This window comes from Momordica charantia (assembly GCF_013281855.1).
Source record: "Momordica charantia cultivar OHB3-1 chromosome 8 unlocalized genomic scaffold, Mcharantia_2.0 BLBB01000008.1, whole genome shotgun sequence".
Lineage (NCBI taxonomy): Eukaryota > Viridiplantae > Streptophyta > Magnoliopsida > Cucurbitales > Cucurbitaceae > Momordica > Momordica charantia.
In genome coordinates, this window is record NW_028275166.1 from 8,787,277 (window position 1) to 8,910,207 (window position 122,931).

At 32.7% G+C, this 122,931-nt stretch overlaps 14 protein-coding genes, 1 long non-coding RNA gene and 1 pseudogene across 23 annotated transcripts; 9 read left to right on the forward strand and 7 right to left on the reverse strand.

Moving 5' to 3' along the window:
* Nucleotides 1-12,746: 12,746 nt before the first annotated feature.
* LOC111016906 (GDSL esterase/lipase APG) lies at nt 12,747-15,091 on the reverse strand. The gene is made up of 5 exons (XM_022292475.2): nt 14,824-15,091; nt 14,003-14,133; nt 13,673-13,906; nt 13,314-13,569; nt 12,747-13,194 (listed from the first exon to the last, which is right to left on the reverse strand). The coding sequence occupies exons 1-5, from the start codon at nt 15,065-15,067 to the stop codon at nt 12,998-13,000; spliced, it is 1,062 nt and encodes a 353-aa protein (XP_022148167.2). The 5' UTR covers nt 15,068-15,091; the 3' UTR covers nt 12,747-12,997.
* Nucleotides 15,092-16,226: 1,135 nt separating this feature from the next.
* Nucleotides 16,227-20,891, reverse strand: LOC111016907 (inositol oxygenase 4). Its single transcript, XM_022292478.2, has 11 exons — nt 20,550-20,891; nt 20,312-20,426; nt 19,018-19,099; nt 18,665-18,869; nt 17,478-17,537; nt 17,307-17,359; nt 17,102-17,224; nt 16,941-17,010; nt 16,763-16,841; nt 16,587-16,668; nt 16,227-16,496 (listed from the first exon to the last, which is right to left on the reverse strand). The coding sequence occupies exons 1-11, from the start codon at nt 20,578-20,580 to the stop codon at nt 16,470-16,472; spliced, it is 927 nt and encodes a 308-aa protein (XP_022148170.1). The 5' UTR covers nt 20,581-20,891; the 3' UTR covers nt 16,227-16,469.
* A 9,157-nt stretch (nt 20,892-30,048) lies between these two features.
* Nucleotides 30,049-32,963, reverse strand: MED6 (RNA polymerase transcriptional regulation mediator-like protein). Its single transcript, XM_022292605.2, has 5 exons — nt 32,523-32,963; nt 32,110-32,284; nt 31,740-31,809; nt 31,137-31,240; nt 30,049-30,512 (listed from the first exon to the last, which is right to left on the reverse strand). Exons 1-5 carry the CDS (start codon nt 32,777-32,779, stop codon nt 30,354-30,356), a joined length of 765 nt encoding a protein of 254 aa, XP_022148297.1. The 5' UTR covers nt 32,780-32,963; the 3' UTR covers nt 30,049-30,353.
* A 1,518-nt stretch (nt 32,964-34,481) lies between these two features.
* On the forward strand, nt 34,482-38,748 carry LOC111016877 (putative LRR receptor-like serine/threonine-protein kinase At1g51880). The gene is made up of 4 exons (XM_022292432.2): nt 34,482-35,052; nt 35,344-35,470; nt 36,812-37,077; nt 38,240-38,748. Exons 1-3 carry the CDS (start codon nt 34,741-34,743, stop codon nt 36,958-36,960), a joined length of 588 nt encoding a protein of 195 aa, XP_022148124.2. The 5' UTR covers nt 34,482-34,740; the 3' UTR covers nt 36,961-37,077; nt 38,240-38,748.
* Nucleotides 37,014-38,580, forward strand: LOC148209474 (serine/threonine-protein kinase CDG1-like). The gene is made up of 2 exons (XM_088128020.1): nt 37,014-37,077; nt 38,240-38,580. The coding sequence occupies exons 1-2, from the start codon at nt 37,014-37,016 to the stop codon at nt 38,578-38,580; spliced, it is 405 nt and encodes a 134-aa protein (XP_087984146.1).
* A 2,492-nt stretch (nt 38,749-41,240) lies between the features above and the next one.
* LOC111016879 (putative leucine-rich repeat receptor-like protein kinase At2g19210) lies at nt 41,241-51,025 on the forward strand. Of its 2 annotated transcripts, XM_022292433.2 has the most exons (13): nt 41,241-41,331; nt 41,942-42,482; nt 42,621-43,102; nt 43,177-43,315; nt 48,192-48,263; nt 48,364-48,435; nt 48,518-48,598; nt 48,823-48,983; nt 49,060-49,268; nt 49,360-49,486; nt 49,632-49,694; nt 49,861-50,056; nt 50,485-51,025. In XM_022292433.2, the coding sequence occupies exons 1-13, from the start codon at nt 41,262-41,264 to the stop codon at nt 50,876-50,878; spliced, it is 2,607 nt and encodes an 868-aa protein (XP_022148125.2). In that variant the 5' UTR covers nt 41,241-41,261; the 3' UTR covers nt 50,879-51,025. The 2 variants fall into 2 exon arrangements, with proteins under 2 accessions (XP_022148125.2, XP_087984443.1); XM_088128317.1 differs by lacking the exons at nt 48,192-48,263; nt 48,364-48,435.
* Nucleotides 51,026-57,301: 6,276 nt separating this feature from the next.
* LOC111016893 (putative leucine-rich repeat receptor-like protein kinase At2g19210) lies at nt 57,302-62,740 on the forward strand. The gene is made up of 13 exons (XM_022292448.2): nt 57,302-57,767; nt 57,868-58,405; nt 58,788-59,269; nt 59,712-59,850; nt 60,005-60,076; nt 60,179-60,250; nt 60,348-60,428; nt 60,566-60,720; nt 60,815-61,044; nt 61,119-61,245; nt 61,378-61,440; nt 61,786-61,978; nt 62,070-62,740. Exons 1-13 carry the CDS (start codon nt 57,686-57,688, stop codon nt 62,464-62,466), a joined length of 2,631 nt encoding a protein of 876 aa, XP_022148140.2. The 5' UTR covers nt 57,302-57,685; the 3' UTR covers nt 62,467-62,740.
* LOC148209475 (uncharacterized) lies at nt 60,056-86,883 on the reverse strand. 6 transcript variants are annotated; one of them, XR_015792815.1, is made up of 3 exons: nt 86,610-86,883; nt 86,391-86,465; nt 60,056-60,248 (listed from the first exon to the last, which is right to left on the reverse strand). It is a non-coding gene; the product is annotated as an uncharacterized LOC148209475 (long non-coding RNA). The 6 variants fall into 6 exon arrangements; XR_015792816.1 differs by lacking the exon at nt 60,056-60,248 and adding an exon at nt 68,566-68,853; XR_015792813.1 differs by lacking the exon at nt 60,056-60,248 and adding an exon at nt 68,566-68,875.
* On the forward strand, nt 65,415-69,587 carry LOC111016892 (putative LRR receptor-like serine/threonine-protein kinase At1g51810). The gene is made up of 13 exons (XM_022292447.2): nt 65,415-65,546; nt 65,641-66,181; nt 66,284-66,765; nt 66,866-67,004; nt 67,088-67,159; nt 67,354-67,425; nt 67,512-67,592; nt 67,681-67,838; nt 67,922-68,187; nt 68,293-68,422; nt 68,502-68,564; nt 68,665-68,857; nt 68,951-69,587. Exons 1-13 carry the CDS (start codon nt 65,465-65,467, stop codon nt 69,345-69,347), a joined length of 2,676 nt encoding a protein of 891 aa, XP_022148139.2. The 5' UTR covers nt 65,415-65,464; the 3' UTR covers nt 69,348-69,587.
* Nucleotides 71,151-75,051, forward strand: LOC111016895 (putative LRR receptor-like serine/threonine-protein kinase At1g51810). Its single transcript, XM_022292449.2, has 13 exons — nt 71,151-71,272; nt 71,351-71,885; nt 71,990-72,471; nt 72,571-72,709; nt 72,796-72,867; nt 73,057-73,128; nt 73,218-73,298; nt 73,387-73,544; nt 73,628-73,893; nt 73,998-74,127; nt 74,208-74,270; nt 74,371-74,563; nt 74,655-75,051. The coding sequence occupies exons 1-13, from the start codon at nt 71,191-71,193 to the stop codon at nt 75,049-75,051; spliced, it is 2,670 nt and encodes an 889-aa protein (XP_022148141.2). The 5' UTR covers nt 71,151-71,190.
* LOC111016880 (putative LRR receptor-like serine/threonine-protein kinase At1g51810) lies at nt 77,350-84,618 on the forward strand. The gene is given in 15 exon segments (XM_088127679.1): nt 77,350-77,422; nt 77,501-77,557; nt 77,560-78,034; nt 78,105-78,340; nt 78,343-78,841; nt 78,939-79,010; nt 79,106-79,177; nt 79,281-79,361; nt 80,155-80,315; nt 80,817-81,019; nt 81,114-81,240; nt 82,245-82,304; nt 82,385-82,577; nt 83,306-83,553; nt 83,556-84,618. Coding segments are annotated over 15 exon segments (2,703 nt in total). The 3' UTR covers nt 83,702-84,618.
* A 3,300-nt stretch (nt 86,884-90,183) lies between the features above and the next one.
* Nucleotides 90,184-91,988, reverse strand: LOC111016961 (uncharacterized). Its single transcript, XM_022292565.2, has 2 exons — nt 91,600-91,988; nt 90,184-90,841 (listed from the first exon to the last, which is right to left on the reverse strand). Exons 1-2 carry the CDS (start codon nt 91,898-91,900, stop codon nt 90,276-90,278), a joined length of 867 nt encoding a protein of 288 aa, XP_022148257.2. The 5' UTR covers nt 91,901-91,988; the 3' UTR covers nt 90,184-90,275.
* Nucleotides 91,989-103,766: 11,778 nt separating this feature from the next.
* LOC111016942 (glycosyltransferase BC10-like) lies at nt 103,767-106,650 on the forward strand (annotated as a pseudogene). Its single transcript, XR_015792808.1, has 3 exons — nt 103,767-104,062; nt 104,361-104,891; nt 105,940-106,650. The product of XR_015792808.1 is annotated as a glycosyltransferase BC10-like (transcript).
* A 1,371-nt stretch (nt 106,651-108,021) lies between these two features.
* On the reverse strand, nt 108,022-111,536 carry LOC111016941 (IAA-amino acid hydrolase ILR1-like 4). Its single transcript, XM_022292538.2, has 5 exons — nt 110,968-111,536; nt 110,654-110,779; nt 109,245-109,559; nt 108,816-108,944; nt 108,022-108,604 (listed from the first exon to the last, which is right to left on the reverse strand). The coding sequence occupies exons 1-5, from the start codon at nt 111,325-111,327 to the stop codon at nt 108,197-108,199; spliced, it is 1,338 nt and encodes a 445-aa protein (XP_022148230.1). The 5' UTR covers nt 111,328-111,536; the 3' UTR covers nt 108,022-108,196.
* A 3,935-nt stretch (nt 111,537-115,471) lies between these two features.
* LOC111016940 (putative F-box/LRR-repeat protein At3g58880) lies at nt 115,472-118,440 on the forward strand. 2 transcript variants are annotated; one of them, XM_022292537.2, is made up of 5 exons: nt 115,472-115,627; nt 116,272-117,006; nt 117,154-117,680; nt 117,779-117,952; nt 118,077-118,440. In XM_022292537.2, the coding sequence occupies exons 2-5, from the start codon at nt 116,343-116,345 to the stop codon at nt 118,302-118,304; spliced, it is 1,593 nt and encodes a 530-aa protein (XP_022148229.1). In that variant the 5' UTR covers nt 115,472-115,627; nt 116,272-116,342; the 3' UTR covers nt 118,305-118,440. The 2 variants fall into 2 exon arrangements, with proteins under 2 accessions (XP_022148229.1, XP_022148228.1); XM_022292536.2 differs by having other exon boundaries at nt 116,272-117,680.
* Nucleotides 118,441-120,317: 1,877 nt separating this feature from the next.
* On the reverse strand, nt 120,318-121,283 carry LOC111016858 (ESCRT-related protein CHMP1B). Its single transcript, XM_022292404.2, has one exon. It carries the CDS (start codon nt 121,116-121,118, stop codon nt 120,507-120,509), a length of 612 nt encoding a protein of 203 aa, XP_022148096.1. The 5' UTR covers nt 121,119-121,283; the 3' UTR covers nt 120,318-120,506.
* Nucleotides 121,284-122,931: the final 1,648 nt, after the last annotated feature.

The window sequence follows — 122,931 nt, forward strand, 5'->3', positions numbered from 1 at the left end:
CAACTACCTCCTCTGCCACACTCTAGTAATTCCCTATCTTCTTGATCTATTTAACATTCTGCTTAAAATTATGTAAGTGTATGAGTTATAATTTCAATTTCTATTTCTAATATAAGGACGTGTTATATTTCTGTAGCTGTGAAGGCTAAACATTTCATGGCCCAATTTTCTAACGTTTCAAAACACTGCCGGTCCAGAAAATGGGCAAGCGGTGGCAGTTCTAAGTCAAGCTAATTATACAGCCTATTATAAGTGTGTCCTTATGGCTTATCAAGACACACTTTATGTGAGGGGATCCTTCCAATTATTCAAGGAGTGTGATACATATGGAAGTGTCGGTTTTATTTTTGGAGATGGCCTCGCCATATTCCAAGACTGTAATGTATACGCACGAATATTGGACACTACTATCACTGCACAGTTCAAAATCGAAAAGCAACAACGGAGTGGCTTCACCTTCCAAAACTGCAACGTAACGGTGTCACCGGAGATACAATCAAGCAAGGATCAAGGGACGATGTCTCTTGGACGACCGTGGAGGAGCTACTCCACCGTTATTTTTATGGAGACTTTCCTAGATGATGTAGTTGAACCAAGTGGATGGTCAGAATGGTCAAGAATACCGATGAACCTATTGTTTTATGCTGAATACAGTAACAGAAGTTCAGAGCTAACACTTCTCAGTGGGTGAAATGGTCAGGCTATCACGTGTTGCACATAAAGATGAAGCCTCAAGATTCACCATTGAAAATTTCATTGATGGACTTGCACGGTTACTAGAAACTGGTATACCTTTTAGAAAAGATCTGCGAGCATGAATGATGCTTAATTATGTTTATATAGTTATGTAAATGACACATCATGTTCAAAGCAGGGTTCTAGCATTTGATATTCTAATTTTAATGTACTTTGTTATATTTAAGTATCAATTAATATAGCGACGGAAAAAGTAAAAAATGAACACATGGGAAGAAGCTACTTTCAATATGTACTTTAAATGCAACTTACTGTGTCAGAGACAATAGACATGGACGAGAGAAACCAATCAATTTTAAAAAATAAGTTAAAAGGAAATTGACTAAAAAGAAGATAAAATAGGAAACGAAATTACAAAGGAATGAGACCACAAAACTTTAATATACCAAATGAATTAAATCAATTAAGAACTTTGTAACAATTTAGTTGGATCACTCGATACTAAACAATTTCATAATAATTTTTAATCAGGAGGTTGTGAGTTCGAATCCCTCTCCAACATATTGGATTAAAAAAAAACTTTATATCATTCTTTAGGCATTTATTATTTTTATTTATCGATACATAATTATAAAAATTGTGTTATGCAAAAACTTTAACTTCATTGAGAGTTAATCATTTAGAAACATTTATACCTATATTATTGTATATAACTATAAAGTATACATTGAAGTGTATATACTTATACAATATACATTACAGTATGTATCTAATAGAAAACTTTACCAAGACTTTATTCTCTTTTATAATATAAGAGAGTAAAAATGATTTTTTTAATAATGCTTTATTTTAAATTTATTTCAAACATGTATCAACCTCCGAACTATTTTCAAGAATAATGTTTGAAAATTTATAAGTCTGTCGTCTCTTCACTTCAACATTCTTTTTGAAATGATTTGAGATTATATATATTTGGAATAAATTTAAAATAAAGTATTATAAAAAAATCGAGAGAAAAAAAAGCATGAAACTATAATTTACTATAATTATGGTAAGGATATTTCTGTCTTTTCAATTTAAAGGAAAAGGGAAGAAGAGCAAATCAGATTTTAGAGTAAGAATACAAAAGAAAACTTAACCTATCAAACTTTATCCCTTTCATTTTTCGATGATTCTTTTTTTTTTTATAACTTGTTTCAATAAAAGATTTTTCATATCCTAAGCTTAAAAGACCTAAATAATTTAAATTTAAGTTTTAAAAGTTATTCGATTTTTTTACACAGTATTGATTTCTGTAATGTTTAAACATTACAGTTTGTAATGGAATCATCTTTCTTTTATTTTTATTTTTATTTTTATTTTTTTTATTTTTTATTTTTTATAAATGAGAATCTGAAATTCTAAATCCTTTTGCGAAAATGCATGTCTAAACCTATGACGCTAATAATCGATGTAAAAATGACAATCGAGCATCTTCTAATTCATGTTGCCCCTGTTGATATTGCCACATAAAAAATATGGGGAAAAATCAATTTCATTTTTCATAAATGTTATTTATTAATATATAAAATATTTGGTGGAAGAGTCCAGTTTAATTCATAGTTCAACAACAATGAAGAATATGCCACGGAAAAGAACCAAAAAAAAAAAGAAATTTAAGAAAAAAAAGTTAGAAAAGTGGTGCTACTCAGGTGGCGAGTAACAATATTAAATACTTTACTTTAGTATATTATTAACCTCTCATTTTAATCGCTATATTCGTTGATGACATATACATTACTAAATTACTACCCATCAGCTATTTTCTCATTGCATACCATTTAGTGAATCTCCCTTCTATTTCTTCACTTTCCAATATTTGGTTTTTGCTGCTACTATTTTCATAAAAATAATAATTAAAACTATACAAAAACTAAATAACATAATGGTTTTCTAACCTTCTCGCTAGTGCAAGAAACCATGGTGGAAAATTAGCAGTTCTCATTTCTCTCGTCTCTGTCTTAGCACAAGAGAATTCTGTCTCTCTAATATTTATATATATTTTTTCATTGGAATTTGAATAGATAACTGTTTCTTTTTTTTTAAAAAAAAAAAAAGATAGCTGTTTTATTTTATTGATGATGATTATAGAAGCTAAATTTGTAACAGCGTTTGCTAATAATTATCAAGACTGAAATAACCGTGCACCGGAAAAATTCAATTGGCCGTATTCAGTTGCAAATTAATTGAATTTTCTTTTATTTATTTAACTAATACAGTAGAATACCTTTTCTCAAAAAAAAAAAAATACAGTAGAATACCTACCATCTTTTGTAGTTTTAATTAAATTTTATAATCATTGCCGTGAAGAGGAAAAAACAGAAACGTATAAAACTCCAACATAAAAAATTAAATGCAATTTTAAATTTCAAGTGTTTGTGAAATTGGAGTAAATAATATGTTTGTAATTTATTAAAAATGATAAGTTTTTCAAGGATGCTTGCTTTTTAATATATATATATATATATATATATATTCCATCGAAAAAATACCAAGCGAAGGGGAATATAAACTATATAGAACATGAAATAGGACTATGTTAAAGTTAAAAAGAAATTTTTAATACAAAACAAAGGTTGAAAGGTTGACACAACTGAAACACAAAACGTTTATTAAAATGGATTAGAAAGGGCAACAACAAAAAAATGTAAAGTATTGGATAACAACATGCCAATCTAAAGTTGGGTAACCTAACAAACAGGTTGATTAATATGACCACATGTGATAGAGATTTGTCATGTCCAATGCAAGTGTCACACATGATCAAAGCGGGACTTTCAAACTGAGGGCTCTAGTGTAAACCCCACAAAATCATCCTCACAAGTAGTTAAATAGCTAACAATTCCTGACAAATCCGAATTTAGATTTGAATTATGTTCCTTCAACAGTTTTTTCGTCAATATAGCCTAAAGAATTCTTGCTCATTTGATAGTCGTCCAAGCACCTAACGAAGACCTGACGTGTTTGGTCCCCTAAATGTCGACTTTTTATTTGATTATGAAGGTAAGAATGATTACCAACGACGGCATAGAAAGTGTGGTTGACGAATATAGTGAGAAGACCAGTCATATTTGATTTCAAATCTTCACGAACATCTAAATTGACCACTGAAATGCAAAGCTCTTTTAAGTTCTTCAATTTTGTTGCATGCATCTCGGATAAAATCATTCGCCACCTTTGTCTTCGGATCTACGACATTAGCTGCTGCTAAACAAATAAATAAAATTATAAAAACAAGAACAAGTAATTGATTCATTTTTTTTCTTTGAAAACTTGTACTTCTGCATTGTGTAAATGTTGTATATTTATATTGAAGATAATGAGTCATTTTGTCTGGAAATAAGGTTTTTAATATCGTACTTTCATGCATTAAAGAGAGTTATTGTGAATATCACTTAATAAAAGGAAATTTGTATAACCTAGGCATATATACATAGACAAAATTTTCTTAATTACCACATATATATATATATATATGTGGCAATTGGAGGTCCAAAATCAATCTTTTAAATGAGCATTATTAGTTTTCCAAAAAATAAAAATAAAAAATAAATGAGCAATATTATATTTTAATATTTGAAATGAAAGTAACTTTTATTTTCCAAACATACAAATAATTGTCATTCATTTTGAATACTAGGAAAATGTTTATTTCTAAAGAAAACACCTTCCTTTTATTTATTGATTAAGGTTGACATTTAACTATACTCTAAAATTTAGAGCTTGATTGATATCGAAGGTGTAGACCATGTTAGAAGAGAGTATATATAATCGAGTGATCATGATCTTCACCAATAGATCACACGTCATATAATTGTGGTCTAAAATCAAATGTTGTAGTAGTGTATTTTTAAAATAATTATACCAAATCATATATACAAATTACAACCAAAATTGACGAAATAGACAAAAATATATATATATATCAAACTGAACCCAATCCAAAATCGATTTTGGAGTTCGGTTTTTGGTTCATAATAATAATCAAACTGAGTAATTTAGTTCATTTCGTTTTAGTTAATAAAGCTATATAGGTTCCAGTTTTTTATTATTTTTATTCTCAAATTTTGGTTTGGCCCTAAAATCAAATCGAACCTGAACATTCCTTGACTTATTAGATACTTTTTAAAGTTCAGAAAATTACACAAATTTTTTTTTAATTCGGAATTTATACAACTCCAGAGTTTAAGGACTAAGGGAATATATATGAAATATGAAATAGGATTATATATGTAATGCCTAATATCATGAACTCGAACCACAATAATCCTTGAACAGTTAGTGACTGTACCAAATGAAGAAACTAGATTTAGAATTTCTAAAATTTGGATCATAAAAGAATGAAAAGAAGAAGAAGAAGGGACATTATATTTATTGAAAAAGCATGAGGGAATTTCTCATAAGTTTTGTACTAAAAAAGAAAAAAAAATCTCATAAATTTTATCTGTTACTATTAAAAAAAATAAAATCTTACGTAAACTAAAGTTTTCATGAAAATCTGTGTTTTTGATTAATTAATATAAAGGAAAAAACTCCCCCTTGACGGCAACTCTCCTCTTGTCCCATAATAATAAGATAGGTGCTTACTGTTGTTCTTTTAATTATTTTATTAAAATTTATAATCTCATCAAAATTTCTTTTAGTTTTTTTTAATTTTTTTTCTCTTTCTTCGTCTCCATTTTTTTTATCAACTTGATGGAGTATTGATATTTGGTTATCTAAAACTAAAGTTGAGGAAAAAAATTAACAACTTTAATCGAATGTCCTAAAACTTCTTCAATTACATCCTTGACTACAAACAAAAAGCTGGAAGCATCCATCTAAAATTAGAACGCAAACAAAATAATAGAAGAAAAAAACAATATCATGTTACAAAACTATGAAAAATAAAAAGCTAACATACATATATAAATTGTGTATAAATATTCGTGGAAATTTATTTTTTATCCTGTAAAATTGAGCTGCATCGTTGATAAAAAATAAAGATGAAGAAGAGAGAAAAAGAAGGAAAACATCAGTTGTAGGAAGAGAGAAGGAAAGGAGAAGAATCGTCCAACCATTTAAAAAAATATATATTAAAAAGAGATTTTTGTGGAATTTTGATGAGATCATGAGTTTTAATAAAATAAAAAGTCAACGTTTGTCTTTTTATCATGGGGTCATGCAAGGAGAAGCAGCACGATGATTCTCACGGTTAAAGAGCCAAGATGGAATTTTGTATAAGTTCGGGTACAAAGGTGTAGGAGAACTATATAATGTTATAATTTTTATTTTATATAGGTATATGTATAATTCAAAAGATAGTTATATTTCATAATTAACTACAAATGCTCTAGAAAATTTATAGAAAAATATTAACCATATGTAACAATAATAATTAAAATAAAGAGATGACAAATAATATATAAATCGAAAAAAATTCTTTGTAGGCTCAAAAGAATAGGTGACAACCACACAATTTAAAGTTATAATTTAAATATCTCATTTCATTTTTCCTTTTTTTTTCTTTGATAAAACTGACATATTTGTATAAAAAAAAAATTTGCCAAAAATAAAATGGAATAAAATCACAAATCACCATAAATGATGAAAAAATATATATGAAATCCTTTAATATATATATATATATATGATCACGAAATTTTACGATTTTTTTCCATTAATTATTTTTATTTTAGAATTCCTTTTTTAAAAAATGATAAATATATATGATTCTGATTTTTTTTTCCTTTATTAAACATTGATATATTGGCAAATTATGTTATAAAAATACAGGGGTATTGAACAATTGATAAACTATATAAAAAATAAAATTAAAAGCACAGGTTCGGGAATATAAACTATATAAAACGTGAAATAGGATTATGTAATATGTCTAATATCATTAATTAACTTGAACAACAATAGTCACTGAAGCTAACCAAACCGAACATAGTTCAAGAGGGTAAGACATCTATCTTTGACTAATTGGTCATGAGTTCAAACCTCAACTCCTACATATTGTACTAAAAAAAATAGTGGCTGAAGCTAGATTGAAAATTTCTATAATTTGGATTATAAAGAATAAAAAAAAGAAAAAAGGGACATTAGATTTTTGAAGAAGCATGAGGTAATTTCTCATAAGTTTTGTACTAAAATAAATCTCATAAGTTTTATATGAAAATTTGTGTTTTGACTAATTAATATAAATATGGAATTGTGTACCAAAGTTGGGGTGAAAAGGTAAGATAAGTATACCATATTATAATTCAAATTTTCTAGATAGTAAAAATATATTGTCATATTTCAAATTGGAAATTCCCTCATCATAATTTTTCTAATTATATCTTCTCAATCAAACTTTAAATAGGCAATTTGGAGTCAAACCGAGCATAACTCAAGTGGTAATGACACCTATCTCTAACTAAGAGGTCATGAGTTTTTGCCACTTTCGTCTTCGGATTTACAACACTGGCTGCAGAACAAATAAATAAAATTATAAAAGCAAGAACAGCTAATTGATTCAATTTTTTTTTTCTTTGGAAACTGGTTCTTCTTCTAAATTGTGTAAATGTTGTATATTTATACTGAAGATAATGAGTTTTTAATTTCGTATTTTCATGCATTAAAGAGAGTTTGTGTGAATATCACTGAATAAAAGGAAATTGTTATAACCTAGCATATATACATTGACAACATTTCTTTAATTACCAATATATATCCTTAATTACCATATATATATATATATGTGTGTGACAACTAGAGGTCCAAAATCAATCTTTTAAATGAGCAATATTATTTTTCCCAAAAAAAAAAGGAGTAATATTAAGTAACTTTTTTTTTCCAACTTTCAACGAAGAACTTTTTTCAGAGAAACAAATAATTGTTCCTTTCGAATACAAGTAAAAGGACGTTTAGTTCAAAAGAAAACATTTCCATAGTACTGATTAAGGTTGGCATTAACCATGCTCTAAAATTTAGAGCTTGATTAATATGGATGGTGGTCTTGAATTAATATAGACCATGTTAGAACAGAGTATACGTAATCGAGCGATCATGATCTTTATCAATAGATCATGTCATATAACCATGGTCTAAAATCAAATGTTGTAGTAGTGCATCTTTAAAATAATTATTTCAAAACATATATACAAATTACAAGAAAATCGACGAAATAGACAAAACTAAAAAAATCAAATTGAACCAAATCGGAAATCGATTTGTTTCATCGATTTTGCAGTTCGGTTTTCGGTTCATAATAATGATCAAATCGATTAATTTAAGTTCATTTGGATTTGGTCGATGAAGTTATATATGTTCTACCTGAGTTTTTTTATTATTTTTATTTTCAAATTTTGGTTTGGCCCTAAAATAAGGACAAAATTGTGGATATTCCCTCACTTATTAGACACTTTTTAAAATTTAGAAACTTACACCATTTTTTTTAGTTCAGAATTTATACAGCCCTAAAGTTTAAGAACTAAATTTGTATGTCAATTAACCTGAGGATTAGCTCAACTAGTCTAGATATCTATTTTCGACTAAATACAAAACGCTAAGGGAATATAAACTATATGAAATTACATGAAATAAGATTATGTAATGCCTAATATCTTGAACTCGAACAACAATCCTTGAACAGTTAGTCACTGTGCCAAATGGAAGCGTGTTTTGATGAATTAATATTAATATGGAATTGGAAGTCGGGGTAAAAAGGTAGGAGAACAACACAATATTATAATTCAAAATTTTTTTTTTGATAGGTACAATTATAATTCAGATTTTTTAGATAGCAGAAAGATAGTCTTATTCCACGCTTAACTACAAATGCTCTAGAAGATTTATTGGAGTTGGGAAAAATTACGTTACAAGATTCACTTTTTCATTTTTTTAAACACAAATATAAGGTTAAAATTTGAATTGCCGATAACAAGGGACACAATAAATATAATGTAATGGTCAGAATTACAAAATTAATAGACTATGTTAAAGAGACATTTTTAATATAAAACACAGGTTGAAATGTTGAAAGTATTGCATAACAACAAATCGTTTATTAAAATGGATTAGAAAGAGCAACAACATAATATTTCATAACAACAAACCAATTTGAAGTCGGTAGCCTAACAAACAGGTTGATCAATGTGACCACATTTGTTGAGATTTGTCATGTCCAATGCAAGTATCACCAACGTAGACGCATAATCAAAGCGGGACTTCCAAACTGAAGGCTCAGGTGTAAACTCCACAAAATCATCCTCACAAGTAGTTAAGTAGCTTGCAATTCCTGACAAATCCAAATTCAAATCCGAATTATGTTCCTTCAACAGTTTTTCCGTCAACATACATTCGATAGTCATCCAGCACCCAACAAAGACCTGACGTGTTCGATCCCCTAAATGTCCACTTTTCATTTGGTTATCAAGGTAAGAATGATTATCAATAACGGCATATAAAGAATGGTTGACGAATAGGGTGAGAAGACCAGTCAAGTTTGATTTCAAATCTTCATCGACATCTGAATTGATCACAGAAATGCAAACCTCTTTAAAATCAATTTTGTTGCATGTATCTCAGACAAAATCATTCGCCACCTTCGTCTTCTCATCTACAACAACATTGGCTGCTGTAGAATAAATAAATAAAATTATAAAAACAAGAACAGGTAATTGATTCATTTTTTTTCTTTGGAAACTTGTTCTTCTACCTTGTGTAAATGTTGTATATTTATACTGAAGATAATGAATTTTTAATTTCGTATTTTCATGCATTAAAGAGAGTTATTGAGAGTTACTGTGAATATCACTAAATAAGGAAATGATTATAACCAAGGCATATATAGACAAAATTTCCTTAATTACTGTGTATATATATATATATGACAATGGATGTCCAAAACCAATCTTTTAAATGAGCAATATTAATTTTCCCAAAAAAAAAAAAAGGAGCAATATTAAGTAACTTTCTTTTCCCAACTTTCTAAAATAATAATAATAATAATAATAAAACTTTTTATTTCCAAACAAACAAATAATTGTCATTCATTTTGAATACAAGTAAAGGACGTTTATTTCTAAAGAAAACATCTTTATATGACTGATTATCTATAATTAATACAGTACTGTATTTCTACCAAATAGATCATGTCATATCATCTTGATCTAAAATTAAATGTTGCAGTTGTACTCTACAAAAAAAAAATGTTGTAATAGTGTATCTTTAAAATAATTATACCAAATCTGTTTCAACAAAATAAAAATAAAAACAAATAATTATACCAAATCACATATACAAGTTACAACCAAAATCGTACTAAAAAAAAGTTACAACCAAAATCGACAGAATAAAAAAAAAAAAAGAAAAAAACAATTGGACTGAACAAAATTGAAAATAGATTTCATCGATCTTGCAGTTCGGTTTTTTATTCATAATATAATAGTGAATTCGAATAATTTAGTTCATTTCGTTTAAGTTAATGAAGCTTTATAGGTTCTGCACGGGCCTTTTATTATTTTTATTTTCAAATTTTGGTTTGGTCCTAAAATCAAACCAAATCAAATTGTGAACATTCCCCGACTATTAGACACTTTTTAAAGTTTAAAAAATTACACAATTTTTTTTAATTTGAAATTTATTCAACCTTAAAATTTCTAAATTTATATGTCCACATGAGTATATAGCTCAACTGGTTTAGGTAGATATCTCCAACTTAAAATACCAAGCAAAGGAATATATATTATATAAAACATGAATTAGGATTATGTGTAATGCTTAATATCATCAACTCGAACAACAATCCTTGAACAGTTAGTGACAACGTCAAATGAGGAAACTAGATTTGGAATTTCGAAAATTTGGATTATAAAGAATGCTAAAAAAAAGGACGTTAGATTTTTTGAGGAAGCATGTGAGGGAATTTCTCCTACGTTTTGTATTAAATATATAGGATAAAACTTGTCTCATCGATGGTAAATGAGCAACCTTGTCCTTACCACCATTAAATATTTGATAAATAAGATAGAGAGATGAAAAACAAAAATTTCTTTTAAAAATTAATAAATTGTCAAATATTTAATTGTAGTAAAGACAAAGCTGCTTCTTTTACGGATGAGGAGTCAAGTTTTATTTTATATATATATATATATATATATATATATATATATATATGTTAACTAAAGTTTTCGGGAAAATTTGTGTTTTAACGAATTAATAGAAATATGGAATTCTGTACAAATTCGGGGATCTTTTTTAATAATGCTTTAATTCAAACTTATTCCAATATATATCAACCCTCAAACTAGTTCCAAGAATAATGCTTGTAAATTATAGAGAGAAACGACTTATACCACTTCACAATTATTTACGAGTTGTATGACGCCAGCATGTGTCTTCAAGAGACGACATATGCCTAAATGATTTGAGGGTTGATATATATTTGGAATAAGTTTGAAATAAAGCATTATTAAAAAAAAATCTCAAATCCAGGGTACAAGGGTAGGAGAACTGTAGAATATTGTAATTCAATTCTTTTATAGGTATAATTATGATTCAAATTTTCTAGATAGCAAAAGGATAGTTATATTTTATAATTAACTACAAATGCTACAGAAATTTTTTTGAAGTGAATTAGGAAAAATTACAATACAAGATTGACTTTTTCATTCTTTCAGTGTAATAAATATGAGGTTGAAATTTGAATTGTGGATGTCAAGAGACACAAATATAATGTAATGGTCACTACTAAGATTAAAATTTAAAAACTATGTTAAAAGAGACATTTTTAATATAAAACACTTGTTGACATGTAAAGTGTTGTATAGTAGCAAATCATTTATTAAAATGGATTAGAAAGGGTAACATAAAAATGTAAAGTATTGCGTAACACAAAAGTAGCTAGCAATTCTGGATAAATCCAAATTCATATCTAAATTATGTTCCTTCGATATATAGCTTAAAGAATCATTACTCTCTCACGAGGTAACCGCCTAACTCTATCTATAACATTTGGCGTCGGGAAACACAAAGAAATTACTAATTCCTAAGGTAGGTAGCCATAGCTTAAAGAATCATTACTCTCTCACGAGGTAACCGCCTAACTCTATCTATAACATTTGGTGCCGGAAAACACAAAGAAATTACTAATTCCTAAGGTAAGTAGCCATGATAAGATTTAAACTCATTTTCTCTTAATTAAGTCTAGTCCCTTTAGATCAATGAGCCATCCATGATGGTTTTATTATATATATTTTTTAAAGAACCTTCTAACTACAATAATTCTTAAAATCAAATTCATATTATTATAATTTAACCAAAAGTTTTTTTTTTCTTTTTTTTGGCAAGTACAATATATGGGAGAGGAAATTCGAACTCACAACTCATTTTTTTTTTGTTTTTTACTCCTTAACATCATGTTTCGTTTTACTCTTTGGAAGTATGTTTGAACAGCCAGGAATTACTCTCATATGTTAAAATACATTCTGTCATTGAGAATATTTCAAAATAAAAAAATAAAAAACTTGACTACTTAACTTCATTTTTCCTTTGTTGAGAGGCTCCAACTCTTGTGATATTATTTATTTTCTTCTCATTTCTTTACATGTCAACTCTTTTTGTTTTGAACTCGAGCTTCCAATTCTTTTTGTGATATTATTTATTTTAACTCTAAGGTTTTTTTTTTTTAATTCTAATACCATTTGAAAACTATAATATTAATCATCGAAGATTTTAATTTTCAACTCGAGTTGATATATCGATTAAGAAAATAAAATGTTTGATTGCAACAATTTGGTAAATATAGGGATTGATTGATCAACTTGATACTTTGAGGGTTTGATTGTTACAACCTCAAACATGGTTTTTGCAATTTTACTTTTCTTTTAAATATATAATTTGTTTTATAAAATAATTTTAAATATGTTTCTTCTTCCAAAATCTAAAAGTAGAAAATTCAAAACAAAAAAAGTTGACATGTCAAGAAACGAGAAGAAAATAAATAATATCACCGGAGTTGGAACCTCCCAACAAACAAAACATGAAGTTAAGTAGTCAAGTTTTTTATTTTTTTTTTCGAAATATTCTCAATGACGAATGTATATTAACATATCAAAGAGTAATTTCTGGCTGTTCCAAAACAGAATCGTCACATATAACTTGTAATATCAGTACACACAACAAATTTCTTCAGACACGTAAATAAAAACACAGTACAAACTTTAGGATTGCAGTTTAATTTGTATGGATTTTAGAAGAACAAGAAGAACAAGAACAGCCCATGAGTTCTTATCTAGAGGAGAGCGAAGCCCTGAAGAATCAAAGCATCAGCAAGAACTTGATTTGCAGCCTCAGATGGATGAACACTGTCCCAAAAGACATATTGAGTTGCATTTGAACAAGTTCCCCCCAAGGACTTTGGATTGCACAGAAGTGATGTTGTCTCCACTGTCCCTGTTCCACAGCACCCTTTTCTGGCCTCCACAAAGCCTAACAAAGCAAGAAAATTTTAAATTTGTGATCCATTTTACATAGTTTCATATGCTTGATTGAATATCAGACAGTCTACAAAACTTTCCCTCAAGGAACAAAAAAAGCTTGATCCTTACCATTTTTCGATGGAGAGCTGATGACATCGTAGAGCGGCTTGTAAATATCGAAGATGACGATCCTAAAGCCTGGGAGTTGCTTTTTCAGACTTTCTGCAGCAGAGTTCAGCTTCTTATTGAAGGCCTGCGCGTCAGTGTTGATCCTTGAGACACACCCATTTTGATGGTTGCCAAACAAGGTGAGAGCAGCAGGGAAGCAACCCAATGGAGGAAGTGAAGTCACTCCAAGTCTCCTGGCTCCTAAACCGTATATATCCTGTTTTTCGATACCAATCCATCAATTTTATGCAACTTTTCATTCAAAATTGGTTATGAAGGCCCTGGAAAGCCAAATGGTTTTTGCAACAATAAGAAAATACCTTGACAAATGTTGTAAATGCTCCGATGAGCATCGAGCCGTACTGATCGGGGGTGTAGACCTTGTTAACATAAGGATTGATGTAATAATTCTGTAGAAAGTCGCCACTTCCCGCACTCAGTAAGTAGAGTGCGTCCTTGATAATGGATGCTGCTTTCTCATTACCCGCTACCTTAGCCAGTTTGGCTTGGTACTCCTTGAACAACCCAACTTGTTGGGGCAGTGAAAGTGCATGCTGTTTCACCAAGTTCAAAGTAAAATGTAAATCCAGAAGAAGGGCTGATCTGCTCAGGATGATATTGCTTCCACAAACAAAATTTTACATTCTTACATTTAAGAGGGCAGCGTTCTGATCATAACCTGATGCGGCTGAGGCAAAGTTGACTCCAATTAGAAGATTCTTACCGGTTGCCTCTGGGCTGAGGTACGGCAATGGAAAGGTCTTAAATCCTAAAGTTTGAGCTGCAGAGAAAAAAAAAACAATAATAATAGTTACAGAAGAGAACTTAAATATAACTGCAGTTCTCGAAAGACAAAACACATAATTCAACAGTCAATAACAGCTTGATAGCCAGGCTTCGTTTTATATTGTTTCCATATCTTGTTTTCTTCAAAACTTCTGAGAATATTTGTTTTAAGTTTCCAATTTCTTGTTTTCAAATGAAAATTCCTAAAAGCATGTTTAGATCTTAGAAAAAGTATGTAAAATCATATTTCGTTCTTCTTCTTTATAGTTTTGTGGGAAAACAAGAGAGAGGGAGAGAACCAATATAACTATCATATTACTACATTTAAAACTTGAACTGGAAATGGCAGATTCGACTAAGAAACTACGAAATCAAACATTTCTATTTGTTTTTCATGTTTTCAAAACTCATAAAAATACATATATCAAATATGGGGACAGAGAAAGGAAGGAACAAGAGGGCAGATATAATAGAATGTAAAATTCTCCCAAATCCCTGATCACGTAGCTATTTTTTTCTCCAAGAAACATGAAGAACCAGAAGAATGATGAGGGCATGGCACCGACAAAGTGTGCCCTTTCTCTGAAAGAAAAATATGACTTTAAATTGATGCAGGAAGTTTATCCAACCATCATGCAAGCCAATGTGTTTAGTTTTCAATGGAGATAAAAGATTTTGCACGTACCAGTGAAATCAGTAGCAAGTTTTCCATTGCAAAACCTGCCAGTGGGCTGATGATTAACAAAGTCCTTTCCGTATGGAGGGTAATTGGCCTTGAAAATAGTATAAAGATAGTTATTATTTCCCACATCCACAGCAGAATCACCAAAAGTTATGATAGCAGGAACCAAAGTGGTAGACTCTTGAGCATTTCCACCCCCAAGCAAAAATGCAAAGAACATGACCAACACTTTGCTAATAATATCCATCTTCTTTAGCTCTGTGATTTGCAACTGAACCATGAATTAGAACTTATAAGGAAAGTCAGAATGACCCACATTAGATTTTTTTTAATTGAAGGAAGCTGGAGGTTGAGTCCACCCAATCAATAAGGACCAATGAAGAAACATTTTCATAGAAGGTAATGAGCTTTAAATACCTTACCAAATCCCCAAGGAAGCAAATTTTTTCCCTTGGCTTCCGTTTGTTTTTCTTTCCTTTCCTGCAAGAAACCATTATGAATAAAATTATTTAGCTGGAAAACTATGAATTCATGCAACATTTAATGAAAAGCTTCGGTGAGGTAGTTGGGTGATAAATGGTGGTTGTGCTATGAGTTAAAGCTGCTTGAGTTTGCATGTGCAGGAGTTAATATGATTGTAGCAGAGATAAAACCACTGTACTACCACTGAGTAACATCCATAATGTGAGAAATGTGAGTGGTTATAAAGCCTATAGCCTATGTACTACTTTTGGCTCTTCAAAAACATAGTGTTAGTGTCTGTCTGTAATAAGAGACAGGAAAAGTCAACCAAGCAGAACTCTGAAGGGTAGGTGGGAAGAAGCTGACATTATCAGCAATAAGTAGGATAAAAAAGCTTCTTGCATTTGCCCAAAAAATGGTTGAAGCAGATCTATGTCAACTCAGAAGGTTTTGCATGTGGTTAAGCATTGACTTAACAAGTTCTTTGCTCAGGCTTTGCCAAATCTACCTTCATTTGGACCATTAAATTCTGAGATGAAACCATATCAAAAAAATAAAATTTGTTAAAAGTGTCCATAGAATTACCAAGTTTATTTACACAGAAACTGGATACAAGGTAGATGAACATCATGATCTAATTATAGATAATGTGTACCAGAAATTTTAAGCTGCTGTATTTTTAACTGGCAGGCAGCTTGTTAAGTAAAAATATGTGCCATCTCTATCTGGTTCTCTGAACCTTGGAATCCATTTATTTTTATGGGTTTTCTACTTCAATCTCATTAAGGGTTCTTGTGTTGATCATCAACCATATGCATTTTGGTTTTCACCCACAAATTTAAAGCCCTTAATATTGCTTTGACTTAATATTGATTGGAACTTCTTCCTTCCTGTCAAGAAGGAGGTAGTTTTGTAGTCCTTTCATTTTAGGTGGACAAGTCACGGGAATCAACCAATTTTTTTATTGAGTGAAAATATAGTACAATATTTGCAGAGAAGCTAGAAAACACAACCCTTATTCTTTTTTTTCCCTTTTTTTTTTTTTTTGAAATACACAACTCTTACTCCCACAATACAAAGGAAGTTACCCAGCTTCAAATCTCTAGCCTACTGCATCCTGTCGCTGGTCTCATTTCACCTTTTTGTATAAACAATTCACAGGACTCTCAAATCTCAAAGTTCTTGTTTTACCATTTCAGCTTGGCAGGGAAGTACTGCAACGAAATATGTAATTCCTGTTCAGTAACTGATAATGTACTGGAAAAGAAGGAATATATGGATTATATTATTATAAGTGAGGTTACCTTCTCAATGAGAGAGAGATAGTATGGCTTCACTTTGTCGACATCGACGTGAACTTTACTCTTACTGTAAAGATCATATTTGCTTCATGGGGGGAAAGAGGAAAGCAGATTGACTTCAGTTAGCTGACAAACTTGAAATTCGCTAAATATGGCAGTGAAGAAAAATGTTGTCTTACTTGAATATGTGTAGCCACTTCAGGTTTTCGCCATCCTCCTCATTCATCAAGTGCTTATATGCACCTGATCTATGTAATGCTGCACAATCAAATATTTTTAGTAAGCTTACTGGTTTTTTCATAGGTAAGAGTTTCACTAAAACCAACTTGTTTTTTACCCTTTTTAAATTTAACTTACAGTAAAATGAGTGGTATCTGATAACAAAAAGAGCTGCAGAAGGTAGAGTAGTATTATTCGCCTTTGCCACCTGAAAGTTCCATGCAATTATAGACTTCATCATCTTAATTTATGAAAGACATTACTCAATACTCTGAAGTCTGTAGAGGTTGGAGGGATACCATATACATATAGTCATCATGCCCCCAAGACATTATTACATTGTCGAGTCCACAATTCGCCGAGTAAACTCCATATCTAGTGTTGTAAGCCGGATTATGGCAATCAGGATTTTGCGTGAAATACTGTAATTAGAGGGTAGTAGAGTTAACGGTTGTAAGAAAAGTGAACAGTTTGTCGGCACTTTAATTATGAAGAAAATACCACCTTGTGGTGGACAATGGATTCATCAAAAGCACAACCCAAAGGGTAGGTGTCTCCTGCAAGTTGGTCCAATGTTTGATAATAATTAATAAAAAGAAGAAACTTCATAAAACAAAAAATCAGTATACAAAATCATGTGATTCCTCTCTATGTTAGATTGAAGCTCATGCTTACCTACAACTGCCCATTGAGGAAGACCCCCGAAGCTTGGAAGAAGAAGCACCTTTCCAAGGTCTAAAAAGTAAAAGACAGATAAATAATGGAAATAAATAAGGAAATAAAACTAGACAAATGAATATTGCAGTCTCAAATGGTTGAAATGCACACAATTCAATGTGATGCCTTAATAAATCTATTAATGAAATACAAAAATTAATTTTATCAAGTGTTGAAGACCAAAATGAAAATTTTTAAAATGGAAGAAGAAACCATAATATGAAATAACCTATTACGGATTATGAACTCCACAAATCTCCACAATAGTGTGTGGTAAAATTTTACAAATAGTGTCAAATAATAAAACTTTTAGGATTACGAACTCCCCAAATCTCACAAATCTCCATATTGGAGAGTGTTTGGTAAGATTATAAGAACGGTGTTTTAACTTCTAAATAAGACACTTATTGTTATGTAGCAAAAACAATTTCAAAATATGTAGTAAACAACCTAAAATTACTTTTATAATATGAAAGAGGGCAAAATTCTCAAATACATTTTTTTTAGTGAGAAACCTAGACTTCATTGAGAAAAAAAAAATGAAAGAAAACAAGAGACAAAGAACAAGCCAAGGGATACAAAAAAACCAGCCCAAAACAGCCCGCAACCAGGGGAGTCTCCCACTCTCCCAACTATGGCTCCAATCCAAAATTATAAGACCTAATAGAGAATTACAAATGTCCTTGGAAATTGATGCCAAAGTAGAGACATTAAACCTAGCCAACGACCGTACCTCCTCCCAAGATCTCTCCCCATTCCTAAAAACTCTGTTATTACTCTCTACCCACAAGTCCCATAGAACCGCAAAAAATAAAGCAGCCCATAAAATCCGACCCTTATTCTTGAAGGGAGGAAACAAGAGGGCCCCTCTAACCACGAGCCCCATTACAAAATTTTAGACCCTACAAAAAAAGAAAGCAAAAAAGAAAATCAAACATAAATGGAAATATTGTCCATAATTGCCAATGTTGACTCTGGTAGCACTTCAAACCAAGGCTCGTTTATCTATCACCCACCGGTGAACAGATTTCATGGGGTAGGTCATTCTTATCACAAGCAAAGCAGATACACAAACTTGGGAAATTCTCAACCTAAATAAGCACATTTCAGATAGAATAATCAGAAAAAAAGGATGAATAGAATACCGTGTATAAGAGCAGCCAAATGCAGCCAATCTTCATTGGGATAATCCTTTCTGATGGCCTCAGCGGACTGCAACAAGTGCTGGATTTGAGGCTCATCCAAGTCTGGATCGCTCTCATCGACTACATCATTGAGAAGCTCGCAGCACTCCCATATGCTCATCTCCACACGGTTCACCTGGCCGTACTCTTTTCTCATCTTCTTCACCTGCAAAATATTCCGCCATTTTCATTTTCCAATTCTCGCTTGGAGAACAGAACAGTTCTGCAGCGCGGGGAAGTGGAAGGAGAAGGGGAAGGATCGAAACGACGCCGTAATGAAAATAGCAGAATTAAAATAATTAAAAACTGCTTACGTAGTCGTAAGTTTGATTTATGTGGTTGAGTTTGTAGAAATTCTCCACCCCTTGTTGCCTTTCGCTTTCCACGTCATAGTCCCTGTTTCCGCAAACTGGGGTTAAAAATGTAATTTCCTTGTAGAATTGGAATATAATTATATAACAATCCCAATTTAAATTTTTTTTTTTTTTTTTACTTATTTTGTCTATTTCGACTGGTTAAGATATGTTAAGTTGATATCAATATAAGTCAATTAATTGTTTATCCTTTTATTATATTAAAATTATAAGCTGAATTTATGAATATTGATACCAGAAATTGATTAATTTATATCTTAAACTTAGCTTAATTAGTTAAATTATTAGTAGCTGTTGTAAGTTTAAATTTTTATCATATTAATTATTTAAAATATATACTCTTAAAAAAGTCTTCACCAATGTATTTAATCTTAATAAAATTTAACTAATTTAGATATTAGTAAAAAAAAATTAATAAATTTATCCTCTGTTTGGAATTAAAAATTACAAGAAACGATTTCAAACCATGTGATTTATACAAAAGAGGAAAAGTTTTTTTTAATCCCTATCATTTTTTTTAAAACAGAAAAAAGAATTTATGTCGTACCTTTAATAATTTGTTGTAGTTGAAGAAATTTCATAGATCGATGTTTTTAATATAAAAATTAATGATATTTATTGCTAGGTTCTTTTAATTGTTTTAAATATACTTTCTGAAAATAATGTAAAATTAACCATAGAAATATGATAATTTTTCAATTCAAAATAAAATAAAAAAATTATTCTCATAAGCATTACCAGAAAACAAAAAGGTTGTAAAATTCTCCATACCTCGTATATAAAGTACACAAAAAAAATTAATTAAAATGATCTTATCAACAAATCACTTTTCTTAATTTTGAAATTATTTTGAAATCAATTATTTTATTAAAACACCCTACGAGTATAAAAGATGTTTTCTTTTATTAATATCTTTAGGTTAGAAGTCGATCCCACTCTGAAAGGTTAATTTTTATTAATTTCTCCAACAAAAAATAGATATAATAGGCTAACTTAAAAGACAATACCAATTGTTCCCACCAACCAAACTAGCCAGAAAATAAAAGAATTATTAAAACTTTCAATTTTATATTTAATAAATCTGACCCACTTGAAAAAATTAAAAAGAAAAAAGAAAAAAAAAACTTATTCAGACATCAAATCCAAATTTTCTGAAATGGAAAATTTCTGATATAGACAAAAATTCGTAAACAATATTCGTGTAAAAGAGGTTAAAAGAGAAAAAGGAGCAGACCTAAAGCCGTGGCCAAATGCATTGGCATCCGGCACCAAAAACCCTCCGTCCAGCGACAAGTCCGCCTCTCCATTCACCCCCTTCCCCTCCTCCGCCGCCACCACCGCCGCATCTCCTGCAAAATCAACCGCCGCCGCCCACAATTTTAAATCTAATTTTATTAAGAAATCTAACTATGAACGAGAACATTACTAAAGGGATCCTGCAAAAAATAACCCGAGGGAGAGGGGATGAATACCAAACTTCGGCTTCTCAACGAGGACCGTCATCGTGGAAGCGGCGAGAAAATGAAGGGAAACGAGAAATAAAACGAGAAGGAGAAGATATGGTTTGGTGATGGCATTAATATATAATGGAAGGGGCGAAGGTATTTATAATTGGCCGGAAAGCCCTTCCCTGAGAATTTTCAGGCTCCGAGTCCTTCCTCCGAAATAGAAACTAATTTTTGCTTTTATTTCGGGCGTGTTATTTTCCCATTCATCGACTCCTCGCATGCAAATTTTTTTTAATTTTTTATCCTCAATAATAAATTTATGGAACACTGTCTCAGATCGAGATGAAGACAAAACAGAATTCTCTAATCATTACACGCACATCGGGTCTCACCATTTTATTTTCTTCCCACTATTTATAGCTTTATTATTTTTCTTCCTCCCATTTTCCACTCCTTTTTTTCTTTCTTGTTTTAATTTTTCTTCCATTTTCTAAGCTTTGTACTTATCTCAGATTCAAATCTACACCAATATTGTAAGAAGGTAACGGTCCACTCGGTGATCTCAAATTTGAAAACCTGAGATTTAATAAAAATATCATAAATATATTCTCTCTTTTTAATATTCTTAGATATGAATTTAGTGGCATATTTAAAAATTTCTCAATTCATTACAAGAATCATAAGCTTTGTCAACAGTTTCTCAAAAGAGTTGAGAAAGATTTAATTCTCTCGATGGTATTAATAAACTGTCGAGAGATAGAGATGTTCTCCCGACCCTTTTAAGAAACTGTCTAGAAATAATGTTTTTAAATTTTTTTTTTAAATAATATAACTCCCGACTCTTTTAAAATATGGTCGGAAAAAATTGTTATTTCCTATGGTTTTAAATTATAGTTGGGTGTGCATAGTGTTTTTCAATTTTTTTAAATATTACAACTCCGACCGACTATTCTAAAAAAGTCGGGAATTGTTAATATGCCCGACAAATTTTAATAATAATCGGTAGAAGTTGACTTTATGCGACTATTTTAATATACCATCGAGCATAAAGCTTTACCCAACCGTTTTGAAAAATAGTTGGGTATTGTTTACAATTTTTAAAAATAATAGTTATCCCGATTATTTTTTAAAGTAGTCGGGAAATATTGTTTTTACCGATGGTTAGGTAAAAGGTGTTTAGTAATATATTTTTAAGCCAGTGGTAGTTATTAACTAAATATTTGATTCAATTTAAAATAATCCTAATTAATTTAAACTGGTATAATTATCATTTCACAATATTAGTGGTATAATTTATAATATTATATTTTACCTGCTTTAATTTTAATAAAAAATGAAACGAGTTTATACCATATGAAATAACATATTTATCCCACTTTTTTATCATTTTTAATGTAATGTGTGACAAATGTTTTTAAAGTACTATTTTATTTTATATATATATATATATATTTTATGTTGTCACAAATATTCTGTTTCTTCAAGGAATGATGAAGTTTTTATTTCTTCTATAGTGACAAATTTATTTATTCGTATGTTAAATCTAAAAAAAAGAAAAAAAAAATTAGAAGTAAAATAAAAGATATATTTCAACATATTTTAAACTGCCTATTATTTTTCGTCCTCTTTTGTTGCAAATTAAATGGATAAATAAAGGGTTGTTTGAAAGTAGTCTCAAATGCAATTTTATACTCTTTAGTTTTTATAATAGAAATTTAGTAAATCTATGTTTACATAAATGTTTATTTAGTGTTTTTCTCCTGTTTTTATGGATTGACTGTCTTATGGAATAATTGGACTTGTTTTTTTGTTTCAAAATCTTATTATTTTTGTAGCCACCTAATAATTTTCACTTTTGCAAAACCATAATAAAAATTAAAAAAATAAAAATAAAACTCTTAGAAAAAAATTTAAAATAAAAATGAACTGTTTTTTTTTAGAACAATCCTAAAACAACCTCTTATCTGGTCTCCATTCACACGTGTTGTAAATCATTGATCTAATTTAAAGTTGAATATATTAAAAAAAAAAGAGTAAAGTACCAACTTCTTAAAACTCTTTTTTCTTTTTAATTTTTATTTCACTTTATCAAATTGTCGAGAAATTAAATATCACATTGGTGCTTTATTTGATAGATGGAAATAACAATGTTAAGAGTGGTTACTGAGATTTAATGAAATTTAATGTTTCATCTGTCATGTAAACCGTAAATAGCCCTCAAATATTTGTTTCTTTTGTTTTTTCATTTTTGTTATGAAAAAACAAAACCTTCCAACTGACTAATAACAAACAGGTAAAATATCAAATCATCAGTTTCATTTTTAATATTTTAAAATTTTAAAATTTATCTTTAATGTATTAAAAAATTATCAACTGGATCATTCGGTAAACAAGAAATTAATTTAAACATTGCTCAATTGGTTAATATATATATTCTCGATCAAAAAGTTAGAGATTCAAATCCTCCACTCACATGTTGCTGAACTAAAAATATATATATTTAGATGTATTGACATGCTACTTGAATGTTCCAATTTGAAGAAATGAATTTATTAATTAAGAGGTCGAATTTTGCTAGTGAATGAATTCAGTTTCATGTGTCATGTAGCACTCGAGTGACATTGTTCATTATTATAAATATGTTAGTAAAACATTAAGGATGTGTTTGGGAGTGATTTTAACATGGTGGAAATCATTTTTGTCATTGTCAAAATCACTTCACTTTTCATTAGTCATGTTTGACAAATCAAAAAAATGGATTTTATGAAAGTTTAAAATCACTTTAAATTTATTTTTAAGGTATCACTATGGTAATTTTGAAAAATCAATTATACTTCAATATCTTTTGTTCAAAATCATTCATTTCTACTATCACTCTCAGACACCTTCTAATTTAATGACGTGTTAATAATTTTTTTTAGGAAAGGATCCCATCGAGATTTTTTAATCTATTAAAGATAAAAGTAATAAATACAAAAGGTTATTGGTCAAATTGAAAACTATCTCATACTAATGATCTTAAATGCATTTAACCTATCTAATAAGTAATAGCAAATCTGATGATAGCTCAACGATTTAAAACACCATAAGATTGGTCAAAAGTAGGTATAGTTCAACGATAATTATCATATATCTTTAATTAAAAGATTGTGAGTTTGATTTCTACCTCATATATGGTATTAAAAAATTATATCAGAAGGCTATGAGTCTGAATCTTTCTAATTCATATATTTTTAAACGATAAAAATAATAAGAATAAGTAATAAAACAAAATATATAGTAAAGAGAGACTAAAAGATAACCACAATTGGTTGACCCCACCGCAAGCAGATAGAATCATAGAATATCTCACCAAAAACTCAGTCAAGCTTTGTTTTGGGATTCACAAAAAAAAAAAAAAAAAAAAAAACTTACCAAGCGTGGGACCCAGATGACGTGGCATCTAGTCAAATTCGTACACGACTCTGTCACCTTCGGCAACGAGTACGTGAACGCCACGCTCCCCGCGAAACTCTTTTTTTTTTTTTTGCAAAGGCCACGAAACTGTTTTCCGTCACGACTCACGTGTCAACGGTTAAAATTCCACGTAGGGAAGTCCACGTGTCAAGCAGGCGACGATTATTAAAAATATATGAAAATCCACGTTGCTACAGTTCTGCAACGTGTCGTAGTGGACACACGCGTGTTTAGCTGGCTACGTCGTTTCGATATCTGTAAGGAAACAGTGCGTTCCGTTTTTTTGTCGGCCTTGTGGTTAGAAATAAAAGGAGAAATTGTTCGCTGTTTTTCTTTTTTTTTTTTAAATAAAATATCTAGAGAGGGAGATTTCAAATTAGATTGAAAATAAGTGTCTAATTAAGTTAGATTTCTACTGGCTAACTAGAAGTTTATAATTGTTAAATTGCAATGTAGCTTATTATTTTACAATCATTAATCAAAGAATTAATATAAATATAGTTCAATTAATTCAGAAACGGTAAACTTCAGGAGGCTCCATCCTTTACTTAAAAACAAATATTCAAATATATATATATATATATATATATATATATATATATATATATAATGGTTAACTCGTGCATTTAAAATGTGTTTGAGAATACCTTTGAAATAAGTTTTACATTTTGTACTGAAATGTTTATAGTTATTTTTATGTTCTCTTTTTTGACAAGTGTTTCTTGATGAATCTGGGCTAAAAACAATTTATACATGTTAAGTGTTTTTGGGAAGGATAATATTTCTCTTGAACTTTGTAAAAAAAATATTTCTCTTGATTACAACTATTTTTTTTTTCTGAAAAAAAAAAAAATCTTCTCTTTCATCCATCTCAGTCATATTCTCCCCTGCTATCTACAAATACTTAATGGAGGTAGTATAAATCTTCCACGCTCAAGTCAGTAGGAAAGTATATATTTTCTTTTACCTATCATTTCAAATACTTTTTTTTCTTTAAGATTTAAATACTATTTTACTTTCTTTTACAAACACTTCCAGGTTTAAGGATTTTGGAGAATATAAAAATTATTATCAAACATGCTCTTAAGGCTTATCAAAATAGGCATGAATCCAAATAAAAATCAATCAGAATCAAATCAATGGAAACGAGAACGTTATTTCTTCACGTTCTTTATAGATTCTTTCGAGAATTATAATCATAATTCCTTTAGTGTTGTTTATTAAAATTGTCAAACGAGCATAATTCTTTCTTTTATTGAGCTAATTCCAAATAAATTATTGTGCTTGTTTGGGGTGAAAATCGCATTGCTATTGGAAGGATAAAGAGAGGCCCATCTGGACACGTCCTGAAAATCAGGCCATCTCGAATGGTCCCGTGGTGCTATACTTTGCCGCAAATGCATGATGGGAGCCTACCTAGCATCCAAGTCTGACCCACAATTTGAGACATGTTCAACCTACCGTCCGACACCCATAACTGCCTATTAGGAGACTTGTCGAATCCCCAACCTATAAATAAAAACATCACTTCTGTAGATAGGTAAAGAATTCTATCTCGAACGTCTTATTGAGTTCGAGCTGAAACTAACTTAAGCGTCGAAGTGTTTGCCTATCTAGTACAGGTCATTTTCAAACAAGATAGAAAGTAAATATTAGTAATATAAATGAAAAAAATAATTAATTTTAAAAATTATAATATATGTAAGGAGATGTCTTAGACTTGCACCAAACTTCTTTCGCAAACTTAATAAAATGTTTTTCAATACAAAGTTTCTTTCCACCTCAAAATCTATCTATCTACGTGGGACACCTAAAAAGTCATTTTGGTCGTAAAACTAATTTTTTCCTTTTGTCATTTTCAACAAATATTACGTGTAAGGTTTAGAAAATATATGAACCTCAAAGACTAACTTTTGGGAAAAGATTAAATTAAAACGAAAAAACAAAATAGGTAAGTTATCCATATTGCAATGGTCAAAAGATCTCTATAGATTATCATCTTTAGAATTCTATTTTGTTGCTAAGATAGACAGCTCGCGTCAATTATTGTTGAACTCTTACCTTTCAATAAGCATAGATAAAAGATAGTCTCTAAATCAAACTAAAAATCTATTCATCTCATTTTAAGAGGTCGAGTTCATTATATTATGAAATTGTAAATTTCTTTTTTTTTGTTGAATATAACATGTAGAGGTGGGAAATTCGAACTCACGACCTTTTGGTCGGACATAAGTGTCATAAATCGTTGAGCTAGTTATGTTCAAATTAACTTTGAAATTGCAAATTAAATGAAGTTATACCATCCAGTTCTCCTAAATAAATCTTGAACTTAAAAAAAAAAATATTTTGTCCATAAAAGTTTTAAGTATTATAGTTTAGACATTGAAAATCAGCATAAAAAACCATTATTGAATTTTCTGTTAATTTTTTAAGAAAAATTAGTTAAATAAAACTTCACATAAACACATATTTTACTCATTTACCTCATCTATAGAGATTGGTGTTTCAAGTCATGTGTATAGTAAGTTAGATGTTGGGTTTCTAATATTGAAAAAAAGGTAATTATAAAAGTTAAAATAGCTTCCTTTAATGTAAAGTCCAAAAATTTTAAATTGGACGTTAAAAAGTTTAGTAAATTCCCAAACGAAATAAATGTTAAAAACCACCTGTTTAGCATTTTGTTTTATGTTTTTTTCCGAAAAAAAAACTGATTTATTTGATAATCAATTCAACTTTTCCTAAAAATATTTTTTAAATTCTTAATAAATTTCAAAAACAAACAAAAAAATTTAAAATAGATTTCGTTTTTTTTTTCGAGGTATGTGTAAGCTGATTCAGACACTCATACTTCTAGAGATTTTTCTATTTTTTCAAAAATATTTCATTTTTCTATTCTAATGCTCAACTTTTTGTTACAAATTTCTTTCTCACTCTAATTTTTTTTATTGGAATTTCTATTTAAAAAATTTATCTTTCTGTCTCTACCGTTTTCATTTCTAGAATATTTATTATTATTATCTCTCCGTAATGTTTATCTCTATATATTTTTATTTTTATTTATTTATTTTTGTTATAGTACATCATTTTCATTTTTCTCTCTCTAAAAATTTAATATCTTCCGACTTTTCTCTCCCTCAAATTTCCGTCATTTATAACTTTTTTTTTTCTCTTTATAATTTATTTTTTCTCTAGTAAATATATTTTCAACTTTCTCTATCTAATCTTTTTGTTTCAATTTTCTTTTGCTACGACTTTTTTTATTCTTTTCTCTAATAAATATATCTAGAACTTTTTTATCACTGTAATTTTTCTTTCTTTGTCTTCTGCTCTCAAAATTTATTTTCTTTCTCTAAAACTTTTTCCTTTTGTTTTAATTTTTCTCTCACTAAAATTTTCTTTTCTCTAAATCTATTTCTTTTTCTAGCTAAAATTTATCTTTTAAAAGCTCTGAGTTACGTCTCCAAAAGGGATACATTTTCCTCCATATCCCGACCCCAAACCACAATTCTAATTTTTAAATAATTAATATACATTTATTAATTATTGAATATTTTTTTAAAAAATTATATATATTAGTAAATAATAATTTTTTTTCGATAAAATAAATATAATATGTATATACTTATTACTCTTTTTTATTTTTTAAAATCTAAAAATAACTAAAATTAATTACTAAATCGATAATTTTCCTTGCGAAATCCTCGTCCCAAACGAGAATTGCTCGACCTAGACCTCAATTTTTATAATGAAAGAATGAGGTGGAGATGAGGATTAAAAATTTCTACGAGGAGTAGAGGATCACCCCATCCTATTGTCATCTCTCTACGTTCTCTAACTTTTTAAAAAAAAACTAAAAATCAAAATGGTTATAAACATGGTTTTCTATTTTTACAAACAACAAATAAAAACGAATCGTCAAACACGTATAATTTTTGTTTTCTAAAAATAGAAAACTGAAAACCAAACTAAAAACTGGTTATTAGACGGGCGCTATTAAATTAAAGAATTAAAATGGTATTTTTTATTTTAAAAGGACAAAAAACTATTTTGGAAGTTAGCTAGCTTTCAAATATCTGTGAGACAAAAGTGTATCATTTTTCTGCTTCAGTTTAGACTTTAGAGGATGCAAGCTGTGAACCATACCATCCACCAACACAAAACCAAAAGACCAAATATCTTTCTAATTAAAAAAATAAATAATAAAAGAAATCTTTTTTTTTTTCCGTTTTCTGACTTTTTAGTTTTTCCCAAATCTCGAAATCTTCGGTGTAATAGAAACCATAACAAAATTTAAAAATAAATAAATAAATTATACCAAATGTTGGGTGGTGCAAAGTTACGCATGCACGTAAACAAATCATACCTTAAATTTGATGAATCCTACTTTAGAATCTCACCCAGATTATCGGCATTTCTTGCCTAAAATCTCGTTTGTGCTTAGTGACTATTGAGTGGATCCCACACGTCAAAACCAATAAATACATGAACACTCTATATGCAGGTAGGTACATGCTTGCCTTGAAAATTTACCGCAGATTCTACTTACTTGAGCGACACATTTTTTTCTCTTTGTGCATATCTTCTTTGTACTTGACCAATCCACATCTTTTGCTTAAGCGGTTAAAAATTTAGCTTAAACGTAAAATATCCTTGAACTTTGACATTTGTTTAAAAAAGAACCATATCATTTTTTAAGTTTCAATAATACCTTTCGTGTTTCAAAAATTTCAAAAATTCCCTCAAAAAAAAAAATGACTGTTAATAATAAATGATAGTTAACATAGAAGAATTTAGGAATTAAGGATTTTCTTTTAACAAAAATAGTAATTAAGGAAGGATTATAAATTTGGAGAGTTTGCTTCGATACGGAAATGAAGACTTTCGAAAGCAAATACTACTTTGAAATCGAAAACACCTTACCTTTCGCCCTTATCGATCTAAAATTACGGGACTATTTTGCCGAGTTCCAGTTTCGACGGTCTTCTTGGATAGTTATAGTGCATCTTTATTTCTCCCATACTTTCCATTGGTCGACAACCAACCACAGCTCTCTATAGTTCTTCAACCAGATAAGAGTAAACAAGAATGTCAATTATGCCGTGGCGATTTGAAAAGGGATATAGTGAACTGCCAAGATTCGGATTTATGACTTCACGGGAGAGAACACAAGGGATGAGCAATGTTCGAACCACGAAAGGAGGAACATACCGGAAGAAGGAAATGATGTCAAGCGATTTTTTTTTTTCTTTTTTAAATGATGGTGTTTCATTCTTAATTAGAAATCTCACATAATCATTTCCTCGTTAACCAATCACATTCACGTCCACTCTTCATCAAGCCGAATGTTTTAACAATGGCGTACTTTAAACTTTATGAAGCCCAAGGGTATGATTGAAATTTTTAAAAGAACAGAAGTATTTTACAAACAAGGCAAAATTCAGGAATGTTTTTTTTCTTTTTTTATTAATCTAGCAAAAAAAAGAAAAAAACGCAAATTTCTGTAATTTGTGATTACGACATGACACAAGAAAAAACAACAGATGAGCTCACCACTGTTCCTCTCCTTCCGCCAGCTGCTTTGGTACAGCAGTGCTTTCTTCTGAAGCTGTCAAATTCTGTAACGTGTTTTCTCAGTGGATGACCCGTTTTTCTCATCATTCTTTCAATCAAACACCTTGGTTGCTTAAAATATAATAATTAAATCCATCCAACAACGAGACAAACATGAGTTCGACATCTGAAGCCAAACTCATACAAACTCTAAAACTTCGAACCACATGAATATAACTCTCTGTAATTCATTCTTTCACACAATCTAAACGTAGGCTACACAAGCTAGGCTTTGGACTTCATTTTTTTGGTTTCTACCCCCAGTAGTGATGCTTCCATGTTTTTCTCTCAGAATCAAAGCATTTGCCGAAACATATTCCCATGTTCAATTAAAAAACACCATGTCCATCTTCCCAAGTTATCAAAATATTGCCAAAGACAGCCACAGGACATGGTTCGACCGAGTTCAATATCAATGATAAAGACTCGCAATAAAGAAATGGTGTACGTGTATCAGTTGTAGCTATCAAAACCAGAAAATCATGCGTATATTGACAGTCATGTAGCACAAGTTAATGCAAAAACAATAAATTCATCAGCTAACCAGCTAAGTATTGTATATAAAGTTGCTAAAATACAAGGTATCTTATCTACTAACCTTGAGGGGAGGACTCATGTTTGAAATGATTCTCCTTCCTCAGACTTTGGTTTCTGTCTCCTGGTTTCAATAATCCAGAAACTTGCTCGGCTCTGGGTTAAAGTTCGATTCCAGGCTTAAATATATTTCTCAACTCGGATAAACAACAACGTAGCGTAAACTCTTCAAAATTTCATCCTTTTAGCTGGGCCCTGATCAATAATGGGATCTGCTGAAGGCTGTTGCAATTCTGCTGGCTGGTTTTCAGGGCCTTTTTCTACCTCTGCTGTGGGAGCAGGAACATATCCTTCAGGAAATGGTGGGGGTGGTGGAGCAGGTGGCAGCTGCAGTTTTTAACAAGAAGATTTGCCTCTAAATGACGTTCTTTAGCCAATGAATTAAAGATGTAAAATATACAAGAACATGATCAGCTAAGTCTTGATACAAAATATAAATCATAAATATGCATGTAAAACAAGTCATTTGCGATACACTTTAGACAACTTATCTCCTAAGGTAATTTAATTTTTTTAGAAGTTTAATTGTATTAATTTCAATTAATAACAGATTCAATTTATGTGATTTTGTTGGCTCGGGTCTTCTCAGGATGCATATGAAGCCTAAATTATTTGTTCTCCATCTAGAGTGAGTCACTTAAGTAGGATTATGAGTAGTTAGATTAGATATGGAATGATATTAAGAATAAAGACTTGAGGCTTCCAAACATGAATTTTTTTTTTTCAAAACAGTTATCAAAAAAACCTCAGAATTTTCTTCAGGTGATTATGGCTAAAAGAAAGACTGCATTCAAATTCTCACCAATTTTTCTTCATGCTGAACATTTGATAAATTAACCGTTTGCATACACAAACACAATATGGTTATCTTTTATAAGAAGGGTGAATCTCATGCAGTACTAATGTGTCAATTGAGGACATATACTTCGTGAATCGAGATATTTTAGTTACCTTGCGCTGTAATGATGCAAGAATATGATCAACTCGCTTTACTTCCTTAAAGTTTATGGTCTCTTTTCCAGGTTTGACTTCTTCACTCTCATTTTCAGAATCAACTGAACCAGAAATTAGAAAACAGTTAATAAAAATGTAGCTGCCAGCTGAAAGAACAAAGTTCAAAGATCATCAGACAATTAAGCAATTGGGCAATGACATGCACTGTATTTATCTAGAGTTTTATCGGAATGAATTATTGCATATAAGACCCAAAAATTGGTTTCTGAACCTGAAGCTTAAATTCAAAAGAACTTTCATAAAGCCTATTGGGCAACATAAGCATCAACTATCCTGAAAAGCCATAATAGAGTTCATCTTTCATGTTTTTTGGGAGTAAAATTGTTGTCAACCACCATGGCAAGGAGTCTCCAATTCTTCGTTGGCAACAATAAAAAAGACAAATAGCGGATAAGATTAGTATGATTTAACAAAAATTGAAAACATGATCCAAGTTAAGATTGCAAAACCGTGAGCACATTAAATCATTGGCGAATGATCATCTCTTACTAATAGCATAAAACAATAATAGCAGAAAACATATCATCAATAACTGGATACCATATCCGATCTTCTCCAACTTTGAGGAAGCAGTGGTAAAGGCCTTCGATATGTAATATAGCGCCCGGCTCTGTGGTTTAACGAAAACTCAACATAAGTTTCAGCAAAGAAAGAAACAGAATAGCCCAACAATTTAAAACAAATTCCACGTAAATTTCAAAGGGTCAAAAAGAAAACTAACATTTAAGATGATAAATGTAAGATAATCTACAATATCACAAATTAGAACAACAATTAAGTTTCCAGTTCAAGAGATATTTCCCATACTACGAACCTGATCCATATGCATCAATTATCAAGAAACAAGCTAAGATTGCTCCACAAAGAAAAAAAATGGCATTGACAAGAAAGATAAGTATGACAATCTCACAACTCGGGCAGCAAAAACATTGCAAAGCTGAGGCGCCTGGTAAATTGAACCATCCAAGATATAGTAAGTCAGCATTGGTGTGACTTTCTCAGGGCCATCCCTCTTTTGCTTTCGGAAAACGAAAAGGTGAGGCTCCATAACTTCATTCAGCATGTACTCTGTACCTGTCATTTTTCTGTAGAACAGAACATCACCATCATGATAATGACTAAATGAAAATTAACCTAGGGTTACAATTAACAACACTTGTAATAAGCAATTAACAATGTCTCAAGAATCCCAGTTCCAATTTTTTTGGCAATCTCACTTGATCAAGAATAAATCAAGAACGTGGTTGGATTATCCTATAGAATTACACGGAAAATGCATCCTACTTCTCACAGAAACAGAAATTAGAAGATCAGAAATCATACGAAAGTTGAGAGAGATCAAGGGGGTGAATGGAGCGCATTCTGAGTTGTTCGTTGTTACAAGTCCAGTCGTAGAAAGGGGACAAGGCGAAGTAATCAAAAACCAAATTGCGATCAAGAGGGTAAGTATTGAGCCAGAGCTGGTCTCTGAAGCAAATTCCGGTCATGTCCGTGCCTGGAGGCTGAGGCGCTGCCGGCGGCGGTCCCCCCTCAAAATTCGCGATCCCCGGCGGGGCCGCCGGTGGCGGTGGAGTTGCCATAAAGTAAAATTTTCACTACTCCGGCCAGAAAGTGTGGGATTAACACATCAGGAAGCACCGATTCCCTCCGCCCTGAGTGAGGAGCGGTTCGCCCTTTTTCTTGGTTTCCCGACGAGTCGACGACAGATGAGGGAGAGCGAGGAAGCAAAGCACTACATACAGTACGACATGTCGGTTGAGAGAACCAATTACCCACTCCATCCTATTATAATTATTCTAATTTTGATCAATTAACTTAACTATTGGATAAAAAACTACAAATTGCTTTAAAACCAATTATCCCTTTGTTTTGCATTTTATTTTCAGAAAGTTTTAAATTTTATTAAATTTTTAAAGTGAAAACATTTTCTCATGAATCTGTGTTATTTGTTTTTTACCTTTGATAAAAAAAAAAAACTGAATTTTTAAAATAGAAATGCGAAGTTAAAAATCTATTGAAATCGACCACTAAATTAGATGAGTGAAACTGATCCAAGTAATCAAAATTAAATTAATAATCAACCAACACTTGTGAAATCATCCAAACTAATTTTATTTGTTTTTTAAAGTATTTTTCTATGTTTGTTTAATTATTTTATTTCATAAGTTCATATATTAACCCAACTCTCAAGTCCTCATTATTGGTGAAAGGAAAGAAAAAAAAATAAAGAAATAACTCCCAAATGTTAAGTCTAAAATATATAACTTTTGCAACAAAGTAAAGTAAGAGAAGATAATAGAGACATTTTTTTGAAAAATTTAACCAACCCATAAAAACTAAAATGAGTTTTCTCTTTCTTCTTCTTTTTTCCTTTTTCCTTTTTTTTTTTTGAAACAAACTAAAATGAGTCTCTTAAAAATATGAAAAAGGAAATTGAATTAAGCTCAAATCATATAATTAGATCCAACTCTTTTAACTTTTTTTTTTAATTAAACTAAAATTGAAATTTGAGTTATTTAATCTATGCTATTTTTTTCTGTAAAATTTCAAACTTTTACCATGTTTAAAAATACTCAATTATTATATGGTTTGAGTAGACGAATTGATGGCACGCAAATAAAATCTTGCACCGATGGTGCTTGGCCACATGTACACTCTAAAGCTTAAGTTAAAGTTAGTACTTAACTTGAGCTCGTGTCGAGAGCTGGTACCTATGTGAGGAATGAATCTTGTCTTTTGCATTGTGGGATATTGGGAAGTATTGTCCTATCACTTTGGTGCCTCATACCTGACAGTCGACAAAATTTACCTCAATGTCATGATCTGCCCATCAAAGTCAATATTGACTTGATTTTTTCGCTAGGTAGTCTAGAAGTGAGTTTAATTCGCTCGATGTACCCAATTTGGTCTACCTAAGGTGAGAGTGATCACATGGTGACATATTCTTTTCTCACTCATACATAACCAAATTTTGAAATGTGGATATCAATGAGAAATTCTCATTGAAGTCCCAAAAATTATTTCAAATAAGAAGAGAACCAAACAAATCTAGACTAGAAATCAAAATTTGAAAGAAAAAAATTGCAATTCACATGTGACTATAAGACAACATATGTGTATATGTTCCACAAAGTAGAAAAATGAATATGTCGATGGAGTCAACACGTCGATATGTCGATATGTCGGTCAATATTTTACCCCATGGGGCCGTAACATCTACAGTCCAAGTACATTATTAATTAAACAAGAATTCCAAGATAGTTTGAGCATTTTTATTTTTATTTTTCCTTTACATTTTGGGTTAAATGCATCGCAGGTTTTCCAAGTCTTCGGGTCGGTCGGCTCGTGGTTGGTCCTCTCCGTTTATTTGACCACACCGTCGCCTACGGAATTTCAGAGAAAACCCAAAGCAAATCTTCCTTATAACTTAGATCCAAATCAAACCCCTTTCACTGACTATTTCTCCGGTAAACTTGCCGGAAAAAAGAACCCAAAGATCAGTGATTTAGTCACCGGCGGCGATTACTTTTTACAAGCAGAGATGAGGAAGGAGGAGGTTGTGATTCCAGTGTTAGCATCCTTGGTGGGTTTGTTTCTGTTAATTGCAGTGGCTCTGTTCTGGATTATTAAATCTCGCCGGAAACTTGCCCAAAATTCTCGGCTGGTTCCGGTGGAGGTCAAACGGCGCCGTTTTTCACATCCCCAGATCGTGAAGATGACCCATGACTTCCGGCGAGTCATCGGCAGAGGAGGATTTGGAACCGTCTTCCACGGCCACCTGGACGACGCTCCGGTCGCCGTGAAGATGTATTGCAATCGCAATCGTAATGTTCATCCAGGATTCCAAACCGAGGCATGTAAATTAATTTTACTCTACTCGTTTAATTTTTTTTTCATCATAATCTATGTGGTTTAAATTTTTAAATTTAAAATTATAATAGTTTTTAGATTGATGTTAAATGTGATTATGATATAAATTTAGAAGATATTAAGAAGGGAGGAAAATTGAAATTTCTGCTATAACTTATTAAAATTTTATTCCCTAATAATCCCAATTGTATCTAAAAAAATAATGATAAATCTTATTCTCAAAACTTTGAGCGGTAAAAACTGATTGAAATTCGAAATTTGGGAGTTGTTTCAGGTGAATTATCTCAGCAGAGTTCATCACAAGAACTTGATAAATGTGGTTGGATATTGCAACGAATCCACGAAACTAGCACTTGTTTTTGAGTACATGGCCAATGGAGACTTGAAGAAGAATCTTACAGGTTCGAAAAAGTTAAGAGCACATTTTCAAATTTTTTATCATTTTTTTTTCTGTCTCAATTAACTTTTTCATATTTCTAGAAATTTTCTCCATCTTAAATTTTTATCACATCCCTCTTTTCTAACATTTTTTTTCTTTAATTTTTAATTCTTACGCTATTAACATTGCGCTTTTCATTAATTTGTGAATAATCTAAAATCGCTTTTGGTAAATAATAGTAATTGTTCAAAATAATTATTAATTATTTTAAACAGTGGTTATAATTAAATCACTTTGACTAAATACGTTTTAATTACCATTGATTTTGTAAAAATGATTTTTTATATAATTATTTTAATGTAATTAAAAGTGATTTTGAATGATTAATATTTGATTTTAAAAGTGATTCTATGATCCTAAATTACTAAAAAGATGTTATATTGAAAAAAAAATTATTTAACACTGTTTATTAAACAATCATGATTAAAAAAATATGATACGTATAAATAGAAATAAAAAATTCACCCCACAACAAAAGGTTTTGATTTTGAAATTTTGAAAGGTTATACAACTAAAGAGAAAAACAATAAATAACTACACGATAAACTAATATAAATATCATGGTTGAATAGTAAATCATAAAAAATACAACGAATTTAAAAAATAATAATGTATATATAACCAAATAATTACTTTATATATTAGGGCAAAATACATATAATTTACCTATCATAATTCCTGTAAAAAAAAATTACCTATCCTTACCTTTAATTTTTTATTAAGATATATTATTTTGGAGAATACTATTCTTTTATCACCGTTAAATATTTGACAGTTCATCATTTTTAAAAGAAATTTATGTTTTTTATATTTATCTCTTTTAATTGTCAAATATTTAATTGTGACGAGGACAAAGTTGTTATTTATTAATGATTATTATCTTGTTTTGTTTTAACATAGTTAGCTTCCCAAAATTTTTTTATATTTCTTTTCCCTCACTATTTGTCTCAGTGGGCCACCGGAGAAATTGAAGAAACAGATATGTTTTATTTAAAAAACATTCAACATATCGATAATTCTAATATTATTTTAATTAGTATTAGTTTCAATTTAGAAGTTTTTTTTTTTCAACCTGTAAGCTCACGTCAGTAATATTTTATCCGGAAATATAATTTTATAATAGTAATTTTGACCCTGCTAAAATAACTTCAGAACTCTTTTTAGAGTGTTTGGTATAATAAACAAATATTAGTCTTATAATAATCAAATTGATTCATGATCATTTTTCAAAAGAATCACTTTACATTCTAAGAATCACCCTTAATCCAAAATGACTCTCCTTACGCATGTGTATATATGGTAGGAAATGTTTCAAGCAATTTGACATGGGAACGTAGACTTGGAATCGCCATTGATATGGCCAAAGCTTTGGATTATCTGCACGACGGTTGCGAGCCGCCGGCCGCCGATCATTCACAGAGATTTCAACGGTTTAAACATTCTGTTAAATGAAAATTTTGAGGCCAAGCTTTCTGGGTTTGGTTTGGCCGTCGCTCTTCCGGTCGATGACGGCGACTCTCATGTCTCCGTTGGTATTATTGCAGGCACCGTTGGATATGCCGACCCTCAGTAAGACTTAAAAACACAGCAATTTTATTATTTGTTTACAACTTTTAAATCGTTGCATTATTAACCTAATTAATTCGTATCCAATGATTTTTTAAATTAATTTTTATCAATTTTATGTGTAATGGAACTCAAAGTGTATATAATATAGTTGAAACTTTTGAAAAATGTTGAGGATCTATTAGACACAAAATTAGACACTTTTAAGGTTCGCGCATGAGTCTATTAAACACAACTTTGAAAGTTTAAAGGTTAAACTTGTAATTTAGCATTTAAAAAAAAGTTTGTCTTTAATTGACGTTAACCAATTTTGTTACTAGACATGTTTTAAATAGTTTTTTTATGGGTGAGATTTAAATTCACAAACTTTTGATTGGAGATATAGGTACAACTAGTTGAGTTATGTTAAGATTAGTCATTCATAACATCTTGTAAAATGTTAAGACGTGAAATTTTTAGACGTGAAATTTTTAGAACTATTATTGAAACTAGCTCGATTGAAGCTCGTAATGTTAATTAAAAATTTAATCGTTAGTAAAGTTTCAACAAAAGTTAATAGAGTTTGATAGATTCAGGACAAACTTGAATATGTACAAATTTTGTTTTTAAATTCCGTAAAATCATAGATTATAGAACTCTAGCTGATTGGTTTGTTCGAAAGTGGTGTTATTGATGTGGGTTTCTTGCTAGTAGAGAGGTGACACGTTACGAGGCAATTCGAGGAAGACTTTGGCGTAACCTTGCATTTGATGTTCGATCACGTACCCTCTATAGTTTAAGTTAGTATTTAATTTGAGTTAGTGTCGAGACGAGCTAAAATTGAATGCAAAAAGATTGTACCTTTAAATAAAGATGATATTATACTATAAAAGGAACATTGGAATAATGCAATCCTTCTACTAGAGAGAAACTAAAGTTCCACTAAATTTTCTGTCGGTCATAGTTGAGTCCAAGCTCTACTCCTAAACAAACATTGGTCACTGCATCTTCGTCTTGGTAGGATCGAGTTGGGGCTCGAACATACATGTCACCATGAGAGTGGGACACGTATTTACACTTGTTTTTACTTCTAACATAGCTTACTCTTAAATTTATACGTTTCCATTACGTAGTAAAGTAGAGTGACCAAAGTTGTAATTTAACTTTTTTCCACCTCATGTTACAGGTCGGGTGACAATAAAGAGTGACGTGTATGGCTTTGGAGTCGTTCTGATGGAAATAATTACAGGAAGACTAGTATATCAAATAGGTGAGAGTGAATCCGATGATGGTCTTTTAACCCATTGGGTCAACTCCATGTTTTATAACGGTGAAGTTAGAAGCATCGTTGATCCAAAGTTAGAAGGAGAGTTTGAGATCTCTTCGGTCGAGGAGGCACTAAAAATTGCGGTGGCTTGCGTCGCTGAAAACTCCGATGATCGGCCGGCGATGGCCCAAGTGGTGGAACAATTGAAGCACTGTTTGAAAATGGAAAGAACACGGTTGAACGACGGCGTTTCTTTTTAAGTACTCCATTACCAAAAAAATAATAATAATTAAAAGAAATAAAGAATCCCCCGGCCCTTTTGGTTTTTGAAAAGTGTTAAAATTATGATTGCATGTAATAATGGTAGTTTGGAATTTGGTCTCGTAGATGAATTTATAAATTTTATTGGTCGGGTTTGATTGATGTAAGTTTAGTAAAGTAATTAAAATATGACTAGATTTTAATTAAAACAAATTATGAGGTTTGAACTTGAGGTATGTTCTACTTCGTCATTGAACTAGGTTTGGATTTGGTGTATATCTGTGGCTTTAAAGTTTCAGAATCAACATTTTAATTTGAAAAGTGATTTTAAATGATCATTGAGCTGCTTTCTATTAAAATCTGTGCAAAATATATTAATTTAATAATATTTTTTAATGTTTGAATTATTATTATTTTTTTGAAAAATCCTTAGCTCCTCGTCACGATTAAAAAATTGACAACTCAATATTTTTTGAAAAAAATTTAAGTTTATAAAATACATCCCCATAATTTAAAGGTACACACATATATAATTTCTTTTTTCTTCTCCCTTTTTTCTCATTTGTTCCAAATTAACTAAAGGTACACAAATATGTGGTATGTTTAATGGTCCCAAAGTTTCTGCAATTACATCATTTTGTAAAAATGGCTACAAATAAAAAACTGTAGAAGATAAGAAAAAACGATATAATGTTAAATGTCTTCTGGACAATCATTTGAAACTATGAAAATTAAAAAGCTATATATATGTATACTTTTAAATTGTGGAGATGCCTATAAGTTTAAGTTGCATTGATTTAGAAAAAAAAAGACGAAGAAGAGAGAAAAGAATGACGTTACACTGTTTGCATAAATTGAGAAAAATAAATGGAGACAAATAAAAGAGAAAAAAAGAGGTGAGAAGATGTAGGGAGAGAGTAAAAAAATGGGAACAATAGTCAAACACTTAAAAAAAATAAACTAGAAGAGATTTTGATAAGATTATAGATTTTAATAAATTAAAAAAATAGCCAACACTTGTCTTTTTATTACAGGAACATGTAAGCTCAGTTTTTTCCTTAATTTTCATAAAAATCTCTATTTTCCATAATTTTAATGGTGGTTAAGACAAAATTACATTCTACGTTCGTCTAAATATATATATATATATATTTTAATAATTAAGAAGAAAAGATAATAAGAGTGGACTTTGACTTTAGTAGAGGACTTGATAGGTCTCTATTATGAGGTTGTATGGATGCGCCAATGTCATGTATTGCGTCTATGCTGCTTGCCAACTTGGCTTTTTGTCATATACATCAATCATAAGAAAAAATTTCTCATTCATATTGCTCCAATAATTATACCACAAAAATATATTTCAAAAAATAATAATATTAATTATTATTATTATACCACAAAATTAATTCTACAAATATTCCAGCAGGCAATCCCCGACGTCGGCAAAGCAGAGTCAATTATAGAACGTCGCCGTTTTCTGCGTGTTTGGCTCCATATCTCAACTTCTAGGCGCAGTGACTTTAGGGCTATTTTTCTAAAAGATATAATTTGCCACTAATTTTAGGATTATAATATTACATACTAAATTTCTACTTTACCTTATAATTTATCTTCATTAGAAGGTAATTTTCCTTTTAACAGATACCCACCTTTGCTTAGCTCCCAGCGAGTTAAGGTATTTGTATTTGACTAAAAGATCGTGAGTTCGAATTCTCATTTCCATATATTGTATTAAAAATTTTTTTTAAAAAATATAAGAGTAAGTTTGGAGTTACACCCCATAAAGATATAAATGCACTAAAATTACTTGTGATTAAATTACAAATTTTGTCTATAAACTTTTGTGATTGCATTTAATAAGTATTTGACTTAAAAAATATATTTAATAGACCTCTTGTCTAATAAGTTTCTAATTAATTTTAATTTAAGTGATATATTGGACACAAAAAATGAAAGGTCAAGTCTTATATTAGACGAAACATTCAATTTTATGTTTAATAAAAGATCTGTAATTTTTTTTTCTTAAAAGTATCTAATAGATCAGGAATCCATTATGCACAAGGCTTGAAAAGTTGAGAGACTAAACTTGTAATTTAATCTAAATTTATTAATGTTACATATATGCATGATTTCATACTTTTAAGATTTATTTTTTTAGTTAAACTAGTAACTATCACGTGCAATATGCACATGGAATTAAAGGTTTGAAAATTGGAGGGCAAAAATGGAAGGCAAAGATTCTCCTCCATAGCCTCATTTATATATAGTATAGATAATTATAGGGATGAAAATTGAATTACCATCGAACTTTGTGATAGCAATATGTTCATCGTAGAATAAATAATTAAATGCACCTCATCATGTATCTTCGTTCCAAACATAAATAAACCCTATAATTTGATCCTCCCCATCTTATAATATAGTATACCCACACATATATATATATATAGTACAACAACCAGACTCCTGATATCTCACCGAGAAACAGGCACCAAGCAAAACTCTAAGTATAAAAATATATTTATCTTCTCACCATTTTGCAAGAAATTGTTATATTTTTAGAAAATGGCGACCAAATTTCTCAAAGTCAGAGTCAACTAATCACTTAATTTAAATTATAAATAAAGCGTAAGAGTAAGAGACGTAATTTTGTTAGAGCTTCATTTTGCGCCCGTCGACCATGGCCCTCAAATTCCTCCTCGCTCTTCTCTCTGCTCTCCTCCATTTGATCTCTGCGCAGAATCCTTCAGGTAATTAATTAAACCTAATCATATTTTCTTTTTCTTTTCTCCAATTTTTGTGGTTGCTTGAATTGCTTTAGGCCAGATTTACTATATCATACTATTGTAAATCTTCCTCATCTAAAATATTTGTTTCTAGTAATTAAGAACTTTATCAAGGTATTTTTTAAAAGATATATTGAATTAATTTTACCTAATATATTATAAAAATTACTTTTCATGTATCAATGACAAATTTTTACTTCTTTCTTGTACACACCCATGTATATTGTTTGAGGTTTCAGACGTGAGTTTAAAATTTTGGTTTATGATAATGTTCATGTTTATCCAATGTATTTGTAGAGTTTGTATTTATTGGATTAATTTAGCTCACCTTGCTTAAAGACGTTTGAAATGAGATCGATGTTTGGATTTTGGTAGATTTAGTCTAACATGTCGAACTCATGTTTGTAGGATGGGTTTGTGTGCTACACTTAAACTTAGACTATAGTTTCTTAACATTCTCAAGCTTAAACTTTACTTGCATGAACGCTTTAATTTTAAAAAAATATACATACTAATAACAAATGTGTTATTTACTGAGTAATGTCATTTTTAATTTTGGTTTTGGAGTTCACAGGTTTCATCAGTTTGGACTGCGGCATTCCGGCGAACAAAACGTACATAGAGCCGCACACCGGCATAAACTACGACTCCGACGCGGCGTTCATAGACACCGGTGAAACCCACAACATATCCTCCTTCTACATAAGCACCACTCTAAAACATCAGCTACGGAATCTAAGAAGTTTTCCCCACGGGACTAGAAATTGCTACAAAGTGAGAGTCAAATCCGGCACCAAGTACCTAATCCGAGCCAGCTTTCTGTACGGCGACTACGATGGCCAGATGCGGCTCCCCAGCTTCGACCTACACTTTGGACCCAACTTCTGGACTTCCGTTAATTTTGACGCGGTGAATACAACAGAGCATCTGGAGATCATTCACGTCGTTTCGTCGAGTAGTGTGCAAGTTTGCCTTGTCGACACCGGCGCCGGAACGCCGTTCATCTCCGCTCTGGAGCTGCGCCCGTTGCCCAACTCCATCTACGAGACTAGATCGGGGTCGCTCGCCACTTTCTTACGCCTCGACGTGGGCTCCGCCACCAACTTATCTTATAGGTCAGTCGCGTTAAATTTACTAAATCTATTAATTTAAGTTTTGGATTGGGTCGTGATTTATTCATCTATGATTTAATATAAGAGTGCGAGGATCCAGCGATAAGTATATTTGGTTGGTTTCGTTTCTTGTTTGTGAAGGTACAAAGACGACGCTTACGATCGAATATGGTACGCGATGATCCAACTCCCAGCATGGACTACAATAGCCACAACCGAGGCCGTATACGCCAACGATCCGCTCTCCTTTCTTCCCGCGCCGCCGGTGATGACCTCGGCGGCGACGCCCATAAACGCCTCCGCTCCGATGGAGTTCAACTTCTCTCCGCCGGACGACACCACGCAGTTCTTCGTCTTCTTGTACTTCGCCGAGATCCAGAAGCTGCAACCCAACCAGTCCAGAGCGTTCCAGGTATTGCTCAATGGTAAACCCTGGACCAACGGATTGATTTCTCCACCTTACTTAGAAGGAATCGTCTCTTACAGCACCGCGCCATTGACCGGCGGAACTTACGATTTTTCCCTCGTTAAAACCCCCGATTCCACTCTCCCGCCGTTCCTCAACGCCGTTGAAATTTACAGAGTCATTGATTTCTCCCAATCGCCCACGGACGAGCGAGATGGTAAGCGGCGATTTTAATTTGAAATGTTATGCGCAGGATCTGAAGAAGTTGTAACAATTTTGAAATTGTTTTAGTTGAGGGCATTTCGAGTGTCAAGGCAGCGTATGGAGTTGGGAGAAATTGGCAGGGGGATCCGTGTGCGCCTAGAGAGTTCATTTGGCGAGGAGTCAATTGTAGCTTTGTGGATTCTGTACCTCCCAGAATCACTTCCTTGTAAGTTTCTCAGGTGTCTTTGGTTGAAAAAAGAGATCGGATAATTGATTTTACAATGCCAAAAGTGATTTTACAATTATATGTTGATGCGTGGATTTCGATCCTCCGGTTCTCCTCCTCGCACCTACCAAACTTGTTGATCCGGGACTAGTACCTGCAAAACCAGATGAGCTAAACCGGTGCGACACTAGTCACACGGGCTCCGATGCTTAAGTTAGCAGGAGGATAATGTGAAATGTAGCTAGTTTTAGATGCCCTTACCTCTAAGGCTGCATCGCTACTTATAGTCGTCAGGTTGTTCCAGAACATTCCATAGGTAGCTAACCCTAATTTCGTTGGCGGGCCTGGGCGAAACCGTGGATCGAAGATGAAGGGCCGCTGGAGGGCCGTGGGCCGTGCCACGGGTCGGGGCCGAGCCACGGGTCGGGACCGAGCCCCGGGTCGGGATCGAGCCCCGGGTCGGGACCAAGCCCATCGCAGCCCAGTGGCTTCCTTCCGATCTTCACCTGTACCTCGACTTTCGGTTTCCATTGCATAACAGTTGCCCCCTGCTCTCAATGTGATGCTTTCGATCTCATTGGGAGTACAGCTTTTGTAGTGATCTATCTTGTCATATGGGCCCGAGTCGAATGAATTGTCGAATCATTGCGGGGCTCATGACACCCTTGTCGCAGTGAGTGATCTTATCTTCACGGGACACGAGAAAGTGAAAGTGTATGTCAATTTTCCTTTTCCTTGCAAGACCCGATGCAGCCTGTCATGCAACTGTCACATCTACAGTAGACCCATGCTTTGAGATCTCGAGGTGTTGGGCGCCGAGCTGAGATGTCACAAGTGTGTTGGGTACCGTGCCAAGTAGTCACAAGGGTGTTGGGTACCGAGCCGAGTAGTCACAAGAGTGTTGGGCCTTGTGCCGAGCACCCTTTGGCCCGCTGGGTAAAGACCTCTGGACCGAGAACTGTGCTATGAGTTGAGGGCTATTTAAACCCCTCCATCCTCATCAATCCTTGCCAACCTCCCAACAAGGTATTCATTTCTCTGTCCTGTTCTTTGTCGTATTTTCTTTTTATATGGCCGGCCTTGATTTCGAGTGGACTTCCTCGGATGATCGGTCATCATCGCATCCTTCGTCAGAGTCCCAGTCTTATCGTCCATTTTGGATGGATAACTCCACTCTTACGGCGAAGGACCTGCGCCGCTTACGTTCGAAATACCGTATCCCGGATTCGGTTAGCCTTCGTCTTCTGAACCCGGGAGAGAGTATTGACGGTTCTTATCCCGGTGAAGTAGTATTTTATGCTGCGATGTTCCAATTTGGAGTTCGCCTACCATTGCCTCTTTTCCTTCCTCCCGGAGCGTTTTAGGGCCGAGCGTGACGCTCCTGACGACATGGATGACGACGACGACGAGTAATAGGGTAGCTTGAGCGAGTAGTTCTTACGGTTGACTTTTATGTGCTTTGTCACTATGTTGCTTGTATTCTTTTCTTTGGAATCATCAATTAACCCTCTTACCAGTCACTTACTGGCTTACGGCTCTAACCCTGATGGAGTTTTGTTACTTTCTTTTCGTAGGTTTCTAACTCGTTGGTCATAGCCAATGGTTTTACACTCGCTGTTGCTTTTTGTATTTTTACTCCATCTCATGTTTTAACCGTGCTAGGCCAATTGACCCGCTTCTGGTTTGGCAGTGTTGAGATTGTTTAATTGTTCTTTCCAAACATGTCGATTAAAGTAGATTCATGCTTCGTCGCACATGATCGGCGTCGAGTGATGGTCGGACTCGAGCAGTGGTCGGTCCACGAGCCGTGTTTAGTCGAAAATAAGACCTATTAACAAACATAGGCTATCTCGTAAAACCGCCGACTAATGTAGATCTGTGCCTGTTCGCACTTGGTCGACGCCAACAGTGGTCGGACCCGAGCAGTGGTCGGCCCCGAACCCTGCTCGGTCTGCTCTGTATAGCTGGTTTTACCGTCACCGTGTAGGATTGGATTTACCAAGCTTACGTCGTTGAGTAGCCGTAGTCGGTACCTGTTGTCCCTACTCTCAATTGTATTGTCGATATCCTTTAAGAGTACGCTTGTAGACGAGACAAATTATTTTATCAAAAAGTCTCTTGGTATCTCGTTTTGGATTTAAGAGATACAGTTGACAGAGAATCAAATAAATGAGTACTTTATTGAACACAAGGAATTATAATTAGAAATCTTGTTAAAAGTAGAAAACAACCATATTTGAAGGAAGAAATAAAAGGTCAACAGCCCCCCTTAGTAGAAGTTCTGTCGTTGTCCCTCATTGAGGTATAGTAGCATTCCCGTGACACTCGTTGTTCTCCTTTAATTTCTCCTACTCCACCCGGTGTTGGGAACTTCATGGATTGGTGATATGTGGATGGTATTGCTCTGAGCATATGTATCGTCGGTCTTCCCAGTATTGCGTTGTAGGAGGATGTGTAGTTAACGACCAGAAAGTCCACCATCTTGGTGACACTCTTCGGCCCACTTCCGAATGTTACTGGCAACTCTATCCTCCCTTCGGAGATGACCCGTTCTCCCCCAAATCCTACCATTGGTGCCGAACTACTCTTGAGCACCTTTTCTCCTAGATCTATAGTTTTATAGGCTGTCCAGGAGAGGATATCCGCCGAGCTGACCCCATCCACCAAGACTCGATGTACTTTAACATTTGCTATCTTCAACGTGATAACAAGTGCATCGTTATGAGGGTGAAGGAGGTGAGTTGCTTCGTCTTCCGAAAATTCAATTGTCACCGGCCGGTTTGTAGTATACGCGTGGTAGACCTCATTTTGCTCGCGACTCGTCCTAGCTTCACGCACATCTGCTTTCCTTTTTCTCCCGGATTCTCTTTCTATGGGGCCCCAATTATAGTTCGAATCTCTCTTGCGGGAGACTTGTCGCTTTCGCCGTTCTGGGTCGCTTTAGATTCCTCTACATACTCCTTGAGGTAGCCCCTTCGGATTAGTCTTTCCACCTCTTCCTTGAGATCAAAACAATCCTAAGTTGCATGGCCGTGATCCCTGTGGAAAAGACAATACCTGCCTTTGCTGCGCTTAGCTGACGAAACCTTCATCCTCTCCGGCCATTTAAGCAACCTTTGGTCTTTGATCTCCATCAGCACTTGCTCGATTGGAACGGTGGTCGGGGTATACTTTTCAAATTTTCGGGGTGGATCTTTCTGGCTACTCCGATCCCTCTTCTCCCATCTCGACCCCTGCAGTTTATCTCCCGACCTCTCCCTCTTTGGGTCGGTTCGCTTTCCGTCAGGTTCCCTTTTTGAGTAAAAGAACTCACCAACGCTTATGTACCTCTGAGCTCGGCTCAGCGCCTCCGAGAAGGTGTTCGGTGTTCTCTTTCCGAACGAGAATGACAAATGTTCATCCCATGAAGGCCAGCAGAGATACAACGTCTGTAAGGCCTTCTACCTGCAGCTTCTCCTCGTTGAACCGGGCTACATAGTCGCGTAGATTCTCTGTCATCCTCTGCTTAATGGTTAAGAGATAAGCCACGGGTCGGCTCCGACACCGCCCCCCTACAAACTGGGTCACGAATGCTCTGGCCAAGCTCTTGAAACTCAAGATCGACCCTCGTTTTAATTGTCGAAACCATATTCTGGCCGACCCGTTTAAAGTAGTCGAGAATACCCGGCACCTGACCGCTTCCGACACTCCGTAGATATCCATCCATTCCCGATAAGCATCTAGATGGTCCACTGGGTCGGTCGTCCCGTCGAATTGCTTCACCGTGGGTAGCTTGAATTTTGGAGGGACCTTTTCTCTCATGATTTCCTCCGTGAACGGTGAGTCGGCTTGACCCAGTAGTTCTTCGAGGTCGAATCCCTTCTCCTTGTGGCTATGTCGCTTCTCCGAGGACTCTGGCCGATCTGCCGGTTTGCCTTTGTCGAGACTTATCGGTTCAGAGTTTCTGTCATCATGGTCGCTCTTGCCCCCATTTGGTGCCGGGGATTTATGTTGCTTTTTCGTCTTTCGAGGGTCGAAAATTCGGGTTCGTCGCCTGGTATTTCCACATATCCGCAACTTGCCCCCTACACTGTTCGTTGACTTCTCGGTATCGCTTTCTGCTGGGCCCTTCCCCTTTTTCGGGTCTCTGACAAGGGGCACTTCGTCGGACTCCTGTCGCTCGAATTGTCGAAGGACTTGGGTCGTGCGTTGAAGCATGCCCTCTACCTTGTCTTCCAAGACCGCGAACTGCTTTTGGAATGGCTCAGGGGTCGTTAATGTCTGCACCTCGGGCAACCCGTCCCATCCTCGGGTCCTCCAACCTGGGGGTCGCCCAAGTTCAGCCTCCTCTTGGCAGAGCAGTCATCATCAGAGCGTCGTGGACTCCTCTCTGGTGTCATGTTGCTCAACTGGATGCTTTAAGTCGTTCCCACAGACGGCGCCAATTGTTGATGTGTGGATTTCGGTCCTCCGGTTCTCCTCCTCGCACCTACCAAACTTGTTGATCCGGGACTAGTACCTGCAAAACCAGATGAGCTAAACCGGTGCGACACTAGTCACACGGGCTCCGATGCTTAAGTTAGCAGGAGGATAATGTGAAATGTAGCTAGTTTTAGATGCCCTTACCTCTAAGGCTGGATCGCTACTTATAGTCGCCAGGTTGTTCCAGAACATTCCATAGGTAGCTAACCCTAATTTCTTTGGCGGGCCTGGGCGAAACCGTGGATCGAAGACGAAGGGCCGCTGGAGGGCCGTGGGCCGTGCCACGGGTCGGGGCCGAGCCCCGGGTCGGGGCCGAGCCCATCGCAACCCAGTGGCTTCCTTCCGATCTTCACCTGTACCTCGACTTTCGGTTTCCATTGCATAACACTCTCTGAATTGACTGAACTTGCAACAGGGATTTATCCTCCAGTGGACTCACAGGGGAAATAGTTGAAGATTTAGCAAAGCTCGAATTGCTAGAGACTTTGTAAGCATCTGATTATCATTTATCAGTTTCTCATAACCAATAAAGTCATAAGACAATTGATCAAAACATTCACATGATTTTCTCTCTCTATCGGTTTAAGGGATTTATCAAATAATAGCTTAAGTGGAACAGTGCCTGAATTTCTCACTCAATTGCCATCATTGAGAGTCTTGTAAGTGACTTGCATATAGTTTGAAATCATTTTTAAACCTCATTTTTTATAGTTGTTCTAAGTTTGGATCTTTTTATTGCAGAAATTTAGAGAGAAACAACCTTTCAGGACTTATTCCTTCCCAACTTATTGAGATGTTCATTGATGGCTCTTTATCATTAAGGTATGATATCTATTATAATCCACAAATTAAAATAATAATAATAATAATAATAATAAAGAAACATAAAGTACCAATGTAGGGTCATTTAGGTTCCTTTTTTCTTTACTGGACATGTGTTTGGTAATTTCTCTAATTATAATGTAAATCCAACTGAAAACTCAATGTTTAAGGTTTCATATGAGGCTAATATTCCCATTCTTGTTTTTCAAATTTTCTTTTGATAGCTATGGTGAAAATCCAAACCTGTTCATCTCAGCTACAACTGAAAAGAAGAAAAAAAGCAACATAGTTATTCCTGTAGCAGCATCAGTTGGTGGATTTCTTCTGCTGTCACTCTTAATTTCAGGTGCTATCTTCTGGATCAAGACTAAACAGAGAAAACAAGGTAAAACCAAAATGCATAATCATTTTAGTTCAAAATGAATCCAAATCAGGATAAACTGAATCTTTGATTTTCTTAGGAGTTCTGTTTGGAGAAGCAAAACAATGGGGCTCAACCAGAAGATCTTATTCATATTCCGATATCTTGAGAATTACAAACAATTTCGAGCGGCTGCTTGGAGTCGGTGGCTTCGGAAAAGTTTACTATGGCCAGATCGATGGCACCGAAGTAGCCGTTAAGATGCTTTCGCCTCAATCAGCTCAAGGTTATGATCAGTTTCAGGCAGAGGTATGGAACTTCTAAAAGAGCCATTATCAAACATGGAGGAAGTTCATTTCGAGATATTTGAATTTACTTCCTGTAAAACTCATATTTTCAGGTTGACCTTCTCATAAGGGTTCATCACAGAAATTTGACTGCCCTGGTTGGATATTGTGATGAATCAACAAATAAAGGACTCATCTACGAATACATGGGAAGAGGGAACTTGGGATCTCTCATTTCAAGTATGGTATCATTCTAATAAAGTTGTTAGAATTTGATATTTGAAATGAAAATAACGAGCATCTCGATTGATAATGATTTCGTTTTTGTTCTGTCTTCGACTTTTGGAAAATTCTTCTTAAACCTTTAGTTTTGATATGGATGTAGGTGACAGATCAAAGGTTTTGAAATGGGAAGATAGACTCCATATAGCCTTGGATTCAGCACATGGTTTGTAGTACTATCTATTCTTTTAGAAATTTTACACAATCATATCACTAGGCATGACAACAGGTCGGGACAGGATCAGGATGCACTCTATGACATAATGTCATCGCACTCTATTTTTAATTCCTTTATTTCAATTTGACTGAAGTTAGACATCTTAAACATGTAGGATTTGAGTACCTTCACCACGGTATCAAACCAGCAATTATACATAGAGATGTAAAATCTTCAAACATCTTATTGGACAACGATTTTCGAGCAAAAGTGTCCGATTTTGGGCTGTCAAGAACTTTTCCTGCTGAAAATGGCGCCACTCATGTGACAGCCACCAATGTAGTTGGCACCCATGGTTACATTGACCCAGAGTAAGTATATTGTTAAATTATAAATTTTATCGTCGTATCTATTTAATCTCCGAACTTTAGAAAATTTTGATTATATCTCAATGCTTTTGATTTTGATCTAACAAGTTTTTGTCGAATGTTGATGTGAACTAACAAGTCATGATTTGACATTTTGTGATCTAAGAGTAAACTTGTTAGATAAAATAACGTTGAGCGGGCTAAACAATTTGGTTTAAAACGTATTCCACCCTTTTGCCCAATCAAATTTTTTGGTTCGTTTAGCTTTATTTTATCCAACATTCAGCTAGCTTACTTTTTGTGCCAAATCATCACTCGGTTCGATCAACATATCTCACCAATATTAAAATAATAGTGTTAGTGAGGACTCACTCAATTGAGACCTCTACATTGCACTACTTTGAGAATGAAACTCATTTTCTTGCTGGCAGATACTACACCACATACAGATTAAACGGGAAGAGTGACGTTTATGGATTTGGAGTGATTCTTTTGGAGATCATAACAGGAAAACCAGCTTTAACAAGGATTGGAGACCAGGTAACTCACGTCTATCAATGGGTTGAGCCGTTGCTTTCGCAGGGTGATATCGGATCAATAATCGACCCGAAAATGAAAGAAGATTTGAACGTAAACTCTGTTTGGAAAGCAGTTGATGTAGCAATCTCTTGTATGTCTTCAAAATCAATAGATAGGCCAAACATGAGCCAAGTTGTGGTGGACTTGAAGGAATGCTTGGCCATGGAATTAGCTGGTGATAAGAATCGCCAACCTGAAACAGCTGCTGCAGAATCCACGGCTCTAACTGGCCCCTTCGCGAGGTAGATGATTTGATATATTTGTGTTGGAAAAATATTGGGGTAATTAAATACATGTGATTTATTTGACTATTTTTTATTAAAAACTTCTCTAAGGTAAATATTTGCATATAATGTTATGGAAACAATGTAGTTGTGGGATTTTGTTGTTCTCTGCATTTTCATAGATGACTTTTTTTTTGCGATGGATCCTTTTAATACCTGAGATCTTTGAAAAAATCATTAGCAAGCACAAATTTTGGAGAGAAAACAAGTTATTTTTACACATATATGATTATGAGGTTAAATTTTTTGATTTTGTTGTATTGAACTCTAATTTTGAATCAAGTTAAAAAAAATTATTGATGAACCAATCAATAAATTACCAAAAAAAAAGGCACAAAATATTGAACATCATACCACATAATCATAAAGGCCCGCAATGAATACTCATAAAAAATAATTCCTTTTAATTAAAGAAATGTCCTAACCAACTCTAATATTTTTTTAGTACAATAGGTGGGAGGGAGAATTGATAATTACTACTAAGTTATGCTTGCTTTAGATAGAGAATATTAATTTCAATTACTTAAGTTTAGATTTAATTAAACTTCATATATATATATATATATATATAACTAAGTCTTAATTGCAAAATAAATTTAGCATTTTTTTCCAAGGATCCAAACTTCTGCCTTTATGCGGTTCAAGTTTATAACTTTTTAATAAGTTAATTACTCTAGGTATAAATTATAGTTATTATAATTTATATTAATTTTATCAATATATATTAAATGTAAGTGTAAATTTGTAATTTCTCCTTCACTCCATGTTTGTTTCAGGAGTCGGACACTGATTGCCTCTTCCGCTTTCGGTATTAGATGATTTCGTTGAATTGCTTTCAATTTCAAATTTCAAATACGCGTTGCTTTCGGAAAACGACGTCGCTTCATTTTTGTTTTCAAAGCGCGTTGATTCCGTTCCGAGGCAACAACGACGTCGTCCTGCTGGAGTGGTCCTGGGGTCTTTTAGCGGGATCTTTTATAATATTTTTTATACATATTTTTCTTACCACGAATTTCCAAACTGTTTTCTAAAATTGTTTTGATTTAGAATAAAATCAATGCTGAGTTAAGCTATACGGAGTCGATCGCCTCTATTTTTTTATATAATACATATACTTATCTATTTATTTTAGTCTATTTCTTATAATATTGAAAAAAAATACAAATTAATAACATATATAATAATCTTGGAAATAAAAAATTCATAATCAATAAGTTGATAAATTTCTATCATTTTAATTGGCTGCCATTTAAAACTTGTTAATTTTTTTCTTCCTTTAAATTTTCTTTAAAAAATCTCAAACCATTAATATAATATCCTTAAAATCCTATTAAGTTTAGGTTGGGAGACATTCTATATTCCTTATCTTTTTATTTATTTATTTTTTTCCATAATTAAAATCTTTTGACTTCTCTTAAAAAAAACTCCATAAATATTTATATTAGGTAGGTTAAACTAATTAGCTCTCTAAGTCTCAACTTTTTATCTTTGATGTTCTGCGTGTCTCAAGTGTGATTATCAATTGTTATAATAGAAATTTAATCTTGCTCAAATTAATCTAATGACTTTAAAGTTCTATGTTTTTTCATTCAAATTCTTTTATTTTAAAAACAAATTTTATATTATTGGTTGTTCAATATCTTAATATATTTGTTTAGATTTGCTTACTTAGAATATTAGTATGTCTACAAAAAAATATGAATATGGATATCAAAGTTTGAGACGAAAAGAAGAAATGGAAAAATTGATTGTAATATATATATAATTTTTACTTTGAATATCATGTATGATGTATTCTAATTATAATATATATAATACAGAAAGATGAGAAAATATTGATTCTATATTAATTGATTTTATTGGTAGAAAAATTTCTCATTAGAGATGGTTATTTAATTTTTCCAAATTGATAAAAATTTTGGACATTTTTATAATATTCATGGTATTAAAAAATTATCTAACTACAAAAAAAAGATACAAATTTGCTATTTTACTCAAAGAATTTTGATAAATTTTATTGTTTTTGTGGTAAGTTATTTGGTACTAAGTTGAATTAGAAAATGAAAGAGTTAAAAGATGTTAGTAGTCGACTGAGAAGCCACGAATCCAGTAATGATCACATATTTAACATGAACGTTTGGGTTGATTTACAAATTAAGAAAGCTATTCAATAATTAATTACTAATAAAAAAATATCATTGGAATAAAGTATTAACAAGAATTATGACTGTGGTTAAAAATCTAGATTATATATTAAGGTCTCCTATTAAAGTTTTGCCTAAGACCCCATATCATCTCGGGCCGTCCTGCATAAAATATCGGGTTAACGTATATTTAAAGTAATGACAAAATAAATTTAATTTAAATAAAAAGTTACAAAACTAAGTTAGGCATCCAAACTATTGAGAAAAATAGGTTAGGTGTTAGTCAAAAATTGCATACAATAAATAAGATTTATGTATCAATATGTCACAAATGTGATTGATGTTGGGAGATGAGTCGACAGGGCAAATCGCGTACACTGTATGTAATTTCCGTTTAAAATATTTATATATTTATCTAGTAATTTGTTTATTTATTTTACATATAAAATATTATTTATTTTATTAATATTTTAGCTATTTCATATATATCTAAAATTATAGATCACATGCAACATATTTTTTCAATAAATCAAGTACAAATATATCAGTACAATAATTTACAAAAAAAATCACAATGACAACATACAAATTGAAAATAAAAATACTTAAAACTTCTAGCAACAATTAGGTATTTTTACTTCAAAACAATAGGGTGACAGGTGTATAGAGAAGAAAAAATTAATTTAAATAATACTAAGATATTTTTATAATAAAAAAATTCAAAATATTGGAGAATAAAAGTATTTTAAAGAAAAGTTGAAATTGAGATATTTTTATAATAAATAAAAAAAAAGATTGCTACGAATTCATAAAGAAATTGAAATAAAAAAAATTAAGAATGTTGCTACACAAAATAAAACTCAGTAAGGATAGTTAATGACTAACCAGCTAACTAGTACTGAACATTTGAGTTTTATGAATTAAGTTAAAAGAAAAAAAATATTGAATAGAAATCGCATCCAATGCATGTCATTCGTCTAGAATCGCAGATATTACACGCGACTTACTTATTTGATCACTACCCTACTTTTGAAAATACTTTCAAACCTATATTATTTGTGTCATTTTCTCTTTTAAAAAAACATTATTAGAAAAAAAAAACATAAAATGTCAACTAAAATGTGAAATTGTCTCTAAAAAACATGGTGTCAATATGTTGATTTTAACAAGGTCTGCGAAGTTCGGTTTAGGCCATAATTGACTCAAAGGACGAGCTGATGTGCTGGCAAGTACTCAATAGAGAATATAGTTTCGTGTAGTTGAAAAATGAGATGGAAATCCCTATTTGTAGGTAGGGCTTCTGACAAGCTTCCAACGGCTCTCTGACAGTCCGAGAATCGCAACGTGTTGTCGTGAGTGGTGCTAGAGTTCAGTTCCTGAAGGAGTGTCCATTGATCGACACAACTACTAGCTCAGGCGTCTGATATGGAAATTATGAGCTCAACTCAACTTAGATCCCAAGCGACCGATGTAGGAGATATAGGTCAGCTCGTCTTCTAAATGATTCCCGACCAGCTAATTCCTTAGATTGGTTTGACTTCTTTGGCGAGATTCGAAATACAGTTACTTCAACGCATAGATTTTTTCGTTGATTCATTGTTCTCGTCTTATTAGATATTGACATGTGACTGATGAGAAATGACCTCCAACGCAACATTTATATAGAAATCTAATTTTCACCCGACGATTTAATAAATAAAAGAATAATACGCAAGTGGCCCACCCAGTTATTATAAATGTTGATAAGATTAATCGAAATTACAAAAGGAATTATAAATGTATTTCTTCTACATAATCACTACGTGTAATAAAAATTAGGTTAAAAAACACATTTCAACGAATAGCTGTCTCCCAATCCCTCGTGATTCTCATCTCCAAGTCTGCACCCTTACGATTAGACGACCAGCTTCACCGTCCGGTTGCCGGAGATCTGGAGATGAGTGTCTGGCAAGACGTGCGACCAAACCGAGGTCGTCCTCAGCTGAAGCCGAAAGACAAACGGAACAAATTCCCTCGTCTCGGAACAAATTTGACTTTCATGTCATCCGTCTAAATTAATTTCTCAAGCCAAAATTAATTCATCGAGCAAGCAACCCAGATAATAATTCTAATACCCTAACTTCTAAACAAGTCTGTTGCAGTACGAAGCTTAAAGGATTCTCAACTAAAATTGGGGAAAAACAAACAACAGACAAAAAAATCTATACGAGTTTCAGAGAAAACCTGTAAAATTGAGAAATTTGAGGACGAGATATACAAGGGGAGCGAAAATCACCGAAAATCTCGCAGATGAAGAACAACCCAAGAACCAACAAAAAAAAATTAGAGAGAGAGAGAGAGAGACTGATAAGGGTGACGATGATGCTAGTGGTCGATAGTAAGGGTGAGGACTGGGAGATCGATGAGAGTCGGAGACTAGAGGCATGTTCGTTTCTCTTTTTTTTTCTTGTTTAATTCTGTCCGGTTGGCATCCACGGGGCAATGACTAAATTATTATTAAACCATTACTTTAATGTAAGTTTAGGAACCAAACATGTTTTTTAACCTAAAAATTATTACTATTTAAATATCGATTTACTTTTTTTCTTAATCTTAAGAGAAGAAAAAATAAAAAGAAAAATTTTCTCGAGCTCATTACTTTAAGATACCAAAAATACTACACAACTGCTATATTAAACAAATTACTCATTCCGTCAAAAAATAACAAATTATTAAAAAATATTGTGAATGAATTGTCTTGGAGACGATTTCAAAACTATAGTGCTGCCTCAAAAAAAAAAAAAAAAAAAAAACTATAGTATTCAAAAATTATTTTCGTAAATATTTATTAAATCAACCATTATTTTAAACTTACCCGTTTTTAGCCTCAAATGTTGACGGTCAATGCAGCCGTCGCGACCACATCTACTTTACCTAATAATAATTATTTTAAATTTTAAAATTTAAATTTTCATCTCATTCATGATCCATCTAAACCTTTGTCTTAAATTTAAGTGACTTCATTTTTCCCAAAAGTACTTGAAACTTTAATTTCATATCTATATTTAATTATTGTATTTGATTCAATATCCTGTATTAAAATTATTAAATAGAATTCAGTAATTATTATTGGAACCTAACAATAAAACCTTACCAGAGATTATATATAATATGTTATATTACCAACCAGAGCATAATTTAACGAGGTAAGATATCTAACTACTTGCAACTAGTAAAATTGTTAAATGACTTAACTATCAATTAACATTGACATAGTGCCTCGTTGAAATTGTTGAAACTTGAAACGACTTGCAAAAGATTGATAACAAAATGATCGAGAGGAGGAGCAAAATTTGTTCATCACGTAAACATGCATTATTAAAAAAAACTCTTAAAAAGGATAATTTTCTTAAGCCAAAGAGAAGTCTAACAAGAAGAAAATGCTTCATGTAATCTGACAAAATCACTTTTGAGAGAAACGTTTGAATTGAAATACTCAACTCAAATAAATATCAAGAAGAAAAGCCATGTTTTGAAGATTTTTTTTTTTTTAAGTATTACAATTCAATCAGACAATATTGGTTTGAACTTATAGATAAACAAGATTTTACTGACCAATTGTATTTAGATCGGTGAGATTTGACCCTTCAATTACTGATAAATTGTGACTTGAACCACAATTATGTAATTTTCACCAATTTATTTGTTAGAAAAATGTCATATTTTAGATTAATGATGACTTTTAAAGGTAAAAATTCAAACCCATAGTTTCAAAAGACTAAAAACTGTCACGTTTTTTGAGTGGTGACCGCTAAACACTTAAATATTATTCTTATTTTACTACCATTCAAAACAAATAACAACTAATATCCAAAAAGTTAAAAATAAAAAAATAGCTTCATCCTAACTAGAGAAACACATAATTAAACATCTCTCAAAATAATTCAATTAATTAAAAGAGGTTAGCTGTATCAAACCTTTCAAAAAGATTATTCTAGTAATGCCAATTAGAATGTTGATTGATTTGATAGAACATGGCAATTAGTAAAAGTGGAAAAACCAGACATATTAATTTAACTCGTTCCTTGTTTCACTAGTTTGTTCAGTTGTATCTATTTGATTTGTCATCTATCTTCCAAAACACACCAAATTAACTGACATTTATTAAACATATATTAAACAATATCATTAATTCAACCGTGCAATTAAAACATCTTCAAGTTTAGGGGTACTTAACAGTTGGTTAAAGTACATGTAAACCATAAGGTCAAGAGTTCGAATCCTAACTCCTGTACTAAAAATAATTATAGACTAAGTAATAAAAAATAGGCAATTAAGTTTTTTTCTTCTAAGAAAAATAAAAATAAAAATAAAAATTGTGGTTTTAAAATGTAAAAATAATTTTAAGGAAACTTCATTTTCCATAAATTCGAGACAAATATTTCGACCTTCTATTAAAAGTTTCGCGCCCGACTCGTTTTCCTTTCCTTTATATTAACACCGGACGCCATTATATATATATAAAATTCTTTTGCCCATACGCCACCGATATTGACAAGCAGAAGAATTCAGCAGAAACGATCTCTTCCGGTTGGCGTATTTAGTGAACGCCATTTCGATCTTCGATCTTCAAACTTAATTCGTTAATGGCAGCTCTCAGCATCTTCTTCCTCGCTTTTCTTTCCGGTTTCGCTCTGTTTTATTTGATTTCTGCGCAGAATCCTTCAGGTAGGTGACTGAATTAATTAACCTCCATCGACCCGCAGAAATTTGATTATTGATTTACTCGTTTGCTGAATTCTTGTGACTTCACCTTTTCGGTGCTTAGGTTTCATCAGTTTAGACTGCGGACTCCCGGCGAACTCGACCTACACAGAGCCGACCACCGGAATAGTCTACGAATCCGACGCGGCGTTCATAAACTCCGGCGAGGTGCACAACATTTCATCCGATGGTGTACAGAATGGCCTGAATCAGCCGCTGTGGAGTCTGAGGAGCTTTCCGGAAGGAATTAGGCACTGCTACAAATTGAAAGTGAGGACAGGGACGAAGTACCTGATTCGAGCGAGGTTCCGCTACGGGAATTACGACGGGCGGAGAAACACGCCGGAATTCGATCTGCATTTCGGAGCCAACTTTTGGGATTCGGTAGGGTTTGAGGGAAATTTCACGGTGACGAAGGAGATTGTGCATATCGTTTCGTCGAGTGATGTGCAGGTTTGTGTTGTGAACGTCGGGACTGGAATTCCGTTCATCTCTGCTCTGGAATTGAGGCCTCTGCAAGATTCGGTTTACGAGACGGGACCTGTGTCGCTGGTCAGTTTCTTGCGCCTCGATTATGGCTCCACTAACAATCAATCTTTCAGGTTAGTTTTGAATTTTGACCTCTCACCCTCTGCCGCTGCCTTTGTTGAATTCTGATTTCTTTTACATAGTTTATTTTAATTTCATGTCTACGAAGTTTTTCACGGCTTAATCAGAAACATATGCTAATTAAAGTTGAGCTAAGTTGATGCTCACTTTCACGAGTCAAGTTAGAAGTAGATCGGTAGATTCTTATTTCGATCAATTTGATGAAATCTATATAAATAAATATTAAAAAACCATAAAGGCGGTTGTCAGCAAAATGTAATAAGGTTGAGTAGAGATGCTCGATATGAAATAAAATTTTAAAAAAATTAATAAATAAAAAACAACAAATTGAGAATAATTTTCATCAATTGATTGCTTCACTCTGAGTCTGCGAAGGTATAAAGACGACGTGTACGATCGAATCTGGGATCCGCCGGTTCCAATCGAAGGATGGACTACCATAAACACTTCGGGGCAAGTAGCCGTCGACGACCCGCTCTTCTTCCAGCCGGCTCCGGCGGTCATGAACACGGCGGCGACCCCGAGAAACGCAAGCGCTCCAATGGAGTTCAGATGGCTGCCAACGGACCCCACGGCGGCGTTTTTCGTCTACATGTATTTTGCAGAGCTGAAGGAGCTTCAAGCGAATGAGTCCAGAGTGTTCGACATAATGCTCAATGGAAAACTGTGGCATAATGAATCGATTTCTCCCGCCTTTTTAGCGGAATTGGTTGTTTTCAGTACCTCGCCTGTGACTGGCGGAACCTACGATGTCTCCATCGTCAAAACTGCCAATTCAACTCTTCCTCCGATTCTCAATGCTCTTGAGATTTATCGAGTCGTAAATTTCTCACAATCCGAGACCAATGAACAAGATGGTACGCACAACTTTACTGATTTTCCTCGCATTTAAATCATACTTCTGTGTTTAGAATACGCATGATCTAAACGCTGAATTATACAAAGTGCTGGTTAAACGTTTTATAAGTTTCGATTTTACCTCAATCTTTTGATTTGTTTAAAAGAAATCTTTAGTCAGTAATTTCTATTAGAATGGTTAAAGGAAGTTCAAAGATTGAGGATAAATCGGAAAATTTTTAGAAGTTGGGGGAAAAATTGAAACCAATTATATACGTTTTGTTGGTTTCAATTTTGCCCATAAACTATGTGTTTGGTTTTCATTTACTCTTTGTTTATAAATTTCACTTATAACGAAAATTTCCAACGGATGGTTGGGCCTAAATTGAAAATTTTCGAACAAAATGGAAACTAATTAGTGTAACTTAGCGTTTATCTAAACTAACATTGGAAATGTTTCAGTTGCCGCCATTGAAAACATCAAGGCAATTTATGGAGTTGGAAGGAACTGGCAGGGAGATCCATGTGCCCCTAGGGCATTTATTTGGCAAGGAGTCAACTGTAGCTTTGCGGATTCTGATCCTCCCAGAATCACATCCTTGTAAGTTTCTCAATCTGAGTAACCTTTCTGTCGACCATTTTTATGGTGTTAATATTTGATGTTTCAATGAAATTTTCCCTTATTTTCGAAATTTTTGTTTCTTGGAACTTCATTTGTATGGTCTTCTCACTGTAATGGCTGAATTTGCAATCAGGGATTTGTCCTCCAGTGGATTGACAGGGGAAATAGCCAGAGATATTGGAAATCTTAAAATGCTGGAGACTCTGTAAGTGTAATCATCAGTTCCTCATGACAAAGAAAACTTTGAACTAAAATATCAGAATTAATACTTACAAGAAATTCATTTCTGATTTTTGGTTTCTTTTAGAGATTTATCAAACAATAATTTGAGCGGACCAGTGCCAGAATTTCTCACTCAATTGCCATTGTTGCGAGTCCTGTAAGTTACAGAAAAGTAGTTTGACAAATCAAAAGTCATTTTTTACCTTAGCCAGAATAAATGAATAATGGCTAACACTTTGCATCTTTCATTGCAGAAACTTGGAAAAAAACAAGCTTTCAGGACTAATTCCGGCTCAGCTCATTGAAAAGTCCAATAATGGTTCTCTATTATTAAGGTGTAGTATCTCTAAAAATGCATAACAGAATCAATATGATTTCTCTAGGCAGTTTTCGTACTTCAGTGGCTGAAAACTATTTGAGGATTCCTAAAAGTCATGCTAACATCTTTGTTTTTATTTCTTTCTTGTGATAGATTTAGCGAAAATCCAAATCTTACTACGGCTCAGAGAAAAAGGAAGGGAAGCAATGTTGTAGTTGCTGTAGTAGCATTAGTTGGTGGATTTCTTCTGCTTGCATTCTTAATTGCAGCAGCTATCTTTTGGAGGACAAAAAGAAGAAAACCGAAAGGTGAGGCCATATATGAAACCATTTTTCAATGAATTTACTCTCTAAAATTTATTTTGTTGCTATTTTCATATCTAAGCTAGTGATATCATTTTAGGTGATGTAATTGGAGAGGTGAAACAGACTGTTCATCAAGCTCAAAATTGGGACACGGCTAAGAGACGCTATTCGTACTCGGATGTCCTAAGAATTACAAACAATTTCGAGCGTATGCTTGGAGAAGGCGGTTTTGGAAGAGTTTACTATGGAAAAATCGAGAACACTGAAGTAGCTGTAAAGATGCTATCTCCTCAATCAGTTCAAGGGTATCGGCAATTTCAAGCAGAGGTATGGAACTTTAACAACTTCCAAATACATACTTTAACTTCTCTCAATTGACACTCAAATTCCAATAATTTCAGGTTGACCTTCTTATGAGGGTTCATCATCGAAACCTGACCGGTCTTGTTGGGTACTGCAACGAATCGACCAACAAAGGACTTATCTATGAGTACATGGGCAGAGGGAACTTAGGATCTTTCATGACAGGTCTGGTTTTGGTCATTGCTGAGTAAAAGATTTTGTTGGTTTATGCTGTTTTCTTAATTTTTAAAACTGAAGAAACAGTAATATTTTGAACTTCACTTATGTATTTTTGGTTTTTATATGGATGACATGTAGGTGGCAAGTCAGATTTGTTGAACTGGGAAGACAGGCTTCATATAGCAGTGGATGCAGCACAAGGTTAGTAATAAATAATGGGTTGAAATACTATTTTCATCGTTGTACGTTCAACTTTGGTTCATTTTGGTCCCTATACGATCAAAGTATCTATTTTGCACACTATTTTTTAATTTTGTTCATTTCAATCCTTGAACTTCTAAGATTTCTGTTTTGGTCCTCGTACTTTTGACTATTTTGGATGCTTCAAAAGTCAGATGAACACTTGAAAATTACAGAAATAAAATGGATATTTTGAAGTTACACGTACAAAATCATATTTAAATCTAAATAATAATATTAAGCTTGACTTGTTTGGTAAATGCCACTTCTTTCAGTTTCTTATTCTCTCATTTCATTGTGATTTAGGATTGCAATACTTGCATTGTGGTATAAAGCCAGCTATTGTACATAGAGATGTAAAATCTTCCAACATCTTATTGGACGACAACTTTCGAGCAAAAGTATCTGATTTCGGTTTGTCGAGAATTTTTCCTGTCGACGATGGTGCCACTCATGTGACAACCAATGTGGTCGGCACTCCTGGTTACCTTGATCCTGAGTAAGTAGCTATCTTCTATTCGAATCCCTCTCTGACAATAAAACAACTTCTAACGATGTTACTAAATCTTACGAACTCTATTCGCTTACAGATATTACACATCTTACCGATTAAACGAGAAGAGCGACGTGTACGGCTTCGGAATTGTTCTTCTTGAAATCATAACTGGGAGACCAGTCTTGACAAAGACTCAAAACAAGGTAACTCACATCTATCAATGGGTCGACTCGATGCTTTCTCAAGGAGACATCAATTCCATTATCGACCCCAAATTGAAACAAGATTTCGACATGAACACCATTTGGAAAGCGGTTGAGATAGCAATGTGCTGTGCATCTCACGCCTCTACAAATCGGCCAACCATGAGCCAAGTTGTGATAGATTTGAATGAATGTTTGAACATGGAGTTGGCTAGCAGTAACAACAATCATCAACCTGAATCAGTAGTTGCAGATCACATTTCTCTGTTTGGTCCAGAGGCAAGGTAGATGGGGTTCCTAAATAATTGTTATGTATCATATTGAGATCCGTAAGATTGTACATGTAAATGTGTAACATCAAAATTCTTTTATTCGGGAGGATAACACCTCCATATTCTTTATTTTTTTTTTCTCAATTTTAGTAGGTTTGTAGTCGTTTTAGGCCTGTATTTTGATCCATATAATTTGAAAATATGCATTAACCTTTGGCTTGATAAAAAGTTATTTGGGTTCAAAGCCTAATTTCTATAATGTTATATATGAAGCTGTCTTGAAAAATCAATCCATTTGATTTGTTGATATTACCATACTAAAATTTTTCTTTGTATTAGCCTTTTACAAACAATTGAGGATCAAGGAATAAATATTCATTGACATTGTGACATTTTCACAGATATTTTTATGTGTGTATGAATTCGACGTCAAAGGATAAATTAACATTTCTATAGTCACAAAATAAATCAACAAAATATGAAAATATCAACAAAATATTATTAATATAGATATAATATTAATATTAATCATTTTACACTTATTATTATTATTATTTTATTGATATTAGTATGTCCGGACAAGTTTGCACGCATCTCGATTATTCACAGGCCAACCACCTAACCCTACTACATTTGGTTGAGAAAAAAACTCGTAAGATATTAGATCCTAGATAGGCGGCTACCATGGTTATTTTACACTTATTTATAAAAAGTAAAATACTTATTTGTTAATTTAAATATTTTTTATAAATTTTTTTATAACTTTTATAGAAATATTCATCAACATCGAGATTTTATTAGATATTTTTATCAACATTTTCACGAAATTGAAAACCTCAACATTTTTATAAACATTTACGTCAACATGATTTCTCATTTCTCCAAAATAAGTATAACCTAACTAGTAATTATATTACCCACTTGAGCTTAGTTTAACAATATTGACCTCCCTCCAGGTGGGTTGGGACCCCACATCCCACTAGTTATATTAAAAATTAAAAAAAAAAACAGTCATTGTAATTTACCACCCATTTATCCAACTAAAAAAAACATAAATTCTCATTCATTAATTGAAACTTTTTGTCATCCTTGATATCAGCTTCCCTAATTTAATTTATTTTTGTTTAATTGTTTATGTCAGAAATTAAATGACACGAACCAGTCAAACGGGCCCAAGACAACTAATAATTAAAAGAATAATCTCTCTAGATTCTCACCATGGAACATGATTGATTGATGACATTTCTCTATCTTACATTCTTTATTCTGAAAAAGATAATTATATCTTATCACCACCTTGATGAACTCAAACCCCAAAATAATATATAACTTATTTTGCCTAATTTTGTTCGATTATTGTTTAAATTATTACAAGTAGAAAGAGGCGGATAAAACTAGAGATGAACAACATATAGTTCTTTGGATTTTTGGAAAATGTCGTAAATTATGTTGATTTTTTCACTACTTGCCATTTATTTAGCAATTGTGTTTAGGGTCCAATCTAAATGAGATTAGTTCATAGCAATGTTCTCTCTCTTGCATCAAAGTTGGGAACGAAGAATGAGTGCCAGTGTGGGATATAGAACTCAACAAAAGAGAGAGAAATTGCTTGAGAAGCCACCAAAGTGGAGGAAAAGGAAGCCATCCATCGAAAGAGAGAAGTTATACACAAGATACATTTGTCTCGTGTGATTAATTGAGGGGATATTCATGGAAATCGAAAAGGTTTTGTACAAGATGCCTTAAATATTAAGGAGGTACTTGATTCACAGGTTTGTAACACATTGATTTATAGTCTAGAGATAAGAATTTAAAGATTTAAATACTCTTTTGGTCATTATACGTTCGATTTTGATTCATTTTGGTTCATATAGTTTCAAAACGTTCATTTTGATTCTATAGTCAACTAATGGTCAAAGAATGGTTAGGGATGATTTAAAACAAATTCTCAAACTTTAGGGACAAAAAGTGTTTATTTTGAAACTTAAGAACCAAACTGACATCTACTCCAAATCTCACGAACCAAAAATGTTATTTTGAATCTTTAGGAACCAAATTGACACCTACCTCAAACTTCAAGGACCAAAAATGTATTTTTCTCTTCATTTTAGTACTTGTACTTTAAAAAACGTTCATTTTAATCCCGATACTTTGAAAATGTAACTATTTTGTTCATTCATTTTGATTTTTGCCTCATTTGTTTAAATAAAAAATTTAGCATGACACTTCCCTCATTAAATTTCTTGAAATGTAAGTTATAAATTTGTATTAAATAGTTCATTTTGTGTATAAAATGTGTTAATTTTTTGTAAATAGATATCAAAATTGTCACTTTTAAAAAATATATAGACCAAAACAGATGTTTTAAAAGTATATGAACTAAAATGAAAAACAAAATTAAAAATAAAGAGATAAGAAAAATACATAGATCAAACCATATTTAAACGAAATTAAAACTTTTGTAATACCGAGATAGCATAGATCTAAAGATAGTATACTAGAAACCTAAATACACCTCAAACAAGTAAACTCAAGAATAACTCATCTGGTTAAGATAGTTTTCTGATCAAAAGATTGTGGTTTCGAATCATCATTTTAAAAAAAATAATAATAATACACCTCAAACAAATAAGCATCATATTTCAATACCATTCTCAAATAACCACCAATTGAGTTGTTTTTCTGAATTTTTTCTTTTCTATTTTTCTATTTTCGTTGACCATTTCAACCAAGTTGGCAACAGGCTGATCCTCACTCGGAAGATTCCCACTGTTATCTCCCAAATGATAAAAGTCTGGGGTTGACTTTGGAAATTGTAAGACAACGCAATCTGTAATGAACATTATAATATGTAAACATGGCGTAAACGAATACTCCCCATTTCCAAATTTTTCATTAAAAATCTCATTCTTCGATCCCACAAAACAGAGCTCTAGTTGACCTGACCAATTCAACTGACTGCACAATCCATAAATTGTTCGACGAAATGCCTCAATCACTGCCAAACTAATCCAATGGGAAAATTCAACACCTTCATTCTGGCCTTTCTCCCCAGTTTTGTTCTTCTGCATTTGGTTCATGCCCAGAGCCAGCAAGGTCTGCATTCAAAATTCTTCTACTATATTTGATTTCGTTACTAGTTTGCAAGCTTAAGGCTTAAGAGCTTGTTTCTTCTTGTACTGTTTTTCAGGCTTCATCAGTATTGACTGTGGGTCTAATTCTAGTTACTCAGAGCCAACTACGGGTATAAATTATGTTGCTGATACTCCATACGTCAACACTGGCTTGGTACAGAGTATATCATCAGATTATACATCTAAAACTCTTCAGAAACAGCTATGGAATCTAAGAAGCTTTCCTGATGGGACAAGGAACTGCTATAACATTCAAGCGAAAGTGAAACTTGGCACCAAGTACTTGATTCGAGCCAGTTTCTTGTATGCAAATTACGATGGCCAAAATAGCGTTCCAAAATTTGATCTATACTTTGGAGCGAACTTTTGGACGACAGTGACATTGAAAACGGTAGCCGCTATTGTAGATGAGGAGATCATTCACATCACAACTTCAAACCAAGTGCAGGTTTGTCTTGTCAACACTGATAATGGGGTACCCTTTATTTCGTCCTTGGAGTTGAGGCCATTGCCAAACACCACTTACCAAACTGTGAGTGGTTCATTAGCAACCTTCTTGCGCCTGGATATTGGTTCCCCAAATGGTACTTACATCCGGTGAGTTGTCCTTTGAACTTGGGGTTATTTTCTCTAACAAACTATGAAGTTTGATTGATCAGAAAAACTGTATTTACTTATTGTGTTATATACTTCTTTTAGATATCCCGATGACGTATATGATCGTATTTGGAGTCAACCAGCTCCATTGATCAACTGGACTCCATTGAGTACTTCATCTGTGGTCAACAACCAAGACAGTGGTGGTTATATGGTACCCTCTAAGGTGTTGAGTACTGCCTCCACGGTAATAAATGCAAGTGAACCAATGGAATTTTATTGGGAGGATGATCAGCCTAACCAATACTATGCATTCTTGTACTTTTCTGAACTTGTGGTGCTCAAAGCCAACCAATCTAGATTGTTCAAAATCTATGTAAATGACAAGATCTGGTTACGCGACAATGTTGTTGTTAACTATCTATCGGAAAACCTTGTTTATAGCCTAAGTCCCTTGACTATTAATACTACATATGACTTCAAATTGATCATGTCCGAAGGTTCAACTCTTCCACCCATCTTGAACGCAATTGAAATATTCCAAGTGATGAACTTTGTAGCGATTACAACAGACCAAGGAGATGGTAACATTTATGCACATTTATTTTTCAGGGTACAATTGAGACAATAAGTTTTGTTGTTTCTCTAGAAACTTACTTCAATATCCCAATTTCTTCTTTGCAGTCGATGCCATGGAATCCATTCAAGAAACCTATGGGGTTACAAAAGATTGGCAAGGAGATCCATGTGTCCCGAAACCATTTGCTTGGAAGGCTCTCAACTGTAGTTATGATGCTTCAAATCCTCCTAGAGTCACAGGGCTGTGAGTATTTTTGTATTTATTAGAAAATTCATAGGAATGGTTCCCTCATATGGAAGTTGGGTTGATAGTCCAATTCTTTTCAGAGACTTATCGTCGAGTGGATTGACCGGAGAAATTTCAGTCAACATATCAAAACTAGCAAAGCTAGGAGTTCTGTAAGTGTCTTTTTTCTACATCTCTAAAAATTCTCTTGGGTTGATCTTATATCTTCTTAAAACTAACCAAGTTTGAGATGGTTTATTTAAAATTTAATTTCTTTATTTTTATACACATATTTATCTCTATGTATCAAAATAGAGGTTAAAATAATCTTCATACTAGAGATTGATAAATTACTCAATCGTTTCAGAGATTTGTCAAACAATAGCTTAAGTGGAGCAGTGCCTGCTTTTCTCGCTGGAATGTCATTTTTGAGTGTCATGTAAGTTTAATTTAAACTATGTCAAAAGGTTATCAACATCTATAAGAAGATTTATATGTATCACATACTATTGGTCAATATTACAGAAAATTATCTGGAAACAACCTGTCAGGACAAATTCCTAAAGAACTTCTTGACAAAATAAACCAAGGCTCTCTTTCATTAAGGTTTGCCTTTGTTTTTCATTAAACCTTATAAATATTATCAATGCCTTTTTACCTAGTTATTAACTTTCATGAATGTTACTTTCACAAGTATTAATGGGAATCCAAATCTACAAGGGACAACACCAAGTGAAAAGAAGAAGAATAACATAGTAGTTCCTATAGTAGCAGCAGTTGCCGGTGTTATTATCATTGTAGTATTCATTTTAGCTCTTGTTTACTTCATTCGACGGAAAAGAAGTCTTAAAGGTAAGCCAATAAGTAGCTTCTTAACTTTTTCTTCGTATCGAAACTTCTATAATATGTCTGTACTAAGCATCTGAATGCTACAGGCCCAACCATAGTGGAGCCTCATTCACCACAAAATTCTCAAGTAGAACTTCATCCACATGAGCCATCACAGACACCAAGTCCAATACAGACACCAAGTCGACAATATTCCTACTCAGACATCTTAAAAATTACCAATAATTTTGGTAGACTATTGGGTGAAGGTGGGTTTGGAAAGGTTTATTATGGCCGAGTTGGTAGCACTGAAGTGGCTGTAAAGATGTTATCTCCAAAATCAGCTCAAGGGTATCGAGAATTTCAAGCAGAGGTATGTACTCTTAACACAATGAACTTAAATATTTTAGCACTCGATATCCGTTTTCTTTTCTAATGCTTTTTGATTTACACTGTAAAAAACTATTGCTCATGACAGGTGGATCTTCTCTTGAGAGTTCATCATAGAAACTTAACTAGTCTCGTTGGATACTGCAATGAAGGGGAGACAAAGATGGGGCTTGTCTATGAATACATGGGCAAAGGAAACTTGGGATCAATTCTTCTAGGTAGGAATTAAAGTGAATTCATAGTTGAACACCCAACCCCTAAAGCTCTACTGATATTCTTTCAATAACTTTTATGCAGGTGGAAAAGGAGAAGTTTTAAGATGGGAAGAAAGACTTCAAATAGCACTAGATTCAGCACAAGGTTGGCAAGTAAAAATAATATGCTAATCTCATTCAGCTTTGCTGTAAAATCAAAATGAAGTCTTATTTCCATTCTGAATAATACATGTAAACATTTGCAGGATTGGAGTATCTACATAATGGTTGTAGACCACCAATTGTCCACAGGGATATCAAATCAAGCAACATTCTATTGAACGAATATTTACAAGCAAAACTTGCTGATTTTGGTCTCTCAAGAGCTTTTCCTACTGAAGGGGACGCCACCCATGTGACAACCAAAGTGGTTGGAACTCCTGGCTACCTCGATCCTGAGTACGTTTTTCCTACACTCTTTTAGTACAAGAATACATAAACTCACTTTAGGCAGGGCAATAAATTGATGACATTTCAATTTTTGGTTTTTAGGTATTACACGTCGTACAGATTGACGGAGAAGAGTGATGTTTATAGCTTTGGAATCGTTATTCTAGAACTCATCACTGCGAGACCAGTATTAGTGAAAAGCAGTGAGAAAAGTCACATAATTCAGTGGGTTGATTCCAACCTTAATCAAGGTGATATCTATTCTATAGCTGACCCCAAAATAAAAGAAGATTGCAACATTAACTCTGTATGGAAAGCAGTGGACATAGGAATGTCCTGCACTGCCTATGATTCTGCAAACAGACCAACAATGAGTCAAGTTGTAAGTGAACTCAAAGAGTGTCTAAACCTTGAGTTAAATCATAGAGGTCACCAAATTGACTCTGCAACCTCTATCTCCTCAACATTCCATTCTGAGCTTGGTCCTATGGCAAGATAGTTCCTGTTGTATAAAAAAGGCCTTGTAATGTTTTTCTCTTTGTTATTATTATTTTTATATTATGTTAAAGACAATTGTAATTTAGTTTTACCAACCCTTGAAATTGCCCAGGGATGACTTTCCAATCCCATTCTCACCTCCCTTTTCTTTCTCCATCTAGCAAAATTCCCCACAAAATTTAGTGGGCATAAGTACCTCATGAAATTATTTCTCGTAAATTATTATTTTTATTACGTTCAACCATTTGTTATTATTTTTTAAAGATTTTCTCAATTAAACATTAATTCTCAATAGCATTCTCAATTAATTGGTTAAATCCCCACGAGAAACCTTCATTTGAAAGGAAAAGATCTTAAATTTTCTAAGAATGTCCCATAATTCATTGAAAACGTAAACATTACGACATTGTCTTGTAAAGTAACAATGTCTAGTAAATTTCACATCTAGATATTTAAGTTTAGGGTTTATATATATATAAAAACTAAATGGGGTGGGGACAAAGAGTATATTCCTTGCCCTGATCCCATTTAGGTCACGGGAAAATTTCCCAACAAGGTGCTTAAATGAGGATTTCCCGCCGCGTCTTGAGTGGGTCCCCGTGGAACTTTGTTGAGTTATGACTTATGAGTTTTTTCTTTTAAACGTAAGTTTAATTTTCAGTTTTTATTTCTTTAAGTTTCTTTCATTAATTGTTAGATTTAATTTTCAGTTTTTTATCTTTTAAGTTTTATTTGTATGAATGGTAAGTTTCTCCATTTTAATGTTGGTTTAAGTGATGTGTTTTGTACACCTATATAAGGGTGAACTTCCATAAGAAGTTTGTATCACCAATATTTATACTTTCATTTGTTTATTCACAATTTTGTATCACTTCAATTAGAAGTTGATTTTTCCTTCTATTGAATTCTTCTCTCTCACATTTCATATTTCCTCATTGTTCATCAAACATTGAGATTTTTACTATTGCTTCTGCATTACTTTTATCACTTTCATTTTCTCAACAAACTTGTCTTTGCTAGAAAAAGTAACACCCTTAATCATAAGCCAACATCACCAAGAGGAATGGTATAATTATTTTTTTTTTAACAAGATACGAATGTTTCATTAAAGTAATCTAAAGGAACAATAATGTTCAAAGATACGAACTCTCGAAAGAGTAAAAAGAAAAACAGAAAAAGAAAGATAAAGAAATTAACAAGAAGCGATGAAGGCTCCCCAATTAGAACAAACCAGATTAGGAGAGTAATTTCTAAATAAAGATACAGAAAACACCACTCAGAAACCTAGTGGTGAAACCTTAAACTTAGCTAAGCTGAATCTAATTGTCAGGGGCCGTTTTCTTCCTTCAAAAGTTCTGAAATTCCTTTCAAACCACAACTCATAAAGCACTGCCTTTATAGCATTAAGCCATAAAGATTCGCTTTAGGAGACAAAGCAAGCCCGAGAGGAAGTTGAAACAAGTAAATTTGAAACTTTTTAAATAATAATGTATTTAAAAAAAAACACACACGCACAAAAAAACATTATAGAGTAAAACAATAGATTTATCCTTTTATTTTATCTATCTATTTTCATTGACCACTCGACCAAGTTGCAAACAGGTTCAGCATCAACTCGAAAGTTCATATTGTTATTGGCTGAAGCAACAAGTCTACTTGACTTCGAAAGGTAAGGCAGTTTAATAACATTACAATATGTACAAATATGTATAAATATGGCATACACGTTCTTCTTAGTAGAACAAGGGTGTGGGCTCCAATTTTTTCTAGTTGACATATTCATCTTAGTGCATAGTCCATAAATTGTTCGACGAAATGCCTCAGTCACGGATTATCCTAAACCAATGGGGAGATCCAACGGCTTCCTTCTGGCTTTTCTTCCTAGTTTTGTTCTTCTACATTTGGTTCATGCCCAGAGCCAGCAAGGTCTGTATTCTCAATTCTGCTACTACATTTGTTTTCAATAAATGGGCTAAGAACTTTCCTTCTTGTACTGCTTTTCAGGCTTCATTAGTATTGATTGTGGGTCGAATTCTAGTTACACAGAGCCAATTACAGGTATAAACTATGTTGCTGATTCTCAATACGTCAAAAGTGGCTTGGTAAAGAGTATATCATCAGATGATATACCAAATACTCCCCTGAAACAGCTATGGAATCTAAGAAGCTTTCCTGAAGGGAAAAGGAACTGCTATAGCATTAAAGTGAAACTTGGCACCAAGTATCTGATTCGAGCCAGTTTCTTGTATTCAAATTATGATGGCCAAAATGACATTCCAGAATTTGATCTATACTTTGGACCAAACTTTTGGACCACGGTGACATTGGAAACTGTACAGAATATTTTGGATGAGGAGATCATTCACATCACAACTTCAAACCAAGTACAGGTTTGCCTTGTCAACACTGATACTGGGGTACCCTTTATTTCGGCCTTGGAGTTAAGGCCATTGCCAAGCACCACTTACCAAACTGTGAGTGGATCATTGGCAACCTACTTCCGCTTCGATATTGGTGCTCCAAATGATACTTACATACGGTGAGTTGTATCTTTTGAACTTGGGGTTATATTCTTTAACAAAGTATGAGGTTTGATTGATCAGAAAAACTATATTTACTTATTGCGATGTACACTTATTTTAGATATCCAGATGATATATATGATCGTATTTGGACTCCACCAGCTCCATTGATCAGATGGACTCCATTGAGTACTTCATCTTTGATTAAAAACCAAGACAGTGATGGTTATATAGTACCCTCTAAGGTGTTGAGTACTGCCTCCACGGTAATAAATGCAAGTGCACCAATGAAATTTTTTTGGGAGTATAATCAGTCTTACCAATTCTATATATTCATGTACTTTGCTGAACTAATGGTGCTCAAAGCCAACCAATCTAGGTTGTTCAAAATCTATCTAAATGACAACATTTGGTTACGCGACGATGTTGCCACTGCTTATCTATCGGAAAACATTGTTTATAGCACAAAACCTTTGACTACAAATGGTACATATGACTTCAAATTTGTCAAGTCCGAAGGTTCAACTCTTCCACCCATCTTGAATGCAGTTGAAATATTCAAAGTAATGAACTTTGTAGCAGTTACAACAGACCAAGGAGATGGTAAAATTTGTGCACATTGATTTTTCATGGTACTACGAAACCACAAGTTTTGTTGCTTCTCTAGATAATTACTTCAATATCCCAATTTCTTCATTGCAGTTGATGCCATTGAATCCATTCAAGCAACCTATGGGGTTACAAAAGATTGGCAAGGAGATCCATGTGTCCCGGAAACATTAGCTTGGATGGCTCTCAACTGTAGTTATGATGCTTCAAATCTTCCTAGAATCACAGGGCTGTGAGTATCCTCGCATTTATTAGAACTCAAGTTGTTGTAATGGTTCTTTCATAAGAAAGTTAGGTTGATGGTCCAATTCTTATCAGAGACTTATCGTCGAGCAAATTGACCGGAGAAATTTCAGTCAACATATCAAAACTAGCAAAGCTAGGAGTTTTGTAAGTGTCTTTTTCTACGACTCTAACATTCTCTTGGGTTATCTTATATTTTCTCAAAACAAATGAAGTTTGTGATGGTCTATTTAAAATTTCATTTCTTCTTTTTATACGAATAATTACTTCTGTGTATCGAAATAGAGGTAGAATAATCTCCTTACTAGAGATTGATAAATTACTCAATTGTTTCAGAGATTTGTCAAACAATAGCTTAAGCGGAGCAGTGCCTGCTTTTCTTGCTGGAATGCCATTGTTGAGTGTTATGTAAGTTTACTTTAAATCGCATGAAATGATTATCAACATCTACAAGAATATTATTTATATGTATCAAATTCTATTTGTCAATATTGCAGAAACTTATCTGGAAACAACCTGTCAGGACAAATTCCAAAAGAACTTATTGACAAAATAAACAAAGGCTCTCTTTCATTAAGGTTTGCTTTTGTTTTTCATTAAACCTTGTAAATATTATCAATGCCTTTTTACCAAGTTATTAACTTTCATGGATGTTACTTTCACAAGTGTTGATGGGAATCCAAATCTACAAGGGACAACACCAAGTGAAAAGAAGAAGAATAACATAGTAGTCCCTATAGTAGCAGCAGTTGCTGGTGTTATTATCATTGTAGTATTGATTTTAGCTTTTGTTTACTTCATTCGACGGAAAAGAAGTCTTAAAGGTAAGCCAATAAGTTGCTTCTTAACTTTTTCTTCGTCTCGAAACTTCTATAATATGTCTGTTCTAAGCATCTGAATGCTACAGACCCAACCATAGTGGAGCCTCGTTCACCACAAAATTCTCAAGTAGAACTTCATCCACATGAGCCGTCACAGACACCAAATCCAATACAGACACCAAGTCGACAATATTCCTACTCAGACATCTTAAACATTACCAATAATTTTGGTAGGCTATTGGGTGAAGGTGGGTTTGGAAAGGTTTATTATGGTCGAATTGGTAGCACTGAAGTGGCTGTAAAGATGCTATCTCCAAAATCAGCTCAAGGGTACCGAGAATTTCAAGCAGAGGTATGTAATCCTAACACAATGAACTCAAACCTTTTAGCACTCAATATCTGTTTTCTTTTCTAATGCCTTTTGAGTTACACGTACAAAAATATTGCTCATGACAGGTGGATCTTCTCTTGAGAGTTCATCATAGAAACTTAACTAGTCTTGTTGGATATTGCAATGAAGGAGAGACAAAGATGGGGCTTGTCTATGAATACATGGGCAAAGGAAACTTGGGATCAATTCTTCTAGGTGGGAATTAAATTGAGTTCAATAGTTGAACACCCACCCACTAAATTTCAACTAATATTCTTTCTACGAATTTTACGCAGGTGGTAAAGGACAAGTGTTAAGATGGGAAGAAAGACTTCAAATAGCACTAGATTCAGCACAAGGTTGGCAAGTAAAAATAATATGCTAATTTCATTCAGCTTTGCTGTAAAATCAAAATGAAGTCTTATTTCCATTCTGAATAATACATGTAAACATTTGCAGGATTGGAGTATCTACATAATGGTTGTAGACCACCAATTGTCCACAGGGATATCAAATCAAGCAACATTCTATTGAACGAATATTTACAAGCAAAACTTGCTGATTTTGGTCTCTCAAGAGCTTTTCCTACTGAAGGGGGCGCCACCCATGTGACAACCAAAGTGGTTGGAACTCCTGGCTACCTCGACCCTGAGTACGTTTTTCCTACTCTTTTAGTACAAGAATACATAAACTCACTTTAGGTAGGGCAATAAATTGATGACATTTCAATTTTTGGTTTTTAGGTATTACACGTCGTACAGATTGACGGAGAAGAGTGATGTTTATAGCTTTGGAATCGTTATTCTAGAACTCATCACTGCGAGACCAGTATTAGTGAAAAGCAGTGAGAAAAGTCACATAATTCAGTGGGTTGATTCCAACCTTAATCAAGGTGATATCTATTCTATAGCTGACCCCAAAATAAAAGAAGATTGCAACATTAACTCTGTATGGAAAGCAGTGGACATAGGAATGTCCTGCACTGTCTATGATTCTGCAAACAGACCAACAATGAGTCAAGTTGTAAGTGAACTCAAAGAGTGTCTAAACCTTGAGTTAAATCATAGAGGTCACCAAATTGACTCTGCAACCTCTATCTCCTCAACATTCCATTCTGAGCTTGGTCCTATGGCAAGATAGTTCATGTTGTATAAAAAATGCCTTGTAATGTTTTTCTCTTTGTTATTATTATTTTTATATTATGTTAAAGACAATTGTAATTTAGTTTTACGAATCCTTGAAATTGCCTTAATCTATATGTACAATACCACAAATAGCATATTCAATGAACATGAAGATTAAAAATATGTTGAATTTTAAATCAAATATCTCCACAGTGATATGATATTACATGTTGTGGGTAGAACTATCACGACTTTACTTTCTGTTTCACCAAAAATACTTCACATCAATAGAGGATCTTCATCTATATAACCATAATCTTCCCTTTATTTAGCTAATGTAGAACTTTGGTTGCATTCTCAATAAAATTTACTTTTAAAAATTAAAATTTGTTTAATAACTAATTTTTAAATAACTTTTTTAATAATTTGAAATTGCGCGCTTTATTTTTGTTCTAAATTATGGGGTCAAAGTTTTTGAATCTGTCCAACGTTGACTTTCGTTTTTATTTACCTTCTACGCCATTTCCCAGTATCCAATCAAATGAGTTGTCTTTTCGTACGAATCGGACATTTGCCTTTTAAAAAAAAAGTTAATAATTATAAATTATAAATCATTAAAAAATTTGGGTTTAGAGTCAAAATCATACCAACATGTCTCTAAGGTTTCAATAATGCATCATTTTAGCCTCAGTTTGGAATTAAAAAAAATAAAAAAACATGATTTAAAGCCTATTCTTTCAGGTTTAATCCTAACTCAGATATCAAATGGATATTTTTCCCTAGAAATAATTCAGTAAAAAATCCCTATGTTTACTAGAACATGATTTAAAGCCTATCCTTCTAGGTTTAAGCATAACTCCGAGATCAAATGGATATTTTTCTCTAGAAATAATTCAGTAAAAAATCCCTATGTTTACTAGGTCAATCTGCATATCAAAAAGCCTATCATTTCAAGTTTAAGAATATCAAATTACAATGTCAAAACGAGCATAACTCGACATTAATTGACATATATCTCTAACCAATAAATTGTGAGTTCGATTCCCACTCCCACATGTTGTACTAAAAATATATCTATATATCAAATTACATGAATGTTGGCTTATTGTTAAGTCTTTGGTTGACATTCTCACATTTAGATTATTAACAGTCTGTATGAGCCTTCGTGAGAAGAACTGATAAGCTAAGAAGAGGATATCGTCATAGTCAAATGACAACTTGAGGCAAAAATATATTCTGATCTGAGAAACATGCCATTCCTTTAGGTCCCACTTAACCAAAGTTGACCACTTGGTTGAGCAATAAATTGTTCGACGAAATGCCTCAGCGAATGAGCTCAAGCACTAAAAGATTCATAGGGAAGTCCAAACACTTTCAGTTTCTTCTCTTTGTAGCCAGCTTTGTTCTCTGCAATTGGTTTATGGCCAGAATCAACAATGTATGTGTTGTGACGTTTGTGTGCATATGCTACTACAGCCTGCTTAGTTTATATGTGCTGATATGTTTTTGTGCTGGTGTTTCAGGCTTTATTAGTATTGATTGTGAATGGAATTCTAGCTACATTTTAGAGCTAATTACAGGCTTATATTATGTTCCAGATTTCGGTTTTATCAACACTGGAGCAATAAGGAGCATACCATCGACCACTTTTGAGAAACAAGTATGGAATGTAAGAAGGTATCCTCGAGGAACAATGAACTACTACAATATCATATAAATTTTGGCACCAAATATCTGACTTGTTCTAGTTTCAAGGTCCAAACGTGTAACTTTTAAAACTTAAATAACAAAATAGAAACTAAATTCAAGTTTTAAGGACCACAAGTGATAGTTTTTAAAACTCAAGACCAATTAGAATCCAAGTCCAAATTTCATGGTCCAAAATATAATTTACCTCAAATTCAATATAAAATATTAGGTTAACAATCTAATTTTTAAAAGTTATAAAAAAAAAAGAAAAAGAAAAAACTTTCACCTTAAACCAGATCGTGGTGGAAATTGTAAGAATCTATGATACAAAATAAACAAAATATTTATAGCCATTAACTAATAATTTAACAAAAAAACGACGTTTAATAAAATACATGTTGATTTTTCTAGCTTTTTTAGAGAAAATCGAAGGTTGACCATTTTATTTATGACACATAAGAATGACCATTAATTGTATTATAGGTGTTTGATATGTTAATGTCGTTGTCAAAGAAAGTCCTATATCTGAATCATTCAACTGAGTCCACAATTTGCTGAATGCTTCAACTGGAAAGATGAATCCATCCTGAGTTCATACTCGTACTCAGAACAAACTCATAGTCCCATGAAGACATTCAAACACTGCTTGTTGGCCCTCTTCGCCACTGTTGCTTTGGTTCACGGCCAGGACCAACGAGGTTTCCTTAACTTGGTACACTTTCAAGCGATAGTATAGATATTATAAACACTCATCTTCATCTTCTTTGCATTTTCAGGCTTCATTAGCATAGACTGTGGATCAAATTCCAGCTCTACGTATACAAACACGCGCATAATTACGTTGCCGATGTCAGTTTTACTGATACCGGCACCACGAGCAGCATATCACCAGACTATATATCAGATACTCTCCCCAAAGAGCTATGGACTGTGAGAAGCTTTCCTCTAGGAGAGAGAAATTGCTATACCGTTGAAGTAGATTTTGGCTTAAAATACTTGATTCGAGGCACATTTTTGTATGCAAACTACGATGGTCAAAACAAAATTCCAGAATTTGATCTGCATTTTGGACCAAACTTTTGGGTTACAGTGAAACTCGAAACAGAAAGCACCATCCATAGCGAGGAGATCATACACATCACAACTTCAGATCGTGTACAAATTTGTCTAGTAAACACTACAAATGGAACACCCTTTATTTCAACCTTGGAGTTTAGGCCTTTGAAAAACGACATTTACAAACCACAAATTGGATCTTTATCAACATTCTTGAGGTTGGATATTGGCTCCAAAGACGACAAGTTTTACAGGTCAGTTCTTTTTTTCTTCTTTTTTATTGTTTGTAAAGTATAATGTGTGATAAAGTCTTTACTTTTTTAGATATCCAGACGACATCTATGATCGTACTTGGAGTCCAGCAGTTCCAATTTCTGCATGGACTGCAATTAGTACAGAAAATCAAGTGAACAACCAAGATGAAGATGGTTTTCTAATACCATCTGTGGTTTTGAGTACTGCCTGCACGGTGATCAACGCAAGTGAACCAATGACATTCTTCTGGAGTGACCCCTTACAATCTAATGAATTTTATATCTACATGTACTTTGCAGAGCTCGAAAGCTCCAAGCAAACCAATCGAGATTATTCAAAATATACCTAAATGATGACCTTTGGTTTTCTGAAAGTCTTGATCTTCCTTACCTAAAAGTGAACCTTGCATACGTTACCCAACCTTTAACTACGAGTGGAAATTCTTCATCCCAAAATGGAACATATAGTTTCAAGTTAGTCATGTCCCAAGGTTCGACCCTACCACCAATCCTGAACGCTATTGAGATTTTCAAAGCAATTAACTTTATGCAGTCTCCTACGGATCAAGATGAGGGAAATGGAATTTGTTGTTTCCATTTGTCGCCCTATATACACACACATAACTTTATAAACCCAATCTTCTTTCTTTTTGGCATGTGTACAGCCGACGCCATTATGAGCATCAAGCTAATTTATGGAGTTGAAAGAGTAAGTTGGCAGGGAGATCCATGTGCCCCAAAAGAATTCGTTTGGTGGGGTCTTGGTTGTACCTACAATGGCTTCAAACCACCCAGGATCACAACCTTGTGAGTTTATCAACATTCTCTGTAAGACTTCATCCCGGAAAAGGAAAAGAAAAATGTACTCCTTGGATGGTAGGTTACTAATTCCAATTCTTTTCAGGAACTTGTCGTCCAGTGGATTGGCAGGAGAAATAACAGCCAACATATCAAACCATAAAAATCTAGAAATCTTGTAAGTGTTGATAAAAATAACAAAAAAAAAAACACATTCAACAATCGGTCCCACTTCTTATCTTATATCGTGGTTTTTTGAATTGTTCGTTTCAGGGATTTATCAAATAATAGGCTAAATGGACCAGTGCCAGATTTCCTAGCTCAAATGCCATTGTTGAGGGTTTTGTAAGCTTCTTGATCTTAATTGATTTGGGTTAAGAATGTTACTCTCTGATGTCTACAAATACCGTATGTTTCACTTCTCTGTACTTGCTGCTTACTGCTGCAGAAACTTGCAAGGAAACAACCTTTCAGGTCAAATTCCTGCTGCACTGATAGAAAGACAGAATAATGACTTACTTTCTTTCAGGTCAGCTTTCCTAGTTTAGTGAGGGTCTTTTGGAGAAACAACTTTTTCAGTTAGAGGATTAAAAATTATAAACCCCTGTTTAATTAATTGTTTATTAAACAATGATGTCTATTAAATTACTGGTTCAACCATTTTTTTTAGATTCAACAAAAGGTTGAATTTGTTCGGGTTATTTATTCTATTAAGAAAAAAGATGTGACAAACTTTCATAAAATTTATATCAATAATTTAAAACTGGAAAAACATATTAAAAGTATAGTTTAGAGTAAAAATAAGGTATTTCAAGTTGGAATTAAAAAAAAATTATTGAAATTGAACAACTAAGACTAAACTAATCCAAATAGAAAATTAGTATAATACGTGAAGCAACATTTTAAATATTAAAAAAAATGGTTACCTTGGACTCTCTTCTTGTAGCTTTATTGAATTTACTTTATATTGATTGTTCAATTAGTAAAAATTTGAAAAAATTTACTTTCAAATTATTGGAATTCTAGGTGGTGCTATGAGTAATTCTTTTGTAACTACTCTCTCTCTATGGTCTTTCAAGATTGGAAGGCCTTTTTTCATTAGTCACTTGGGGTTCCTCTACTCTGGCCGAAGGCACAATTTTTTAAAGACGACTTAAATTTCTATTTATAAATCACATGTAATTAATGAATCAGGTATCAGATGATTAGTAGGAGAAAATAATCTGCCTAATTTCTAACCAAAGTGTTTAGTATTATTTCCACGAAAATGTAAATTCTACATACTTGGTGATGTCATTTATGATAAATGTTACTTCAACAAGCTGGGGGCAAAATCCAAATCTACATTCACCACCAAGCGAAAGGAAGAAGAAAAATATTGCAATTCCAATAGTAGCAGCTGCGGGTGGTGTTGCTATTATCCTCTCGATAGGAATATTTACGATTCTTATCTTTAATAGGCGAAAGAGAAGTATAAAGCAAGGTAATTTATTTCCATTAAGTTGAGATTGTTTCATCAAGGTCAATATCTTCCTAATTTGACCCAAAAAAAAGCTTCTTTTTTTGTTTTTCTAATCCTGTGATTTACCAAATTTGGTTTTTTTCAATGGTTTTTTTTTTTTAATGGTTTTTTGAAAACTGACTCAACTATCTATCAGTTGAAGAATAGCTCTCTCCTCTTTCATACAGGGAGGAAAAAAAAACCTCTAGAAAGATTGGTGCTACAAATTATAAATTATGTGATAATATTTATTGCATACTTGTATACAATTTGTTTATTTATCATATTTGATTCCTTAAATTTTTTAATATAATACAAAATAATTGAGAGGTTGAATTAACAAAAGATAAATCAAATGATATATCCTAAATTATTAGGATAACTATAATTTAGAAGCATAAGTTAATATCCCTTCTAACAAAACAAGAAGAAGCCCTAGGAATAATGTCACTTATACGTTCAAATTGAATTTATGATTAATAGGATCTCAAAGTTCTGAAATATTGGAGCTAAGGAGACAACAATATTCATATTCAGATATCCTGACTATGACTAACAATTTTGAAAGACTTCTCGGTGAAGGGGGATTTGGAAAAGTTTTCTACGGCATCATAAATAATACCGAAGTAGCTGTAAAGATGTTATCTCCAACATCAGTTCAAGGATATCAACAATTTCAAGCAGAGGCCTGTAACCTTTTAACACTAATTTCAATAGATTTCTTGCAGCCCAATGCTTTGTTTCTACCAATCTTATATTACACACTCCACCTAATTACAGGTTGACCTTCTTCTAAGAGTTCATCACAAAAACTTGATCGGACTTGTTGGCTACTGTAAAGATGGCACAAATCTTGGACTTATCTATGAATACATGGGCAAAGGAGATCTAGGATCTCTTCATTTAGGTTTGACTTTACTTTTTTTTTTTTTTACAGCTTCCCAAGCCAATGCCTTGAATTTAGACTATAAAGATGTCTATTTTTTGTTGAAGTACAAAATAACATAAAAAGAAAAAATGTTTTCACCTACTTTTCTATGCAATATATTATTATTTACATTTCATAGTGGTCACCTATCTAAGATATTAAAATTTTACAAATTTTTTTACAGCCAAGTATTTGATAGAAATGTTATTAAGATAGAATCAGAAACATTATTAGGATATTAAAGGATATATTAGTCATTAGTTAGGGAAGTGGTTAACGAGATTTGTTATAAATAGAGTGAGCGGGAAATGATTGAGGTAGGCAATTGTTTAGTATGATTTAGGCTTGAGTGATCTCAAGAGAGCAGGATCTAAGTACCTCAAATGACTTGAGGATTACTATAATCTTTATATCATTCCATCTTTCATTTATGAATAAAAGAAAATAAGGATTTTCCAGTTGAACAAACTTAAGACTATATCTTATTTTTAAGTTAAATAACGGGATTCGAACCTCCAACCAAAAAAGTCGTAGATATATACCTTATCCAATTGAGCTATGTTAAGTTCTTAGTACCATATTTATTGATTCTATTTTCTAACAAAAAAAATTATCAATCAATGTATTAAATATATATATATTATACTTTATTTTAAAATTAATCCAATTTATTGGCAACATTTGTGAATTAGAACCTTTTGTTTTGTTATGATAGATAGATATGTTTTTTAGGAAAATTTTTAATCCAATAGAAACGAACTGGTCTAACTTATTGGAGCATAGCAAAGTTTTTTTTTCTTCTTATAAGAAACAAAGAAAACTTGTATTAATCACATAAAAGAACAAACTCAGGGCAGGGGATGAGAAGGCCACCCCAAAAGTTAGACTAACACAGCTTTTCAATCTTGTCGGAGTATAGCATAGCAAAGTTTTTCCTTTCTCGCAAGTTTCACTAATGTTATTTCTGATGATATCATGTTTAGATGGAGGACATGTTTTAAGTTGGAAAGAAAGACTTCACATAGCATTGGATGCAGCACAGGGTAAGCTAAGTGAACAATTGAATGAGTAGGCTTATTCTCCTACTTTACTTTGTCCATTTCAACTCATTCAATATTTGTAGGATTGGAGTATCTCCACAATGGTTGTAGGCCACCAATGGTACACAGGGATATTAAAACAGCGAACATTTTGTTGAACAACAACTTTCAAGGAAAACTTGCTGATTTTGGACTCTCGAGAGCTTTTCCAACTAAAGGTGGCACCACCCATGTGACTACAAATGTGGTTGGAACTCCGGGTTATCTTGATCCTGAGTAAGTTTTTTTTAATAAAAAGAAATAAATACACTCACATGTTCTTCCAATCTGCTACAATATTGGAAAAAATATATTTAAAAGCCGTCCTATAACTATCAATTTCACCCCTCGTATGTAGACAGTTTCTAAAAGAAATACGCTTTCACCTAGCAACTTCGCGATTAACTTACCATTCAATATTTAATACTCACACTTGCTTATATATAATGGTTCAACTTTCTTTCCACTATCATAATCTTATTTTTAAGTTTCCAGTTTTGTCCTAGTTGGTAAGGGCATTGTCCAAGTCCCATCTCCCAACATTTGTCGGGGCAAAAACTATAACTTTGTAGAACATTGGTACCCAAGCTAAAAAAATTCATGGTACGACTTAAATAGAGAAGTCTTTGGGAAACCTAATAGGTAAGAAATTGAAAAGAATCGAATAAGAAACATTTTCAATTTCATTGAGGTATGAAATTACAAAATATGGAAACTCAATCCAATAGATTACAAAAAGGCTCTCCAATTGGATAAAAGAGAATCCTTTCATGTTTGGGTTTTCGGCTTTCTGGTTTGCTGAATGAACTCTCATTTCTTTATACTCTACCAGATTCCTTAAAAGTTTCACCTGGACAAGCACATTCTTTTCTCTGATATTATTAGGATTGATCACATTTTTGCTTTTCATCGTAGCATGCCTTAATATGATCAGTAAATCAATAAATGTGGAATATATGTTTCAGGTACCACATAACCTTTAGATTAACAGAAAAAAGCGATGTTTATAGCTTTGGAGTTGTTTTGCTAGAAATCGTCACTGGTAGACCTGTCTTGACGAGAACAGAGGAAAGGTGTCACATAATTCAATGGGTTGATTACATGATCCATGAAGGGGATATTAACTCAATAATTGACCCTAATTTGAGAGAAGATTGTAATTCTAACTCTGCCTGGAGAATGGTGGACATAGCAATGTCTTGCGTTTCTAAGAGCCTGCATCAAGACCAACAATGATTCAGGTTGTGAATGAACTCAGAGAGTGTCAGAACTTCCAATCGAATCAGATTGAGTTAGAGCCTCATTTAAATGCCGAAACCCCTATATCCACCGGCGTTGCATCCATGCCAAGTGCACGGTAGTTTATTTATGGTCTATGGAACGCGTGTTATGTTTTCATAATCCATTTGAACATTACAAGAGTTCTTATACCTACTCTCTCTGTCCAACAAAGCTGGTTTCCATTTTTTCATAATCCATTTGAACATTTATGTTGATTTATGTGATTTGTCTTCTAGATTTTCATGTAATCTAAACACCTTATTTACTCACAAGTAATTATCATCCAATGCCTCATTTGCTTATTAGAATAAAAAAATTTGTGAGATGAAAGCAAGACTAGAAGTTATTTTGGAAGCACAACCACAATGAGGCATATTGTATCTGTCATTGATTTTGTTTACTGAACATGAGATCCAAGAATCCTGGGAATGGGTATGATATTAAAAGAACAAGTTGAAAAAAAGTTTGATCTAAGAATTTTGAGAATAAAAAAGGCACTCCTTGTTCTTTAAGAGGAAACAGTATTCTTTACACTCTTGTGAAATTATGAATCATCTTAGACTATGGAACAATGTGCCGACTGGCTAATATTTTTATTCACGTGGATATTTGTCATGAAAGGAATTTGGGTCGACTTTCTTATGTTTCAAGAAAAAAAATGGAAATTTTCGCTATATAAAAGACCGAATGTGTAAGATGTTTAAGGTCAGAAAGAATGGCTTTTTTCATACGATAGTTGGTTTCACTGACCCAAGACTTTGTTTGATGAATTAAAATGCATTAGCGTCTAATTTTGATACTATTCTGCAAAAAGGAAGGAAGCTACATGGGTTGAATTGGGACTGGGAGAGACTTTAGTTTGACTAGGAGTGAAGGCAGAGTGAAGATGTACTAGGCTCCGAAACTTTCACTGTTTTTGGCAAAACAATGTTAGCATATCCTAAAATATCCTTCTTCCCTTCTATCGAAAATTTATAAATCTATGAATTTTAACAAGTGGCGGGTGTTCTTACATGGATGCCTGTCTTGGGTGAAATGCACCATATAAATGGAATCTGTCGTCTAAGAAATTTCAAACGGGTAATGGAGAACGACTACTCATCTAAACTGGTAAATGCCTTCCACGCAATCGCAGGTTGAAAGTGACGCCTCTTCCTCTACTTGCTTAGGATAGTCCAATTTCCTCTCTACTTTCTGCACTAAGAGCTTGGAATTTGCAATAGATTCGGGAATTTTTAGTGACTATGATGCTAATGGCGTTTTTGAGCATTCCTCTTAGTCACGCCCATTACTTTAGATAAATTAATATGGTGGAACAGCTAAATAGTGGAACTTTCAATGGAACTCCGGGATTCCAACTAGAGAGAGTTTTCCATGACATTCTTCCTACAATGGTTAATCTTTCTCTCAAATTTTCAAAAATGATTTCGTCACATCCATAACACAAATGGTGCACTCGCGTTATTGAAATTAACTTATATGTATGTATCTTGAAAATATATATATTGTTGAACGAATGGTATTTTACTCATCAACGTGACCTGCCATGTTTTGCCTATTAAGGTGGTCCATGAGTTTTGTTCCTTCACATCGTGTTCCAGAACTAACGGGACATTCTTAAGCAACTCTTAAGAGAGCAATGCTGTTCGAATGACTACAAATCAACTTTACCCACAAAATCTTTGTTTTCTAAAATTTCAGATTTTTCTGACTCTAAATCAATTTTATATTAGAATTCGGTCTGATTCTTACAAAGTCTCAATATTTGGTTCTTGTATAACGAGATAGTTTGTGAATCCAATCTATCCTAAGAGACAATTACTCTTAATATTGGGGTACTAAAAGAAGTAAAATTGTCTAAAGGAGAAGATGTCTTCCAATTGGGTCTGACTCTTTCTTTTGACTACAATTCTATTTTCCGTCTTTAATATTTTACTTCCTTGACTGTCTAAATGCCTCGACGTGTCATTCTAATGATATCAACTGAAAACAACTTTCACGAGTGGCTGGTATGTTTTTAGGATGGGCTGCAAATTACACTGAGGCAACAAAGGGTTTGTTTAAAGTTAATATCGGTTCTGCCTTCTGCGGAAATCTGCAACAATGCAGCCTTTGGTGTGGTCATTTGGGAAAACAGTTGCAATTATGGCTAAATTTTCCCATCATATTTAAACGTCCAGGTGGCTAAAGCAATGGCTATAAGGGTTGGTTTGGTCAGTTTAGTTAGAACTCTACTTATAGCAATGATGATGGTCATTCACCCAATTCGACTCTGAACCTGGTTTACCAGGTGTGACTGGTCTGCTTGTTAATAAATCTGAAATTTTTACCTTATTCAAGACAGCTAAGCTTCGGGTCCGGGAGCAAGCATCTAAATTTGCTTACATTCTTAGAACGGCAAATCAGGCAGCTTAGGTACTCAACTTGTACTTAATAATTTTAATTTCGAGGTTTGAATTGGAAACAAAGCTTTGTAGTTACCTAATGTAATAAGGAGTGAATTCATTAATCTGTGTGATTACTGAATAAAAGTTTTTGTTGCTTGGTTAAAAGGAGGGGGAAAGGCTATAGGGTTTTGCCTCAGTGACTTTCCTTTTAGTCGCCTGAGTGATGACATCACTCAGAGGCATTCTGATAGGCTTCTGCCATCAATCGAGAAGCCGCTTGAGTGATGGCTTTTGTCATCACTCGTGCAAAGAGTACTCTTAAACAATGTTCTCGACGGAGACTATATCAGACAAAATTCAACAAGAAACACATAAATCTTACCTCTAAAGAATGCAGACAGATCGGTTACCCTGTTCAAAGCAAAATCAACCGCCAACCTCATGTTTTAACAGAAATCTGAGGATAAAATGACAATAGGAAAGTAAGACGCGGATGTTCGAAAGAAAACCTTTGGCAAACGCCAAATTCAGAATGAGGATCATTATCCGGTGAACCAAGAACCAAAATTGAGGAAGAACATAAATAAGAAGCTTAAATTACTTGCAGCTGATACGGATAGAAAGAGAGAAACGGTTAAGGTCGATGAAACTCGCCCTAGGGTTGCCTGCAGCTATCGACCATTAAGGAAGCAAAATCAGCCACCATCCTCTCGTTTTGGCAGAAATCTGAGGATAAAATGAAAAGACTAAAGTAAGAACTAAGATGCGAGTGATTTGAAAAGAACCTTTGGCCAACGCCAAATTCAGAATGAAGAACATTATCCAGTGAACCAAGAACCAAAATGAAGTGCAAGAAAATGAGGAAGAAGATGAAGAAAAACTTGTCATGCTTGCAGCTGATACCCGAGAGAGACAGCGCGCGCGGGTAAACGTAAAGAAGATGAAATTCACCCTAGGGTTACGTGCAGCTACCAACCATTAAGAAGAAGGCTTTGAACTTTAAAAGACTAAAATATCCTTAATCTACATTTTAGTTTTACTAATTAAATGGCTGCGACCAATTTTAGGAAAGAAAAACAAGTTAAGCTTTCGTGTAAATAGCCTTTAGCAAAATGGAATTATAAAAATAGGAGAAAAGGAATATATAATATTTTATATAGTATTTGATTTAAAATTTTATAAAATTAACATAAATTGCAAACTTTTTACGATTACTTGATACCAGTGATAACTCGAACGAAAAAAAAACAAAAAAAAAAAACAAAAAAACTTGATACCAGTGATAATATTTTTAAAAAATAAAAAATAGTAACATATTTTTTTCCTGAGAAAAATAGTTATTCTTTTATAAATATATATTTATTTTATGTCATTTAGTATAATTTTAATTTTTGATAAAGTTTAAGAAGCTGCATGCTATAAATAAATATAAAGATAAAATTTAACAATCTAATTTTAAAATTTTACTTTTACCTAACTTTTAATATAATTTTGCGAAACATGATGCAGACTGTAGACTGTAGATATAATTTTTGTTTTTCTTTTGAAAATTGAATATTATGGGTTGGAAATTTCACCCTTCAATTTTTTTATCAGTAATATATTCATTAATCGGGATTCTGCTTGATAGATACTCATAGCTTAATAGTTATAAAGTGGTATTATAACACCAAAGCTATATAATTTTATTGATGGACTTAATTTTACTTTCTAAACTTGTTATATACATGTACTAAAAAAACAAAACTTGTAATATTATAATATTTAAATACAGAAATTTAGGTAAGTTAGATGAAAATCATTAGATCGTAAATAAATTTTTCATTAAACTAAACTAAGAAGCGGTTTTTCCCTCTCTATATTTTTTTTCCTATTAAATTACAAAATATATCCCTAAACTTTTATCTTTGTATAAAAAATATTTCTATCCTTTCAAAAGTTTCAATACTACCCCCGGTCTTTCATAAACGTTTCAAAATATCCTTTAAACAAACATCCGTTAATATTTTGAATGAAAATAGTTAACGTGGAAGAATCTAAAACGACGCGAATCTTAACGTGGGAGCTTGCCTAGCTTAAGTATGAAAATAGATGAAATGTGAGAGAAACTATGTAAAAGGCGATTAGGGCAAAGATTGGGTAGACAATGAAATAGCAAACTCTCCCGACAATGGGACCGAGTAATAAGACTTTTAGAGCAATTTTTTTTAGTACAACAAATTGGGGGTATGGAGTTTGAACTCTGACCTCGAGGGAAGGGTAACTGTCAATCACCGTTGAACTATACTTATGTTAGTAAATTGGGATGTTTATTATCACATTAATCGTCACATCGTTATAGATTATGCCAAGTCAACTTTCTATTAAAAATATTAATGGATGTTTGTTCAAAATGTATTTTTCAAATGTTTATGTAAGCTAAGATAAAGAGTAATATTGAAATTTTTGAAACAAATAAGAGAATTTTTTTAACTAATAGTAAAGCTAAGGGGTAACTAATAAGGGGTATTTGTATGTAATTTGTATGTAATTTAATATTTTTTTTCTTTATTATTTTTGTTATTATTATTATTATTTTGCTCCACCATCCCGATTAAGTTTTACTAAATACATATTGAATATTTTTTTAAATTGATATTCATTTTTTAAATTTATTATCCACCGTATATTCAAAAACATATATTCAAAAACACTAAAAATTAAAAACAATCTTTTTCAATAAAGTTTTCATAATGTCAATTAAACGCACCCTAAACTTTCTAACACCAAAACTATAGAAATACAAGCTTGTTGAAGAGGTTGTGAGTTTGAATCCCCTCCCCAACGGGTACTCAAAAAAAATTATTAATATCTGGCCCAAAATACCCCCAATTACCCAAATGAAAAAAACAAAAAAGATTACGTTAAACCCCACAGCCATATGACCAGGGGCATAGACCATGTGCTCGCTTAGGTTCAATAAAGGAGACAGGACCACTCATTGGGCTCCCAATTCTCTCAATTTCAATGTTTCCTTTCCTGAGAAGGAAATATATATATATATCATGATTTTAAATATTCGTCAAGACGTCGACATTTCCATCGACATATCCATGTTTTCATGGGTTCGACATCGACATTTCCATCATACTAAAAGAAAATCTACAAAATATGAAAAATATCAACAAAATGTCACTAATATATACATAATATTAAGATTAATTATTTTTGACTAATTTAGAAATAGGAAAATGTTTATTTGTTCATTTAAATATTTTTTACAATTTTTTTTATTTAACTTCTACAGAAATATCCATCTATATCAACATTTTATCGATATTTCCATAAAATTGAGACATCAACATTTTCATCGACATCGATACTTAAAACCTTGATATATATTCATCAATACATCGAAACTTCATGTCTCTATCCATCCTGGGTATAACTTAACTCGACCAAAAATGACTTACACACAATACTATCTCTCTCTTCCCAAAAGCTTCACGGGGACTATTTTTATGATGGAAGACCACCACTCACAAGAGTTTACTGCATATGGCTCCGTAGAGTAAAAACTTGATCCCAACAAATAGAAGATGATCAGTTACGTGCAATATAGGGATTGACATACTTTTGAGAAGAATATAGAATAGTAAATATAAGATCCAGCATTCAGAACACGACGATCATTTAGAAATTCACAAATTAGAGATGTATTATATTCTTTCCCATTACTTTTCATACCATACCCAACCTGTTTTCAGCTAAGAGGTTGAAGATTTAAATCTCCTCCGAACTCTGTGTTATTAAACTCAAAATAAGATGATAACAATATTAATAACTATTCTATATGAATCATTAAAAAAAATTGGCTTAATTCTATAAGTTGTAATTAATTATTTTATTGGATAAAAATTAATCAATTAAAAACATGATAATTAAAAGTTCAATTTATCTTATAACTCTCATGGTTTTTTTTATACGTCCTTGGTCACTGTTCTATTGACCATCTAAGTTTATAACATATAAGTTTATGATAATACCTTTCAATTAGTTTTCAATTACATGTACGTTTTTTTTCCCTATCATATTGAATATTTCAATATTGGATTATATTATTTCTTAATTTTTTTAGAGACTAAATTGTCCGAAAACAGAAAAAAAAAAAAAAAGTTTACACAAAGCATTAGCAAAAAAATAATATATACTAGCTAGGGAAGTCTTTGTAATTATTCTTAACAATAAACTCAATATTTTGATTGATATAAATAAGAGAATTAGGGTTTTAGAGAGGAAAATAAGCACTTGTGGGAAAAGCACTTGTGGAGTTGAAAGAAAAAGAAGTGCAATTTGAGAGACAATCAAGAGAGCCAAGTTTGTAGCTTAAGTCTTCCATTGCTTTGACCTGTTCCCTAAGGAACTTGAGGTAACTTGCAGCCTCATCAAGCATGGAGGCAGTGTCCATCTTGCTCCCACCCGGAACCAACCTCTGCAAAACCCTAATTTTCTCGCTTATTTTCTCCCTCCGTTTTCTCGCCGCCACGGTCTGCGGCTCCTTCGACGTTTTCACGTTCCTCCTCCTCTTCTTCTCCACTGTCTCCAACCCTAAGTTCACCGGTCTGAATGCTGCTGCATGATACATCATTGCCTTCATCCGTGCCATGCCTGCCTCTCGACCAGCTGGCTCGACGTCGTTGTTGTTCGAAGAAGACGGGGATGGAGATGAATTTGATGGCTGTTGGAAGCCATTGTAATTGGCTGAGCTTGGTTGTTTCTCTGAGATGGGATTTTGTTGTTTTGGTTTTGGGTTCTCAAAAATGTCCCAAGATCCACTCTCTGGTGCAGTTCTTCCTACATATCAATACCTTTGTAAGTTATTCCATATATGGTAACATAAGTCTAATACTACGTCGATTAGAGTAACAAATTTATGTTTTCAATAAATATCTATTATCTTTTCTGTTTAATAAAATAAAGATAATATCCACGTAAAAAAAAAGTATTATGAAATGATAAGATAGGAAATATTTTTATAAGATAGTTTTCTCTTTTTTTTTTCTTTAGTACATATATAATATAAGATGGTTAAAAATAAGTACGAAGATATATCTATATTTTAATTCTTATAATAGGTTACATCTCATATACTTTTATAAATACAACGATCGTTAAACATTTTTATTAAAAAAAATATCTCATAACAAATAACTTTTTATATTTAAATATTTGAGAAGTATGAAGGTTTAGAACCACCGAGGTGTCAAATAATTGGTATACATGAAATTGTTTTTTTTAGTCCAGAAAAGTAGTACATATTAAGGTGGAAAGAAATTCGAACCTGTGATATTTTAGTCGAAGATTATGTCGTAAATAATTGAGTTTAACTCAAGTTGCCTAGCATTGCATTGTCTAAACCATCAGCATGAATATTGAAAAATCCATTACTACAATATTTTTAATGCTGATCTATATTATTATTAAAAAAGATTCTTTTAATTGAAGTGTCCCTATATGTTTTCTTCTTAATTAAATCAAGATGTCCAAACCCAAAAGACGTTGAAAAAATGGATAAGAAGAATTAAATGTGAACGAGTTCAACAAATTCTAACCTTTGTCATTTTCAAGCTCTTCCAACAAAAGTCCACCGGAGCTAGCTCCGGCCGGCCAGGAATTTCCCCGGTCACATAAAAGCTTGAGATCCACCACTCCGGCTGGTTTCCGAAGCGCCATCGAACCCATGTCCGATGCCGAAGTATTAATCTCCGGCAACCCCAATATTTCTGCAACTGTTTGAAGCTCCTTTAATGGCGGACTCGAACAACAACTCGGGTCCGAGATGAATAAGTTTTCTTCACAACCGTCATCGTCTCCTCCGCCGCTCCATGAGCCATTCCAAAGCAAATCATCCATGGTTTTCAGCTTCTTCTTCTGAGTTTGGGAAGTTGAAGTTTGAAGAGAAGCTAAATGGAGAGAATAGTTTTTTCTTTGTCACTTTGGTGGGGGTGGAAGAACTTATATATATGAAAATGGGGAGTATTTCTCATCCTACATTAATTATGATAATGATGAATTGTCATTTCGTTTTCTTTCCTCCAAAAATTATTCAATATACGATGTGACAGACTATTTATTTGGACCAAGCAATACTAAGTCTTACCAAATCAGCATCAACCTCACTTCTACCAAATTTGGAATGGAATATTTATTTATTAACGGTTTGTAGGTTAACGCGCGCTTTTAGTTTTTTGTTTCTTTATTTTTAATAAAGAAAAACAGAATCGCATGACCTAACACCATAAATTCATAAATTCAAACACCATAAATTCATAAATTCAAAGATGATCAAATAATATTTATATTTATATATTATAACAAATTGGAAACATAAAACTTGTTTGGATTGTTTCAAAATTTTCCATACAATTTTGATAATGTTTTTAAAAAATAAAAACCAATAAACATAATTAGTGTCGTAAAATACTTAAGTTTCTTAAAGTTTCTTAATAAAATTTAAAAATGACAATATTGTCAAATGGGCTCTAAAAATATTTTATAAATAAAAAAAATTATTATTTTTATTTTCATAAGAAGTTGTCAAATTTTTAGTGGCAATCAATTGAAAGATGGATGTTGATATATCGATAAATACTAATTTAAGTATTATTTTTGTTTGATAATCCGAGTAATTTCATGATTCCCTCTCAACATCAATAAGTAAGGATGTCTATACTTATATAGATGGTCCTACTTATTGATGTCACATTGATATTACATATAAAAATATTTTTATAATATACGCGTATTTGTCAACTACTTTAATATTGAGTAAAATGTTAAATATGTATGATATTGAGGAAGAACTCTCAATATATATTTTATAAGTTCAAACACTAATGTTGTCTCCCAAATTTTATACTTGCTTCACTTTAATCTCTCTAAATTTTAAAAAATCTTTAGTTTTAGTTCCTAAATTATATGCATTAAAAATTAAAAATTAAAAAACTCAAAGTGAGCATAGCTCCACGGTAATTGACATGAAGGTGTGAGTTCGATCCCCAACCCACGTGTTGTACTTAAAAAACAAAAATAATAAAAGATTAAAAAAACTATTTTTGTTAGTTTTTGATTAAGCTATTTATTTTTTTGGAACTTATGAGAATTATTGTATGTATATAGCTTCCACACCTACATGTCGGGGTAGATATTGCCCATGAGATAAATGAACAAACTATGAACATTCATCAAGTTCCTCCTAAATGATTTACCAAAATAATTAACGGTAGTGATTAAAACAATAATATCAATTTATCTATACTTAAAATAATTAAGTGTGGTGATCAAAATAATATTATCAATTTATCTATACTATTAAAGTACGAGACTTAGAATCAAATAATAATATTATCTATATACCAAGTACTAGAATAAAATCAAATGTTCAAAAATTTATAAACTAAAATAAATATATATTTCTACCTATAACAAGAAAGTAGTTTAAGAAAAACACACAAAATGGTTTCAACATTTAGGACTTGAGCTGAAATAAACACAAAGTTGAAAAATAAAACTTAAATTTTGAGTTTTTTAATTATTATTAAAAAATATACTTATATAAATAACATAAAATAAATCTGTATTTCTAAATTTTATAAAAATAGCATCATTCAAATTAGACTCAAATCTAATATATAAAATATATGTTATCTTTTTTCTCCTTCTTTATCTTTTGGCTATGTCAACCTTTTTTTTTTTTTTCAAATATATCATTCATAATCAATTCAATCATCACATCACAACAAAAGAACAAAAGAAGGAAAAAAAAACCAAAAAAAGAAACCTAAAAAATCAACTATATGAGACTAAGACATCGCATGATTGACCGAGTCGGTGCTTAATTTGACTGCGTCAAAACATTTTATTAGCTGATTTAAATTATTTCTTTAGTATGATAGTATTTTAAAGTCAACTTTTACTTAATAGTCTGATGATTTAGAACCTTCAAATTTAAATTCAATCACTCAATTAAATATAAGCTGTCGAAGAAAAACATATCTAAAATGTGCATGTCGGAATTTAAGATTAACAACTGTTTGAAAAAATAAAAAATAGCAGTAATATTTTTAAATAATTAACTTTTAAAAATTATTATAGCAATCCGCGTAATTTGCAAAAATGATCGATCTTTAACGGAATAATTTGTAATTCTAATAAACCGAATTGGTTTAAGTTAAATTATAGATTTAATTTTTTTTTTTTTGGCATTTTAGTCGATCTTATTAACTAGAATGAAAGCTTTGAAGAAGATAATGTGAAAATAAAATATTTTACCCACAATGAAATATATACAATGTGTTTCTTAATTAAATAATTACACCACGTAGAATACCCTGCTAATAACAACTTACGCTTGTTAACAAAATTAATCATAACAGGTGTAACAAGATTTAACAGCTTAATATTCAACTCAATCTAAAACTAATTGGAAAAAAAATAAAATTTGATACATCTTAATAGATCTCGTAATTAAAATAATAATAGTAATAATAATATAGAACTTTAGAGTTACAATTATATTTAATTAGTGTTATTAATATTGTTTATATGTTTGTCACATTATGGTTTTTTCTTTTTTTTTTTTTAAATAATTGTATCAGTCCATTTTAGCGATATGAAATAGACAAATGACATGTGTCATGTTAATATTTTATAATAAAATTATCAGAAAAAACTAAACATTAATTAATTTATTTTTTTCTTCATAAATTATTTTTTTTATTTTTGTTACGAATGATTTAACTCAAGGTTTATACGGTGTGAGTTTGTAAAGTGTTGAGGATGGTTTTTGCCTATAAGGATAGCTTAGGTGGCTTGGAGTCTCAATAAATGTCCTTGAAGTCTTTGGTTCAAGTCACATAAATCGCAACTCCACCCTTGTCGATTCGATCGGATGGAATAATAATTACAAGAGTAGAAATTTTAATTTTAATTTTAGAGATAGATTTTGTACTGATTAAATTAATAATGAACTAAAAATATATAGAGTATAATTTGCATAAATAATCGGTGAAAAACCTGTGAATAGAGAGATAAAGGGGTGCCCTATGAGAAGACAAAGGGGGCCCTATTAGATAATATACAGTGAATCTGTACACCCAACTTTAAACTTCTCTAGGACTTTGTATCCCAAAGAAACAAGCCAAAAAAATCAACGTTGCCCCTTGGATCCTTGCCTTTTTCTTTTTCCAAGGGTTTTTTTTTTCTTTTTTCCAGCACGATAAAATGTTCTCGAGAGTTTGATCATTGTTGTTTATTTGTTTTAAACCTCATTATATTGTATATCAGAGCCAATCCATTAGTTCATACTATTTCATCGATATTCTCTATATTTCTTTAATGTTATTTTATATGAGTGGATTATTGATTAGATAAAATATTTCCCAGAATCTAATCACAATTATATGTCTCTTATAAATCTTATCATATATCATATATAAAATTCAGAAAACAAGTGTGAACTAATCTATCAATGACTTTTTCACTTCCAAAAGATTGTTTTTCGTTAAAAAATAATAATAAAATTATACATAATACACTTCAAAAACGTAATCATATACGAATTACATTTATATTTGTAATAATATTCTTCTACGTATACCATAAACTAAAATTCTACTCATACTAAAATTTTTCTTGTTAGACATAGTTTGAAACGTAAAAAATTAAGAAATGGACAAAGTACCCTCTTAAATTGAAGGGGGAAATCACCCAAAAAAAATCAGATCACATTTTAGTTCAACAAATATAATGAATATATTTTTCTCTAATTTTATTTAGGATATCATTAAAATAAATGGTAAATGTTTTATCTTTGAATTATACATTAAGTCAAAAGAGTTTTTTTTAGTTCAATTATGTGAGTGTGAGAATTTAAGGGTTGGTTCGGTAATGTTTCCATTTTTTTTTATTGTTTTTAGTTTTACAGAGAAATTTTTTATGTTTATTGTTTCTCATATTTTTAGAAACATTCTTAAAATTGTACAGAAAATTTGAAAAAAAAAATTATTGTTTCTTGTTTCTAATAAAATCAAATTTTCTTTTTTTCAATAAAAAAAATGAAGAACAAGAAATGTAATTATGTTTTTTTAATTAAAAATAGGGAAAAAAAAAAAGAAACTAAACTTCACCGAGCCTAAACAATTTTTATAGTAATTATATGGTATCTAATTATCAGTAATTGAATGATAAAAAGTATAATTTTATAAAAATATTTATTTGATTTAATTGAATGGATAATTTTGTTAAAGAAAATGGAGATAGGAAGAAAATTAGGGAGTTGGGCACCTGCACAAGTTCCAACTCAATCGAATGTTTGGCTCACACGTGAACACGACGATTGTAATCCAATGTGGCCTCCTATGATTGGTGCAAGGCCCTATCCGGTGACGTTTAGCCACGTGGTACACACGGTCCTCAATGGAATTTAAATTTGATATGCTTATCAATTTGCAGAGTTTACCACTTTATAAGCTATATAAATTAAAAAAATTTAATTTATGTATTGTCCTGCACACTAATTCTTTTAATATACGGTTTTATAAATTAAATATACATTTTAAAAAAAAAAAATTTGATTTAGGTAATCGAGATAGTTCAGAAATTTTTAACGTGGATGATAACATTACTCCATTACAATTTTGCCATAAATTGATATTTCTTTTCCGTATCAATGTCGTGTTGTTGGAGTCGTTCTTGAATGCGGGGAGGGAAAAAACCTGACTACACACCTCGCAGGACTCAAATAAGGGAGGAGAGTATTTCGATTCGACTACTAACTCACTACACCACCACCCGCCAATGGTCAACTTTGATACATTTTAGTCTATATAATTTTAAAATGGTTGATTTGGTCCATATACCTTTCAAAAAAGTGACCATTTAATATTTGTATTTTTGACTTTTATTCATTTGTATCCGTATACTTTTACCATATTCATTCTTGTCCATATATTTTTTTAAAATGACCATGTTAATTACTGGTTGCAAAATCTAAACACAAATCCTATACACAAAAGAAACCTTTTAATACAAAATAATGACTACATCTCCGCAAATTGACAGTTATGTTTTGTTAAAATTATGATTTTAAAAAACAAGATAAAAAAAATGAATGAACCACAATGAAAGTTTTTTAAAGTAGATGGACAAATCCAATATGCATAATTAAACCTCTACTCTTTCTCTTCACGTTAGAGGTTCAACCTCATATACTCAGCAATTTATTGTACTAAGAAAAATTGATTTAAAAGTTGATTGGACAAAAATAATATAATAGGTAAACCTAATAAAAACTATACAAAGACAAAGATTCATTAAATTCCCGCGTAAAATTGATTTGTCTTATTGTCGATGTCAACGTCGACATTATCGAACATAGCTCAAATGGTTAAGGCACCTATCTCTGACCTGGTCATGAGTTCGAACCCCACCCCGACAATGTTATACTAAAAAAAAAACGTCGACATTATCAATGAGACAGATTCAAGGAGGCCCAATCCACCAAGTCAAAAACTTTATTGTGAGCTGGCCCACGATGGTTACGTGCTGACTTCGGTGGCGAAAACAACGGTGGATCGACATGTCGGATGTCGGGACTACCGACCAAATTGACCACCGACTGAAGAATTCGACGCTCCCACTAGACGACAAACAAAAGTTTCCCTCGCTTTAAAATCATACATTGAATCTACAAAACTCGGGTCGTATTCTGAGCCCTAGGCCCAACTCAACCCAATAGGGGTTAAATGACTCCCACAGCTTTCCAGGACCACTTGCTTGATCCCCAGGCCCATTTTTATTTTTCTTAATTAAATTATAAAGGATAAATTAAAAAAAATTTACCCCAATATTTTGCCATTTAATTTAAAAAATATTCTATCCTTTCAAAAATTTGCTCAATTGTTCATATTTCTAAAATACCTATTAGTTAATATTTTGAACGAAAAATTGATGTCACAGTATCTTGAACGACGTGTCAATTAATATCGAAACTTTCCTTAAATTAATTTTGAAAAGAGAGGACATTCGGAAGAAGCTTCTCTTCAAAAGGGGATTAGAGCAAAATTAAGACTTACATGTCATATCAACTAATTGGCACGTTATTCCAAATTTTGCCACCACAACTTTTTGTTCAAATAATTGAAACAAATAGCAAAGTTGAGTATAATTTAGTCTTTTTTTATTTTTTATTTTCCAAGTTGTGTAATTTGGCCAGAAAGTTCAGAGATTAAACTTTAATAATAAAATCAAGTTTGCTAATATATATATATATTTCTATAATTACCTTGAAATCTAAATTGTTTTTTAGAAAATAAAAACTATTGTTTCTTTTAATTTTTAAATTTTGAGTGGCATTTAAAATTTTTTTTATAAAATAGAAAAAGCAACCTAAATTCAGAAAAGAAATATAAAAAACAAAATTTTTATCAAAATGAATCTTAAATTCATTAAATCTATGTCACTATCATCCCATAAAGTTAACTCCTTCATGTTACATGTTTTTTAGTTTTAACTGTTGTCGGGTCACGTTTGTTTTTGTTGCCTCTAGAGTTTGTGTTTAGGACAAATATATTTTGTTTTTCGTCCTGTTTTGATTTATTTTTTCAGTTTTCAAATAAATAAAAAAATCATGTCGTTTTCTATTCTTATGTTTCTATTCCTTAAGATTGGAAAAAACATTGTTAAATAAGCTCATTTATCAGAAATTGAAAATTCTAACCGTTTGAAATATTCCGATAATAGGATTTTTAAGTGTATTATTTATAAATTTTTTAATAAATATTACTAATGTTCATGGATCTGCTCACGAGGTTTTTAAGGAGGAGAGACTCGAACTTATAAACTTGTTTTGTATTTAAGTATGTAATGTTATAATCTCTAATGTATTGTCCTCTAATTAATTCTCTCGGGTATGAGGTATGAATTTGATTTGAGGGCTGAAGAGCTTATTTCTCGAATCAGTAGTTTGACGTCTTGCTTGTTGAAAGATCTTTGAAATCTTCAGTTTGTAGCTTGATGAAGAATTTGGCTTGTTTGGAGAAATTCACAGCTTGATGAAGTCTTCGGCTCGTTGCTTGATGAAGTTTTCGACTTGCTTGGTGAAATTCGCAGCTTAATGAAGTTTGCAGTTTGATGAAATCTTCAGTTCATGGCTTGACGAAGTTCTTCGACTTGTTGTTCTTAAGCTATATAGCTTAAAGTTCTTCGGTTTGTAACCTCTGAAATTTTTCAACTTGTAGCTTCTGAAGTTTTTCAATTTGTAGCGTGTGAAGTTCTTCAACTTGTAGTTTGTGAATGACTCTAAATGATTGGAGATGATTCTGAATGCTCTGATAGTTATGGAACTTCAATTTTTCTCAATCTTTCTAGAGGTAAATTTATAGAGTTTGGGTGGATATTATATGGGTCATGGACTTACTGGATTCGGGTTCAATCTCTTTATGGGTTGGGTCCAATTAGTTAGTATCATTGAATGACCACAAGAGAGATACATTTTAAAATTAATTTAAGACACATGTAATTTTATGATTTTTCCTAAATATAATTTAAAATTGTGAGGTGACATTTATAAATGGACCAAAATTTCTCCTTCCATCCAACACCATCAAAATTTTGAAAAAGTTGCAATAAATAACATTTTTAGCGCTGGCAAAAAGTTGCAAAATAATTAATAATTTTAAGAAATGGTAAAATTTAGGGGCTCAACCCACGACAAGAAAGAAAAAAGATCCAATATATCCCCAATAATCACGAAATGCAAATAATAATATACGTGACATATTCCTTCTTCGGTATACCATTTATGTATGAAAATATAGAATGGTAAAATCAGAATAATTAAAAAACAAAAAATGATAGTTTAAATATTTTATCATGTTTACAAAGCTAAAGAATCATTGATATATTTGTAAATATGACAAAAATTTTAGTTATTCATTACAAATTCTCTAACATATTTAGACATACAAAATTATTTAGGTGAATATTTTTTTTCTTGAAACTGTAAATTTTCCAAGTTAGTAAACTAAAATAATGTTAGGAGAGAAGAAAGGTAAATTACTTATAAACAAATTTTATACATAATCAATATAAATATAGTTGAACAGTATTAAAACTATTCTTATTTTAAAGTTAGAGGTTCCAACTTCCATATCCTCAATTTATTATATTAAAAAAGAAGAAATTTATACACAAATATTAAATGGAACTAAAATTTTAGATTCCAATTTTCACAGGTCAAAGTTAAGGTACTAATTATTAATTATTAATGCCTAACTCAAGTCGGCAAAAGATAGCAAAACCCAAAGTCCAAAGTCAAGGATGATAGCAAATAAAAACCTCATTATGAAATCTCTCAAAACTTATAGAATAATTATAGATAATTGAGAGCGACTACACAATTTTTCAACTATTATAATAATTATATGAGAAGTCGTCATATGTTATATATAACTTTTAGTAAGTGTATTATTTTTAAATAGATATTTCACAAACCTTTATATTTGTAAAAAGTTTGGAATATATAACCATTATGATTTTTTGGTTTCTTCTCAAATTACCCCTCTATTTTATTAGGCTATGTTTTTTTTTTCTTTGTTGCTTAGGAATTTCAAGCATATTACAATGTATTAATGTTTGAGAATATGATTGGAAATATTCCCAAATTACCCCTACCTTTTAAATAATCTAATTTATGATATGCAATAAGATAAATATTTATATGTTTGATTTAATTTGCAACATATTATACCACCAACAAACCAACACGTCCTTTATTCTTACTCTAGAAGGCATCCAATTATGTTTAAATAATTACAATAATAGCAATAATAATATTGATGATAGTAATAATTATTACTACTACTATTATTATATTGTTATTGGTATTAAATGATTTGTTTTTATTTTTTCTTGATCCTACTAAAGACTCGTTTGGTAATATTTACGTTTTTTATTTTCAACTTTCTTAAAGAATTTAAGTATTTTGTAATTAATTATGTTTCTTTTTTTCCTGTAATAGAAATTTTGGAAACAACCAAAATAAGTTTCTTCATTCTTGTTCCTTTTTCAGATTTGTTCCAAAATATAAATAAAAATAGTGTTTATCATACTTGAATTCATAGATATTGAGGTTTAACAAAGAAGCATTAAAAAAAATCATTACCAAACGACCTTAAATGATTTTATTTAAATTCAAATAAACTGGCCTGGTACAAGAAGTCCACCCTTTCTAATTCTTGGGCCAAAATACATAAACCAGTTAATCTAACATTTTTGGCCCTTGTAGGTTTGATCTTCACTTTTAGAATAGTTGAACTCAATTTTTTTATCTCTATAATTTTAAAAATATAATAATTAAGTCTATGTTTTTTTTAACATTTACTGTTTGAATCAATGTTTCCAAAAGATGAAAATAATGCGTATTATAATCAAGAAGAAATCAACTCACCGGATACTTACTAATGTTGAAGAATTTCATCTTCATGTTATATTTTTAAAAACATAGAAATTTATGGGTTTTTTTATAAAAGAAAAAGAATACAAATTAAAACAATTCAGGGTGAATTAGATTTGCCAGCCGTGTGGGATAAAAATTACCAAAGGTTTGTTTAAAAAATTATTTTGAGAATTGATGAGGTGAGTTATAAAAGTTAATGTATTGTATCGTTATTGAGAGGTCGAAAGACCAATTTTATTTTTTTTTTATTAAACAACTTTTAAGAAACATAAAATTAATTTGAAAAAAGTTTCTACAAGAATCAAAACATTAGTATAATCGAATTATAGAAACTAAAAACATATTTTAAGTTCTAACCTTAATTTTACTTCCATTGGTGCTAGTCCAAACCAGACCATTATTCCCCACAGATCAGTAACTGCTTTCTGTTGGGTATTTTCACTTGTTTTGAAGTCCAACTAAAAAAGATCCGTTTGGTCTTTTAGGATTTTTTTTTTTTTATAAAGTACATGGAACCGCCTTTCTAAAGTTTACACATAGATCAATAAGAGAAAATAGAAAAGAAAAATAAATCTTATGTATACTAGCGCTTTTTACATGATCGAAGGTCGATCTGTGGTCCGATGTGAAATTTTAACAGTGATCGAGGTGAAATTTTGAAACACGAGGGTCTTCAATTTGAACGGTGAGTATTTCTTTTGGTAGTGCCTAAATACAGTGGTAGTTGGTACCATTTCTTAGGTGAGATATTTCTAATTTTCTTGTCCGATTTATTTCCGTATTTGATGAGATTTTTTGTCTTGTGTCTCGTATTTGTTTGAATTATTATTTTTAGTTGCTTGCTATTTCTAGGATAATTGGTCCATAAAATTAAGGATTTATCCGGTCCTTTCTCCCCGGAGCAGTTGACTTCTCAAGCTTGAAAATCCCATTTTTGGGATCAAATTTTGTTTCTCCAAAGTCCAAAGAAACCAAAACCCAATGGATCTGATTTCTGAACTACCAGACCCCATTTTGCAGCACATTCTTTCATTTCTCCCCATCAAAAAAAACAGTTCAAACCACTGTCTTATCCAAAAGATGGAGCCATCTCTGGTCCACCTTCCCATCTTTAGAATTTGACACAAATTTCTTTGAACCCAACTCATCGTCGACCGGTGGATCGACTACGTGTCCGAGAGCGGCGTCCGGGAACTCGAGATCATTGTCACTTAATATATTCTTTAGACATTTCTGCAATTGTATTTGTTAGGAGTGAGACAGGAAATTAGCATGGATATTTTAGTAGTAGCCTATTGATATTTCATCAATGCTATTGATTTATGATAATCAAACTTACAATTACTAATAAAAATTAAAATATTTTAATATATATATTACAATGTTACCCATATAAACATAGTTCAAAGAATAAGATATTTGTTATCATCGAGATGACCTATATTATTTTAACTCATAATTACTAAACTAAAAAAACTACTGTCAATTGGGTTAAAACACCTTTATAGGTTTGACTAAAAGATCATAAATTCAAAATCCCACTTCCACTTGATGTTTATTGGAGGCTATTTATCTCATGTCAAGTGTCAATATCACGTGCAATCTCTGGTTGAATAATAAGATGACTCAATCGCATCTTTCGGGTTGATACAAGTCTTGATAGCTTGGCAAGTTAAACCCGAGTCGGGCTACATGTTACCTTTCGAGCAAACTTTCAATAGGTACGAGTTGACCTTGAAAAGCACCCGCGGACACAAAGATAACAAGAGGATGTTCTTCGACAACATGCCTCATTTTCCGATCGGTCGAAGAGTCGTTGGAGTGTTGTTGGGAGTCCTCACAAAAGCTCATTTTTATAAATAGAGACCTCTGCCTCCTACGCAAGGTATGCGAAACTATTTTTTTTTACAGGATTAGATCGGATTGTGTACTAACTAAAATGTTGGAGTGCTAACTTTGTTTCGCAGGTACTTCGAACTTTGATACTCTACCTCCGAGCTTGATCAAGTTCAATATCAAATAATGATATTGTATTTTAAAAAAAATTGAAATCAATGAATATTTAGAATGATAATAGTTAAAAAGTGTGTTATCCATGGAAAACGAACTATATTCAAATTTGGTAAGAAATTCAATCTTATAACCTGACAGCTCATAAAGTGGCAGATATAAGGTTGTTTTTAAATTTTGTCCAATATAAAATGCACATTTTAGGTTATATAATAACGAAATTAATAATAATTATCATTTAAGCAGTAATTAATTAAATTTGAAACAACAGTCCACAGTACACGGTCCAACGAGGAGATGAATATCGACTGGCCGGCTTCTAGGTTTTCCCACCAGACTTCCCTCTTCTTCTTCTTCTTCTTCTTCTTCTTCTTCTTCTTCTTCTCGGACCTGTCTGAATTTCAATCGGAGGAATGCGATCATGAAACCCCTGCTTTGTAGATTTTGTCGGCACAGCTCCAGATTTCGGGGCACCAACCGATGATACAATACGCGATCACCTTGATCCTCGGAGTTCCGTACGCCATTGGCATTGTACAGCTGATCAGGTAATAGTTTCCTCTGTATTCCGAGTTTGTTCTACTGTTGATGACTCGTGATGTTCTGATGGGGGAAACTGATCTTGATGGTGAGAATTTTTTGTTTTGGAGACGATCTATTTGCGCGGTGGTGGGATTTTGAGTTGAATTTCGTCTGTTGGAAATGGTTTCTTGCAGTTTGACTTTGGTAGACATTGTTGATATTAGTTATAACCGGATTTTCTACCGTAAGATGCGTAGCTTGAAGTTTGGTGTTGGGTTTTAGGTGTAATAGTGAACTGTGGATGATTTTTTTGTTGGATTGTAGGTGAATATGCACTCAAAGTTAGTGGTCATGGAGGACGGCAAGGAATTTAGCACTGTAGTTAAGATAAATCAAACAAGATATCCTACAATGAGGTTTCTTCAGTTTTTCTTGATGTTCATAGTGCTGAGTCTTGGGGTTTCAATTATTAGTATCAATACAATTAGATATTTTGGAGTTCGAAGTGCTGCCCCTGTAGTATCGTCGGTCAATATCATTCAGCCTCGCTTGGAGGAGCCAAGCGGCATAGATAGTTGGATTAGGCCTCCTTCAAATCTTCTCCATAGCATGAGTGATCAGGAGCTGCTGTGGCGGGCTTCCTTTGTTCCTCAAGTGAGAGAGTATCCCTTCAAGAGAGTTCGCAAGATTGCCTTTATGTTCTTGACAAAGGGGCCTTTGCCCATGGCCCCTCTTTGGCAACGGTTCTTCAAGGGTCACGAGGAGCTTTACTCGATCTATGTTCATACCTCGCCATCATACGTTGCTGACTTCCCACCTTCATCAGTATTCTACAGAAGACATATCCCAAGTCAGGTACCAGTAATTGTTTCTTTTTATATTTTCTTGAAGAAAAAGAACCATTTTGGTGTTTCTTTTAGGTCTTGTTTGATTTATTTCATCAAAAAGCAAGAAATTTCTGAAAACTGAAGATTTATGTGGTTATTCACCAATTGGAACTTGGATGGTGTTTAGCGATAAATTCAATGGATAATTGCCTCTAAATGATGATAGTATAGTATTTTTAAGTCATGTTTATCACCTGCCCTTCTGTCACTCGGTTTTACAGAACTTGCTTGCTTTGTTTGGTCCATGCTTTACCTAACAGTTCCAAGAGTTTTTGTCTTCTTTCCTCTGAGGGCATCCTTTTAGGCTGAGGCTAAGTGTCGTGTCTTAATTTTTTTTTTGTCTTAATTTTTTTTTTTTGGAATCCGTGTGTCCGAGCCAGCTTGCGCGCACCTCGACTAATCACGGGTCAACCGCCTGACCCTACTACATTTGGTTGATAAAGTAACTCGTAGGATATTAAATCCTAGGTAGGTGGCCACCATGGTTTGAACTCATTCCCTATAAGTCGTTTACTATTTACAAAGGTCATCATTGACCACTTGAGCCATCACATGATGGTTAAGTGTCGTGTCTTAATTTCATCGGAACATTCTTGTGGATCTTTTGGGGTTAGAAAGAAACAACTAAAGTTGAAAAGGAGAGAACTTTTTCAAGCTTGTAGGATGATCATATTGTTTTTGTTGCTTTGTCCTGGTCCAAATTGTCCAAGTCTGCAGAAATGTTTCAAATTGTTAATTTAAGATTCGTTTCATACTTCATACTGATGCTTACGCTGTCAGAGAATACATAATTGAAAAGCATTTTCTTTTCAACCTAGAATAATGGATTGAACTCCTAGTGAATCTTTTGATCGCAATTTTCTTTTCAACTTGGTACTCCGTAAAATAACTGTTTGACTGTTTGCATGCCTCAGATTGAACTTTTCATCTTTTACTTTGTTCTCATCATTTTTTGTAAATAAACTCTTCGCTCGTCTAATGAGAATTAGTATATTCACATGGTTTTCTCCGGGTAGGTCACAGACTGGGGCGAGATGAACATGTGTGATGCTGAGAGGAGAATGCTAGCTAATGCATTGCTTGATATCTCCAATGAATGGTTTATTCTCCTGTCCGAGGCTTGCGTTCCTCTCCACAGCTTTACCGTAGCCTATCGCTACATTTCAAGATCCCACTACAGCTTTGTGGATTCATTCGACGAGACAGGACCCTACGGAAGAGGTCGCTACAACAGGAACATGGCACCTGAGATTAACCTCACTGACTGGAGAAAGGGTTACCAGTGGTTCGAAGTAAATCGCAAACTTGCAGTGAAGATAGTTAAAGATACAACATTCTACCCTCTGTTCAAAGAGTTCTGCAAACCGGCTTGCTATGTCGATGAACACTACTTCCAAACAATGTTGAACATCGAATCGCCAAATCTTCTGGCAAACAGAAGCCTCACGTTTGTTGACTGGTCCAGGGGAGGTGCTCATCCTGCTACATTTGGGAAGTATGATATCACAGAAGAGTTTTTTAAAAAAAATTTTGAGTAAGACATGTCTTTACAATGATCAGCCTTCTTCTCTTTGTTTTCTTTTTGCTAGAAAATTTGCTCCCAGTGCTTTGGATCCTTTATTAGAAGTAGCTCAAAAAGTTATGGGGTTTTGACAAAATATAGGCATCTGAAATTCTTGCTTTTAGGAGGTTCTAATCTAATGAGACATCTCATAATTCTAAGTTTACTGACTGCAGGATTTTCCCCCTTAGTATCCAAAAATGGTCTCTGCTCTCGTTCTTTTTTTAATAAATTATATAGGTTAGAATATTATTTTGGCCGAAGCTTCAGCTTTAGTTCATTTTAGTCTCTATATTTCAAAATGTTCATTTTGGTTTCTATATTTTGAACTTTGATTTATTTTAGTCTCTATATTTTTAAAATGTTTGTTTGGTCCCGTACTTTTAAAAAGTAACAATTTTGGTCCCTTAATTTTATTTTTAATCTCATTTTTCTATCACAATTTCAACGTGACACTACTTTCAATATATTTTTTGAAATGTAATCATGATTGTATATTAAAATTTGTGTAGACTTTATGTTAAATTTTGTACATAGAGATCAAAATGATTATTTCTAAAAACTATAGGAACCAAAATAAATATTCTGAAAATATTGGGACTAAAATGAATTAGAGTTGAAAGTTCAAGAATCAGAATAACATTTAGATTTAAAAGTATAAGGTAAAGTTGACCAAGCTAAAAGTAGACTAAAATAGTATTTTAACCAATTATATGAGAGTTTTTTATTTGATATATCGTGTGGGATTCGAGATATGTGCTTTTAACAGTTGAACCGAATTTGACTATTTAAGATATATATATTCTATTAAAATATTTAAGGTTCAAATTTTCATCTCCATGTAATACGTTATTCATTTTAGAAATCATATAATTATGGATCCACCCTATAAGGACTAAATATTGAAGATATTATAAAAATGTTTGTGCGTGGCTTAGGTAAATTTGATTTTGGCATCAGGTTCTTCGAATGCCACGTCATAACAATATAATAAAATGTGAGTGGAAAGCTATTATTCTTTCCCTTTACTTTTAAGTTTTAAATATTATTTTAATCTTTGTCTTTTTTATCTTTGTTAATTTTAATTTTTTATTTTCAAAATGTTTGTTGGTGTGTTATACTTTTAAAAGGTGACTGATTTAATTTAGTGAGAGAAGTGTTAAAGTAATGATTGAAATAGGTGAGATAAAGATAAAAATGAAGGTTTTTATTAAAGTACATAAATTAAAATAGCATTTTGAAAGTTCATTTATTTTGAAAGTTTATAAATCAAAATGAACTGAAATCAAAATTAGAAAAACTAAAATATTTGTATTTAAACATAATTTTAAAAAGAAAAGAAGAGGATATTTTCCCTGTAATCCCATCGATTTGTTTTTGGTATTGTCATCAATCTAACAATCAAAACCAATATATTTTTAACATGATTGCAAAGGTCGCGGATTCAGATCATCCCATTGTCTTAGTTTCTAGAATTTGAAAATTCTAGTTTTTTTCGCAAATGATCATTGTTATTCAAATCTATCCCGAGGAAATGTACAGAAATCTTCTCCGATTCTTGGAATATTTTGGCTGATTGATTTCTAGTAGTTACAACAACAGATGACAGCTTAAATGAAAAGAACAGAATACAGATGCTCAATGAGATTTCGATAGTGTTTTACAGCTTTTAACCTCTTCAGAACATTTAATCGAGGGGGTCGATAAGTAACTTATAATTCGTCATGTCGTTCTTGTTTCGGTGAAGTAACTTGTGACTGGAACTCAATAAGATATCTTGTAGCCAAAGATGCATGAAGAGCTGCACCATAAGGAAGTGCGTCTTCGTTGATACGGAAGTAGGGCGAGTGCACGCAATCGAGCCTACCCATCGCTTCGTTCTCCATTCCAAGGAAGAAGAAGTACCCTGGGATCATCTCTTGGTAAAACGAAAAATCTTCAGATCCCATAATTGGCGGCATTTCCTTCACCTTATCAATGCCAACCATGTCTCCTGCAACGTTTTGGAAGTAACCATGCAAGCCTTTATCATTTATGGTTGGAGGGAATATCGGTTTCTCTTTCTCGTAAAAATCAACGGTCGCATTGCACCGATGCACGGAAGCTTGTCCAACGATAACCTATAGAAGGAGCAAATAAGACTATCATGTTGAAAATATCAACATATTAAGATGGTAAGAGTGACAATGACTCACATTACTTTAATAGTAATCCTAAACATCATTCGATTCTCAGAAATCTAGTATCGAATGCTCGATATTTTCAGGAAACGAACTAGCTGAAGTACTAGGTGAAAAGTGTTCACTTTACAACTAAAATTTTTGTACGTACCTCTTTAATACGTTGCTTAAGTTGAATCATACTATCCTTCAAGAAACCTCGGAAAGTGCCACCGATTGTAACAGAATCTGGAATTACATTGAATGCGCCACCTCCTTGGAACTTGGCAACTGTTACTACCTGCACATTTCACTGTGTAAATGAATTTCTCATTTTCAAATCAAAGCAAACAATTATTGATTGTGATTGCAACCTTGAAAACATATTTAGAGGCAGAAGATTGAGCACAAGGCTAATGCAGCAACCACCCAACAAATAAATGTATTAACACAATAAACAAGTACCTAGAGTGGTTTGTAATTCCTTTCTATAGGTTTTGTGGAGTTTCTCAGTAAGGCTCTCATGAAATATTTAATAACCCAATAAACAAGCTACATAATTCCTTATTGATTAAAACAAAACCGGAAAAAAATGGTTTACCTGTGAATCTAGAGGATCGGCTTCCCTTGAAACAAGATGTTGTAAGCTCACAATCACATTAGAAGCAGCCAAAATTGGGTCTATGGAGTGCTGAGGAATGGCGGCATGGCCTCCTTTTCCGCTGATAACTGCTTCAAAGAAGCCACTTCCAGCTAACATCGGTCCCGGTCGTCCGGCGACTTCACCGAGAGGTATATTATGAGCGATATGCAGCCCAAAGATAGCATCGACATTGTCCAACACCCCAGATTCTATTATTTTCTTAGCACCTCCACCTCCTTCTTCAGCTGGTTGAAAAACTAGTACCACTGTTCCCTGTTGAGAGTGGATGAAAATCAAAGCAAACCACCAACTACATTAGCTAGAGTTAACTTTTCTAAAGGTGAAAAAGTTATGAATATATCCACCTCACAAGTGGGAGGGGGGTGGAGAACATCTATGTTTTCTTTTATTCCTCCCCTACTGGGGTGAAGAGGGAAAAGAATTTTCAATCATCTTTTCTAACATCAGAATTCAGATCTTCCAGAAGACATTTAATTGTGACCCCCCAACTTCACAACTACCACCCATCTAAATACGCATATGTTTAATATCTCTAGGAATCATACTTGCCAACACGTTTGTTAGTAGAAGCTCCTACCAAATTTCTCGTGTGGCATCCTTTTATTGGTATATTTCTATTTTAATTGATAAGTGGATCCCACTAAAACTTTTGAGCCAACAAGAATACACTACATCTGAACCTTGGAGCTCCTATTGACCCACGTATTCTCCTATCTTTAGCAAAGTCAATCAAATCATGAGCTATGCACCTTAAACACACCAATTTGGTGCCAATATCAGCTAAAGTAAGGTAAGTTAATATATTTAGCAACGATAAAAATATCTATCCAACATAGAAGTTTCAAGTAATAAAACAAGAAGTGTATGCAACCAAACAATTAGCAAACCTAATATGATTCAGTTTATAACATAAACTTCAAGTCATGTTTTCTAATTTTAAAAACTTCTTCCAACAAAAAATGTGATGCACATCTACATAACAAGAAAATAGTTTATAGATCTTACGAACTAATGACAGAAGGTTAATTGTGGAAGATTCAATTCTACAATCTTGATCTCCAGAGTCAAATTAGTAAGCTGGCTATCTCATAAGAAAAAATGTACAGAACCGAATTATCATTCAACACAAATAATCACAGAGCAATACCTATACTCAAAGACATGAAAATCTGGATCCTAAATTAAGCATAAACGTGAACAGGATATCCTTCCCACAAATACTCTTTCCAATTGTTGATAAGATCCAAGAAATTTTAGAGAATGGAAACTTCTATCTCTTAATTTATAATTTCATTACTTCAAAAAAAAAAGAAAAAAAGGAAGAAAGAAAGCCGCGAGATGCATACTTTCAACTCTTCTTTATGTTTCTGGAGGATCTTTGCAGCACCTAAGGCCATCGCAACATGGGCATCGTGACCGCAAGCATGCATCTTCCCAGGAACCTTACTCTTATGCTCCCACTCCACCAATTCCTGGAAAAAAGTTGCTGTTTTATTCATTGTCGAAGCATCAAAAAATGAAGAACAGAGATTTAGACGATAATTGATGTTCTGGCATATGATCAAACACCTGGAGGGTGAAATTCACAGTACATTGAACAATCAACTATGAGTAATCAATCGATTAAATGAGTTCTATAAGTCAACCAATCGATTAAAACCTGCATAGCAAGAGCATCCATATCTGCTCGAATGGCGACAAAAGGGGGCTGACCAGAACCGACGAATCCGATTACTCCAGTCCCCGCAACTGGGTATTTGTAAGAAATGCCCAACTTATCCAACTCTGCTCTAATCAGCTTACTGGTCTCGAATTCCTCATAACCGAGTTCTGGGTTCTCGTGAATTTTCCTCCGGACTCCCACCATCCAATCAAACAGCTCCGGTTCCTTGGCAAATCGGAGGAACTCCTTGGGGATTTCCGCGAGCTTATTTGAGTCGGAGGAGGAATCTGAGTGCACCAATTTTGAGAAAAACAAATGGACGATCAAAATCCAAGATACCCACCTGAGAGAAGCCATGTTTGATTGGCTTCCCCGCAGAAATAAACTAATAGAGAAGTGATTCGACAGGAAAAAAAAAAGGCGAAAAAGGAAGAAACTAAGAAATGGGTGTTGTTAGGTAGGAATTGGATTAAGAAGAGCCGCAATGAAGAACTTGAGAGCGGTGGGAGAGAAGCTTAAATCGCGATGTCCCCAACTTCCTAGTTCCTAAAAATATTAAAGGTTATCAACTTCCTACAAACAAGACCCTTTTGCAGTTTTGAGACATTACCAGAGTGGCGGCCGCACCTTTTCGTCCACGTGCTCACTCCCATTTTTTCACGTTTTGTTTTTTTTTGGCGGTTTTAAAACCAATTTGCTTTCTCCACGACAACCGACCGTCCGTTTTCGTTTACTGTTTCTTGTTTTTTATTTCTATCGTCAATTTTTTAAAGCGGGAGGACGGCTGTCTCTTATCTAGCACAATTAGATAGAACACATTTACTCGAATTACCATCTAGAAACTAGGTATTGACTCCGAGCCATACTTTTGGAATCTCTTTCTCTCCAACAAAGAAACTAAAACTTATTCCTATCAAGAGGAATCGAACTTGATATGACTACTCTCTGTCAATCTCCACAAATTGATATAACTTGTCTGGTTCACCTTCGAATACTTTTGTTTTATATGAGGTCCATGAGTACTTAGACTATCGTTCTAATATTAGTTGTTAGGAACAATTGTATACCAAGTATTTATACAATATTGTCCACTTAGTATAACTCTCGTAACTTTGCTTTTTGGTTTTACCTCAACTATTGGAGAACTATTTCATATTCAATTCGAATTTTGCTTCTTATTTTCAGATTCACAAAATCAAATGAAATAAGTTAGTATTTGTGATTATATAATTCAAATAGTGTAAATTATAAAAAACAATATTTTTATATTTTATGTTCCCTTCAGATTTCAACTTGAAACTTTAAAATTCATAATTACGTTAAAAAAGAAAGGTAAAAATTTTATAAATTCATTATTATATCATATCGTTTGATGTCTGACATTTCAGGGGTCTCCATGCCTCGCTATACCATTTTTTAGTTTACTCGACACTTAAGCCCCTTTGATTTCCGAAAAAAAAATTATGTAAAATTTATAATATATAGGTTAATTAATTGACTCATTTACAAATATTACTAAACACTCCTTTGAATAATGTTTAAATTGAAATTCAATTTTCAAATCTATTATCAAACATATCTTTGAAAACAAATACAAAATTGTTTTCCATTGAATTTATTGTTTTTAGATTTCTACTTTCACATGACCAATCAAACAAACACATGATAAACATTTGGTTATTGCTATTGTTTATCACTTTTCATTTATTTTCAAAATTGTGTATAAAATTTGCAAACAAATTTTGTTGTTTCTTACCCTATTTCCAAAATTTTTATGAGGTATAAATAAAATCACTATTTTATCCATTTATAAAAATACATAATAGATATTTTTAATATAAATAAACAATAAAAAAAATTTACTATTTAATTTAAAAATTAAATTTCATACAAAATTTTTACTTTCTAATTTAAATTTATTGATAATAAAAAACCATAAATTATTAACAACTATGTTTTTTTTTCCTTTTTTAATAATAAAAAAATAATAACAATAACTAGTTACTAGATGTAATTTTACTTTTCTTTATTAAAAACTAAAAAACGAAAAACAGCAAATAGGAAATAAGAAATGACAAACAATAAAGGGTTGTTTGTTTTTCGGAAATGTAGATGTCCGACATTTATAAATGTATAGTATTTCAGATGCCCAAAATTTTAGATGTCCGACATATTTCAGATAACCTACTTTTGTTTTATTTTCTTTATTTTTTGTCTATTTATTCATTTTATCTCAAAATTTGCTCTATCACTATTTTCACCACAACTTTATTTTTCATCATTTGACGCGTGACATATTTGGATAAGAAGTCAAAAATCGGAGTTTTGTTCCCGAGATGGTAAGTTTCTACATTGTTATCGAATAAAGTAGATTGATGTATTTTCTCATATATTGTTTTTGTCTACCTATGATCCAAGCATAAGTTTAATTCTTTCAACATTATTTTTAGGATACGTTTTTTCCCTTGTTTTATTTCGCCTTATTCTTTTTTTATACTCATTGCTAATTTCATATTATGGTTGCTTGAACTATTTGTAACATGTGATTTTATTAATTATCTTTTTAAGATGTTTATTTTGTTTACAAGAGAAGAAATGCCTCCCAAAAATAATGTTGAAATAATTGAACTTGTACTTGGAACGACATAAGAAAGTATATCAACCTACTTTATGAAAACTTATAAGAAAGTATATCAACCTACTTTATGAAAACTTACCGTCTTGAAAAAAACTTCATTTTTTGCCTTCTTTACTCAAATGTGGCGCGAGTCAAACAATCAAGGGAAAAAATTGGGGGGAAAATAGTGATAGAGTAAATTTTGAGAGAAAATGAATAAGGAGAAAAAAAGTGAATAAAATAAAACAAAATTAGTAACCAAAAGGAATAGAAAAAGATAAAAGAAGTTATGGCGAGTAGAAGAGAAGGGAAAAAAAAATAGAGAACGAGAGAGATACCGTGTAATAAAATATGAAGAATGAGTACACGGTGGAAGAGAAATTTATGGAAGAATGATAAAATAACAAATCGAGAGAAAAAAGAAAGGAAACAGAACGTTAAGAGAGAGAAAACAAATTGAGTAGTAGACCTCGTTTTTTCACACGTGTTTCTCCGCCCAAAACATATCCACCTAGTTCCTAATGATAGTGAATTCAAACCCTCCACTTTTTTAGTAAAAGATCACACAATTAAATCAAATGATAAAAATATTTTTTTTATTAATGAGTGGAATATTTTTTTTTAAAAAAAAGAAAAAAGTATTATGATCTCAAGTATTAATTAAAATTTTTTATTTTTATTCGTTAAATTAAATTAACACTTTTACAGCTAAGAAATATTTTGTTTTATTTTTATTAAAAAAGTTATTTGGAGAAAACATGGAAATTCACATTTAATCAAAAATTATTTTTGATTTTATTACTTTTTATTTAGATTTGATTTTGAAAAAAAAAAAATAGGGATATCGATATTTAAACTAAATATTTTTTATTTTCTTTTGATAAAACACAGAGAAAAATTTACTATAAAATATAAATAAAAATTCTACCAGAAAAATTACTACAAATTAAATAAAAAACGAATGATAAAATCGAATACCGAACAAATTTAGGATTTTTTTTAAACATAATTATTAATAAATGTCTTTAACCCAATATAAAATTATTATCCAGGTCAACTATTACATGTTCATTGGATGATCCGGTGAGTATTGTTGATTCTTTTTATATTATATATATATATATTGTTTAGACTGATTTGGCGAGTATTATATGTATTATAATAATTATTTTTATGTGTATTTGGCATAATTGAAGTATTTTTTGACTTGTTTGAAAAGTTTTGAGCCAATTTGATCTATTTTAATTTAATGGTTAATTTTTTTAAATAAAATTTAATGGTTATTATTACTAAATATATTTTGAGATTATTGATTCTGAAGAAGGATTAATGTCTATGAAGATTGACAGAAATAAATATAGGTATACGGTTGAACTTTCCAAGCAAATAAACCCTACAACCTTCCATTAAAAAAAAAAAAAGCTTTACAATTTAAAATTTGAATCAATTTTAAAAATAACTTAAATACTAATAAAATATATAAATAGCATCTAGATTCTATAATAAATACAAAATGAAAATCGCTTACACGTGATTTCCTGACGTGGCAATCCCTAGATTTAATATGCTATTTTTTACTTTGATCAACCCTGCCCTAATTTTGTCAGCAATTTTCATAATTACACTCATTTTTAAATTTCTTATTTAATTTACCTTCTTTATATTACTTTGAAATCTAGATTGTTTTTTAACCAGCATTATTCTTAAAATTATTCTAAAATTAAAACAAAATAAGTATAAACGGCTGTAGTGAAAAAAGATATATATATATATATATATATATATATATATATATATACCTGATGAAAAAAAAATATATATATAGATATATAAACGGTTAGGGACAACGTCTGATATGATTAAAAAAAGGAAAGCAAACTATATCTTTAAATAAACCCATTGGAATTATTCCAAAATATATAAGCCCTCTCTGTACAATACGTGATTAACAAGAAACGACCTAATTTAATTCGTTTTCTACTCCGTTGATTCTCTGCTTCGTTAGAACTTGGAAGAAGCGCCATCGAAACTACCGGCAAGGTGAAATTTTTCTGTCAAATTTTCTTCATCTTTTCACAATTCATCCCAATTTTGATGCAACGCAGCTTTACGTTTATCTGTTGTTTCTCTCTGCATGTAAAGCTGTGAAGGATATTGGGAACCAATGCGTTTGTTTCCCGAGAAAATGTTCGAATTTAATTCCCGCTTATTGTTGTTTGTTGCTGTAATGGGGATCGAGTTGCGGGTTACTGTTTCTGATCTTTGAATTCTGGAATACTTGCAGTGACTTGGTCTTGCCGTCTTGCAATTTAGATTTTGCTACATTCAATTAGACGTAAACCTAATAATTTGTTGCCTTGCCCCCAAATTATATTGCTCCGAATTTATTGTCTGATCATTCTTGATGCGTGGTTTCCGTTGATACACTGATTAGCGAGGTTTTATGATGTTGAATTTGATAAAATTTGAATGTTTTTCAGAATTGTGAAGCCTATGATTCTCCATGATAGTTTACGTAGCGATTGAAATTAATTCCGTTTGCTGCATTTGAATTTTGATATCTTGAGGGCACGCTTTTGTAATGATCCGCTAAATCTTTACTTCTTAATGCTTAAACCCTTGATCATTCTTAAGTTCTAGATGTTCTAATTTTTCGCCCCTTCACTTTTCTTGTCTGCTTTTAGATTCTAAATGAAAAACAGGGGCAGCTATTCAAATATATGGTAAGGAACATATTTATCTTCAACCAATATTGATGGAGAAGAGAATTGTTCATAAATGGACCCAAACATCAGTTGACATGGATGATGAGCAAACCAAACCTGATGGTTTAACATCACTGGCACGAGTACCTCATATAAGAAGGAAGAGAAAGAGAAGCGACATTGACAATTTCGATGGGGTTAGGAAGAAGCAGAGTAAGGGTGTGAACCCTGTTGAGCAAGAGGTCGAGTCAGTTGATATAATCTCGGAGTTGCCTGAATCTGTTATTCATCATATCTTCTCATTTATTCGTTGTGCAAAAGAGGCTGCCCGAACTAGTATCCTTTCGAAGAAGTGGAGAGATGCATGGAAGTCCTTCTCCATTCTAACATTCGATGAGCAGCACTTTCTCAAGACGGAAGTCAATCTTGATAGCGATAAGCGAAGGCAATTGTTTATGGACTTTATCGATTACTCCTTGCAAAGCCACCTTGAACGGAACTTGAGCATTTACAAGCTAGTGTTTCGTATAACCCCAGAGCTGGTCCTGTGTCTGAACCGATGGGTCAGTATTGCGGCAAGAAATGGTTTAGGTGAGCTAGATATCCATGTCGAGGACAAGAGACTCAGACGTTACAACCTATCACCTTTCATGTGTTCTGCCAAGACTCTAACTGGATTGAGATTGCATGGTCTTAACTGGTCAAGTTTTGAGGGTATGAAGTTCAATAATTTGCGAAAACTGTATCTCCGTAGACTTCGTGTCGATCAGGAGATAGTCCAGAAATTGGTTTCTACCTGTCCTTTAATTATGGATTTGAGAATTGTAGAATGTAGAGGATTGAAAATTTTGCGGATTTCAGGTTTTCCAAAGCTTGAAAGGATTGACTTGCATCGATGCTATGGTACAAGAAGGATTGAGCTCCAAGTTACTAGTCTACAAACATTTTGGTATTGTGCAACGAAATCTACACGCTGTAAACTTAATTTGGAGTCCTGCACATCCTTGAAGAGGTTGACATTAGAGGACCCATATATGACAGATACTTTCTTCAATAAGCTACTTTCGAGCTTTCCAGACCTCGAGAAATTGGATCTTAGCAGATGCAACAAGTTTCTTTATATTGAAGTATCAAATTTACGGCTTCGGAGTCTAGTCTTGAGAAGTTGCAAGAATCTGAAAATTGTTGATATTGATACACCAAATCTTTGTTCATTTGACTATAGAAGCAACAATATGGCTTGTATGCTGGGTCAGTTGTGTCTAAAGGAGGCAAAATTTTCTTTGGATTCAACAGAGGAAGTTGATCTTCTACGTCGAAATTTAATTGTCAATTCATTTCTTCGCAAGCATTGTCGAGGTTTTAAAATCATCATCTTGGTTCAAAAGGTAACAATGACCTCCTGAAGTTTTTCATACTTGTTCCTGCTAACAACACACTTACCCATCACTTGTTTCCTCTTTCTTGCATATGATTTTGAATCAAGAATATTATAATTCACGACGATAGCAAAGAAATCTTCCTTCCTACTTTCCACCATCTCAAGATTCATGCAATCAAGTCGTCTACAGACGCCAAAGATTTAGTAGACAGTTTGTTATCGACATGGCACCCGGAGACACTTTCGGTACTGTCATCTCCTAGCAGCAATGTTCCAAAGGTAAAACCTTCACATTAGCCAAGCACAAATGAGACAACTTTGTACAACTCTTACACTACATTTTCTGCATTGAACATTGTCAAACTACTCCTGGATGTTGTTATCTTCTGTTTCCGAAACGTAGGCGGTGCGCGAGATAAAAAGAGAAGAGGACCCGAGCTGCTGTGGCTACAGCGCTTCAAACAACAAATGCTGGCGCCATTTCTTGGAGGATGCCGAGATCATGAACCGTGTGGAAATTGCAGATGTGTCATCAGTTTGGTTTCTTGATCTGAATTATCGGTGTAAGGAAGACCAAATGACCAGCATCCGACTACATTGGGAGCCTTCTGTGCATATTGGGAAAGCATAAGTTTTGATTTATTACCAAAAGAAAGATGATAAATGAGTTCAAATTTCTTTTCCTTCACATAATGTAATATTCTTGTCGAAAAACAAATCTTTTGTTCGCCTTTGGATAACTAGCACAACCACGGCATTTTCTGGTATATTGTATTGAATTTGTATAGTTGTGTTCAACAAAGTGAGAAAAATAAAGTCCCATTCAATAAAGATTTCTTTTTTAGTTTTCTGTTTTAAAAAATTATGACTTTTCACAATTTTTTTTCGTCAATTATGTTTTTCACCAACTTTAAAATACATTTAATTTTTTAGCTAATTTTTAAAAACAAAAATACAATTTTTTTTCTTTTCAAAATTTTAATGACAAGACAATGGAGATTAATTTTCAAAAACAGAAAATTAACACCAAAATGGTTATCAAAACTACTATTTCCTAAACTCTCTCCTCTGTTGATTCTCTCCCACTCTTCCCTTTGCCCGATCAGACCACCAAATCGAATCACAATTCAATCACTTGATTTTCACAATCCCATTGATTTACTTCTTTGTTTATGTTTTAAAGAATATATTTTGATCAGTTTCATTTTGGTTTGCAGAAAAATTAAGCCAAATCGAACTGTTTGCACCCTACATTGTATCATATGACTACATTAAATTGGTTTAAGCAAGAGAAATACGCAATCATCACAACATTAACTCTTCACACAACCAATTCGAACATAACTCAATAGGTTATCATTTATTACCATCTAAAAAATCGATAGATTCATCTTCACCACGATCATTCATCTTTAAAAAAATAATAATAGACAAATAGTTAGTCGTCAGATTTTAGGTCCTCACTGAAAAACAAATGAAAACTGAAATCATTGAACCCGATTATTAACAAACTGAAAAATTACATGGTTGTACCCCGTACCTTGAGATCACCCTGCTGCACCAACCTACCTAGTAACTCTGTTATGAGGAAATATTAGAGGATAACCCTTTCCCTTCCTACATAGGAGATGTCCTCCAAACTCCACTGTGATAAATACTAGAGTCTAATTTTTCAATCGTTTTTGTATAGTGCCTCCTAAAGTTGAGAATCAAGTCTACAATTTCTTGATAAAGTTTGCTTATTCTGCTGGGTTGGCTAAACTCTCGTAGCATTGAAACAGGTTTCTAAGATTTAGATCTCAAACTACACAAGTATTATGAATCACAAATTCACCATATATATGATTTAGACTTCTAAAATCCATTCCTTTGCACAATCTAAATACAGACTACACACAAACCAAACTTTCCAACCTTAGACTCGGTGTTTGAAAAGGCGAGAAGAAGCGAGGTGCAGTAAAGGGCACCTCTGCTTCAATAATAAAACAGATCCCCATTTGAAAGAGAAATGCAGCATGAATAGGAATAGACAAACTTGAAGACAACAATAAACCAGATCTCCCTTTGATTCAATCTCAATGTGTTTAATCTCGTGCCATTAGAAAACATAATTGAAAGAATTTACAAGCTGATGCACGGATGTCCCTAGGTATAGGGGAGCAAAACTCCGACTCCCAATTATGAAAGAGACAAAAAAACGTAGCCAATTAAAGAGAACACCTACTCTCTTGTTTCCTTTTACAAGAAACACCTGTATGAAACGAAAAAGAATGTGCAGCTCCAGAACGAGAGGACTATGAATTTTACGTGAAGATGACGAGAAGGTTACAGAAAAGATGCAATTTGACGTAATCAAAATAAAGGGTAATTGTAAAAAATTGGGAATATGTAACCAATTAGACACATCAAGCCTTGTCCAAGCCCAATGGTCCGTAGAAAAATCATGGTTTCGATCCTAAAAAAATCCCATCTCTCTCTCCACCCAAAACTTCCAGAAAACCAACAAAATAGAAAGCATAGCTCTGGATCCAAGAGTAGTTTCTAGAAACCTATAAAGTTTTTCCATAACACATCCCCTGAAGGTACGAGATATCTGTACGAGTAAACATGTATTCAATATCTATGGGTTCCATCTCAAAATCAATTGACAATGAAAAGCATCAGCTGTAATATGCAGCGTAGTATGCACTAAGCATATCACATGTATTATCAAATGCTTCAAATTTATACATACCATAAGTTCTTGTAGGTACTAAAACAAGTCAGTTCGGAAATACGTAGATTTTACAAATCGCATTGATGTGATATAGGATCTCATTCTAGTATAAATTGTTTACCCTCTGGCCTTAAGCTCAGCAAGCCGCCTCGATAAGTCGTCCTCGTCGATTTTCTCAGTCTCCCTGGTCGGCACAGCGTGAGCTGCTGGCTGTGGGAGACCCACAGAAACCTCCAATCCATAGTCGTCGGCTACCTGTTGCATCAAAGTGTTGACCTCTCCCTCCGGAGTGGACAGAGAAGTTGAACCCGCCATCGCATTCTCCATAAACTCAGCCTGGACCTCCATGTTCACAAACTGCTTCTCAAATTGATCCATGGTCTCCGACATCTTCTGCAGATTACCGGTCGCCAAAGTACTTTCCAAGGACTTGACGATCGAGCCCATAGACTTGTTAATGGTGGACATCTTCGCCTGCGTGTCGAGACGAGCCACAACGGCATCGAGCCGCGAAGCGAGTCGGAGATAGTTCATCTGCTCCGTACGCTTACGGATCGCGTTCTCAGCGTAAATTCGTGCCCCGTCCATGTTCCCCTTCTCCATAGCCTTCTTGATCTTAAGCTTCTCGGACTTCTCCTCCTTCTCGCACTTCCTCGCTTGTCGTTGCAGTGATTTCGCCGTAAATTTCAATTCCATGATCTGATTCAACAATTTCTCCGTATTACCCATGATCGCAACTGGAATAAATTTTCCGGGAAAAACAAGCTACGGATATAAATTTCAATTGGAAATCTAGGGTTTCCAGAGGAGGACGAAGATACGACGAACCTTGGCGATGAGTAATTGGCTTGGTTCTACTCTCTCCGTCCAAAATTAACCAATGGTTTGCCGTCGCACGTGTGGGGCTTTCTTTTACAATATTCTCTCCCTTTATAATTTTCTAATTACTGAATAATATCCTAATCAGCAGAAAAAGAGAAAAATACCTGATTTATTACGTAATCAAGTTTCCTAATCGAATTAACATAAGTAAAAGTATCGAATAATTAAAACAAAACTTTATACAATATGTTCTTTTGATGATTATATATAAATGGTATCACTTCTACGTATTTTTATGCTTTTCACGCTGTAGATTAGTCTTTTTTTTAATATATATATATTACCGATAAATGATATATGTTAAATTCAAATTTTTTACTCTTATATTTCTTTTATTGAAAAAGCAAATTCATTGGATATTCAAATCTCTCTTTGAATTACAACGTTCTAAAAAAACAAGGTAATTATGCTTTTCTAATTAATACTTTCAACCCAAATTAAGTTGTATTAGATTTTCATGTTTCCTAGACTGATCATGCAACCCTTAAATAAGGTATTGTTACGAGCAAATCAATTTTTTTTTCCACAAAGGGTGTTAACAAATTCCACAATGTTAAGATTAATTATAATTTACGTGCAATGTAGTTTTGAAAGGTATATTAAGGTTACTCCCCATTTGAGCTTAGCCAATAAAGGTATCTTACTCTTTTTTTTCGAGGTGGGAGGTCTAATCTCATCTCCCTAGTCCCTATATTTGATGTACTAAAAATACATCACAAAAACCATTTTTTCGCAAATTTATTATTACAAAATTTATAGATATGTTTTTTTATTGTTATAAAATTTGATAAGAAACTCAATATTTTAGTAAACATGAACCTAGTTCAACTAGTCAAGACATCTATCTCTAATCAACAAGTCGTGAGTTCGAATCTACAAGAAATAAACACAAGATTGTGAAAAATGTTAAAAAGTAAATTTATCCAAGGTCAATAAGTAAAATTTAAAATTTATATAGATATGATATCTTCATAACTAGCCTAACGTAACTAATTAACCATTAAACATACCATTTTTTTTAAGATACCCATTAAACATGCTTAATTATTTCTTAAAAAAAACATGCTTGATTGAGCAACAAGAGAACAAAGCTCCAAAATAGGCAACTATAATATAGCAAGTAGTAACTGCATAATATACAATTAACAGTAATTGATTATTTTTTTCTTTTTCTTTTCATTTGATGCCATAGGTCAACCCATCTAAATTATAAGTAAATATTAAAATTTTAGCATAGCTAGAAAAGGTACATCAATACCATGGAAAAGGTACATCAATACTGTCTTAAATGTTAATGGTTCTTTCTCCACCCTACTACTGTGGAACTAAAAAAATAAAAAATAACTGTCAACTAATTCAATTTTATAAGGTGAAAATCAGCAAATATTCTTTTTATTGAGCCTGAATGGATGTCAACGATTCAATTTCAATTTAACTATTTTAATGAAAAATAAAAATAAAGAACTACCAACATAAGGAATGGGTTGCAAACACCTTAGTAGCAAGGAGATTCTTCAGAGCTTTAGCTAACGATATTTCTTCGACGAGGAACATCTTTACTAAATTGTTTCAGATCTCTATATTTTCAAATTTTTTAATCCATATACTTTCGAAGCATTTATTTTGGCCAATGTACTTAAAAAAAGTGATTATTTTGATA

Excerpts from the sequence above, each read along its gene's own strand:
- LOC111016906 (XM_022292475.2), bottom strand. The coding sequence starts at position 15,067 with ATGGATATTATTAGCAAAGTGTTGGTCATGTTCTTTGCATTTTTGCTT. Across the intron at positions 13,907-14,002 it reads AGAACGCTGCCCTCTTAAAT|CATGCACTTTCACTGCCCCA; the intron begins GTAAGAATGTAA and ends TTGGTGAAACAG. Across the intron at positions 13,570-13,672 it reads CATTTACAACATTTGTCAAG|GATATATACGGTTTAGGAGC; the intron begins GTATTTTCTTAT and ends ATCGAAAAACAG.
- LOC111016907 (XM_022292478.2), bottom strand. The coding sequence starts at position 20,580 with ATGACGGTCCTCGTTGAGAAGCCGAAGTTTG. Across the intron at positions 18,870-19,017 it reads TAAATCAAACTTACGACTAC|GTGAAGAAGATGAGAAAAGA; the intron begins GTAAGCAGTTTT and ends AATATTTTGCAG. Across the intron at positions 17,360-17,477 it reads TCCTCAATGGGCAGTTGTAG|GAGACACCTACCCTTTGGGT; the intron begins GTAAGCATGAGC and ends ACCAACTTGCAG.
- MED6 (XM_022292605.2), bottom strand. The coding sequence starts at position 32,779 with ATGGCAACTCCACCGCCACCGGCGGCCCCGCCGGGGATCGCGAATTTT. Across the intron at positions 32,285-32,522 it reads CTTGATCTCTCTCAACTTTC|AAAAATGACAGGTACAGAGT; the intron begins GTATGATTTCTG and ends TCTGTTCTACAG. Across the intron at positions 31,241-31,739 it reads GTTGGAGAAGATCGGATATG|TTGATTCTGAAAATGAGAGT; the intron begins GTATCCAGTTAT and ends TTTCTGGTTCAG.
- LOC111016877 (XM_022292432.2), top strand. The coding sequence starts at position 34,741 with ATGAGGAAGGAGGAGGTTGTGATTCCAGTGTTAGCATCCTTGGTGGGT. Across the intron at positions 35,053-35,343 it reads ATCCAGGATTCCAAACCGAG|GTGAATTATCTCAGCAGAGT; the intron begins GCATGTAAATTA and ends GAGTTGTTTCAG. Across the intron at positions 35,471-36,811 it reads CTTGAAGAAGAATCTTACAG|GAAATGTTTCAAGCAATTTG; the intron begins GTTCGAAAAAGT and ends TATATATGGTAG.
- LOC148209474 (XM_088128020.1), top strand. The coding sequence starts at position 37,014 with ATGACGGCGACTCTCATGTCTCCGTTGGTATTATTGCAGGCACCGTTG. Across the intron at positions 37,078-38,239 it reads GTTGGATATGCCGACCCTCA|GTCGGGTGACAATAAAGAGT; the intron begins GTAAGACTTAAA and ends CTCATGTTACAG.
- LOC111016879 (XM_022292433.2), top strand. The coding sequence starts at position 41,262 with ATGGCCCTCAAATTCCTCCTCGCTCTTCTCTCTGCTCTCCTCCATTTG. Across the intron at positions 41,332-41,941 it reads CTCTGCGCAGAATCCTTCAG|GTTTCATCAGTTTGGACTGC; the intron begins GTAATTAATTAA and ends TGGAGTTCACAG. Across the intron at positions 43,103-43,176 it reads GCCCACGGACGAGCGAGATG|TTGAGGGCATTTCGAGTGTC; the intron begins GTAAGCGGCGAT and ends AAATTGTTTTAG.
- LOC111016893 (XM_022292448.2), top strand. The coding sequence starts at position 57,686 with ATGGCAGCTCTCAGCATCTTCTTCCTCGCTTTTCTTTCCGGTTTCGCT. Across the intron at positions 59,851-60,004 it reads CCTCCCAGAATCACATCCTT|GGATTTGTCCTCCAGTGGAT; the intron begins GTAAGTTTCTCA and ends ATTTGCAATCAG. Across the intron at positions 61,441-61,785 it reads AGCAGTGGATGCAGCACAAG|GATTGCAATACTTGCATTGT; the intron begins GTTAGTAATAAA and ends ATTGTGATTTAG.
- LOC111016892 (XM_022292447.2), top strand. The coding sequence starts at position 65,465 with ATGGGAAAATTCAACACCTTCATTCTGGCCTTTCTCCCCAGTTTTGTT. Across the intron at positions 65,547-65,640 it reads TCATGCCCAGAGCCAGCAAG|GCTTCATCAGTATTGACTGT; the intron begins GTCTGCATTCAA and ends ACTGTTTTTCAG. Across the intron at positions 67,426-67,511 it reads ATGTCATTTTTGAGTGTCAT|AAAATTATCTGGAAACAACC; the intron begins GTAAGTTTAATT and ends TCAATATTACAG.
- LOC111016895 (XM_022292449.2), top strand. The coding sequence starts at position 71,191 with ATGGGGAGATCCAACGGCTTCCTTCTGGCTTTTCTTCCTAGTTTTGTT. Across the intron at positions 71,273-71,350 it reads TCATGCCCAGAGCCAGCAAG|GCTTCATTAGTATTGATTGT; the intron begins GTCTGTATTCTC and ends ACTGCTTTTCAG. Across the intron at positions 74,564-74,654 it reads CCTGGCTACCTCGACCCTGA|GTATTACACGTCGTACAGAT; the intron begins GTACGTTTTTCC and ends TTTGGTTTTTAG.
- LOC111016961 (XM_022292565.2), bottom strand. The coding sequence starts at position 91,900 with ATGGATGATTTGCTTTGGAATGGCTCATGGAGCGGCGGAGGAGACGAT. Across the intron at positions 90,842-91,599 it reads AGAGCTTGAAAATGACAAAG|GAAGAACTGCACCAGAGAGT; the intron begins GTTAGAATTTGT and ends ATTGATATGTAG.
- LOC111016941 (XM_022292538.2), bottom strand. The coding sequence starts at position 111,327 with ATGGCTTCTCTCAGGTGGGTATCTTGGATTTTGATCGTCCATTTGTTT. Across the intron at positions 110,780-110,967 it reads TGGATGCTCTTGCTATGCAG|GAATTGGTGGAGTGGGAGCA; the intron begins GTTTTAATCGAT and ends ACTTTTTTCCAG. Across the intron at positions 108,605-108,815 it reads TTAAGCAACGTATTAAAGAG|GTTATCGTTGGACAAGCTTC; the intron begins GTACGTACAAAA and ends CTCCTTCTATAG.
- LOC111016940 (XM_022292536.2), top strand. The coding sequence starts at position 116,343 with ATGGAGAAGAGAATTGTTCATAAATGGACCCAAACATCAGTTGACATG. Across the intron at positions 117,681-117,778 it reads TCATCATCTTGGTTCAAAAG|AATATTATAATTCACGACGA; the intron begins GTAACAATGACC and ends TTTTGAATCAAG. Across the intron at positions 117,953-118,076 it reads CTAGCAGCAATGTTCCAAAG|GCGGTGCGCGAGATAAAAAG; the intron begins GTAAAACCTTCA and ends TCCGAAACGTAG.
- LOC111016858 (XM_022292404.2), bottom strand. The coding sequence starts at position 121,118 with ATGGGTAATACGGAGAAATTGTTGAATCAGATCATGGAATTGAAATTT.